This window comes from Acanthochromis polyacanthus, chromosome 11 (assembly GCF_021347895.1).
Source record: "Acanthochromis polyacanthus isolate Apoly-LR-REF ecotype Palm Island chromosome 11, KAUST_Apoly_ChrSc, whole genome shotgun sequence".
Lineage (NCBI taxonomy): Eukaryota > Metazoa > Chordata > Actinopteri > Pomacentridae > Acanthochromis > Acanthochromis polyacanthus.
Window position 1 is genome coordinate 14,219,772 of NC_067123.1, and position 144,179 is coordinate 14,363,950.

General features: G+C 40.3%; 1 protein-coding gene and 1 long non-coding RNA gene across 3 annotated transcripts; one reads left to right on the forward strand and one right to left on the reverse strand.

The window, feature by feature from the left end:
• The first annotated feature begins 200 nt into the window (after positions 1-200).
• Positions 201-118,807, forward strand: nxph1 (neurexophilin 1). 2 transcript variants are annotated; one of them, XM_051955134.1, is made up of 3 exons: positions 201-521; positions 39,727-39,795; positions 116,793-118,807. In XM_051955134.1, exons 1-3 carry the CDS (start codon positions 468-470, stop codon positions 117,546-117,548), a joined length of 879 nt encoding a protein of 292 aa, XP_051811094.1. In that variant the 5' UTR covers positions 201-467; the 3' UTR covers positions 117,549-118,807. The 2 variants fall into 2 exon arrangements, with proteins under 2 accessions (XP_051811094.1, XP_022063106.1); XM_022207414.2 differs by lacking the exon at positions 39,727-39,795.
• Positions 28,394-31,661, reverse strand: LOC127536010 (uncharacterized). Its single transcript, XR_007944991.1, has 3 exons — positions 31,309-31,661; positions 28,809-29,080; positions 28,394-28,681 (listed from the first exon to the last, which is right to left on the reverse strand). It is a non-coding gene; the product is annotated as an uncharacterized LOC127536010 (long non-coding RNA).
• Positions 118,808-144,179: the final 25,372 nt, after the last annotated feature.

Consider the following 144,179-nt stretch of genomic DNA (forward strand, 5'->3'; position numbering starts at 1 on the left):
TTTTTTTCTCCCCTTCATCTCGTCCCTCCCCCCTAGAGCGAGAGTCTCCCTGGCTGTGTTGTAGGCGCGCGTTATAAAGCGGGAAGCCTCTCCATTCCCTTCACATTGGAGCGCTCCGACCGATGCGCGCCAACTGTCAGACAATCAGGAACTGAACCTGATCACCGCTATGATCCTGCTGCTCCATCCACCTGGATTAACTCTCAGCTAACCTCTGCTTGTCGTCCCCACCGCCTCTAACGCCGTCCCAACCCGCAGCAGCAGCACCAGCCTCCCCGGCTCCTCCATCCTGTCCCCGGTCTCCAACTCTCAGCCTTGTTCTGCGGTCATGGGGTGCGCTGTTTTCTTGTTGCCTGGGCAGCTCAGGGGCTTGTCCGTGCTGTGAGACGGATACCAGGTGGATTTATGGTCGTCAAAGCCGCAAATACCAGCTAAGGGAAATTAGTGGAAGTTTGAGCTCCGGAAGGATGCAGATGACGTCTTGGTGCGCCGTGTTCCTCTTGACGCCTGCACTTTGCCTGGTGAGTTAATTTTCCTGCCCAGTCTGTTCTGTTGCTCAACTTTTCTGTACTTCGCACAGTTGTGGCAAAACAAACAAACAAACAAACAAACAAAAATAAAAACAAACAAACAAAAATAAAACAGAAAAAAACAACAACCATACTTCTTTTTTTCTCAAGGGGAGAAGACTTTTCCCGGTTCAATCTGGCATATTCCAAATGCATTTACACCACAGCTGGAGAGACGCAGCTGTTCAGGGATCCCACCTTATGTTTCAAGGAGCTAAGGGGCAAAGCGCTAAACTTTATCTGCACACTTCAGCGTGAATTTGATAGAAACACTTAAACCAGGTGGGCCTTTTCTGTGCTCAATACCGGTGTTCCTAAAAGGCGATTACTTACCAAGTATAACTGAGGGAATAATGCCTTCACGCAGGAAGAATGGCCACAATTAGGCTACCCGATGAATTTGAATAGGCTTTAATTTGTATTTTAGTTAATTGTTTTATTGCTAAAACCTGGTGTCTAAAACTGTGCTCACTAACACACGCACACAAGTGAATTCGTCTCACGGGGGCGCCCTAACAAACCAAAAATCCATGTTACAGTCAGGTTGCCGGGCGCACGTTAAATTGCCGGTTAGATTGGAAAGCAGTGGCACAGTCCAGCTGGAGCTTGGTCTGCCTTGGTGTTTTGCTGGCGACTATACAAGAAATTCGAAATCGGTTTCAGTCGTGGTTGTCTGTGTGCTTTAGCTTTGGTCTGGGCGTAAAATATTTTACCTGAAAATAATAAAATTAAACAAATCTTGCGACCAGATTAAATATGCATTCCCACATTGAACTGATTTTCTTCTGAGTTTTGAACATGTGAACAAAAAGTTTGCTTTCCCTTTTCAAGTGTAAGTCTACTTTAAAGATTGACCCACGAATTATGCTTTACTGTGCCTCATTTTATTTCATTATTCTGTTATTATTCACCACGCTCTCTTTTCTGATTAATGGTTACAAGGAACAAACTAATAAATGAAATTGATTAAACGAAGCCGAATTCTATTTCTACTTCTTATGTAGTCAAAATAAATGAAATATCAGATCTGAAAATGAAGTTTAAATTCTGCTCTTTCCAATTAGACATGTATTCCAAAGATTAATTGTTGTCGGGCTTTATTTTATTTTAATCTTATTACACAGATTACACATTTGTACTTCGGCTCACTCCCAGCAGGTGCAATCTCTTAAAAAAAAATCGGAATTAAGTGAGATTATAAAACCAATGTGAGTTCCACTAAAATTTGTATCAAATGTTATCACACACGCTGGCCTTTAGATAACTTTCTTTACCGTTATCCCACATATTATGTATAAAGCTGAATGAATCTTTCTGTGGTAGTGTTGTTGCAGCTTGGTTTGTTAACGTGTACAGCTTCTTCTTTTATCTAAATTACACAAAATGAAACACGTAACTCGCCATGTGGAGCTCTCCGAGGTGCTGAAACTATTTAAACACATTTTCTTTTATAAATAGAACACAAAGAACAATATTAATTACGGAGCCATAACTGGAATAACAGCAGGCCGAACCACAATGCTGGTTTTTTTAAATACAAAATTTGCATGTTAGATTGACTTTTGGAATTGTCAGTTAACGTTTAGAGCATCTTTGTTTGACCCCTTTAAACACCATCCTGTCCTATTCACCGTTTAAATCCAGCGCAGTTAAAATTCTAGCAACACTTAATCTTTAATTTTTCTGAAACGTCTCCCTGATGTTTTATTTCAGAATTAAATTATGAAATAGAAATAGAATAAGTGCTATTCATAGACATTGAACTACAATGTGAATTTATTGCAGAATTCCCACTCTGTCGAGGGAAAGCTCTCTCTCTCTCTCTCTCTCTCTCTCTCTCTCTCTCTCTCTCTCTCTCTCTCTCTCTCTCTCTCTCTCTCTCTCTCTCTCTGTATGTGTGTGTGTGTGTGTGTGTCTAGTATTGCAATGATTGTTTTTATAAATACTGTACTGGTGATGATTATTCACAATCCGATAACTCCTGTTCGCCGTGTTGTCCGAATTAAAACGTGTAGCGCGCGCGCGCGCGCGCGCACACACACACACACACACACACACACACACACACACACACACACACACACACACACACACACACACACACACACACACACAAAGCCATCCCGTCTAGAGTAAACGGAGCTATTGTGCAGCCCGTTAACAGTCAGCCTTATCCACAGCTGTGGGGATTAGAGTTGAACTTTGATGGTTTTATTTCGTGTTAAAGGCTCTTGTCTCTGCTTAAGCCTCTTGTCAGAGAGGCGCGCCTTGACCCCCGATAACAGCCTGTAGCCCAGGTACACCGTTAGACAGCACAAGAGACAGAGCTGGACGATCACTATTTAATTAACAAGCCTGCTACTATTCCTGGACACCACCATTCCATCGAGGATTATTATGATTTTTCCTCAGCATTTATATCAATGCAACTTTTCTAATTTAATTCAGAGCGTTTTATATGGATAATGTTGAAGATGTTGTGTTCTTTTTCTTTTACACCTTACACATCTGTATAGGTCTATAATCTGTAGTGAGTTAATTTGCTTCAAATCACATTAATTGTGTAACCTACCATCATGCTGTTATGTGGGATTTTCTTAATTCTCATATGCAAGCAAATCGTAATTTAATTTGTTATGGGGTTTTGATAATTTAGTAGCCAGCACATATATGTCTGTTTAGAACAGGGGACAGGAATGCCCCAGAGACACAATTTTAAAACAGATAAAGATATTCACAAAATGCTTTGAAAATCTAACTGTTTTATTGGCACAAATAGCACTTGTATTTAAAACGATTTTCTGATATTTTTTTCTTACCTATCTTTTTCATGCATATTTGTGAGTGCTATACAACAACTGGTGATTTTGCACTTGTTTTTACATTAGTGACCTTCATTTTCTTCTAATTCTCCCTCACATTATTATGTGCTTTTGTAGTGACTCTTTTTCTACGGTGGGGTCATTAATCTGGCTTTTCACTTTCTTATCATAGCTATAAACTCCAACCACAATAGGAATGTAAGGATTCAAACCACTGATGATAGTGTTAAAAAATGCAGACAGGGTCTCGGCACAGCATTTTGTCAGGCAGTGAGGTCTCTCTGGTTGCTGGCTCTACGGCTGCCACCCCCAACCCACGCCTGTCTTCTGTCTCCCCTGGGATGAACAGATGCAGTGGTCCCACTGGTAGCAGTCGTAGCACTCACATTAAAGTGTTATTATCAAACAGTGCAAATGGGGCCTGCAGTTTGAAGCAGTGTGCAAGGTGGGGAGGAAGGAAAGTCCCACTGAGATCCCTACAACACAGTTCACACAGCATGAACAATCTTCCCCTCCCCACCCCCACCACCTCCACCACCAACACCACCCTTCCTTAACTCCCTTAACCCCATCTCACCCTAACCTTCTCTGCCATGGACCTCTAAATTATCTCATAATAACGAAAAAGCAATATGTTTTCATTGAACCGTTTGAAGCTAAAATCAAGAGCAGGAAAGTATTGATTAATTCAGCTATATGAAACATGCATACACACAAGTGCCCGCATGCTGTGTGACTGAACACATATGCACAAACACACGCTTACATGTACTTACTTGCACTGTGTGGCTATCAAGTGGGAGCTGTTGAGTGTGTGGAGTGTTATGTTTTTTCAGCCCAGGTGTCGACTAAGTGAACATTACACTCAGTTCCTTCTTCAACCTTTGTGCTACTTAGCTTTTAAAGCAGCATGGAGGTGTCACTTCAGAGTTATCAAAGCCCAGCTGCTGGAGAGAGCAGAGTACAAAAGGGCTGAAAGTTCAGCCTCAGAGAACAACACTGCAATACCTCCGCCGCTGCCGCTGTTTCCGTTGCTGTCTCAGTGGTCTCAGCTCGGCCTAGCTACTGGCTCTGTTACATTCAGCATCCTCCTCTCAGAGGCTGCGCTGTCCCTCAAGGCACAAATGGGCACCAGCTGTGTCACATGCTTTCAAATACATTTGGGGTTTGTAAAGTGGAGATCCATGGGGAGGTTTGATTTGATTTGATTGGTGCTGTTCATAGCAATAATTCCACTTACAGAAGTCTCAGTAACTATTTTTAATTCAAGGTTTCACTGCTATTACTAATATTTACCCTCCAACAATCTGTTGTGAATCAATAAAAATAGAAACACCTCAGTTTAGTTTTTAATTAAATACTGTAGATTATTTTGAGATCTTTGATATGAAGTGATCCTTGTGTTTATGTGTTTTGACTACCTGAAAGAGTATGAAGGGCATGATCCCTCACAAAAATGCAATAGCTGTGAATAGCTTTAGAATATTTAAAGTTGAAAGTGCTGGTTCATGGAAGTGAACCCCAGTTCTCAAACAAGTCTATTTTATTGTCATTAATAAGGTTGAGGTGATTTCTGCTAGCCCTATGCAATACAATTAATGTATCAGAATTGTATATATTGTTGAAGACTGAGCAAAACAACTAAGCTAGACAGTTCCACACATGAAATATTCAATGATTTGTGTGTGCGAAATCTAGAAATAAACAACTTTCAGATTTAAATATATATTTGCTAATTGTTTCAACCCTACTTTCAGTAATCTCTTACTTGCTTACATGCCTTGTTGTGCTCCCTAATTTAGAATATTTTTCAGAGGACATGTCAAATGTTACTTAGATTCGCATTAACTGTTATAAATATTTTGTTTTATATTTATAGTTGTCATGATACACTTTAATGCATCATACCATTGTAAAAAAAAAGGTTAGAAGTAGGAAATTCCTAGTTGCTAGACTTTCTTTGAACACCAGTGTTTGGTTGAAACTGGGGCTGCATGTGTGGAGCAGAAAATTGACCTCAAATCAGAGTGCTGCTGTGTGTCTAGGCAGGCAGATTGATGGTGTATAACTTTAAATTGACACATGAAGGTGACTTGGTGTTGCAGTGCTTCATACTGCATGAACTGTAACCTCTGTGATCCTGCCTGTGAGTCCTGGGCTGTCTGATTTGAACTCTCCCTCCCAAGGCGGCTACATGGTCCCACAAACAGCCAAAACAACACTTGACCTTGGTGTTTGACAACAAAGTCAATGATAATAACACCAACTATGGTGTCTGGAATCGGCACTTTATACTCCTGGTTGTTTTTCTTCTCTGCATGGATCATTGCAGAGATGACTACTGAAAACAGAGGGAGGTGAATGAGGAGATCTGTGCCGGACTAGGATCTTTGAAGGTGTTAAATTAGAAAAGAACCAACATTTAATATTTTACCGACCCCATCTGGCTTTAATGGGAAACCACAATGTCATGAGGTTGTCTGTGTGTGCGTGTGTGTGTGTGTGTGTGTGTGTGTGTGTGTGTGTGTGTGTGTGTGTGTGTGGTATGTTTGAGATAGTAGGGGGCTGTGATTAATGACTGCAGCCTCTATTTTTCCCAGCATGCTCCACATTTTCAATCGTGGTCGCAGTTCAAGGGTCAAAGCTGAAACTGATAGTTGAAGGCCGCCATTCTCAGAAAATCCAACCCTGCTTGCGACCTGGGTTTGATCCTGAGGGAAGCTTCACTACCCCCCCCCCCTTCGCTTCCCTCTCCATATCGAGCAAACCTTTTATGCCGAAGTGTGTGACACCTTGATAGCAGTACTTTGAAGAAGGCCATGGAGGGACGTGTCTCTGAAGGAAATAAATGACTAGATAACCCGGTCTCGCCTGCTTTACATCTCCAGGTATACCCGAGCCTCCAGAGTCTGCTGCTCAGCTCGTCACAGCTGAAGCGATAGAGGACTTTTGCAGCACTCACACTAAAATCTGCATTAGCAAGAGATTATTCAGTCTTTTTGATGGTTTCCTGGTTTTTATGTTTTATGAAGATTTAACATTTAAAATCAATTCAGATAGTGGAGGACAACTGAAAAATGCTGCTGTACTATTTTCTCAAGATTGTTTAAAGATGCACTTACCAAGAATTTTCTTAATTAATTTTTTATTGGCAATAATGAAATAACTATGTGTTGTATTTAACCCACATGTTAATGAATATATAGAATTTTAACCAACTCCAAGCTTTATTGGGTGACTTAGCATCTTTCAGCTAATTATTTCAGTTTTACACTCACAGTTTTAGTGTTTGGGTCCAACTTTATTTTGTGTGCGCTGTGGCTATAATCAATTCATGCTACTTGAAATGTTTTTCTTTTTTTGGCAAGCATATCATTTTTAGAATCCCACAGTGCCCTCAAATTCAAAAATTTCCTTTACTGCAGTTTTAGAGCAGTTGAACTGTTCTAAACCATTAAGTATCAAAAGCATGAACGAAAGTGTACAACAAATCTCCAGGCTCCTTTCACTGCAAATCCAGTTTTAACATCAGAAATAGTGTAGATAAAGCAGTTACTTTAATATTTTCCAGTTGTGTTGATGATAAGGTGAACGGTTTAAATGATAAGTATTAATAGCTAACATGTGCATGTGTGTGTGTAATGGCTTCATTGGTGAATCGGTCCATTTGACATATTTCTTCTGATCAGAGTCCGGTTTTCCGTCACTGACTCCCATCCTGTAATGCTTCATAAAATCTTATCTACAGCTTTCTCACTCACTATTGGTGACATTTTGCCAGCTTTGCTTTTTTCAGTATTTCACTCCTGTTTTATCCTTTCTTTCCCAAGTTGAAATATCCAATTCAAAAAATGTGCTTTCTCTGATATACATAGTACATATATTTGGTGGTTGTTGTCTTTATTAACTGGGAATAATAGAACTGACAGGAACTGACATTATAGAAGAGATGAAAAGTAGAGGCTACAAGCAATTGTGCATGCAAGAAAAGTTGTATATACACACACTTAAGTACCTCATACTAGCTTGTGAGATGTGCCTCTGCTGTCACTATATTGCGACAAGGCTCTGGCCAGGTGAAATAGTACAAACTGTCATGTTGTGCTGCTTTTAATGAAAGAAATGCCAAAACCAAACAACAGAGAATAACCTTTTAGAACATAATAGATTTTCGTTATGTCTTATTTTACAGTTCCGACAGTGTTAATCTGATACATCACAGAAAATTAATCATTCTATTTGGCAACATGAGTATAATAAGCTTTAGCTAATGCTACAAAAAAACATTTTAATTTAAATTTTTATGATGTTGAATTGTTATACTGAAACTCGAAATAACTTTTTTTCAATATTGTGCATTAAATTAGGTACAATTAGGTATTGCATGTAACATTTCAAGTTAATTATGTGATAAGATATGTCTTAGATAATATTGTAGTGAAATACTGTTACAGAAGATTAACATTTTTTAAATTGTATTGTGTAGTATCATGGATTCATGGCTTGCATTTTTAACAAATAAAACAGATGGAAAAGTCATTTAAGAATCTACTAAACTGAGATCATTGTATTTGTGTAGACCTCTTATCCTGATAGATGTTTCATACATTAGGTGGCACTGCTTACTTGTAACAATGTAGCAGCTGCACTGCTGCATTGCAACAATGACCAGTGAGGTATCAAGGTGTATATCTGTGATCATCGGACAAAAAGGGAATTTTTTCAAAATAATATTTAAAAATACTGAGATGTTTGGTGGGTGACTATATAACGGTGTCATGAAGTTTTAGGCCACCGGCAGATTTATTTTATTTTATTTTATTTTATTCTTTTAAACTTCACTAATACAGTGGAAAACAGACAATGAACAAAAACATAATTCCTCACTGGCTTCTCACCCAGGCTGAGTTGCAGAAAAGACCAACCAGACATACAGTACTAAGCACTTTCATGTGTTCTTCATTTCATATATATAAAAGCTAATATATTTTTTTACTGAAAGGGCTATAAAATCCCAATGTGCACAACACACGTCATCAAAAAAATAGAATTGTAACTATGACAGATAATAATTACACGCACGCATGCATACACGCACGCACACACACACACACACACACACACACACACACACACACACACACACACACACACACACACACACACACACACACACACACACATGTCTGGTTCTTATATCCCCGTGGGGACTTACCATTGACTCCCATTCATACCTAAACCCTAACCCTTACTAACCCTAACCTTAACCAACACCAAACAATGCCTAACCCTAAAGAAACTTTTTTGCACTTTTACTTTTTTCACTAACAACATGGCCAAGAAAACACTGTTTCCCCCCGTGGGGACCTCATTTTCGGTCCCCACCGTGACGCGAGTCCCCACCGAGATAGCGTGGACTCAGGTCAAAGTCCCCACCAAGTCCCCACCGGTATAGATACACACACACACACACACACACACACACACACACACACACACACACACACACACACACACACACACACACACACACATACTGTGTTTTTCTATCATTGTGGGGACATACCATTGACTTCCATTCATATTTAACCCCTAACCCTTACCCTAACCATAACCCAGACCAAAACAATGCCTAACCCTAAAGAAACGTTTTTGCACTTTTACTTTTTCAGTAACAACAACATGGCCAAGAAAACACTGTTTAAACTTGTGGGGACCGCAATGAGGGCCCCATAAGTGACATTGTTGTCGGTTTTCCTAGCCAGCACCTGAACACACACACACACACACACACACACACACACACACACACACACACACACACAATATTTTTTTAATATGAATTGAATGTGACAATTAAAATTAATTTGAATTTTAATATTATTTTTCATTTTCAGCTATTTTAGGGTTCACCAGAAAGAGCTTTCCATAAATCAAAGAATTTAACACTAATTCTGATAGAAGGGTGTCAAAATACACAGTGCATTGCAGTTTGTTGCGTACGGACCCCTGTGTACTGTGAAAAGCACAAACAATGGACATGTGAGCATCACAACTAGACCATGGAGCAATGGAAGAAGTTGGCCTTGTCTGATGAATCATGTTTTCTTTTACATCACATGGATGGCCAAGTGAGTATGTGTCGCTTACCTGGGGAACACATGGCATCAGGATGCACTATGGGAAAAAGGCAAGCTGGCAAATGCAGTGTGATACTCTGTGGAATATTCTACCGGGAAACCTTGGGTCCTGCCATCCATGGATGTTACTTTGACTTGTACCACCTACCTAAGCATTGTTGCATACCATGTACACTCTGTCATGGAAATGTTATTCCCTGATGGGAATATTCCTCTTTCAGCAGGATAATGCGCTGTGCCACAAACCAAAATACGATGCAATACAGTACAATAACTTCATTAATCCCTGAAGGAAAATTCAATAAATTAAAAGAATGGTTTAGGAATGGTTCTAAGAGCACAACAATGAGTTTGAGATGTTCTAATCGAGCATCTGTGGGATGTGCTGGACAAATAAGTCCGATTCATGGAGGCCCCACTTCACAACTTACAGGACTTAAAGGATCTACTGCTAACATCTTGGTGCCAGATACCACAGCACACCTTCAGAGATCTAGTGCAGTCCTTGGCTCAATGGGTCATTGCTGTTTTGGCAGCAAAAAGGGGATCAACACAATATTAGGCAGGTGGTCACAATGTTATGCCTGATCGGTGTATATACTGTTAAAATGTTAAAAAAGGCTTATGTGAAAAGTAGCATTATTTGTTTTACTTTACTTTTAAAAAAATCTCACTTTTGATGCTTGCACAGTAAAAATTCTTCACTTTCTGTGATATTTTTAAAGGTAAAAATGAAGACAAATGACTTCGTGGCAATAATTATAGTGCAACCACATTGAGGAAGAGATCAGTGCTTCAGTTTCAGTTTTTCAGGCTGGATTCAGCCATTAGCTGTGGCAGAAATACAATACTGTACCAGTGTGGTACTGACTGGATGAAATGGTGATGCAGACAGTAGATTTGGAGCTGTATAGTGATGGATTGCCTTGCTTTCTAACCTGATGATGAGCTTGACTGACCAGTGAAACACAGCAGGCAGAGATGCTGTTCTCCTCAGGGAGTTAGGAGGGCGATGAGAAGGTGGCGGAAATAGTGGAAATGGCGGAGTGTGTGTGTGTGTGTGTGTGTGTGTGTGTGTGTGTGTGTGTGGGGGGGGGTGTAACACTTCCCTCTGCTGCTTCGGCAGTGATGGATCTGCCATCAGAGCTCACGTCTGCTGCACAGTCCGACAATCACGGTGCCTGCTGATGGGAATTACCAGCCATGTCCGTTATCTTCTACTTTAGATCTTTCCATCCTGTTAGGTTACATTGACTGGCCATGCGGGTGCTGTCGCCCCGATCCAGAGACATGTATGGATGACTTATGAAAAAAATCAATGAATGATGAACACTCGTGAGCTCTCCAAACCAGGGCTTGAGACCCCTATATTTGTTCACAATACTAGACTATTTCTGTAGTGGGAAAATCATGACAGTGAAATGTGGGAGGATTTCAGTCAACAGTGTAAAACTTACAATGAATCCAGTTTTGTCCTGTCTAAAGAGCTGTAAAAGAATTCGATCAGTTTAAGATACACTGAAAAGTTTTAAAATCAAATTCTCTGGGAGCTGCTTTAGTTGGTTTTCTCTGCTACAATTAAGCAAACAACAGAACAATGGATATTTGAAACATTTTGAAGAGGAAAAAGAAAAATACAACAAAAGAAAAACAAAACGAAAAAATTAAAAACAATGTTGATGATCCTTTTCAAACCATTCAGAAAATTCCAATGCTGTGATTCAATGATGTTACAATTTTCCTACTAATCTTAGCACTGTAGCATAGCCTCTGTAATATAATATTCCATAATATAATAGTCAATGTGAATCCACCGTAAGTCTTCAACTTTAACCAATCATTTCCCACCTCCCAGAAAATTGTCTTATTCATGATCAGCAGCCCTGGATTATCATATTCCTGAAACTTTGGGTTTAATTGAGCTCACGAGGACAACTTTGGTTTAAACTGAACTTTATTGCCATGGTAGCTAATAATGCGGAAAAATCAGTGTGCATGTACTATCTCATGGCTACTTTAGAAAATGAGGCAAATTAACTGAGCCTAGCCATCTTTATAAACTGTCTTCCATCTGCACCCAAAGAACAGGTCATTAAACCAGAATGATAACAACTTGAAAATGATAAGCCAAACTACATTGTTTATTTTCCTGCCAAATTAGTGATTTGAGAGCCCAAACATATTCTTTGTTAGTATCATTCACTATCTCTATGGCTACAGTACTCCTAGGCTCATGCATAACTTGACTGAGATTTAAAAAATTGTTCATTTTTGACTACACATTCACCCTGACCTTCTCTTGAAGAGGTTTAAGATCCTGTAGCATCCTTTTACTTCTACCTTTGCTCCTGACAGAGAGGAGTGTCACTTTTCATTGCCACTACAGGTCCTTTTGTAAACAAAGATAGATTTTAGGCATTTCAAGAAATAATTCTTGTCACTAAGTTAAGGACAATCCTAAGTCACTGTCTGCAAGTATGCTAATTAATTAAGCACTTTCTTTCCACAAAAAGTTGTTTTCTTGAATAGCTGCTACTCTTATGTCCGGTTGCAGTTTTTTTTTCTTTTTTTTCTGCAAACTGTTTCAAGCCTTCTACAATAACTAGACTGCTCAACCTGAAATATTTTCTGAACACCCATATCTTGCAATTTATTTCAAACATCATCATCATCATCATCATCATCATCATCATCTTTTTCAGTGAAATTGCTAGACATTCAGAACAACACTGCAAGCTATCCAGACTGGTGGCAGTAAAGTGGGCTGTTTGTTAAATACTGCAGTTTCCCATCTGCTATATTTGTTCTTGTTCTACAGTCTTCAATCAGATTCCAGCAAAATCGGAAATATTCAGTCAAAGTAGCAACTCTCTCTGACACCTGTGGTCAAGTTTCTGACTGTGTAGTGCAAAGCCAGAGCGAGAGAAAAGTACAATGTGGAACAGAAGAGAAGAAAAGAAAGAGGAAAGAGGTGGGAGGTGAGTCTGAGTGACTTATGCTTAGGCTGCTTTATGAGTGCAGTACTCCAATTAGTCTGTAACACTTACATGTCAGTCAGGCCTGGCTGTTTGTGGTGTCACTGTCACTCCAGGCAAACCAGCTGACATATAACGCATATGAGGAGAAGCAGCTTAAAAATTGTTAACAAAGATGGTTTTCTTTCTTTGACAAGGAACAAATGATTACTGTCAGATTGAACAGCACACTGACAACCTCTGTTCAATTCTTTGCTCGTAGATTGTAGAACAGGGAGGGAACAGCAATTGTTGTCACGAAGGAAACTTATAAGATTAATTATTAAACCATTATGTATTAAGCCACACATCGAGCAGGAGAAGTGAAAATTTGTACAAACACTTCCAAAGTATTATCACTGTAATTAGTGCCAGTCACTGCTTCCTGACTCTCCAGGAGAGGTGAACCTGAACTGACTGTATCATTCCACTGTCCTGCTTTGCTGTGTCTTTCTTTATGTCTTTCATTTTTTAGTATCACAATGAGTACTTTTCAGTGAATATATTTCAATGAATTGAATCACCACAACAACACAAAGGTGCACATTTACATCTACAACTATTTGTGTGCTGATGGCAAAGAATCTCATATAATAAAATGTAAAAAAATTTAGTTACTTGGACATTCACAACTTTGGACCTAGATACAGAAACACGAGCAGAGTGTAAACCTACCATCTGAAATCTGGCAAATTTACTGCCTGTCTTCACAAGACAATGACAGTGTCATTATTTAACTGCCTACTAGTTACTGACAAGTATCATACAAATTCTGACTTAATATGTCAGAAACAAAAGCAGAAGCCTCTATGTTATACATAGGTCTGGACAATAAAATGATGGTAATATGTACCCGTGACAGACACTTCATAGCATAGCAATAAAAATAGAATTTTATAGAGTTGTTCTTTATTTGTGTGTTTTCCTCTGTTGTGTTATTATCTGCATACTTTGTTAAATAGATAAATGAAATGGTTAAATTTGAAGTAAGCTGTGTAAATTTAAATTTAAAAAAAAATCTGGTCGTCTGGAAAACAGATAAAATTATTAAAAATTATTGACTAAAATGACTAAACTTCTTATAAATGAGGAAAATGTGATACGCATTTCTGCTTTATCTCCCAGCCCTAGTTGTAAAGCACAACATATCTGATGTAGGAGCTTGCTTTCGATGGCTGATTAAACAGAGCATGTGTTTTTCTAAGCCTGTGACTGGGAAGACTGTGATTCATATTCACTCTATCTATAACCATGCTCAAATCAAGTCCATTCTTACCTTAATGTAGTAGTTTTTAGTGCTTGAGCTTAAGTAAATTGTAACCAATGGTGCCATGTTAAGGTAGCAATATTCTATTTGAATTTCTCGCATAAATATATATTTTCAAATGTTTCAACATCAGCAAATTAAGTACACTGGTAAATCTGTGCTTAGAATTTATTTAAAAAAATTATGAAAACTCTTGTTTTCTTTAAGAGCAGAAAAGCACTGCAGAGTGGAGTGGCTGGTTATTCATAAAAAGTGAGTAGTTGTTATTATTGATAAGATAAAGTTGAAATATATCAGTCAACTGAATTAAATGGGCTGCTGTTTAAAATTTCTCTTGTGTATTTATTTTTTCAGGAGCATGCCCTGGGGGGCGCTGTTGGGCATTAACAAAACCATGGCATGCAACCTTAATTTCACTGCAAAACACACCTAAATGCAGCATATTCTGGTTTGCTAATCAATACATTACAGCACAGACATTTGTGTCCTTTTTTTCTGTCTGGAGTGAGAGCTGTGGTGATGGAATAGACCAATCAGAGTCCTTATCACCCCATTGCGGCAAATGACAGCACTTCATTACTTACAGCAGCCCTGGAGATTGTGGTTGTATTGATTTTCAGAATTACAATTCTATTTTTTGCTTGTGGATGGTTTCCAGTCACAGTGGAGGGCAGAGAAAACAGCCATGAGGAGTATTTGTCTGTGACTGGCACCTGTCAATCAAATGCCAGCAGAATGAGAATGATACTTTGGAGGGGGTAGAAGAGGAGGAGACTTTCCATTCTACCCTTGTTTCTCCTTTTCATTTAACACCTCTCTATCTCCTTGTCTGGTTATCTCTCTCTCAGACTTTCTATTCTCCACTTTCCTCAGACTCACATGAATAACTCCTCTTATCGAGCTAACCCTCGACTTCAAACATCCCCTTCCTTCCTGGGAATCAGATGTACGCCCCCCTTATTGTTTGCCATATTCCACATTTCCCCCCTCTTATCATTGCAGTGCCATCAATTCATGTTTTTCTACCTAAGGCAGAGAAAATTAATTCCATTCAGGACGTTGTTCAAATATACAGTGTAAACATACTCACATGCATTTCCCTATTTACCATCAGCCCTCTCTGTTAGAACAGCTGAGATGCAGATCCTGTGTTAGAGAGGAGTGATTAAAGCTATGGGGATATTGCAAGTGATGAAGAGCAGCAGATGAGGAGATGCTACTTTTTATATATGACCTGATGTGCAGTTTGAAGTCCCTTTAAAGCAGCACAGACTGCTGCAAGTCTGACTGGGGCACAAAGGCACCCTGGAGTATGACTCCTAGCCCTCGACACATTCTGCACACAAATACCACACAGTGCCTGGTAAAGTTGTCCTCATACCTCCGTTTTGTGGTCACTGCAATGTGTTTAGCACAAACAACTGTGCAAAATAATTTAATCATAGATTCAAAGTCACGGAAATGCTGCACTGGTAAGCAAACTGGCGCCCATGGTCCAAATCCAGTCCCCTACAAAAATACACCACAGCAAAAAGTTAACTTTTATAAACGCCCATTTGATATGTGATTTTACTATGTATCATCAGGAGTTCTACTGGGGACAGTAATACTGGGCCCAAACCAGAAGGAAAATCTAAAGCATTTAATCAAAGGACAGCCTCATGTCACTTGCTTGTCAAAAGGTGAAAGACGAGCAGACACACTCATTTGGCTGGAAGCATACAGTTGTATATTGATGAACCAAATATCATTTGAAAAGTACTCTTAATAGACAGTGACAGGCCGATCTGGTGGACAGCATAATATTTTTAATTTTTGAATGTTTTTTGTCAAAATTCTTCTGCAATATTTAATTAAATCATGTTTAACATGTTAAAGATTTATTTCTGCTCCCGACAGTTGTGTGGCCTGGTACCTCACAATATTCACTTATTATTTCATTACAATTTAATTGATTACATCCGCATTCAGACAGAATCTTAAAACAAACCTGAAAGAGAAAACAAAATCACAAATACTATTTATACTAATAATACAATATAGGAGACTCCTGTGTTTTTAAGTCTATGTTGGTCCTCCATTGAACAGTGCTGGAAATATGACCCACTGCATGCAGTAGGAGTACATAGTAAGTAAAGTAAGTAAAGTTTATTTCTTAAGCGCTTTTCACAGATAAAAATCACAAAGTGCTTCACAATAAAATACTAGAGAACAATTTCAAATACATATATAAAACAATAAAATACATATATAAAACAAAATAAGAAAAATGTCAACCAAAAGCTCTTCTAAACAACAGTGTCTTCAGTCCACTTTTAAAAGAGTCCACAGATTCTGCAAAACGCAGAGACAAAGGCAAAGCATTCCACAACGTGGGGGCCACAAACTGAAAAGATCTCTGTCCTCGAGTTCTGAAGTTTACACGAGGGATTACAAGCAGGTTCTGACCTGAGGAACGAAGAGCACGACCAGGAGAGTAAGGAGTCAACATCTCCAGGATATAATATGGAGCTTGACCATGCAAAGCCCTGAAGGTGACAACTAAAATCTTAAAATCAATCCTGAATTTGACAGGGAGCCAGTGTAAGGCTGATAACACAGCCTTACATAGCCAAAAGGAAGATGCAACAGAGGAGGACAAGAGTGCCAGGAGAATTATTTGATGGTAGTGAATCGCCCAGCATTGCCACTTACAAGACAAAACATGAACATGCATGTCTTCTGGCTATTGTACCATAAATAAAATTGTTCCCATGTTTACATCAAAATAAACAAAAATAAATGTATCAATGTATATACACTACTGTTCAAAAGTTTGGGGTCACACAGGCAATTTTATATTTTCCATGAAAACTCACACTACTGTTCATGCTAACATAATTGCACAAGAATTTTCTAATCATCAATTAGCCTGTCAACACAATTAACACAATATACCATTAGAACACAGGAGTGATGATTTCTGGAAATGGGCCTCTGTACCCCTATGCAGATATTCAATTAATAGTCAGTCCTTTTCAGCTAGAATGTTCATTTACCACATTAACAATGTCAAGACTGTATTTCTGATTAATTTAATTTAATTGTCATTGAATTTTGTTTCTTTCAAAAATAAGAATATTTCTAAGTGACCCCAAACTTTTGAACAGTGTACAGTGGGTACGGAAAGTATTCAGAACCCTTGAAATTTTTCATTCTCTGTGTCATTATAGCCATTTGCCAAAGTCCAAAAAGTTCATTTTATTTCTCATTAATGTACACTCAGCACCCCATCTTGACAGAAAAAAATAGAAATGTAGAAATTTTTGCAAATTTATTAAAGAAAAACTGAAATATCACATGGTCATAAGTATTCAGACCCTGTGCTCAGTATTGAGTAGAAGCACCCTTTTCAGCTAGTACAGCCATGAGTCTTCTTGGGAATGACGCAACAAGTTTTTCACACCTGGATTTGGGGCTCCTCTGCCATTCTTCCTTGCAGATCCTCTCCAGTTCTGTCAGGTTGGATGGTGAACGTTGGTGGACAGCCATTTTGAGGTCTCTCCAGAGATGCTCAATTGGGTTTAGGTCAGGGCTCTGGGTGGGCCAGTCAAGAACGGCCAGAGTTTTTCTGAAGCCACTCCTTTGTTATTTTAGCTGTGTGCTTAGGGTCATTGTCCTGTTGACAGGTGAACCTTCGGCCCAGTCTGAGGTCCTGAGCACTCTGGAAGAGGTTTTCCTCCAGGATATCTCTGTACTTGGCCGCATTCATCCTTCCTTCAATTGCAACCAGTCATCCTGTCCCTGCAGCTGAAAAACACCCCCACAGCATGATGCTCCCACCACCATGTTTCACTGTAGGAATTGTATTGGGCAGGTGATGAGCAGTGCCTGGTTTTCTCTACACATACCGCTTAGAATTAACACCAAATAGTTCAATCTTGGTCTCATTAGACCAGAGAATCTTATTTCTTTTTTTCCAACACTCTTTTTTTAAGTTAACTTTTTAGCACTTACCATAGTTTTTTTCATTTGTTACAATGAAAACGTGCATCCTAACATAAACCAATTGTGTCATCGACATAGGGTAAGAAGATGGACACAGAAGACAAGCTAAAGGCAATAAGTGCAATCATAGTGAATATATGTATCTGTACCAACCAACATACGTACATATGTATATATAAGACACCTCAGAGAGAAAAACAAAACAAGATACAATGATAAGTAAAAAAAAAAAAGTTAAGTAAACACAATTATAATAAAGAGTTATAAAGGTAGAGTTATAAAGGTCATTTTTATCCTTGCAGTCATAGTAATGTATAGTGACAATATAATACTAATACATACTAATACTTCAAATAGCCACAAGGATAAATTAAAAAAAAAGGGAAGGACAATGACAATGATCACACTAACAATAAAAAAAAATATATTAAACAAAAGACACAAGCCAAACGAGGAAATACGTATATTATTATCTACCAAATCTAAAATTAGTATTTTGAGATGTACTAATGTATGCCAGAGTGCTAAACCTGAGAAATTATACACTTATCGACGACCACAAACAGAGCAAAAAAAAAAAAAAAAAAAAGAGACATAGCATGGTCTTTCCAAAAAGGTATCATTATAAATAATACCAGCAATCAGTTCCAGGCACTCAGAAGGCTTAAACACTAAAAGTACAATCCACCCTGCCTTCAGCGTAATGACGGTAACCTCCACCATGATTCATCTCAGAACTACATAGTGTTAACGAGATAAAAAAAAGGCTGCCAAGTTCTGAAGAATTTAGTGGTGGAACCTCTCAGAGTATGTTTAATTCTCTCCAGTTTACTAAAGTGGCAGCCCGATCTCACGAGGATTCGTGAAACTGTCACGTAAATTTTTGTTTTGGCTTCGTGCGCACCAACACGATTTCGTCATGTTTTTCGTGCCACTCACCACGAAATGCGCACCAATGTATTTTAAACGGCGGACTTTTCGTGCCACTCAGAACGTATTTCAAAAGAATGTGTATATTATATTTTTAATGTAAAACCGTGGCGAATCCAACGCTATATTTTGCATGACATCGTCCCTAAACATAACCCTAACCATAACCCTAACCATAACCTAACCATAAGCCGGTGGTACACTTACCAATTTGCATAGGAATTTCAAGAATGTCCGGCGGCCGGCGGCCGGCGGCCGCAAACGCGATCACACAAGCAGTATACGCCGATGGACAGCTTAGATCGTCATGAATCCGCCGGTATAAACCACTTTCAGATGTGATTACCACAGCGAAAAACATTTCGTGGTGAGCGGCACGAAAAACATGACGAAATCGTGTTGGTGCGCACGAAACCGAAACTAATACTTACATGACAGTTTCACGAATCCCCGTGAGACCGGGTTGAAAGTGGAGAGCATCCCTGATCCAAACTTCATGTAATGGGGGAAATGATAACTTCCAACGGAGTAGTATCTGCCGCCTAGCTAACAAAGTGAGAAAGGCTACAAAATCAGTTTAAAGCTTTGAAAGGCCTACTGAGAATGGTAGTGTCCCATACAGAGCTGTTAATGGAGTTGGATCCCAACGAACTTTAAGTGGCCTTGATAGGGTATTGAAAACAGTAATTCTGAACAGATAGGCATGACCAGAACATATGAATTAATGAAGTGGGTGTCTGTTGACATCAGGATATATTTGGGAAAGTTTAAGTTTAGTCCAATAGACCCGATGAATAATTTTACATTGGATTAGACCGTGTTTTGCACACAGTGAGGATGAATGAGCACGGTAAAGGATCTGATCCCACTGATCTTCACTGATTTCCTCACCAATATCCTGCTCCCAAGAATGTTTTAAAGCTGATAGTGAGGAGTCTTTAAATAAAAGTATTTTCTCATACAAACTTGAAAAAACACCTTTTGACGGAAGAGGAGGGAGCAGCAGCTTGTCGATCCTGTGTAGTGGGGGTTGAGAGGGGAATTGGGGAAATGTGTCTGGTATAAAGCTACGTATCTGCAGATACCTAAAAAAAGATTTTTGGAATACTAAATTTTAAAGAAAGCTGTTGGAAGGAAGCAAAGGTATTATTAATATAAAGGTCAAATGATTTTAAGCCATGTCTACACCAAACAGAAAAGGCTCCATCTACCATAGAAGGCCGAAAGACAGGATTTCTAAATATAGGGGCTTGTAATGAGAAAGTAATTAACCCGACATGGCATCTGCACTGATTCCAAATTTTTAAACTTGATTTCACTAAAATATTTTTGCAATATTCCGAGGGAGAAAGTCCCCCAGGGGTGTAAATCAGCGCAGCTAATGAGGATGGGAAGCTGGAGGCCGCCTCCATTGCCACCCAGGCCAGCGCATCCCCTAAAGTATCAGCCCGTAGCCAGAATTGAAAAATACATATACTAGCTGCCCAGTAAAGAAAAGAATGTTGGGTAGGACCATACCTCCCAACCTTTCAGATCTCTGTAGGTAAGTTTTGCGAATTCTCGGAACTTTTCCATCCCAGATGAAATTTGCAATGATTCCGTCAAGTTTATGAAAGAAAGATTTAGGGATGAAAATTGGGATACATTGAAAAAGAAAGGAAAATTTGGGTAGGACATTCATTTTTATAGTATTGATATGATCAGCAGTAGATAAACGGAGTAGAGACCACCTCTCCAAGTCCTGTCGTACTTTAGTGAGAAGAGGAGCAAAGTTGCAGTTAAATAGGGACTCAAATTTATCAGTGACCCGGACTCCCAAGTACGTAAAACTATTTAAAACTACCCTAAACGGTAGTGTATGGAGTGGGAATTTGCGGGCAGCAGCATTTAAAGGGAAGAGTTCACTTTTATCAAAATTCAGTTTGTAGCCAGAAATGCGGCCGAACAATTCTAAAGTTAAGATCAGAGAGGGTACAGAGACGTTTGGCTTGGAAATATAGAGGAGCAAATCATTAGCGTACAACGATGTCTTCTGCTCAACACCATGCCTTACAACTCCAAAGATACCAGGGTTAGAACGGAAAGCGATGGCCCGGGGCTCTATTGCCAGAGCAAAGAGCAAGGGGGACATAGGGCATCCTTGTCTTGTTCCTCTGGAGAGGGAAAAAATAATTAGAATAGTTTGGGTTTGTTCTAACAGAGGCAAATGGGGCAGTATATAACAAAGTGACCCAGGAGATAAATTTTGGTCCAAATCCAAACTTCTTCAAAACATTAAGATGGTATCCCCACTCGACCCTGTCGAAAGCCTTCTCCACATCTAAACTGATAACAAGTTCAGGGTCATTAGAATTTGAAGGATTATACAATAAATTAAATAAATGTCTGAGGTTAGAGAAGACATGTCTATTCTTTATAAAAACCTGTCTGATCTGGGGAGATAATAGATGGCAGTATAGTTTCAAGTCTCAAGGCTAGTATCTTATAGTCCACATTAAGAGATTGGCCGATAAGAGCCACAGGAGAGGGGATCTTTGTTCTTTTTCAATATTAATGATATAGATGATTGTAATAAAGATTGAGGAAGGGAGCTGGTATCAGAAGAGTGTATAAACATTTTCAGGAGAAGAGGGGCTAATTTATTCATGAATTTCTGATAAAACTCAATTGGAAACCCATCCGGACCAGGGCATTTAGAACTTTGCATGGAGCCAGCTGCTAGTATAATCTCTTCGGTGAAAGGTTTATCAAGATGTAGTTTAGATGACGCATCAACAGTAGGGATAAAAAGGTTAACGAAGAATGAACTGAAGGGAGGAGAGTCACTCACTTGTTCTGACCTGTAAAGAGAAGAACAGAAATCCCTGAATTGATTATTGATTTCCTGCAGGTCTGTCGTTACACCACTGGGAGTCAAAATTTGAGGGATTTGGTGAGCAGACAATAATTGACGTAACTGATGGGACAATAATTTACTTGCCTTGTCTCCGTGCTCATAAAAGGAGTACTGTGACTATAACAACATTTTTTCAAGTTGAATAGCTGAGAGATTATCAAACTCAGCTTGTAAAGACAAGTGATCTTTATATATAGCAGGAGAGGGAGAGGCTGCATACATATTATCAAGCTGTAATATCTGGGTAGTGAGCTCAATTAATCTCTTCTTTCTCTGTTTTCTGTCAAAGCAGGTATAGGACATGATCTCTCCTCTTATGAAGGCCTTAAAGGTCTCCCAGAGTAGGGAGGGAGAGGTGTCTGGGGTGTCATTTTTGGCTATGAAAAGGTCTATTCTAGCTGAGAGATAGGAAACAAATTTGTCATCAGACAATAGACGAGAGTTGAAACGCGAGGTTGCAGAAAAACGATGACCTCCACCCAACGCCAAATCTAAGGTTATAGGGGTGTGGTCTGATATAACAATAGCATTATGAGAACATGCATGAACATTAGGTATGAGTCTATTGTCTAGGAGAAAATAATCAATGCGGGTAAAAGTGGAGTGAACTGGGGAGAAATAGGTGTATTCCCTGCCAGTAGGATTAAAGAAACGCCAGGAGTCAGTAACAGAGAATTCTTGGAGAAATGCTTGAATGGTTCTAGAGGATTTTGATTGGTTACAGAGTTTTTTTGATGAGTGATCCAGAGGGCCCAACCAGCAATTAAAATCTCCGTCGAGTATGAGGAAATCTGATGACATATCTGGAAGTTTAGAAAGGAAGATACTAAAAAAATTACTATCATCCCAGTTGGGTGCATATACATTGGCAAGGATCAATTTAGTGTTATAAATATTCTCAGTAACAATAATGTATCTGCCAGTGGGGTCAGAGATAGTGTTGGAAGGAACAAAGGGCACAGATTTGTGGATTAGGATGGCGGTACCCCAAGCTTTATTTTGAAAAGAAGAATGAAATGATTGGCCAACCCAACCTCTCCATAATCTGTAATGGTCAGAAACCCTTAAATGCGTCTCCTGTAGAAAGATTATTTAAGCACCTAGGTGATGAAGGTGGTGTAGCACTTTACTCCGCTTCACAGGCTGGTTTAATCCCTTACAGTTCCAGGTACAAAATTTAATAATATTACCTGCCAGATTACCTTTAAAGTCTGGTTGCTGAGCCATACTTCATTTGGGTAAACGGAAGGCTAAGATACCAAATCTGCATTTTTTGAATGAGTACGGGTTTAGCCCTCTGAGTGGCACTGGAAGACCGAATAAGACAAATAAAGTTACAAGAACAAAGAACAAGATCAAAAACAAACAAAAGCAAAAGCTTAACTGCTGAAGCATCTTCCCAAACAAGATGTGCGCACCCTATTACAAATAACCCACCAAGCACCCCCTGAAGGAACATAAGAATCTCAATGGTTCAGAGAAGCCCTGTAAAGCCAGAGCAGTAACACAACAAGTAAAATGAATGAAAGTAGTTTCAGAAACAAGCACAGTCTATCACTCCAAGGTTAGTCAGGCAGGATTACTTAAGGCAAGAACACAGAAGTAAGGAGCCCAGGAGGAGCTACAGGCTATGAGGTAAATAGAATATAAAGTTATAGGCTGCAAAAACTGAAAAAAAGCCATCTTTAAAGGTATTCTTCTTAGTTCTTTGTCATTTATATACATGACAAAGAACTCACTGTTAATAATGTAATTGGTAATCACAAACTAATATAAAATGGAAAATGGATAAACCAATAACTTAACCAAATAAATAATAAGGCCTGTGAGTGGTTCATGCCTGTACTTTAAATCACAATCTTTGCCCAACACATACCAACATTAATTGAAAAAGGGTATTACCAGGTATCAAACCTTCAGCCTAGTCCATCTGGGCTTGATGAGACAGTCTTCTTCAGGTTTCTGTTAATAAAGTCTGTTGCAGCCGCAGGATCATTAAACTTGTCGAGAGCCCCACCAGGGAGGGTGATCCTCAACTCAGCAGGGTAGAGCAGGCCAAACTTGACGCCGGGGCATGAGTGAAGAAGTAGCTTGGGGTTTCCAAATTCAGCACGCTTCTTGGCAATGGATGGGGCAAAGTCAGGAAAGATAGAAAGATTTTTGCCTTGATACAGGAGTGGAGCTGCTTCCCCTGCCCGGTACAGGATCTGTTCTTTGATGTGAAAGTAGTGAAGTCTCATGATAAGAGGTCGCAGTGGCCCCCCGTCTCTTGGTTTTTCTTTTAAGGATCGATGAGCACGGTCCAGAAGAGGCTGTTCATCAAGGTTGAGAATTTCCTGCAAGAGTTGGGAGACAAATTCTCTTGGACGATTACCGTCCAGGCCTTCAGGAAGACCAATTAGGCGGATATTGTTGCGTCTTGATCTTCCTTCAAGGTCCTCACACTTTGTTTTTAAAGTTTTAATTTCTGTTGCAAGAGCAGAAACTGTGTCACGGAGAGAAACTAACTCATCACTACAGAAAGTGACTGAAGTCTCTAGGTCTTTAATCGTGGCACTGTGGGAGTTAACTGTGGTCTGCAAGATGGTTAGAGACGATTTCAGCTCATTTTTCACAGCGGACATTTCAGAAGGGAGTGTTTGAGAGAAAGAGTCAATTTACGAGTCTAGTTTGTCATATATGTCCTGTCTCAAACCTTGCAGTGCTCTGGTGAATGTCCCTGCATCGAGCGGGGCCCTGCAGTCCTCGATGTGCTCCGCCCCCGCCAAGGGTCCGCTTGAGAGGGCCGAGTGTTTAGGCAAAGTCGAGACTTCACCGGGGCCTACCTCCGTTTGGCACTTTCTAGGCCGACGAACGTCTTTCTTGTCACCCATTTTCTGAAGAGCAAATCGTCGTCTCACCGGGTGGTAGCTAAAACTGTCTGTCACATAAGTCTGGTCCAAATCCTGGCCGGAGAGGTTCCAGAATGGTGGTGATAGCTGCGTCGGCGACGGAGCTAGGTTGTTAGCCGGCGCTTGGTTATCAGGATGGCCAAGAGGTTAGCACCGTCAGCTGAATAACATTGTAAAGTCTTTGTGAAAGTCACTGGTCACTGATCTCCACATTCCCTCTGGGGGTGGTAATGGAACATAGGAGAGATCTCCATTAAGAGATTCCTCTGAGTGGCAAGATGCTAAAAGTTGTTTCAGTCGCAGCTAACAACATAGCCGGGCAGCTGGGCAGAATTGTGCTCTAAAAATAAATTATTTTTTACTGCTCGGCAGAGCCCCAGGAAATGCATCTTCACGCCATGGTGTCCAACAGCACCCCCCTGAGACGGGGCCATTATTAAATGCCGAGAATCTTATTTCTCATAGCCTGGGAGTCCTTCATGTGTTTTTTGGCAAACTCTATGTGGGCTTTCATGTATCTTGCACTGAGGAGAGGCTTCCGTCGGGCCACTCTGCCATAAAGCCCCGACTGGTGGAGGGCTGCAGTGATAGTTGACTTTGTGGAACTTTCTCCTATCTCCCGACTGCATCTCTGGAGCTCAGCCACAGTGATCTTTGGTTCTTCTTTACCTCTCTCACCAAGGCTCTTCTTCTCCCACGATTGCTCAGTTTGGCTGGACGGCCAGTTCTAGGAAGAGTTGTGGTCGTTCCAAATGTCTTCCATTTGAGGATTATGGAAGCCACTGTGCTTTTAGGAACTTTGAGTGCTGCAGAAATTCTTTTTTAACCTTGGCCAGATCTGTGCCTTGCCACAATTCTGTCTCTGAGCTCCTTGGGCAGTTCCTTCCACCTCATGATTCTCATTTGCTCTGACATCCACTGTGAGCTGTAAGGTCTTATATAGACAGGTGTGTGTCTTTCCTAATCAAGTCCAATCAGTTTAATTAAACACAGCTGGACTCCAATAAAGAAGCAGAACCATCTGGAGGAGGATCAGAAGAAATGGACAGCATGTGAGTTAAATATGAATGTCGCTGTAAAGGGTCTGAATACTTATGACCATGTGATATTTCAGTTTTTCTTTTTTAATAAATTATAATAAATGTCTACATTTCTGTTTTTTCTGTCAAGATGAGGTGCTGAGTGTACATTAATGAGAAATGAAATAAACTTTTTTTGATTTTGGCAAATAATGACACAGAGAGTGAAAAATTTCAAGGGGTCTGAATACTTTCCGTACCCACTGTATGTATGCATATTTATGGTCACACTAATCTATGGCATACAAACATAGCCTTCATATGGTATTCCTGATCAAGCTTTAAGGCAAAAAATGTTATATGCAACACAATTCGAAACTCTAAAGTTGCAATGTGGATGAGTGTCTGCACAGCACACAATGACAAATGTCAGTAGCAACTACATTGAAGTAAGTTTTGCACATTATATTTAATCAGTATGCATCTGACTCACCCACTGCAGAGCCTGTCTGAAGTCCAGTGGCCTTGACACAAAGTTTTCAGTACCAATTTCCCACAGAGAACTGTTTTTTCCTGAAGTGTCCAGTTCTCTTCTTTCTCAAGTGTTGTATCTCTGTAACATTTGTCTACCTGGGCTCAGGTCCAGTTGCTCTGCCTTCCATAAAACTCCATTCTCAATTGTTGTTCACCAGAATAAAAGAAATCCACCCCCTAAAACTGGCAACTACAATGCCAGAAAACTTCCTTGTTATCCCAGTTTTGATTCCCATTATTGACTTTGTATGTTTTTAGTAATGTGGAGTAACAGCATTTTGACAAATACTCATCAAAGTATATCAAGGATTTCAACTTTACTTGACGCCCCTAGCAAAATAATAGCAGATTGTGCTTATCCAATCCATCTCTCATTACACAAGCTTACTGAGATTTACTGCATCTTTGGAGCCCAGATGGGTGCCATTTCACAAGGCTAATTTGAAGAAATTCATCAAAAGCTGCAGGCTGATTAATACTTGGTCCGTTGGCTCAATATGAGTCTTTAACAGCCATGGAATGTTAGAATTCCACTAACTGTTCTGGAAAGAATATCCAGATTACCAGGGCAGCCCTCACTACTGTCATGTGTGTTTGCCTCCTAACATAAAACCTGTTTGGTTTATTTATCAGTGTTTTGTCAGTGCAGCAGATTATGCTGCTGCACAGCACAGACATGCAGCTGGTGTGCAGGTAAAATTCCATCAGGTCTGCTGTTTGTGTATCACGCAGATATGGAATAACTTTGCTTTCTTTATTCAACAGCATATTTCAGTTTGAGAACATTATTTCTTGATTTGATATCTGTGCTTAAAGGGTTTTATCTGCCATTGTTCATTGAGACTATCAGTGAAAATTACTATATCTCTTTTAGCTATGTAAAAGTAAAGAAAAATACTAAATCATCGAACAAAAAATAAAGAACACATCACCGATGTATATTTTTCTAAACATTCAATATGCAGCAGGTTAACATGAACTAACTAAACTAAAATAACTATCTTTTAAAGATATATTTTAAAGAAGATTCGATAATTATTTAGTCATCCTGGAAACTGTCTACATTTGCTGTTGAATTAAAAACAGCCAAATCCTATTTGGCCTGTGTAACTCATCCTGTTTTAACGAACCCTACAGAGTTAAGAACTTTCTCCCTGTCATTCTCTGTAGCTTTCTGCTTTTGTCCTACTCCTTCATTCTGTGTATGCTCAATCATTTATCAAATCAATTACTGCTGATGGGAGTTCCTCCTAACAGGTAGTGAGGTGTCTTGGCACTAATTCATCCTGTCGCGTTGATGGATTCGCTCGGCTCTCTTAGCTCTTAGCTCGTGGAGAATGCGGCTGGTCTATCAGGCCTCACATGCCATTACTTAAAAGATTAACTGCTCAGGATGCAAGAGAGCAGCTTCAGCAGGATGATCTGCAAGAGATTTCTGTGTGTTGAAGGTAGACAGAAAGCAGACAGTCCGAGATACAAATCAAGACAATAAGACCTGCTGATCTCACAAGAATATTTTACCTATTCCCAAGTGCAGAGGGGAAACTTGTGATGATTTTATGTTGTCTTTCTTGGTAGCACTTTATAATAACGATACACTATTACGCATTAGTTAAGCATTAGTTAATCCTTAATTCCTCATGAACTCATAATGAATTCACCATTAGTAATGCATTACAAAGCATTAGTAAAGACAGTTATAAATGCTCAACCAATACATTACTAAGCATTAGTCAAGCATTAGTAAATCCTTAATTTTTCATGAATTAACCATTAATTCAACATTAGTAATGCATTACAAAGCATTAGTAAAGACAGTTTTAAATGTTCAACTAACACATTATTAAGCATTAGTTAAACATTAGTAAAGTGTTACATTTGTTAACTCATCATTTGTAAATAATTAGTTACACATTACTAAGCATTAGTAAACACAGTTATAAACGTTTTAAACTCAACCCATTTATAAGTACTTAAGCAGCAGTTAAGCATTAGTAAATGCTTAATTAATCATGAATTCATGATCTGTATGGCATTTATTATGCATTACTAAGCACTTAATAAACCCAGTTAAAATGTTTTGTTGCTCATTGATAACCTCAGTTGTTAATACTTTATAAAAGGTTAGCAACTGTGTTAGTATATGTTTTACAAACACGTATTCATACTCAATGAATAACTTATTAATGCCTATTAATGCGGTTACTACTCATTAGTTAAGTATATTCTGTGAGCCCATCTAAAGTGAGGACTATCTATGCTTTATAAAGCATTTATTAAGCATTTATAAATGACACAGAAGGAAAGATATACAAAGTGTCAGTTTTATTAGTCCCAAACAATACAAGCTCTTTTAAATACACACTTTAAACAAATACAGTCTATAAATTTCAAGTAAACTTGACAAACATCTTTAAATAACAACAGTCTGTGATCGTATAAAATAGAAAAATAAAATACAAGCTCTTTTGAATACACACTTTGCAATCCTTAACATTTCAAGTAAACTGGTGAACTATCCCTTTAGGGCAGACACACACCAGAAGTAGGTGGCTGCCTGATTCTGGGATTCCGCCAGTGCATTTCAATGGGAAACGAGTGCATTCCTCCTCCTGCGAACGGTAAAAGATACAGGAGGAAGAATCCGCTTGTTATAAAGCATTTATAAAGCATTTATAAATGACACAGAAGCAAAGATATACAAAGTGTCAGTGTTTTTACTATTTTTTTTTTTTTTACCTCTCTGACGTGCCTTTGGGCCCATCTCCTTTTCCTTTGACTTTTTCACCTTCTTTTTCCCTTTCCCTGTCTTCTTCTTGTCTTTCTTGTTCTTCTTTTTGTCTGGAGACAAGTCAGGCGAGACAGAGTCAAACTCTGACTCAGACTCATTCTCACTGTCGGAGGACGATTCCATTGAGTCGTCAGAAGAGGAACGTGAAGTCTTGCGTTTCTGGGTGCGTTGGGTGCCGTGTTCAGGGTGGAGGTGGATGCTGCATTATCCTTTTTAAGAGCTATTTAAAACAGAAAGAAATCAAACATGCGGCATCATCTCACATGAAAGAGTTTAAAGCTTGTTTTGTATGCATTCATATAGTTTGACAGTTATTGAGTTTATCTGAGTTGTTGTGGGCCAGTGATGCACAACTCAAATCAACCACCTCAATGATTCCCAAACGAATAATGATACAAAACTGGTTGGCTGTGCTCCTTTAACCAGAAAAGCACGCCCCCGGACCCTTCTCCTTACTAGTTAAATGAACACTTTTTATGGCTTCAGAACTATGTACAAACAAGACGGGTCTGTATGCAGTGCACAGAACGGTTGTGGAGACCAAGAACAGTGGCCTGGCAGGGAGCGGACAAATAAAGGATGGATTGAGGGCCCATACTATCCAGTAGTGTGCTGGTTTGTTGTGTCTGTCAGCAGCATTAAGAATTCTGAAATTTGTTTCCAGTTGCCTTCCAAATAAACATACTGCCTCTGAAAACATTATGGGTATGATATGACAGTGTGGACAGTGCTTTAAGAGTTCAGCCACCGGAAATCTTATTGTTGTTAAGGGAACACATTTTGCTGCCATACTAGCAGAGCTGGCTTCTCCCCTCCTCGTAGTAGCCTACCTCCATGGCTGGGAGATGTCCTTGTCGGCGCAATGCTATCTACAGCGCTACATCGCAGGGGTGAAAATTATGAAGGGTTTCCTGACCGCTAAGGCTCCACACTCCACACACACACACACACACACACACACACACACACACACACACACACACACACACACACACACACACACAATGACTATGTGGACTGAATGGCTTGCCAAAAACAACATACTACCTGTATTTTCTTGAAACGTCATGAATTAACCTACCAAATTCACCATGACGGTGCTTTTTGGCAAGCCATTCAGTCCACTCAATGACTGCAAGGTGGTACTGAAGCAAGGATTCTGTTCGGTTTCCCCTGAGCCTCCAAATCTTCTCTTTGTAAGTTCCAACACGGTCTCACGGGGATTCGTGAAACTGTCACGTCAGTTTTTGTTTCGGTTTCGTGCGCACCAACACGATGTCGTCATGTTTTTCGTGCCGCTCACCACGAGCGAAACCCGCTGTGGTAATCACATCTGAAAGTGGTTTATACCGGCGGATTCATGACGATCTAAGCTGTCCATCGGCGTTTGCGGCAGCCGCCGCGGCCGCCATTGCGGCTGCCAGACATCTGGCCGCAGCGGCGGCCGCGGCGGCTGCCGCAAACGCCGATGGACAGCTTAGATCGTCATGAATCCGCCGGTATAAACCACTTTCAGATGTGATTACCACAGCGGGTTTCGCTCGTGGTGAGCGGCACGAAAAACATGACGACATCGTGTTGGTGCGCACGAAACCGAAACAAAAACTGACGTGACAGTTTCACGAATCCCCGTGAGACCGGGCTGTAAGTTCTCCAGGCCCTTTCGATATGTTGGGTATGGGCTCCACCCTCTCTCTCTCTCTCTGCCCGTTCTAACTCCATCTGGTGAATTTCGACTTCACTATATTCGGGTTCATAAAGATATCCCCTTGGCTGAATGCTGAAGTCAATACATTCATCGTCGCTGTCGTAGTCAGACATGTTGTTGTTAACTTTACGAGCAGTAAACAAAGTGAAACCTGCGCGGCTGCCAGCTGGAGGCAGTGCGGAGTGATATGAAGGGAGAGAAAATAGTGCCAAGCTTTTACGAGGTCTGACTTTTTCGTGGACAACGGTTTTGTAATGCAAATATATCACTCTTTCGAACACATATTGGTTTGAGAAGAAAACGCGTTATTTTCGTGACCCCAGCAAACTTGCCGGACTACCTTCATCTGGACCAAAACCGGACAGGATCTCTGCTCACTGGACGCTGTCGGCAGTAAGTCTGTGTGAATGAACAACACTGCTGACGGGGATGCCATACAGATTCATGTCAAAAATCCCGAACTATCCCTTTAGGCTACGGACCCCATTTAATGGCATTTGTGTTCCTGGGACCCCACTGTACATAAAGTCAATGTTTGATTGGCCCCGGAAATGTACAAATGGTTTGTACACTCTTACAGTTCCATAAGGGTCCATTATTTGGTTCCTAACTATTAACCCAGGGACTCCATGCTCCCTCTAGCATTTAGAGTCTAGATCACACAAACACAAGCACAAGCAAACACGTTCTGGGGTTGTAGTCCATGTGGGAAGGGAAACATGAAAATGAAATGTACTCACCACTATCGACAGTATCTCTGTCTTCCACCGTTAACATGTCATTCTCCTCCGTAGTGTTTTTTTTGTTCCGTCTCCGCGCATTTCTGCAACCTGTTTGCCTCTACGATCAGCTGCCATCTCTCCTGTGTGATATGGCTCTCTCTCCGACTTCCGCATTTTGGAGCATGCGCACTCGCGTTTTTGACGGTAAGAGCATGCGCAGTAGCGTCCTACACGTCCCAGCATCCTACAAGTCCCAGCCTCCTCCGCGGTTCTGGAGAGCAAGACCGCGGGTTTTTTATTTTCTCATATTGATAACGCAGCTGCCTGCATTAGGGTATGTGCACCACACGGTAAACCACAGCAGGTCCTACGTTGAGCCCCTTACTGGAGCCCATACCCAACATATCAAAAGGGCCTGGAGAACTTACAAAGAGAAGATTTGGAGGCTCAGGGGAAACCGAACAGAATCCTTGCTTCAATACCACCTTGCAGTCATTGAGTGGACTGAATGGCTTGCCAAAAAGCACCGTCATGGTGAATTTGGTAGGTTAATTCATGACGTTTCAAGAAAATACAGGTAGTATGTTGTTTTTTGGCAAGCCATTCAGTCCACATAGTCATTGTGTGTGTGTGTGTGTGTGTGTGTGTGTGTGTGTGTGTGTGTGTGTGTGTGTGGGCGCGCGTGTGTGCGTGCGTGTGTGTGTGAGAGAGGGAGGAAGAAGGAGGAAGAAGAGTGGTGTGTGTGAATGATGAAGTACTCCTTGGGGGAGTTTACTTGAAATGTTAAGGATGGCAAAGTGTGTATTTAAAAGAGCTTGTATTTTATTTTTCTATTTTATACGATCACAGACTGTTGTTATTTGAAGATGTTTGTCAAGTTTACTTGAAAGTTTATAGATTGTATTTCTTTTAAGTGTGTATTTAAAAGAGCTTGTATTGTTTGGGACCAATAAAACTGACACTTTGTATATCTTTGCTTCTGTTGCATTTATAAATGCTTTATAAATGCTTTATAAAGCATAGATAGTCCTCACTTTAGATGGGCTCACAGAATATACTTAACTAATGAGTAGTAACCGCATTAATAGGCATTAATAAGTTATTCATTGAGTATGAATACGTGTTTGTAAAACATATACTAACACAGTTGCTAACCCTCTATAAAGTATTAACAACTGAGGTTATCAATGAGCAACAAAACATTTTTAACCGGGTTTATTAAGTGCTTAGTAATGCATAATAAATGCCATACAGATCATGAATTCATGATTAATTAAGCATTTACTAATGCTCAATTGCTGCTTAAGTACTTTTAAATGGGTTGAGTTTAAAATGTTTATAACTGTGTTTACTAATGCTTAGTAATGTATAACTAATTATTTACAAATGATGAGTTAGCGAATTAAGCACTTTACTAATGTTTAACTAATGCTTAATAATGTGTTAGTTGAACATTTAAAACTGTCTTTACTAATGCTTTGTAATGCATTACTAATGTTGAATTAATGGTTAATTCATGAAAAATTAAGGATTTACTAATGCTTGACTAATGCTTGGTAATGTATTGGTTGAGAATTTATAACTGTCTTTACTAATGCTTTGTAATGCATTACTAATGGTGAATTCTTTATGAGTTCATGAGGAATTAAGGATTAACTAATGCTTAACCAATGCTTAACTAATGCTTAATAGTGTATAGTTATTATAAAGTGCTACCTGTTTCTTATCTCCCAGATCTTGTAACTGATTCCTGAGGTTCTGAGAGAAGCTGAAAAACAAGCAATACTCTTCATTTAAAAATCAGGTTCTAACTAAATCTTTTGCCTTTCATGCTTCACTTAATGATATTTGGTTAAGTTGTTTAATTTGAGACAGTAACTTAATCCTAAACTGTTCCAACTTCTCTGGTGTAAGGAGAAGATCTTTGATCCACCCTTTCGCTGAGTTTAGGAAAGCACAAGTACTCTTCCCTCCCAGCTGTATGGATCCTCCAAATCAAAATCTTGTCTGCTTCTCTCTGGATGCAGATTCTCTATGTCACATAAAACAGTCCAACTTCCTCAACTCTGATAGATTTTATTATTTATTATATCATGTGACTGTCGGAAGTGTGTGCAACAACTGCACCTTCAACTCAGGCCTAACAAGAAAAGCAGTTCAGAGACAAAACATCTGAAAAACTGAAAAAAGGGATGTTGGACAACTTTGCATCATTTAGCTAAAGGTGGCTGAATGTGTTGCATCGGATACTGCACTGACATCATGTTATCAACATGAGCATTTGACACATACAAAAGACAAAGACAGCAAATAACGGAATTAATTCAGGAGACATTTTTACTGATTTTACTTATTCCAAATGATGATATGAAGAAGAGCACTAACCAGTTTTTGTGTATAACAGTAAAGCAGCAGTGTAATGGTGCAATGAATTACTTCTCCCAGACCTAGACTGTAATTTGTAATATTACTTTTAGAGTAATGCACATTGAATACAGCTGAATGCAGTATTGCTGCTAAATGTCTCCTGTAGTTGCACATTCCCCAATAAAACCCCAGTTTATATCTTTGAGTCAGCTAAAATTTAAAATACTATTTGGCTCTAAGTCTCAAGTTAATGGCTCAGGCAGTAAAGCCACTGCCCCCACCCCCTCCACCAAGACACACACACACACACACACACACACACACACACACACACACACACACACACACACACACACACACACACAAATGCACACACACAAGCGCACGCACACACACACAAAATGCTGTGGAGGTAATTGAATGTGTTTGCCTTTCCAGATTTCTTACAGTCAGCAAAAATGCAGAGTTTAACAGAGCCAGAGGAGAGGAGAGGATGGGAAATACTTTACTAATAGTGTGTGTCCTCTTCTGACATACCAAGCTCACCATGTCGTCAAGCCACGACCACCAAAAAGTGACTCGCCAATATGTCAGAGGAAAGCAGCACCACGTCTGACTCCTTGAGCATCCTTTACTGCATTCCCTTACACCTCTGCTTGCTGTCACTCTCTGACATGAAAGGTACCTGTTAATCATGAATAATGTTTGTACATTACAAACACACACGCACACACACACACACACACACACACACACACACACACACATACATGTTTGTTTTTCTATACCGGTGGGGACTTACCATTGACTCCCATTCATATCTAACTCCTAACCCATACCCTAACCCTAACCTTAACCATCACCAAATCAATGCCTAACCCTAAACAAACGTTTTTGCACTTTTACATTTTTTATTAACAACAATATGGCCAAGAAAACGGTGTTGCCACCCGTGGGGACCTCATTTTAGGTCCCCACCGTAAGACAAGTCCCCACCTTTATAGCAAATAGTCAGGTCAAAGTCCCCACCTGTATAGCAGAAACAAGTACACACACACACACACACACACACACACACACAAGCTGAGCTCCAGCACCGGCGCGTAGTAGGGAATGTAGGAATGGAAACGGCCCGCTAATCCCTCCCACCCTTTTTTGAAAAAAGTCAGAATAAATCCTCAATGAGTATGAGCAGCCCTCAGTCACGAGAATAAATACCCTGTAAAGTACCGCAGCTGTTCAAATGACTGTGAAATACTGTGGAAAATCTCGCAGTTTAAGTCTGCAGCATCAAATCAGACATTTTTGTGCCAAATTCAAAATGAGGAAAGTCTTTCTGACTGCATGCCACATGTTTATGTCTCTGTTGCCAGGATGAGTTGTGAATCAGGCGTGTGAGATGTGAAGCAAGTTAGCTCCGCCCGGGGAAATCACAGATGTTGCCAAGTAAAGACAGCTGTTTCTGTATGGATTAGTAATGTGTCTCACTTGGAATCAGTGACTCATGGATGGAGCATTCAATTTCATTTTGAAGATACAAGCAGGCATTATGCATTACAGATGAAATTTATTTCCCTAGTAGACTGGCTCATTTCATAGAAGATTCTGTGGCTAAAACATGAAGCGTGCTTATAGTAGGTTCAGAGAGAAGTCTGTTTATTCCAGCTGCAAAGACAGCCCTCTATCTTTTCTTTTATTCTCTTTTAAATGTTAATTCTCAACACCACAGAATACTTCCACAATGCATACCCTAGAATCTGTTTTTACCAATAACAAACAGCAGTGCAGGTACAGTAGAAAGTAGAGGTCAATCATCATGCTCAATTTGCAAAATGATCTCGGGTTAATACAGACCAACTATTTGTGCAACTTTTCCAGATCAGGAGCCTGAAATAGCAAAACTGGAAGATTCACCAAAATTAATCTTAGATCCCGAATAATCACTCAAATGTTCAACGTAGTGCTAACATTTATGTTTTCGAGAGATATTATCAAGGACAAACATTTCTCAGACAAGAAATCGTAAACATAAATAGTGCTACAGGGCAGGTGAAGTGGTCACAGACACTGAGATCTATCAGCTGGAGACCGTTAAAATCCACTGTGATATACACAGCAATCCTTCCATATGCTTATCAACATTTCTCAATCTCATATGTATTATGAGGATCAGAATTAAATCCACTTGCAACACAGTCCATGTTTCTGAACTCTCCATTTAAAAAAAAAATCCACATTCCAAAAAAAACAAGCACTGATGTTTGAACAAACCTTGCCTTTTGTAATGCAACATGATGAGACCTTTGGTGGAACAAAGTCCATCTAAAATACTCATTGTTCTCCCAGCAAAACATATGTAGCTAGGCAGCGGACAGCAGGGCAAAGATGCAGTGACTGCACCAAATTTTTTTAAACCTCTAACATGCACACAAATCACAGTGGAAAATGTATTACTAATTAACTATTGTTGTTTTGAATTTTTGTTTGATGTTTTCTGTTTTTGTAGTCCCAATCAGTACAAGTAGAATCCATGTATGGTTTGCTCATTCGTTTTTCCATTTCAAAATAAAATTTTGTTCTTCAGTTTTTAAAACCTCAATGTAGAAATGTATTATTTAACTAATGGAAAAACCACAGTGTTGGATTTTTGCTCTTGCTTTTTAACCCAAAATAAAAAATATGGCTGTTATTTTAATTTGTTGCAACACCGGAAGTCGCTGATTAAGAACAGTTCAGAGCTGGCCTGGATCATGTACACATCTGGAATGGCTGTACTGGAGCACTTTTCCAATTTCATTCTCTTTGAGAGTGACAAAACTCACGCAGAAATCATGGAGCTCCACATTGCTCTATACTATAGAGTTTCTATTCTATTCTATTCTATTCTATTCTATTCTATTCTATTCTATTCTATTCTATAATATTATAGTCCATAATGAGAGTCAGGAGGTTCTGCATTGAGAACAATTTAAGAAGACGCAATCATGTGTCTAATGCTGATTTGGACAGAGCTGTTTGTTCTATTAACCACATGTTATTTTCAGTGCCATACTTTATTAACTGTAGAATGTTATGTTTCACTTTTGTGTGTTTTACAGACAGGTCCGACGTATGGACGAAAATTTATGACGGGATATTTGTCATCTATTGGTGCTGGTGTTCCAGTTTAACTGGTGATGAGGTTAACTGGTAGTTTTTGTCTCCAGATGTTTCGTAGCAGATTTGACCAGACCAGACCTATCCATCCATCCATTCTCTATATACCGCTTTATCCTCACTAGGGTCGCGGGGGGTGCTGGAGCCTGTCCCAGCCGACTCAGGCGAAGGCAGGGGACACCCTGGACAGGTCGCCAGTCTGTCGCAGGGCTACATATACAGACAAACAATCACACTCACATTCACACCTACAGGCAATTTACAGTAACCAATTAACCTCAGCATATTTTTGGAATGTGGGAGGAAGCCGGAGTGCCCAGAGAAAACCCACACATGCACAGGAAGAACATGCCAACTCCATGCAGAAAGTTTCCAGGCCCACCCTGGGATTTGAACCGGGGATCTTCTTGCTGCAAGGCGAAAGTGCTAAACACTACGCCACTGTGTAGCCCAGACCAGACCTAACTGTGTGAAATTAAGATACTAGATAAAGAAGAGCTCGCTGACAAAAGTAGGCATCACTGCTGAATAAAGTCAATATCCATGGCAAAATAAAAAACATGTATTTTTATGAACGGTGAAATTCCTTTCACCGTTCATGAAAATACATGTTTTCCAGAAATAAAATTAGAGACCGTCTGTAGGTGATATTTACATGGATATAGACTTTATTAAGTCATGATGCCGTCGTTTTTCGGGTAAGTTTTCTTTGTCTAGTGTCTTTATTTGACACATAACCAGGTCTGGTCGGGACAAACCTACAATGAAACATCTGGAGACGGAAACTATCACCAGTTAACCAGATCCTCAGTTAAACTGGACCAGGTTGGAATCACCGGAGTTCTTTACATTTTAATACTTAAAAATGCTTACTTGGACCATTAAAGCGATTTTGTTCATACTGAGATCATGAGTTCTCAGAGTGATGCGTCTACTCCCTCTAAATAAGACAAACATGTCTTGTTTTCACAGTATGTGGTGCGGAGTTTGAGACAGAGAAGTGAAGCCAAGTCGTGACTTCTCACTTTGACTTCCGGTTCTGCCAGTAGCTTCCAAATGGGAAAAGGCTTTTTTTTTGTTTGTTTAAACCTTAAAATTGGTAAAAATGCAGCGTTTTTTTTCTTTCTCTACTTTTCGTTTTTCGAATTTCATTTTTAAACGAATAAACAAAATAACAAACCGATTATTTGTTTTTTCTCATTTTATTTTGAAACGCAAAAACAAATGAGCGAACCATGAATTAAAGGCATTAGAGGAGATTTTATTTCCTACGACTTTAAACGTAGCATGCGCATGCGCACATACAACCTCTCCCTCACCCACCTCTAACCTCCCCCCTCATAACATTTACGAAGAAACACCCCCCTCCATAAACTTGCGTAGGACTCGTGAAGTTGCCTACAGCCGCAGTATAATACAATAATACATTTTACCTGTCCAGAAGGAATTTAGCAACAAGGCATCTGTCTTTAGGTCCATTTGTTGCTTGAGCTGACGCCATCGCCCAAATGACTCGCCAATAATCACTTTTGTTTTTGCATTCTCGCGATCCAGTTGTCTTTTATTTTCTCTGACCTCAAAAAATGCCTTTCTTTTACGGCTGGGTCCCCCTGGATCTTCATCTGCCATCACGTAAAAAAAGATGAGCAAAACAAGTCGCCAGCTAACTATGAAGCTATACCAAAGCAACACATACACAAAACACGTAAGTCCAAGGGGTACGTAATCTACGTAACTAGGCCTGAGCTGGAAGATTTTTGATTGACAGGAAAGGGAGCAAACCAAACGCCTCGGTCCGAGCGCAATGATTGGCTGATGTTTTTCAGGTCCTGCCATGTCCACAGTTATTTTTTTATTATTATTATTTTTAGAAACCATACATACAAGTCCACTAAAGGTCAGTATATTCATTTTATGTGAATCAGACAAATTAAACAAAAAAAAAACATCCTCCATAATGCCTTTAAGAAGGATGCAAGTCACTCAGGTTGTCAGTATGCTGCATGGACGTAACGGACGCGGGGTACGCGTGGGACATGTCCTCCGCACTTTCCACATCTGTCCCCTCTGTCCCCCGCACTTTTTTCAGCCGTTACAACAGCTAAATCCGTTATTAGCATTCAGTAACGTGTTTTCCCGAGCCGTCTTTGAATGCACCATGAGCGCATGCTAACGCAGGTGTTCCACAGGAGACGTGCTGCTGTGCTGAGCAGTGCTGAACGTGCATCTGGAGTAATGTTTAGCAAACCAGCCAGAGCCAGCAAGAAGCAAAAAACTTTACACAGTTTTTTCCAAACAAACTGTGTAAGTTGTGAGACCTTGTTGGATGCAAACAATGTTAGACTTGTTAGCTAAATGATGATAAGGTAAAACATGGCAATATATCAATATGTTAAGCTAGTTAATAATTTAAATGTTGTTGCCTCTGTTACATTACTTGCTAATTAGTTTATTCTTGGAATAAACTCAGTCGTCTTTCATTTCTGGGCAGAAGATGTGCTCACAATTGCTCTCCATGTATTTAAGTCTTTTGGTCCCAAAAGAGGAGAGTCAGGGAGGAGAAAAAAGAATAGGCTATCTATGGTATAAAAGTGGTTAAATTTACAACTATTTTTTACTGCTTCTCTTTCTAATTCTATCTCAGAATTTTGATTTTCAGATTTTTTAATGATTATTTCCATAACAGAAAGAGCAGAGTCAGGCAGGAGATGGAACAGAGGCGGCGGCCAGCAGTAATGTTGACCATGCAGGGTCTGCAGAGGTGAAAAAATATATATGTGGCTGAGAAAAAAACATATATCTATGGGTTAAAGTAATTTTGAGGTTAAATTCTACTGCAATTTTTACTCTTCCTAATGCTATTTCAGAATTTTTCTTACCACATTTTTTTTTATATGTTTATTGCCATAACAGAAAGAGCAGAGTCAGGGAGGAGATGGATCAGAGGCCAGCAGCAGGGACAATGATGTAGGGTCTTTACAGGTAAGGAGAGATTATAACTTCCTGAGAATAAGATATCTATTGCAGGGAGAAACCAGGCAGTACTGATCATTTCATGTTCAGTGTTTGGCACCTTTGGCTACTCGTCCAGTAGATGTTCAAGGGACATTGTTGTCAACTCAACTAGAGTTTGGCCACTAAAACTTTAGATTTTATAGTTTAAACTTTTATACTTTATAGTTTAAAGAACTAGCCTATAACTATAGTTGGTCCCCTGGTATTGTACTGTGGCTGTTAGGGATTATGTGGTTCTTTAGCCTCTAAGGATGGTGCAATTAAATGTAAGAGAATGATAAATCGCTCTGAAAAATTTGTCCCCCTCACTTCTGAGATGGTGGTTACGCCCATGATATGCTACATGAATAATTATCAAATCTACAATCAAATAAAACTTCTTGATTGTCACAGTGGTTTTTAGTATACATTTTTCAAACAGCAGGCAAAGTGGATTTGTTGAGGACTAGTTGCAGCTGCAGATTAAACCATATTAAGGGCTCTAGTGAGAATTTGGAGCAGCAGAACAGTGTGTGTGACACTATGTCAAATGAAAGTAGTATGTGTGTTTATACCAATGAGGGAAGATGTCATCCAGTGCAGCGGATGACATCTTGCATATCTTGAATAGTTTTTAGAGAAAATGGAGCTCTGTAGCCCAGAAGAATACCATACACCAGGCCTTAACATTTATGTTTGCCATACACATGTCCCATACATTCCCACACTCATATAGGATACATGTACCTGTATATACACTACCAGTCAAAAATTTGGACACCTTCGCATTTAATGTTTTTTTTCTTTAATTTGATAACTATTTACATTGTAGATTCTCACTGAAGGCATCAAAGCTATGAATGAACAAAAAAATGTGACATATGTCAAAACATGTCTTATACAGGGTTTAAAGTTTTCCGGCACCGCGCCGGATTTCTGGCGCATGGAAGTGTACCGTTTATAAAATTTCATCCATCTCCGTCCCGAAGGCTCCAAGCATGTGCGTCATTGTGCATTCAGTTGCTCCGCTTTAATCAATCAAACTCCAAATCCTACATTAAAAATATACACCTTCTGTCCAGGCATGCGACTTTCTGACAGAACTTTTATCCAATTACAGTTTTCTAACTGCGAGTGCGCATCGAGTGTTGGGCGCACGATATGCTGCGCCCTCTTGCTTCGGCATCGTCAGTGCTGCTGAGCCACTGATAAGAAATAACAGTATCCCACAAACAAAATCCAAATTTGCAATATTTGTTGGTGTTTTTGTAATTATGTTTAAAGGGAATTACTGGAAACACATTGATATATATTGCATATTATTTATTTTATTTCTGCTTGGACTGTATGGGAGACGCCAGTGTTTACAAACAGTGACGTCACGAAGTCACGTGATTACCGCGCTGGTTGGCAAGAGGAAGCAGAGGAACAATGGCTGATGCGAACTATCCTTCCGTGAAATTGTCCGATTATGCTCAATCCTTATCACCTGAGGCCCGACAAATATACGTGAGTAAGCTGAGATATCAGGGAAACAGTGAAACCTTGCCAGATCCCTACAATTTGAAGACTGGGCGGGTTGACGATCCTTCATTGTGGCCGGACATTTCCTTCACCGACATTTATTTTTACTTGATTGACACCGCTGGGCAGTTCACCCACCCAAAAATATATAATTATGAATTAAAAATAATATATCTTCTGTTAATCTTCAACAAGATGTCAAAGAAACGTCAAGAAGTTGCTGTATTTTTTGTCTGCAGTATGGCTTCTATGTAACAGTAACAGACCCACAGCATTGGTGATCGAAAATATGACAATTCTAAAAAACGATCGCTAGACGCATACAGAAACAAATGTGGTTACAAATAGGAGGCTGCTGGCTTAAGGAGATGTTATTGAATATACTTCATTCGACTTTAGTATATTTTCATTGCCTAAAAAGCGATCGGTAATACATGACAACACTGAGCCAAACCGAAAGTGTAGAGATCGCTTCACACGAAGGATGCGACACTAAATCAATATCTTTTCGTAAATAAGCTCAAAGTTGGACATACTAAACATGCTAAACTGTTGAATAGTTTACCTGAAGAAAAGTGGGAGCCACAAACACGATCTCTGCTGCTTACTGGGGTACAATTTTTCCTGTTGATGGCTGAAGCCACCGCCGTCTTCTCTCTCCTGAAATCAGTATTCGGTGAAATTTCAAGCCTGATCCCTTCTCAAAACGCTTCGTACAACCAACAACTACACACGCTATTACCATTGTGGTAAATACATGTGCAATTTCATTCATGAAAAGCGATAACTTTACGTATTTGTTTCAAACCCGATACCGTTCTCGTAGCAAGCCGTTATGTTACTGCCGGTTCTTGCCAACCAGTAGCAGTCTTGTACCACGTGACCATAGCAAATGACGACACGCTGGCGTCTCCCATACCCATTCCACATGTGTCCCAGCCCTGTGGCTGCCTGGTCTCTCCAGAGCGCACGGAGCTCCAATCTGTGAGTGGGGCGGTGAAGAACCGAGCAGCTGATCACTGGTCAATAGCGTTAGAGCTTGTGTTTAGCCCAAAGATGCAGATACTAAAGTTTGCTCAGACTTTGTGTGACAGAGGAGAGAGGATGTGTCTCTGCTGATTAACAAAGAGAGCAGCCGCTGCCGCGATCCCTGAGCCGCGGTGTGTTGACTCGCCCCATTGGCGTAAGTGCGTGCCATGGAGAACTGCAGGAATACACGCCTCAGTGGCGATGCGCGTGCACGCCCCACAGTCCCCATGGTTTCGCCACAAAATAAAAACAAACGGGCTTAAGGCATTGAATTTAAAAAAAGTAACAAAAACAGAAGTTGTTGATTTTGTTTGATTTCTTAATCTTTAAACATTTTCTATGTGTTTTACAACGGCAAAAGGAAAAAAGGAAACAACTATTTAGTTAGCTGGATTTTATTTTGAAAGGAAAAAAATCAAAGATCAAGCCATAGGGATTTGTACCATTATTCTACTCAGAACATCTGTTTAGTTAAATATGCACAAACTGAATGTAGCTTAGGTGATATGAACCTTTTTTATTTGAGGACATATAGGATGTCTGTAATAATGAGTTAAATAGCTCTCAGCAGATTTTGTGACCTTATGCATCCGAATGATGTCTAGCCACAAACAAAAAATCTCCAATCATAAGCAAATATTATTAGTAAGAACAGAACGAACGTATGGGTTGTGTGAAATGAATAATGGATAGATAGTTAAATAAGAATGTTCTTAGCCTGCTTTTCACAGTTTTTTCTTCCCAAAATATAGATAAAAAATAGAAACATTTAAATTGAAAGCCAACTGAACAAATTATACAGTGAATACATTTTTTTCCCGTACCAAAAACAAACAAAATGTGTGTCAGTTCAAATTGAAAATCAAATGATTTAAACTAATCACACAGATTATTGAGGTGTATCAAATGAGCAGTTACTAACATGCGTATGTGTGGTTATGTGCTACAGAGGGCTTCCTAATCAGATCTTCGTGAGAAATGGGCTGACTCCAGAGGAAAAGGCCAGAGTAGAAGTTCTTCAGCATGAGCAGTCCATTGCCGCCAGGACCCAGATAAACCAGATCAGGAAGGCCCGAATTTCTTTGCTAGTTACAGAGTTTGAGAGAGTCAGCATCATGATCAACTTATTCAGAGGTATCTTATATTGTGAGGCAATAACTAAAATTGCATTTAAGAGTTAATACTAGTACTTTTATTACCTGCTTAAATACAAAGTTGGTATAGCAAGTGACATATGACAGTTTATTCTCTTGTAGTGTTCCAGAGAATATTAAACAAGCTAATTCTGTTGTCTGTGTTTTGCAGTTTATTTCAACAAACAACATTTTGAACATGTTAAAAAGAAAATGTTCAGAAAATTCACAAACAAAGCAAAAAAGAAAAAAGAAATGAATTTTTCAAACAGTATTCTCCAAGCACTTAATATTCTCTTGAGACTGACACTTGAGATAATGTAAGTAAAAATTGTGCCTTATGAAGGAAAGCAGCATAGTAAAGTAGCAGTTTTGTTGTGGTTGGTGTTGTTTTGAGTTCTTGTTAAATCTACTGAAGAGATAAAAATTATTAAGTTATTAATAATACATGTACTTGATTTTCATGATTTTATAGTGATGTGGTATTGAAACATCAACACAAAAAAATCTGACTTGGGGCACTTTCTAAAATGCCTTAAGTTTTGGCCAAGTAAGGTTTTACATTTGAGCAACAATAAAATAGTGGGATCATAATGGGCATTATTTCCACCAGATGACCTCATATTTGCTCTGAATTATTAGAATCTCATATATAATGTGTTTTAGTGAGTTTTAAAACACATTTAAATACGTTTATTGACACTATAAATTGGATCTTAGAAGTTCAGGCTCAGGATTTTTTCTCACTTTAAGCCCTGCTTATATATTAGATTCTTTCAAAAGAGCCACCCTTTGCTTTGATTACTGCTTTGCACACTCTTTCAGTCACCTGAAATGGCTTTCCAACAGTTTTGAAGGAGTTCCCAGACATGCTGAGCACTTGTTGGTCGTTTAGCCTTCACTCTGCATTCCATCTCATCCCAGACCACATCGATTTTGTTTCGAGCAGGTGACTGTTGAGGCCAGGTCATCTGACGTAGCACTCCTCACTCTCATTCTTGGTCAAATAGTCCTTACACAGCCTAGAGGTGTGTTTGGCATCATAGTCCTGTTGAAAAATAAATGGTAAGACAACTAAACGCAACCAGATAGGATGGCATGTCACTGCAGGATGCTGTGGTAGCCATGCTGGTTCAGTGTGTCTTCCATTTTGAATAAATCCCAAATAGTGTCCCCAGCAAAACATCCCCACACAATCACCCCTCCTCCATGTGTCACGGTGAGAACTATGCATGTAGAGACCATCCATTAACCCTTTCTGCATCTTACAATGACACGGCACGTGGAACCAAAGATCTCAAATTTGAACTCACCAGTCACAAGGACCGATTTCCACTGGTGTAATGTTCATTCCTTGTGTTTCTTGTTTCTTCTGCTTGTTGCTTCTTATTAGTGGATTCTTAACAGTTATTTGACCATAAGTGCTTGATTGGTCAGTCTCCTCAGAACAGTTGATGTAGAGATGCGTCTGATACCAGAATTCTGTGTGATATTTATCTGAGCTCCAAACTGAGCTGCTGTTAACTTGTAATTTCTGAGGCTAGTGACATAGACAAATTTCTCCTCAGCAGCAGTGACTCTTGGTCTTCTTTGCCTGTGGTGGCTCTCATGTGAGCCAGTTTCGTCGTAACGCTTTATGGGTTTTTGCAACTGCACTTGGGGAAGCATTCAAAGTTTTTGCAATTTTCTGGACTGACCTTCAGTTAAAATAATGATGGACTGTAGTTTCTCTTTACTTAGCTGATTGGTTCTTGCCATAATATGAATTTGAACAGTTTTCAAATAGGACTGTCAACTGTGTACCAACCTGACTTCTGCACAACACAGTTAATGGTCCCAACCCCATTGAGGAGGCAAGAAATTCTACAAATTAACCTTGATGAGGCACACCTGTGAAGTGAAAACAATTTGAGGAGACTACCTCATGAAGTTCACTGACAATGCCAAAAGTGTGTAAAGCAGTAATCACAGCAAAGAGTGGCATTTTTGAAGCATATAAAATATAAAATATGTTTTGATTCATTTCACTTTTTTGTTTACTACATACCGTAATTCCATGTATGTCAATTCATAGTTTTGATGGTTTCAGTATAAATCTAGAATGTAAATAGTCATGAAAATAAAGAAAAAACATTAAATGTGAAGGTGTGTCCAAACTTTTGAGTGGTAGTGTATAATGTCCAACCCTCTTCCTCTCCATTCTGTATATTCAAACTCTGCTTTCCCCATCACTGTGATGATGTCAGCTGCTGCTGTCCTATGTGATTAATGGTACACAGTGTCAGTTTGAAAGGCACACTGAAGAACAATGAGCACTTTAGATGGACATTATTCCCACAAAAGCCCCAATCATGCTGCTGGACAATAGGCAGCGTCTTGACTCAGTCAAAGTCAACCAGCGAACCTTTTGTTCAAATGTCAGTGCTTGCTTCCTTTGGAATGTGGGTTTTTCAAATGGAGAGTTCAGAGTCATTGACTATTGCTGTTTATATCACAATGGATTTTAATGGTCTCCAGTTGATAGATCTCAGTGTCTGTGACCACCTATCACGAAGCACTACTTCTGTTCACAATTTCCACTTTGAAAAACATTTTTCAAAGACAATATCTCTAGAAAACATAAATGTTAGCATTAGATTACAAAATTGAGTGAATATCCAGGATCTACAAAGTATGAATCTCAATTTATATGTGAACTCTTGAGCCTTTATTAAGTCAGAACACAACACCTGGCAGCTTGGCATGCAATTTGCTGAGCACATTCGTATTCCCCAGGCAATTAACTGTTTAGATATTCAATAGTAGTCTTTACTTACTATGCACCTTTGGGGAAAATTGTCCACTTTGCACACAAATTATCTTGTAATCCAACAGGCAGATTGAAATTAAATTCATTCAGCTTTTTGATTTTAAACCTTTGAGTGTAACCCTAACTACAAAGTTCAAATTGTTGAACTCACTACTGGAAGCACTGTAGCCTTTTGGAAATGGTAAAAAAATCTTCAGACTATTATTCTGCTTTTATCAAACGTGCAAATTTAACATTGTGCAGGACAAAGACACGATTTTTAAGAGGAAGATTGGAGTTGTAATGTTTTTGTTTTACATTTTGATACTGAAGGAGGCAAACATCACAAGAAGGGGTGCAAAGCTTGCTATCAAAGCCATATACAACTGACTCCTCAAACTGCTTCTTAAGCTGTGTTTCCACTACATGCTATTTTCCCACACGACAACGCACTGCATCTGAAAATAGCGGCGCTCGGTCACTAGCGGACCACAGCATTGTCACATAACAGTGCTCAAGCAACAGCGGGCCACTATGTGGTCAGGTGACAGCACTTTTAGCTCGATAGTCCAGCAGGTATATTGGATAAACACAGCGGCTCAAACCTTCCCTTTTATTTCAAAAACACTTCAGCAAAAAGTATTTCTGAAAGCATTTGAGGTGAGAAATAAGCTGTGCAGTAGCTGAATCTATCTGAATCTATCCTCATTTTAGGTCACTGATGGCTAGTTTGAGGACAGTTTCACGACGCTTTCGCACGCCACATCAAATTTGCATAAATGAAGTCCAGTCTACTTTATGCAAATGAGCTGCTGCCCGCTCCAGGTAAACACACCGGATCGCGAGTGGAAACGCACCGCAAACGGACCAGCATGCCACATTCAGTGTGTTTCCAGACGCATCTGCCAGACTGTCAAGCTGACCAAGTTGTGGGCCACTGTTGCTTGATCACTGTCATGTGACTATGTTGTCGTCTGTGTGATTTTCAGATGCGGTGCGTTGCCGTGCAGGAAAATCACATCTAGTGGACACGTGGCTTTAGAGTTCTGTTTTGAACTTTGTTTCTCTAATGTATTTATTATGTGTGTTCCCTTCTCTCTGTGTCATCATCTCCACTTTTTGCTTCATCTTTGTCCTATGTGCCATTATCCTGAAGCTCTTTATCTGTAGGTACATTTTTTTTTTAAACATTTTTTCCTCTTTTAATTTTGAATTATCTTTATTACTGTCCATTTGTTGTAATTGTTTCAATTTTCCTTGGAGATCTGCTAATCTTTGCCCCCTTAATGTTTTTAAATGTAAAGTCATAGATATAATATTCCCTCTCATCATAGCTTTCAATGCGTCCCATAGTATTATCTGGGTTACTTCACCTGTGTCATTCAAGAAAGTTTTTGATGTCCTCCTTCAACTTTTGTTGTAATTTTGAGTCATTCAGTATATTGGAGTTTAACTTCCACAACACTTTCCTAACCTTCTTTTCTAGATTGATTGACAGTGAAATGGGGCTATGATCAGAAAGGTCAATTGTTTTAATTTTACAGTCTTTTACTCTGAAACGATCACTGTTGAAGACAAAGAAATAATCTATTCTTGAATAGACACTGTGCGAATGTGAGTAGTGTGTGTAGTCTCTGTTTTTAGGGTGTAATTCTCTCCAAACATCAATAATACCTAGTTCTTTCATTAGTGAATTTACTCTTTTAATTTGTATATTTTCTTGATTGGAAGAACCAGATACATCCAATTTGGGATTTAGTCTGATATTAAAATCTCCTCCACAAATTACCACTCCCTGTGAGTTTACCATTAGGTCAAAGATGTATCTGTAAAAGGTCCAATCACTTCCAGGTGGGATATAAGCATTTATAAGCGTTATTTCAAACCCCTCTATTTTTCCAGTAATTTTGACAAACCTTCCTTCTTCATCTTGCAATTCTGATATATGTTCATAGTTAAGAGAGTTTGAAATCAGCATTGCTACTCCTCTCCGAGACCCTGTTTTGTAAGAGGAGGAAAATACAAACTTAAAGCCCTGCCTTTTTAGTTTAGTGTGCTCAGATTGGCTCAAGTGAGTTTCTTGGAGGAAGGCTATCTGTGCCTTTTCTCTTTTCAATTTTGTCATAATTTTACTCCTCTTAATAGGGTTTAAAACTCCATTTACATTGAATGAAACTATTTCAACCGGTTCTCCTTGCATGTATACCTTTAGTGTGAGTTTCTTGTAGGCGCTCCCTTATTAACAACCTAGAACTAAAACAGAAAATGAGGGCAAGCCTCTTGAACATTGAACAGGTCTCAACCATGACTTCCAGCCCTAAGGTCCATTTACTGACCAGTTGCTGATTTGAGGGATAACCTCTGAGCCTCCGATGTGCTTGAGGGCCCTCCACTATGACGTCAGCCATATAGTCAGCTCAGTGTCCTCTTATTGTCCTTTATCTCCGACCAAAATTTTAATTGTTCTTTGTCTATAAGATGGTCTCTTTTATTTTTTATTTTTGTTCATAGTTATACTGAGTCAAAAGTTACCCCGCTCCTCCGCTGTTGTGCACCTGAAAGCTTGCAGTTTTTGCTTGAAGTTCTGTGTCCTCCCCGCCACGTTGGTCCACTTGGTCCGCACAGGTTGCCAGGCTCCTCGCGGAATCCTCTCCAGCAACATCGCTGGCTGCTCGATTACTTTCACCGCCAGACCCCGACTTGCCGTGTCCGCTGTTGCCTCCTCCACGGTACCGTAAGTTACCTGCCCGTCATCATAATGAACTCTCAGGCGAGCAGGATAAAGAGTCTGAAAACGTATTTTATTTTCTTTGAGAACACTTCGCGCCTCGGCATATGCTTTACGTTTGTGCAGAATGGCAGGAGCATAATCATGATCCAAGCTTATCTTGTGGCCATCCAGAGAAAAGCCTTTCTTGAGCCATGCTAAACGGATAACTTCTTCTTTCACTGTAGAGCTGTGGAATTTAACAACTATAGATCTCGGTGTGGCTCCAGGTGGGGGCTGTGGGGCGAATGAACGGTGAGCCCTCTGTATCTGCAGATCCATAGCAGCAGGGATGGCGAGGTTTTCTCTGAGCAGTTTCTCTATGAACGAAATCATTGTCTTTGGGCTCTGTTCTTTTTGCTCAGGAATTCCGTAAATCCTGATGTTCTCTCTCCTCGATCTACATTCTTGATCCGTTAATTTCTCCTGAAGTTGTTCTTGCACTCTTAGCATTTCCACCACAACTTCTTCAATATCTTGTAACTTTTCCTCGTTTCCCTCAATTCTTTTTTCTGCTTCATTCAGTCTGGAATTTGTCTTTGCAAACTCTGTCTTTATTTCTTGCCTGTATTCACGGAGTTCTTTGAGTATCGTACTGTTCATCACCTCCATTTCAAGCTCACCTGCCTCGTCTCCTCCCAGGTTAGCGGCGGTGGAGCTAGCATTAGCATTAACTTCTTCGTCTGACCGCACATCTGTTTCTTTGGTTGCCGAGTTCGCTGGTTTACTTTTTCTCATAGGAGCCATCCTCTCCCCTTTCTCAGAAATATGTAACTCTAGTATTTCTCGGTATTACTTGGCTTTTTGGGGGCAATTTCTTGTTTTTGGTCGGGAAGCCACGCGCTAAGCTGCCATCCCTTCGTGACCCGGAAATCCTCCTCTGGACAACATGATTCTGCCCCCAAAAATGTCAACCAACTTTGCCGAGCACCTCTGAAAGAGTAGGACCACATTCCGCAAGACGTCAATAATGTTATTAACTCTGTGAATCACAGATGTGTGACTCATTACTGATTTATAATTTCTAGTGAGTGATTCATCTTCTCATTATATCATTTCCAATATAGTCGTAATTATAATCGTCATAAAATAATTGATTGAATTGCTGTGTATTCAGTAAAGTGATCTTCATCAGGGGCCTGTACTACGAAGCATGTTCAACATACCCAGGACATCTTTTTGTTTTCTAGCATTTTTTTTTTTTTACTGCAGTCATGCTAAGCTGTAACATATACTGTCATGAACAAAAGTTTACATAAGTGTAAATCCACTGGCAAAGACCATGTATATCATGAAAGTCTACACTGTAAACCCAAATTAGTAATCATTACCAAAGCTGCGCGTGGTAAGTGATTACACTGGGATGTTGAGTTTTTACAAAATCAAAAACTAAACAAACCAAGCTCTGTTTACACAAGCCTTGCGTCCAAGATGATCCATTACTAAAGAACTCAAGGTCTTAAAACCAATGTTTAAGAGTAATTAACTTAACCATTACTCGTGTATATTAGTAATCATTACTTATGTTCATCAGTATTTATGAGTATTTATTTCTCATGCTTATGAGTATTTATTACCCATGTTTATTAGTTAGAATTACTAAATTTAAATTATAATCACTTTTTCAACATTAGACAATAATTGTCTGTATATTACCTGTTGTTCCTTACATAAAAAGACAATTAGATTATTTTTTCAGCAAATTTTTTGCAAAAAAAATATTATTATTGCATTTTAAACATTTAAGTGCAGTCTTCAATCTGTAACCAATAACACTTCACATTTTATACATGAGTATAAAAATAAATGTGAGTAAAGTGCTATGTCAAAACAATTCTGCATTTTACCCTTTACAATATTGGGTTTTCAAACATTTTCCAAAATTAATTAACATTTGGAAGGTGAAATTTAAAATCTTAGAACCTTGTGCAAAGGGGAACATGTTTGCATAACATGAAATGGCTGAGGTAGCATTTACAGACAAATTTGTAAAAGCAATCAGTTACATCACTTTTCTGGTCGAAAGACTAACATGGAACCCTGGAATGGCTTTAACAGGTAAACAGGTAAAATGCCTATTTAGAAGGAGGATCCCTACCTTGTACATTTTTTGTAATTTGGAAGCCTTAATGATTACAGACAAAAAAATATCATTGTGACAAATAACAATTGTTTAAAACAAGTAATGAATAGGAAAGTTTTTCAGTCTGTAAACTTCACCGGCCTCGACATTACAATGCTTGTTCACGTTTTAAGTTTGTATTTTAAAGGTAATGTGTTCATCAAAGTGGCTACAAACTGAACTTGAGCAGCATAAACAATAAACTTCTAGCTGCTAAATGAGAATCAAAACATCAAACTTTTTCCATCTAACCAAAAAATAGCGCACCAGCCCCATTTTATACAAGTAGTTGATTTTTCAGTGTTTGAAGTCTCGGCTTCAACTCAGTGCTTCCCAAAGGAAAAAAAAAACCTGTTGAATGAACTGGAAGGTATTTCTGATTTTTTTGGGGTAGTTTAGGTGGAGTCCATATGTCGGCCCAAAAAAGAGACACACAGCTTCTGGCAGGGTTGACAGCTTTTCCACAACAACTTCACCCTCAATGACGATTTTCAGGCTTGCAGGGTGAAGATCTGAAGCTCGAGGAGAGAGACCTTCAGGATTCACAAGATCCCAATGTCCATTTGCCCAAAGGACTCATCACCATCCTAAAGATAAACAAAACAGGATTGCCAGAAATATAACCATTAGCGAATAAAATTACTGAACTACAACAGACCACCATTAAGAATAAGAAAACAGGAATTTTACGAAATGCAATTTATGCTGACATGATAATAACTACTATTTGGTCAAACATTTTAAAAATTTCTAACATTAAACATTTTAAAATAAATATTGGGCTAAGGATTATTTGCGGGAGCTTAAACAAATTAAATTGAGTGATAAATTAAGTGATAAATGAGTTATACAGATATTGCATAGGATCATGTCATAAAAATAAAACTCTAAAAATGCTCCTGTCCTATACAAACACTTACAGAGCCTTTCCTTCATCCCTACCTGTCTCATGCACTATCAGGGGTCCAAAATATGAAAACACATGTTGGTTTGTCACAATGAAAAAAAGGTTGTTACAGAAAAAGGTTTATGACATTGACAATGTCATAAAGCAGAAAAAAACAAAATCTTTATTTTACAAAATCTAGCTGTCTTACAGCTGTCTGCAGAAAGTAACTTCTTTCTTTGATCTGCAGATTCTTCACTTTGGTAAAAATCTGAGATATATTTACTATTCTAATAATGTAATATTAGGATTAGATCTTGTTTCGGGTTAGATCAGAACTTAAATTGTTTGCTATTATAATTCATTTAGATTATGTCAAAATGTAATCTAGCATTATTTTACTCCAATTAGGATTATTTATGGATTGACTGGAGCTCCTAACACAGGCTACTTGTCAATTTTGGTTTGTTCAAATTATACAATACATGTCAAATTATTAAGGTTGCACATTACCAACAAAATGTATACTTACAAAGCTACATTTGAAGAACTCAGTGGGATTGTCTCCAAGTAAGTGAGGAAGCCCTCTTAGTGTGACTGTTCTTTTTTCAGTGGGATCCAGTGACTGTAAGACAGAAAATGGATACAGTAGATGATACATTAAAAGAAAAAGAAAATACACGCAGACAAAGACACACAGACAGACAATTTCTGCTTTCTTGTTTTGCCCCAATTATAAAGTATTACCTGCATTTGCTGCAAAAGCTGTGCCAAATGTTCACCCATGTTGCCCCTCTTAGCTTTAAAAATTTCCATAAGACGGGTAGTGTGATCATCAAGGGCAGAATAAAATTCCTGCTGCAGGTCTTTTCCCACAATCCTTTTGAATTCCAGACAAATCTAAAAAAAAAAAAAAAAAAAAAAAGGTAAAGAAATTAGTGTGTTGTACAACTGGAGAGCAAATGACCATACAGAATAGTTATGCATACCTGCTCATTGGTAAAGAGTGCAGGCCAGCGCTTCATCTGAAGGCTTATTGGTGGTGCCGTCTCCACAACTTCATTCCTCCTTAAGGCAAATGGCAAATGTTAGGTCCATATTTTGTTTTATTAGTCTTCCATTTGGCGTTTTTTTTTTCATCTTGTCCTCCATTTCGGTACGTGCCTGTTCAAGCCTCCTCTCATCAAACCCCTCCGGAAAATTGGGCAGAAAGTTGAGTTCTCCCTTTCTTGGTTTATTTGCTTACTGACAGAGTCACCTTGGGTGTGGCGCCCCCGTTTGCCATCATTTACAGTAACATCTTGACATCCAGATCTGCTTCTCATTCTTCTATAATTGGCCATTTTGCAAGTTATGCTGTTCTTCCATCCAGAGCAACCACTTACTGAACCAGTCTCCCTAAGACAAGGGTGTTTGCTAATTAGGGATTTGGCTACGCTTTCATATTGTTGGCTTGTTGGGTAAGCTGTGTAGCCATACATGTGTTCAGTTATCTTTTCCAGGATTTCATGCTTCATGTCTTTAGGGACTTTTTTTTTAAGACAGAACCATCCAGAAGATGTTCCAGATCAGCTTGTCTAAGGCAATACTCCACATCTACTGAAAAATTTGGGATGCCAAATATAAAAGGCCATGGTTCTTGCCGTTCCATTGAAGATACCAAAAGACTCTCCGTATCTGCAGAACTGTGATGGTCCTCACTCGGAGCACTACTCTCTATTGGGGAAAGTTCTAACAGGGGAATTATTTTTAAAGTGGGTTTGTCTGGAAGGTCACTGATATCAGTTAGATTGCAAAGTTCATAATTGAACTCGGGGTCTTGAAACTGAAGATCAAATGAGTACTGCAATCCAAGGGAGACTTGTAACATGCTCTTCAAATCTTCAGTAGTTGTGGGTCTGGTTTCCAGTGTCAGTTTTCGTATATCTGCTTCACTAAAGATAACGCTCATGGTCATTTTCTCAGATGCTGCCATCTAGAAGAAAGAGGTCACATCAGGTTTTGTATAATCTGTGCAAGAAGAACTCTTAAGTTGTCTGTTTCAAGACAATGTAACGCCTGAGTGTTACAATTTGACTGTCTAAATATCTGTATGACGAAAGGGGAAAAGCGTCATTCAAATGTTTTAGTTCCACTACACTAAAACTGTTTTCTTCACAAAGCTCAAAACATCGTAGGTGCTCATGATACCATGAGGTCATGTTGCTGCAAAGAAAGCTTAGCTCTGAGTTTATGACAATAATCTCTTTTATCTGTTTAAAATCAGGCAACGCTGAACATGAACGTGCAGATGCAATCATGCCGGTACTATACTGAATTCCATCTGCAAAGGCAGTGGATACAGTAAGGACAGTGGTTAGTCCTGGGACCTTTTGACCAAGGATGGTCTGAACATTTTCTGGGTAAGATGTTATCACTGATGTGGTAACCTTGCTTATCTCAAGTGCCGGTCTGAAAAATGAACTTCCATTTAAATAGTATGCCATTAACTTTTGATGCTTGAGTGACATAGTCAGCGCTACGTTTTTGTAGTTTTGGGCAGTACGGATAACTTTCTTGAAGAATTTGTGTTTGCCTTCAAAGCGCATTGCCCAGACTTGGGAAAGAGGACCAAAAGCCATAATGAGGTCAGGGTAATGTTCAATGAAGTGATGCTTTGGGCGCAACCTGTATTGTGGGAAAGTACTATGTAAAAGTTGCCGGTGTTCTGACAATTTGTATCGTAGAATATCGACTGATTCTACTGTGTGGTTTGTGGCTAAAGCAAGTTCAACTTTGTCTTTGAGGAGTAGGAGTATTTCCCAGGTATCCTCACCCACTGGCACCTTGTGACCAATGAGTAAGGGAAGCAACCTTATGAGGGCCCAGTTTTCGTGGGCATTTCCTCCTATGGTCCCTTTTGCCTGAAAGCCTGGTGTAATGGGTTGAGGCTGGTCAGTCTTATCATAAGAACTGTATGGAAAGGTCTTGATTGCATTATTAAGGGCCTCCAATGTGAAACATTTCCTGGAAATCAGGTGTGACAAGCAAAGAGACAATTCTACAGGCACAACACCTTCAAGAAGATCGTGCAATACATCAGAGGGGTAGCCATTAACAGCATGAAAATGAGACAGGGACTCAGTCAGCACACACATTTTTTTTACGCTATAATGTTTTGCTAAAGTGGGGTCTTGCAGGACTGTGGTACTTCCAAAGCCTTGTTAATAATATCAGTCTTGTTTAACATTACCTGTAGCATTGCATTTAGAGGCACATATAAATGGTTGTATTTATATAGCGCTTTTATCCAAAGCGCTTTACATGATGATTTGTCACATTTACCCATTCACACACACATTCACACACTGATGGTGGGAGCTGCCATGCAAGGTGCTAACCACAACCCATCAGGAGCAATTAGGGGTTAGGTGTCTTGCTCAGGGACACCTTGACATGAACTCGACGGGCCGAGGATCGAACCGGCAGCCTTCCAGTTACAAGACGGCCACTCTACCCACTGAGCCATGCCGCCCCATATACAGCACTGTCTTTTTTAAATCTGTCAATAATGAACTCCACTGGCTGCACAACAGGAAAGGTTCTATTCTGATATGTTTCTCTCCTCTTATTTGTTGATAGAGAACCACCTTTCCCACAAAATCTTCCTATGGCATTAGTGTTTGTGATGGCAGTCACCAACTGGCCAACCATGGCATTGTTATCTACCATGTGTCGTTTTAAAATGTCATTTACGGACTTGTGTAACAATGGTTCGGACAATGCATTTATCTGTCAGAGTTGTTCAATGACTTCTTGTATTGATCACTGGAGAATATGTAGGATAGTTTCCATTTTTAAAAAAAGCAAGGCCAAATTCTCTTCAAGCTGTTTCTCTAGATCATTGTAGTCATCACTGGGATCCCCATCATCATCCTCACAATCCTCAATGGTTGCATCATTTAACATGTCTCCCATGTTTACATTATCGTGAATACTAGAGACAATTTCAGGCTTGAACATCCTCCAGTTATGCTCTTTGTGTTCTCTGCTCATGTGGACATTGAAAGTGGAATACACACTGCTTTCAAAATTGCATCCATTAAATGGACAAATAACTTTGTGATGAACTTTGAAATGTGTACTTCGAAGGTGTTTGAAAAACACATCATCTGTGCTGGTTGCCACAAAATCACACAGCTGACATGAAAATTGTACAGGCTCTTGAGGTTGGGATGCACAATCCTTATGGATTCTCGACAGGTGAGTGTTTAGTGAATTGATCGAATTAAATGTGCAGGGACAGTCTTGGTACAAACATGGAAAGGGAACTGTTCTACTGTAGCCTCCATGTTTTAGTCTGTAGTGTCTCAGCAAGTAACCCCTCTTATCACAACTGAACTCACAATATTTACAGCTCTACAGCATGTTGTATAGCCACCTGAAAAACAGAAAATATGTTTTAGACTTTAATTCCAACCTAAGTAAAAAGTGAAAAGTACAGACACCTTCTTCAAAATGAAGAAGGAAAAGTAAAAGGTTTTAGAAAACCAGCGCCAAAACCCATGCACTTTATAATGTTACGTGATTTTAACCACAACCTTATTGTACAAAAGAAATTAAACGCCTGAAGTAGCGACCAAAACCAATGTGACGGTTAGGGGAAAAAAACGATCGAACACAACTAAACTATGGTACTAAGCAAAATTCACGGCAACAGCGCCAGTTATTATTGTAATGCTACAGAACCAACATCCCGCGGTTTGCATGTCCACTATCGGAGTAACGAAAAAAATCAAGCATGTGGTAAATTATTTATTCTGTACGCAACAGAAAGCTAACTTACCAATTGCTACCTCTTAGTATTAGCCGTTATCTGTTTGTGGCAGTTAGCCAGCCTCACGTTCGCTGCAAGCATTAATAACTACTGATCAATTCAGTCCCAAAACAGTAACAATAAGGGACTCCCACATAAGATGGACTAGCTTTAACGTAGGGTTAAATGACGCAGTTGATATCGCGGCGAAATATTATAGCTAACATTAACATTATGTTGCAGGCCAAGCCTGCCCCTTTAGGCACGTAGAGATGGGCGTGTGTGTGTGAGAGTGTGTGTATGTGTGCGAGTAAAGAGTACGTAATGGGGCCCGCGGCGGGTGTGTGTCGGTAGCAGAGACGGAGATATGTCGAGCTGCACATGATGAGACAGAAGTTATTGAAAAGAAGTGTGAGAAGTTGATGTATGCTCCAAGCAGTAAGTGTGGACAGTCGCTGCTGTTAAATAAAGTGCCCTGTTCTTCCCAACTGCAAAGTTTTGTTGGACTATATATTGGCTGTTACCACCAATGAGCCGTGCTAAGCTAGGCGGGCTAGCACTACACGAGGCTGCCCAACCACGGTTCGGCGGCTGACAGAGAATGGGTCGGTAACAATTAGTATGACGAACATATGATTTTACCTAGCAAGTAGAAACATTGTGCTGCTAACGGAACCAAATTTGTGCACTTACCAAACGTTGACAAACTGTTATTCCCCCATTCCATCAGCAAATGCTCCATGCAATCAGCATCCGAGAGTCTAAAGAAAGATGTGGTTTGGGCTAACTGTTTTTCACTGGTCGTCAAGCCCCTCCCTAAACCGGTAAAAACATGTACTTGTGAAGTGTCTCCGCTCAGAGGCATTAGTACAGCAAATACTTGTTTTAAGAAGTTTACAATTTACATGTTGTTTTGTAATGGTCCCGCCTTTTGGAAAGTAATGAAAAGATTAGTAATAATAGCTTGACTTAATGTGTAACAGAAAGTTTGGGTTTATGGTGTACAGTGGTTTATGGTGACTCCTACAAATCCGAAATTTCTATAATGGAATGATTTAAATTCAAATGTCTAGATAGATTAACTCCAGCTTTTCTAATAATATGACGGTAGGTATGCAGCATAAGTTACAATGTCAGTGCACCTTCGTAAGAAGTGAATAAAGTATGTAAACCACATAGGTTTAACCCTGACCTTACCTGTCTTCAAATTGTGCTTTCAAATGCAGAGCTCAGGTATTTCTCATAACAAATGACAACAAGTCAGTCATGAATCATATTAAATTTCACAGATATTATTAAAGGGATACAAGTACCAATTTTATTTAAAGGGATAAAAAGTGTTAAGTAAAAATGTAATCATGTGCACATTCTGTGTTAGTGACATATTTTGTGAGATCAGTATGCTGTTGCTTTTTTATGGCTTTTTCCTGTGATTTTGAAGCCCTATTCATTAAACATATTAGACAACAGAGTATGTTTATTTTATTTTATTTTTTACAGTTTGTCTATGCTGAGGTGAGCAGTACTATCTACCCATCTGCAAGGAATGAGTGACTTTTTAACAGGTGTGTATATTGCATGCCTGGACAGAGTGTTTTGATACTCTAATATTGTGTGCCCACTCTGTTGGTTCAAAACCCACTCTAGTGAGCACAAATCTGATATGGAATTAAAGGGCCAATTAGTCCTCAGGTAATGGATAACAACTCACAATCCTATGCTGCTCTGCTTTGATGCAGCAGAGAGAGAAAGGCAGACTAGGCATGAAATCCAGAGCACAGCGTTCACTTTGCGGCCTCCACCCTCTGGCTTCAGATGCAACATGGGCCTTTGATTTTCCCATTAGAAACCAGAATAGATGGAGTCGCTGCCTAAACCTACCTGGCTTATGATGTTCAAAAATGAGCTGTAGAGATAGCACTAGTCTAACTCCTCTCGTCCCCTCACACAGGGGCGTAAGTTAGTACAATAAAAGCTAATTTCAGGCTAACTGCTGTTCATTTACAGCTGAGCTTAACCAAAATCAGTCTTATATCCACTCATTGTGCCCCTCTCAGAGGCTGCAGCATTGGGATACAGGTGAACACGTTCTGCCACCGGAATGAAAGTGAACTGCCTCTACAGTAGTGGTTTTTAAGAAGTGCAGCTAAGTGACATGCTCTGAATAGGAAATGAATCAAAGGAAATTAACTAGAATAGACTAATGAGATTATAAGCAAACCTTTTGGCTATCGCTTTGACAACAAAAATCCAAAGCAAAAAAAAAAAACACCCCACTTTGAACATGTTTTATTTAAGACTTCTAAGAATTGATTTGAGATTTTTTCCCTATAAATTAATAAAAAAAATGGCTTTTTTTCAAATCTTTTTGACAATTTTTTATTTTTTTTTAAAAACTAATTTCTGCTTTGCATATGTCTAATAAGGACTGCACAGTGCTCCAGTGTTTAGTGCCAACTAGAAGATCCGAGGTTTGTGTTCTGTCCTGGGCCTGGAATCTTTCTCCATGAAGTTTGCAGTTTCTCCCTGTGCAGCGTGAGTTTTCTCCAGGTTCTCCGGCTCTCTCCCACAGTCCAAAAATATGCAGAGGTTAATTGTAGGTTAAATTGTCCATAGGTGTAAATGTGAGTGTGATTGTTTGTCTCTATGTGTGGATTGTGATAGACTGGTGACCTGTCCAGGGTGCCCCGTGCCTTCATCCTAAATCAGCTGGAATAAACTCCAGTCCCCCTGCCGACCCTAATGAGGATTAAGTGGTGTATAGATAATGGATGGTTGGAGGAATTTTTCTAAATAATAAAGATAATTATTGGCTAACAAATATGAACAGCATGCTGGAACTCAGTCCATGTATTTGGATTTTTATTAGGAGCCGAGCACCAAGGGTGCGAAGACCCTATTGTAACCCATTTGTGAATTATTTTACCATTTTTTGAAAATTTCATATGCTGGACACCAGGCCCAGTCTGAAGCCATCCACTCAAAAATTTTGAAATACTCATAGCACCACCTATTGGTAAGTGGAAGTTTAGGCATTACATTTGCATGTCCCATTGCCCCAAATTTTGTCATATAATTCTGGAAATTGGTCTGCTCATTCACAGTGTGAAGACTTTTGTTACAATGTGGTTGCCATGGCAATACATCATGGCTGTGATAACGTACTTTTTGACAGCGTAAAAATCCTCAATAATACACCAAAATTACCACACACATCACAGTCGCCTAAAGCAAGGACAGTGTGTGCATCTTGGCACTGCATGTGACATCGCGCTCCCTGCAGCATTTTTAACAAATAGTTCCTGCAGCACATTTCACCTACATCCATCAAATCTGATAGGCATATAAAGCACATCAGGATTCACAAAAAAGCCTGTTAAAGCCATCCCCTAAACCCAACAGGACAAGAAGTGTGAGATTTTTGGTATTTTTTTGTCGTTTTCAAGAGCTATACACTCATACAGGGTAACTACGAGACCTCAAATTTGGCCAGTATATAAAACAGGATGTAGTGATGAAAAGTTGTCAAAATGTTCTGCAAAAGTCTGAGGGCATGGCCATGGCAGCCCCTGGAAACTTGATCCTTAGCCATAAAACAGTAAATACTTTTTCACATGTTAGGAATGGTTGGAAATTCACCCAAGCTGCCACACACATCACAATTGGCTAAAAGAAGGACACTGTATGCATCTCAGCACTGCATCTGTCATAGTGCCCCTTGCAGCATTTTTTAACAAATCCACAATATTTGGTAGGCATTTGCAGCACATTACGGCAAACAAAAAAGTCTGTGGGGCCCAAACCCAACAGGAAGTCCGCCATCCTGGATTACTTGTGGGATTTTTGGTAATGTTGGTCATTGGGGATGACTCCAATAGACCTTAAATTAAATTTGGACTATATATAAAACAGGCCTTAATGATGACAACTTCTCAAAATCATCTGCATCAGTCAAAGGTCACAGCCATGGTGCCATCCAGAATTTTGATGCTTCACCATCAACTGCTGTGTAACTACCCTCTGCATGCTTTATTCTGGCTCAAACTTTACATATTTAATGACAGTCCTGCTGTGATCGCATCCAGATGCCAAATGCATATTCACAGCATGTGCCATAGTGCCCCCTGCAGCATTTTTATTAATTTAATCTACATCTACAAAATTTGGTATGCATATGTAGCACTGGCTAACTCCTCAAAGGGGGTAGCTCCAAAAGACCTCAAATTTGGAGAGTATATACCAGACACGTTAAGGATGAAAACTTGTCAAAATTTTCGGCATAAGTAAAAGGGCGTGGCCATGGCGCCACCTGAAAATTGATGTTTTGACATGAAAGAGGATATGCTGTGTAAATCCCCTGTACAAGCTACAATTTGCCTCAAACTTTACATGATTTATCAAAGTCTGACCCTGATCACATCCATATGCCAATATCCACTTAAAGTAATAGCACCATCTGCTCGAGAGGAAATACCATGTTTTACATTTTCATATTCATGTCCATTATCTTTTCATCCTCTTCACACTGGCTTCTAGTTATTTCTGCCTCTTTATATTGGCTCCTAGTGTGTTTCAACCTTGAAAAACTGAATCCTGGTATGTGTTATCCCAGGGGTGGGCAAACTTTTTGGCTCAGGGGCCACATTGACTTTTGAAATTTGACAGATGGGCCAGACCAGCATCAGATGGTTGGAGATTGTGCAAATTAATATGAATTATATGTTAAAGACAATACTGACAAAGTAAAGAATACTTACATTCAGTTTCAGTGGGAACAGTGTTGTTGGTCACCCTTTATTGCCAGTGCATCAAAGTCTGGTGTCAGTTTGGTTGTGGCAATTCTCAGGATCGATCTGAGGTGTTCATCAGTTAACTGGGATCTGTGATGTACTCTGTTGATGTTCATCACGCTAAACGTCTGCTCACACACTTAAGTAGATCCGAACACCACCACCATCATCTGTGCCATCTTCCAAATGTTTGGAAACTTGGCCTCACTTAGCGAAGCGTAAAAGTCATTCAGTTTAAGGGAGCTGAACTTGTCCTTTAAGACTGAGTCACTTTGAAGATCGATCAGTTCCAACTGCAACTCCTGAGGTGCTGTTTCTGGGTCTTGGGACAAGGGACATGATACCAGCTAAAGTGTCTTGTCAATTTTTTTCAAAATCAGAGAATTCTCTGTGTAGGTCGTCTAGTGATTCCTTATATTTCATCACAAGTCGACTGGCCTCTGTCAGCGTCGCTAGTATAGGGAAATGAGCGAAGGATTTTTTTGACATTTGTCTTGAGAATAAAGTCGATTTGGCTTTGAAGGCTATCACATTTGTGTATATTTCGTGCACAAAGTGATTTTTCCCTTGCAGCTTCACGTTCAGCTCATTCATGTGCGTCAGTATGTTCACGGCAAAAGCAAAATCACAGCCAATCTCTGTCGCGTGGCTCAGGAAGATCATCGGTTTTCCCGATTAACTCCAAAAATGAGCTAATCTCGCCTTTGAGCTCCCACACTCGCTGACATACTTTCCCCAAACTTAACCAGCGGACATGAGAGTGGTAAAGCAAGTCCTGGTGATCAGCATCAGTTTCTTCAAGAAACTTAATGAATTGATGATGCTGAAGCCCTCTCGCTTGTATAAAGTTAACGAGTTTTACGACTGGCTTCACGACATGATCAAGATGCAAAGCAGACTTACAGAGAGCTTCCTGATGGATTATGCAGTCTAGGAAAATCACATCCAGCTCAGGGTTTTCCTCCTTCACCTTATCCTGGATTCTTTTCAGCAGCCCAACGTTTTTCCTGTCAAGTTTGGCGATCCATCTGTGGTGACATCGGCGAGTTTACACCACGGCAGCTTCATCCTCTGGATGACCCCAGACACCCTGTCCTACAAGTACTTTCCACGTGTTTTCCCCTTCATGGATTCCATAGTCAAAAACTTCTCCGTTGTCTCAAAATGTTCATAATCCCTCTAATAAAAATTAAAAGCCGAGCAGTGTCTTTTATATCATTACTTTCATCCAGTGCTAATGAATATAGCTTGAAGGACTCCGCTTTCTCATTCAGTGAGCTGGTTAAGTCTTCGTCGATTAATTCAACATGGCAAGTAACTGTCCTGCGTGATAAACTAATTTTTTCAAATTTGTTTTTGCTCTCTGGACACAGGAGACCTGCTGTCTCTACCATGCATTCTTTCAAAAACTCCCCTTCAAAGAAAGACTTGCTAGCCTTTGCTATTTGGAATGCTAGAAAATAGCTTGCCTTCGTGCTTGACTCTTGAATCGTAGTTTGCTGAAAAAACATATTTTGCTGAGTCTGTAAACTGCCAAAATCTGAGCCGTAGCTGTCCGTACTTGCGCTGACTCGTTGCTAGCTTAGTCAGCATGCTTCGTGGAAAAGTGCTGGCTGATATTGTGTTTTTTAAAAACCGCAACGGTTTAATTGCAAATAAGACATACAGCCTTTGAATGGACTTCAGCGAAAAAGAAATTTACCATTCCACTCCTTCTGAAACACTCAACACTCACTGCCGACTTTTCTTTTCTTTGATCCTCTCATTGTTACGGCAGGGCTCAATGCAGTTGCAAAGTAGAAGAAGAGAAAATAAACCAATAAAGGTCACTTGTGTCTGGAGCACGCCATCTAATGGGGTCAACAGAAACGTCGAGTACTGCAGGGGAAGGCCAAATGATCAGTTCTAATATTGACAAAATTATTTCACAGGCCAGATTGAAAAGCCCAGTGGGCCGTATGTGGCCCTGGGGCCATAGTTTGCCCATGCCTGTGTTATCCTCTTTCTGCTGGCTATCAGTATGTTTCACTCTATTTAAACTTACTCCCGGTATGTTTTAGTCTTCTTATTTTTGGCTCCCAGTATGTTTCAGCCTCTTCCCAATGGCTTGAATATATTTTGTCCTCTTTTTAAAACATCAGCTGAGCTTTAGTATTTTTCTGACTTGTATGTGTCATTTTCCCTCCTTATGAAGCACACTGTAACTTTGAAAAATAGTGTTTTCGCACGTATCGTTTATAGGAACTTTGTGATATAATCCTTGAAAATGGCCAGCTACGTCTCTACACCTTCACTTATGTGTCACATCTCAACATACACCACACCTTGATGTGTCCCGACATGCGTTAATGTGCGAGAACCTGCTCAATGCTATTATTACAATTATTGCAGTGCTTTCTTCAGAAAAATTAGTGTCCTAAATGATTCATACATTATACATTATTTTTACTTACTACCAGACTGATTGTTTCTGAGATACTTAAATTTAAATAGCATCTGTGAAATCCTTGCTAAAATCGAATATTGATCTTGTTAAAAGTCATCAAAGATAACTGAGAAGCAGATGGTGGAAGATAGGAGGCCAACAATTGGACTGCATGACTGGTCATAATTTCAGAAGCTGGTTACTGGCATGTTCAGGCTAGCTAGATAAAAGCCAAATTAGCTTCCCGGTAATTCCGGATAGTTTCTCTCTTAATCAGAAAGCTGAAATAATGGTCCCTTAAGAGGCTTTGTAGAATGTTCTCTCATCAATTTTGACCAGTACAGTCTGTACAGTTTAGAATTAGATTTTCCTAACAAAACAAACTCATAAAAAGCTCTAAATGTTGGTGTCTGATTTGGAATTGAATCACAAAACATGTGAGACTAAAGTAAAGCAATGCTTATTTACTACTATCAAGATAAAGTTATCAGTTGTATTTGTTTTGCAGTTTGGAGTTTTCATATCTTGAATATCCATTTGTTCATATCGGCCTTTTGCAAAAATGTTAATTGTATGAGGATTTTTCAGACACAGCTGTAGCTAATCCATACATGTCTGTAGTTACGGTGGATGCTGATAGCAGTAATGTATTACATTTTAATCATGAATTACTTCAGTTTTCTCCTCAGGGCTTTCTTTATTAATTGTCCCAGCATTTGTGCTCACACCTGCTCTGGGGCCTCATTTATAAAGCTTGTGTACGCACAAAACAGGGCTAGAAATTGGCGTAAGCCACTTTCTACGCAAAGGTTGTGATTTATAAAAACAAACTTGGCGTGAGAATGTGCGCACTGGTGCGCCAACCTTGATTCTTGATGCTTGCTTACGCACAAAACAGGGCGTAGAAAGTGGCGTACACTGTGTACGTTGTGATTTCTAAAAACAAACTTGGCGTGAGAATGTGCGCACCGGTGTACCAACTGTGATGCTTGCTTAAGCACTTTTTGGAGACAGAGGGAACGGCAGTGCCGGAGGGTGAAGTGGCGAATTGAAACCAGATTGATCTCAAACCTTTATTATTATCACATATTAGACTTGTAGAGCCAGGTAATCATAAACCCTCATTGTTGTAGACGTTCATATAGTGCGTCATTCGGCCGACGACTGTATTTGCAGAACTATGTTCATATATCAACAGGAGCGGATTGAACGTTATTTCATTCAGTCTTTTGGCCGAAGGGCCGGTCCACATCTGGGGCCGGTGCGGTGATCTTTATTAAATAATTTTGTTAACTGATCACCCGGCGCCCGTATGGCTCATCAGGGAAAGCAGAAGACCCATTTGCAGGGATGGTCTCCGACGCAGTGGCCCGGGCTCGATTCCTGCCCGCAACACTTTTATGCATGTCTTCTCCCCATTTCCTGTCACTCTTCACTGTCACTATCACAGTAAAAAGGCAAAAAAAAGTAAAGAATTTTGTTTATTTATCCATATGCGGCCGAATGGGATGAGCTTCCAACCAATAATCAGCCCTGTACAGGCACGCAGGCACACATGCTTCACACCACAACCCCCGAGTGAAAATGAATTTGTCTATGTGAACCGAAAAAAATGTACATTCAATCAGTGTACAAATTATTTGTACATTGGACATGATCATAACAAATTTAGTGGCAGGGTGGCCTGGGTCAACACATGATTCATTCATCCTGACGCACAGCAGTGAAAAGACTGCCAGCCGGCGCTGCGTGGAATGCCGTGGATCCCGCAGCTTATTTATATACAGATACATTTATGAGTTACTTTGCATTGACCATTCATGGTAAAATGTGGGTGTGTTGTGGTGTGTTGAGGTGGATCCACCTGTGCAATCTTCCAGCTGGTGTGTGATTGATAAAGAAATTGCATGCAGCTGTGCTTATGCAAAGTTTTATAAATCAGGGGCGAAGGGCATACGCCCATTTCGGATTTTCGGCGTACGCAAACTTTAGTATGAATCCTACGCAATGTTTTATAAATGAGGCCCCAGGTCTCTGACACTCTTGGCCTTTAACTCTACTTGTTCCTGCATAATATAGTTGAAATAAATATGTTTTGTTTGTGTGTGCTTTACTAATTTTAGTCTGCTGACATATTTGTCTTAAATGTAACCGTTTCCCACTGCTGAATTTTGCTCTATGAAGTAACCCTTCAAATAGAGTATGCATGATTTTCACTCTGTTGCTTGCCTCCGTTATTATGTTCAGACATACCACCCACCCTCTTTCATCTAAATGGCACCTTGTTGCTTTCTTTTGTGTGGTTACTCTAGAAACAGAAGTGACTGATGGAAGACCAAAGAACTGGTATGAAGACATATCAGTGTGTCTGCTTTCTATTGAAGTGGCCACATAGCATTTACAAAAGAACAAGCAGGACTAATAGCATTAATGGTTCCTTTCACTATAGTCTAAGAAAATTTATACCAGTGAGCAAACAATACACAACAGAGAGCAGTTATATCAATTAAGTGTCAAACACTTCTATTATCTGAAAGTTCTTCTTTTCAGTAAAAAACTGTCACTGTAAAATTCATTTCCAGAGTAGATGCAGGGATGAATAAACAACAATATCAAATGCATGTAAACATGGATTTAAAATTTAGATTGAAAAATAATTACCAACCATGGAAAGTTTCTGCAAAGTAACTATTTAATAATCTGATTGCACTTGGAATGAATGAGAATTTGTAATGCTTACTGCTAATCTTTGGTTTTCTATAGCAAAGCTTAAAGGCAAAACCTTAGACTGTGGGTACAGAGTGTGACTGCAGTCAGTATGAGCTTGATTTAAATGCTTCTGTTTCAGTGCTTGCAGTTTTCCTACTGTTTCTGACAATACTGTTCAGGGAATCCTTACTTGTCACACAGAGGAACCAACAAATTATGCAAGAACGACATACACACTATGTACCATTTATAAAACAATGTACAATAATATTCATTTTCTAATAGAGTGTATGCGGTGCTGATGCTTCTGTGTTTTAGTTCATGAAAACACAGAGCAACATCATCTTTATTTGGACTCAGTCCAAATAAAGATGTGCAATACAAAAAAGTGTGTGCTTCTTTCATGACCAAATGCTTCATTATGTATTTACTTTCTAAAGCTTCTTTTGCTAACTCTAAAATATCTCACTCATATGCAGTGCTTAACAGATTTATTAGATCAACGACCCAATGTATGACGTTTGCCACCGCTGCCCTAAATTAGCAATATTGATGATTGAAAAAATATTTCTTAATGTTTCTGTAATGGTTAAGCCACCAGTATGTGCAAATTCTTTAATCAAAATCCAAATATACGGTTTATCAAAAGGCAGAAAATATTAATCATGCACATTATTATTTTTTGATTGAGACAATTACAAATTACAGTTATTTGCTTGCATTCCTGAACAGAAAATTTTGTTTTAATCTTTGTGTTACGGTTTCACAAGGAGGCTCAGATGCAGGGAATGAGAGACAATACATTTCAAGATAATTTACAGTGTTTATTTACAGTATGTCAATAAAAAAAAACATTCAACTAGTGGACTACAGTTGCCAAAACAGGAACTACAGAAGGAAGTGACGATTGTCAAAATAAAATTGGCTATTGGACGAAACCCTCCATCAGGATGGTGGGGAACTACAAGGTATTATGAAAATGGTGTACAGACAACAGAGCACAAATAAATATAAATCATGAACAGAACCCACTACTGGGTAGCAAAAGATTACACAGTTAAACAGGGACAAAAGGCTAACCCACGGAAGTTAGAAAGTTAGGAAGTTGTGTGAGTAGGAGCAGGAGACGGCTTGAAGTGCACGTGGCCCAGGCCCAGGTGTAGCATGGATGGTCTGGAACAGGGAAGGATTCGGAGTGGCAACAGACAGCTGAGGCTTGAGGTGGGTTGACATATGGCTTTGAGCAGGTGGAAATCCAGGCTGCAAAAAAGAGCACAAAATGAGAGTTAACTGAAGGACTAGGCACAGGGAGCTGAACAGAACAGCAAGCAGACTAATGATTGCGTGTTCACAGTCCAGCGTAGAGTGATGTCTGAGGTCTGCTTTTATGACCGGGAGTGGATGGTTGAACCACTCCCACCTGCTCGCTCCAATCCGATGCCAGATTACAGATGTCATGCACCTGCTGCTTCCTGCTCCAGCTGCACCTGCCAATTAAACACACTGAGAGAGGGGAGAGCACTGCCATTATCTGGGAGCCGCGGCTGCGGCTGTGACACTTTGTATGTTATTCTTGCTTAATTTCTGACTTCTCAGGGAATTCCAATGGGTTGGCTCAAATTTGGTTATAAAAACGTGAATTCAGTTTGAAATTCCTCACTCCTGTTTAAAATGGTGAAGCATGGGGAACTCACTAAAAAAGACGGAGCATTTCATGATGCTGGATGATCTTCGAGACAAATAGGGCAAGACATAAAATGTTCTCACAGTGTGGTCAAGTATGCCTTGGACTCGATTGCAGAGACTGGTGCTTGCAAAACGCTGCAACTAACGATTATTTTAATAATCGATTAATCAGTCAACACTTTTTTGATTAATCGATTAATCCGATTAAATAACAACACATTTTAAATTTCCACTGCTTTATTCAGAAATAGAAGATTTGGACTGACAGAGCAAATAAGATCAATGTACTGAAGCCTTCGTCTTCAACCATCGACAGAGGCCTCATGTCAATGACGATCATACTGAGGATGCTCTCTGCCAAGGCAGCTGCTTGCTGTGGTGTATATGATGTCTTTCTCATCATGAAGCCTGTCATTGTTTGCTGCTGATAAAATGAGAAAGATAGTATGGTATGAGTATGTATCATTGCACAATTTACAACAACTCAATAATTATCTTGTTTTATATGCAGGATTAGGTAAAGGCATGTAAGTAGTCCAAAGAGCAAAACACAAAGCACACACACACACCCACACACACACACACACACACACACACACACACACACACACACACACACACACATGTGCACACATATGTATAGTAGTGCTGTCAAACGATTAAATTTTTTTTATCAGATTAACCACGGGGTTTCTGTGGATTAATTTCGATTATCACGATTAAATAGCATTCATTTTTAATCTATATTAATAGTGTTTGATTTTACGTGAGCAAACAGATTCAAGAAAGAAGGGAAGATATATATGCACTTCACATGTTTATGAAACACTTGTGCGTCGGTGAAAAACTCCTTCCTGTAGAGTGGTCATATTACTGTAACTTGGTGGACTGTTCCATCTTTGCGCGACACAACGAATCGACAATGAAATTCGTTGCCAATGCTTTTAATAATCGATTTTAATTGATTTAATCAATTCATTGTTGCAGCCCTAGCACCAAGGAAGAGGTGGAAAACAAAAGCTAACTGGAGTAGTTGCCAGGCACCTCAAGATTTGAAGTACTAGAGCAAACTCAAACTTTATTTATTTGTATAGCACTTTTCATGTAAGAACAACACAAAGTGCTTCACAAGCAATTAAAAACAGAGAAGACAATAAATAAATACAATTAGAAATAGGAATAAAAATAAAAAATAATTAAAAAAAAACTTTCCCACCCTCCCTACATATAGACAGCCATTCACATGCACACACACACATACACAGACTCACACACCCACACACGTCCACACCCAAAAGGTATCAACATGACATCATCATGACATGGCAAGGCCCGGAGGCTAGAAGCAAGGAAGGAAGAGGGGGGCAGCCACACTGAGAGGGTCGCAGACCGCTGAAGGTGCAACCCGGTCTCACAGGGATTCGTGAAACTGTCACGTAAGTTTTAGTTTCGGTTTCGTGCGCACCAACACGATTTCGTCATGTTTTTCGTGCCGCTCACCACGAAATGTTTTTCGCTGTGGTAATCACATCTGAAAGTGGTTTATACCGGCGGATTCATGACGATCTAAGCTGTCCATCGGCGTATACTGCTTGTGTGATCGCGTTTGCGGCCGCCGGACATTCTTGAAATTCCTATGCAAATTGGTAAGTGTACCACCGGCTTATGGTTAGGTTATGGTTAGGTTATGGTTAGGGTTATGTTTAGGGACGATGTCATGCAAAATATAGCGTTGGATTCGCCACGGTTTTACATTAAAAATATAATATACACATTCTTTTGAAATACGTTCTGAGTGGCACGAAAAGTCCGCCGTTTAAAATACATTGGTGCGCATTTCGTGGTGAGCGGCACGAAAAACATGACGAAATCGTGTTGGTGCGCACGAAACCGAAACTAAAACTTATGTGACAGTTTCACGAATCCTCGTGAGATCGGGCTGGAAGGTGGGGGTTTTGGGGCAGGGGAGTGAGGTAGGGATGGGGGTGGGGTGGGGTGGTAAATAAATAAATAAAATAAAAATATAAATATAAATATAAAATAAGTTAAAATAAAGTTTAAAATATGTAAAACCATAAAACCCTAAAAGTTCAAAAATTGAATACTAAATAATAATAACAAAAAGCATAAGAAGAAGGGTTAAGAATTATCAAAACAAGTTGAAAGCCTGGTTAAAAAGATTAGTCTTGAGCCTCTTTTTAAAAATATCAACAGTCTCTGCAGCCCTGAGATTCTCCGGCAGGCTGTTCCACAAATGGGGACCATAGTAACCAAATGCCACTTCCCCGTGTGTTTTAGATCTAACTCGTGGTATAGATAAAAGGCCCGCGCCAGAGGACCTCAGGGCTCGCGAGGGTTGATATGGTAAAAGTAAGTCTGATAAATAAGAAGGCCCAAGACCATTAAAACATTTATAAACTAATAAAAGAACCTTAAAATAAATCCTGAAGTGTACGGGGAGCCAATGCAGTGATTTTAAAACTGGTGTAATATGCTCCCGCCCTCTGGCCCTTGTCAGCACTCATGCGGCTGAATTTTGTAATAATTGAAGATTCGATATACTTTTTTTTTCGGAAGACCAGACACCAGGGCATTACAGTAGTCCAAACGACAAGATATAAAAACATGCATCAGCACCTCCGTGCTCGCCTGAGAGAGAAATGGGCGGACTCTGGGTATATTCTTAAGATGATAAAAAACAATCTTTATGTTTTTAATATGTGGAATAACAGAAAGCTCAGAGTCAAAAATTATGCCCAATTTTTTAACAGATTTGATGGTTTAAAATCCTTTAGTTTTGGTAAAAGTTTCTCTCCCTGGCGTTCACTAAAACCTCTGTTTTGCTCTTGTTGAGCTGTAGGAAATTCACTGCCATCTACGACTGAATATCTGAAATACAGTTAAAAAGGGCATCAATTGGCCCTGTGTCATCAGGAGACACGGCGATGTACAGTTGCGTATCATCAGCATAACTATGGAAGCTGATGCAGATTAATGATTCTGAATCAGAATCCAAAATCGTTGGGTCAGCATCGTTGTGTTTATGTCTGCAGAAAAACTGGAGAACATTTTTATGCTAGATATATTGCACCCACAGTGAAACATGATGGAGAATCCATTATAGTATGGGGTTCCATTTGTGGAAATGGCAAGGGCAAATTAGTTAAAATTGATAGCTTTGTGAACAAGAAGCTCTACTACAACATCTTGGTGCATCATGGACTCCCATCTAGACTGAACCTGATTGGTTGTGGGTTCATATACCAAGAAGACAATGACCCCAAGCATACTTCAAAGCTGTGCAGAGACGATTTGACAACGGAAAAGGAATCTGGAGTACTGGAACTGATGGACTGGCCAAGTCAATGTCCAGTTTTAAATCCTGTTGAACAGGTCTGTGATTTATTGAATTCAAAAAATTGATCGCACAGAAGTTTAATCTAAAGCAAGTCTTTGAACAGCTACAAACTATTCATAACTCAATAACAAAGGACACTGTCAAAAAGTACATATACACAATGACAGCAAGAATGCAAGCTGTTATCAGGGCCAAAGGAGGTCATTCCAAATATTAAAATTATTGGTTAATATATGTGAATAAGGACTATTTAGTTGTTCCAGTGTTATTTTTGTTATTTTGGTAAATAAATATCAATACAATTTTTAGTTTGAAACAAGTTTTCTAAAATATTTGTGTTTTCTTGTTTTCATGAGAGGTAGTCTCATAAATTTGTTAAGCAAAATATATATACTAGGGCTGGGCACATTAACATGTTATTAGTACATTAATGCATTAATTAATTCACAACTGACAATTAGCTTGCGATGAAATATATGTGTGTGTGTGTGTTTATATGTATATAAAAAGAGTCAATCTATAAATGAGTTATGAAATACATCTTGTCTTGTACTTCCTGTTGCTGCAAATTAGAGGTAGGAATCTTTGTGCTGTACCACATAACAGGTCTCAGACAAAGAGATGTTTTAATTTTTTTGGTTTTAAAATAAGCACTTCACTGAACAGTAAAACTTTCATGCTTTGAAAATAAAGACCTGAATTCATCTCTCTTAATATTTTGTCCCCAGTATTATCAACTTATGTTACAGGGAGACACAGCCCTAGTCGCAGACAGAGAATTCAGCACACCGAAAAATGCAGAATAAAGTTTATTACAGGAACCAAAATACAATGCTGAAGAGAGAGGGAGGAAATGAAAATAACTAGGGACCAGTTGAACTAAAACTGATGCTACAATAAACTAAAAAACCCCCACTAAAGGCAGGATTCTACGTACTATACTAGAGACAACTCAAATTAACCTATATAAAAAACAAAACTCAGGAAACTAACCATTGCCAAGTACCACTAGGCTACGAAAGCTGGAGGGAGGGGCTATTACGGAGAGCTATCACTTGGCTAAGAGCCTACTGAACATGATGAGCGACAAAGTATTTTAGAATGCCCACACAGCGAAGAACAACAGAGAATGAAACAGCAATCAAGTCCGGAATCAAAAAGGCCTACAGGCGAATTACAACAGAAATGGTCAGTAAGTACACCAGTACACAGAATGCCAATACGGCGAAGAATAATCAGAAATAACAAAACTGCTGTGGACATGAAGCTACAACTAATCCCTACTCTCATAAAAAAAAAAAACTCAACTGGGGGAGGCAGCCTGCCTGAGAGAGGGCCAAGGGTATGCGGGAGAGGAGGCGTGTGGCGTGGAGGACAGGTGAGCAGAGCGGAGGACAGAGAGCTGAATTCCAGCCAGCTTTAGGTCTGTGTTGTCAGCAGGGTTGGCAGAGAGCGGATCATCGTCATGAACAGAAGAGAACAGAGTTACTTCACAGAAAGGATGAAACTAACAACAGAATACTGGCCTGTGTTTACTGACGCATGTTAAGCTACGGTCTGGTGGGGAGTGATGATCCAAGCCCAGTGTTATGGAGGAGGATGATGGTAAACAGGTGGAGATGCTCCCCCGCTGCAGGTGTATCGAGTCAGGTAATTAGGTAATCACACGCCACACAGACCAGCTGAAGGGAATAGGGAAGGAAGAAGGAGGAGAGATTGCCACAAAGCAGAGAAGGCAGGGACCGTGACAACTTAGGATGCACTGGGTATTTTCTGCATTCCCTGTACGTCCATCTTGCACTTATACAGACGAGCCACATTCAGATAGATGCTAATTAAGATTTGCTTATTGAGTTAATATGTTTTAATGCATGGGTACTGATCCCTGCCCCTCCTCTTCTACTTTAGTGTCAAATCATGACCTGAAAATCAATGATAGACAGTAGCAAACTAAAAGGCATTTCTAAAATGCAATTACAGGCAGCCAATACAGAGTGGGAGTGACCCTCTAACATGTTTGTGTCACAGCTGAGTTACTCATGCCTTTCCTTCAGCTCGTATATCAGATTGATTATAGCTTGTCATAGATTTGAGAAGAGGTTCTCCAGAGTTAGTGGAAGTTAAAATGGCAATTTATTGGATTATGGGTATAATTTTATGTCAAGCAACCACTCTGTATCATAATGAGATAGCTGTGCTTTTGTGACTCTCTTTCTGCACCTGCCTGCTACCCCTCCTCATCCTCAGACCCGAGGTCAGCTCCAGCATACTCTCTATTCAGCTCTCTACGTCTTTGTTCTTGAGCAAAGAACAAATTTCATTATGAATGTAATAGCAAATCAAATAAAGCTCCAGACGAGATCATATTTCTGAATATGTATTTTCCATGTCCCGGGATCTGAGAAGAATCTGGGTTATAACTCAGGGTATGTGGAGGAGGGTGATTATACCCTTTAGTGCTGATGCAATAAAACCTTCTTTTACTTTATGATACTGCTGCAGGCAAAACTGCTGAAACATTTTTTAATCCAACTTCATGCATGTCATGATACTTGTTTTATTTAGTTTCTTATCTTTGCCTTGACTGTTTAACACACTGCAGTACTGAAAATACTGTAGGATCAACCAACCAAAATAAACTTTTAGACAGAGAAAGACCTACTTTCATTCATCTATAATCCAGTTCCTCCAAGATTTCCTCACGGGTGTTTTTCGTGATTGTTGTGGCTGAAAATGCCTGAATTCGCGGCAGCTTTTCTAAAAAATTGTGATAAAAGTTTTAAACTTATTTGTTGTGATAAAATTGCGGGAGACAGTGACAATTGCTAAAAAGCTGCATTTTTTTTCCAACTTGTAGAACATGTTTCAACACTGTAATTGGCAATATTTATTCCTAAATTAATTATTTAACGTTCCAACCCATTTCCACAAAAGATGGCATACCACGGTTGGAGATTAGCAGCAGCCAGATACTGGTTTAATATTACGTGGATGGTAGATTTGCGGCACAAATTGATAATTTACTATTGAATGAATCATATTTGGAGATATCTGTCAGTGGCTTTAAAAGTTCATTTCACTTCCTGGCACACACGTGTTCACACACACGCTCACGGCTTGTCACGTCAATTAACAAAAAGAGAGCACAGTCCTCCACCAAGACTGTTCATTACCTGACCTTGTGCTGAACACAGGTGTGTGTTCTGCATGTGTACATACCAAATCGCGTGACCTAAACATGTAGCGGGCGACAGGAATTGATGGGACTCAGAAACACCCCCACAATTTAATCAGTTGTTCCTTGTATTGTTTCCGATACGTCCACAGAGGTAGATTTGTTGTAGGATCACAATCATGTGATCGTCAGCAGGCTGCTGAGGTAGCGTTCACTTGTTGCCATGGTTACCGTGCTGCTATCAGACGCAGTGCCGCTACCTCAATGGGAAATCTTTAACAAATTCATGGATCCAAATTTTAACCCGTATCACTGCCGAAGTCTAATCGTGTCATTTCTGACCGACCCTGAAAATTTCATTCAAATCTCTGAGTCAGTTTTTGAGTGATGTTGGTAACAGAGGAATGATTCACACACGCTGATCGTCACATAACTCTGCCATGTTCTTTGGTGGAATAATTAATCTAATTTACCTCATTCAGTGCTCTAACGGATCTGGATGCAACAGTTTCCATCATGGTGATTTGTCTGGTCTGTTGTCCGCTCATTTCAGCCATTCTAATATGTTTCATGTTATTTTTTTTTTAAAGTGTGTATCAATCAATGATTTTTTTTCTTTTTTTGTATTCCACCACAATGTTGCACGGTTGTAAAACAGTTTAGCTCCACTTGGCTGAAGAACATTAGTGAATTAATTGTATATCACAGTCTTCAGGAGTATTTTTTGTTGGTAAATGAGATACATTAGTATCGCACGTCTGCATCTTCAAACCAGAAACAAGGAAGTGAATTTGGTGACGTACGTGCATTATGTTTGCGCTGGGAGCTGCTATGATTGGTGGAACTCACGGGAGGCGGGCCAAAATTGCGGGAAAGTTGTAGTGATTGGACAAAATTGCAAGGCCGTGCAAAATTTGCGGAGATTGGTTGATTTCATGTGAATTCGCGCTATCGCAGCATCGCGAATTCCTGGAGGGACTGATAATCACAGACTGGAAGGTCTGTGTGTTCACTGTGATCACTGAAGCAAAGACATTAAGGCACGCCCCCCAGATGTTCAACATTTAAGCAAGACATGTTTCAGATCTGGCAGGATGGTGTGAAGTTTATGTTATCAGGAGGAAACTACAAGAAAGCTGACCTCCAGAGCATTCCAGAACACACATCTCCAGACATCCAGGGTGCTTATTGTGCCAAGTTTAACCCACAGTCACTGTCAAGGACCAAATGGCTGCCAGAAACACTGACTGATTTGTGACCCAGCAGGAAGAGGGGTCAAAATCTGATAACAGCATTTAAAGGATTTCATTTCACCAGCAATACCGCAAGGAACAAGAGCTTCACTTTAGGGCAAAGAAAGACCATCATTCCATCATCCTAGATTTAATCATTCTTTACGTATACTCATTTAAAAGAACTGTTGAACATTTTGATAACTTCATTCTGATCAGTTTATACCATGCTCTCCACTTACATATTTTATTTTACTTATGAATATGACAACCTAGAAGTTCAACAATTTCTAATGGCGTAGAAGTGTTTAGTCTTGTTTTGATCCTCTGTTTAACTGGAGAACAATTACATCAGTGGTGAGTCACACTACTGGATTGCTGAGAAAACAGAAAACTACCAAAAATGTTATCTGAAAGTGTAACTCTGTGAGGGACATCAGCCCTCTCAAAGGAGGTTGTACCAGACCTGCTACTGAATTAATAACATGCAAAAGTCCCTTTTAAAAGACCTTACCTGAAAGCACCACATTGAGTCCTCCTTCCCCAAAGTCAACCTTCCAATTCTACAATTCTACAATTTCATTTAGCAGACGCTTTTGTCCAAAGCGACGTACAACACAAGCAAGAATTCAGACATAAGGAAAAACCTGTAGTAAGTGCAAAAGCGCTTCAAGTGCGACTGGTCAGAGGTGTTGCCATCAAGTTGCAGAAGAATTGCTGAACCCCCCCCCCCAACCCCCACCCCAACCCCCACCTTTTTTTGTTTTTGTTTTTTTTATTTTTTTGGGAGGTTTTTTTGTTTTTTTCAACTTTGTCAGTGCGAAATAAGTGCTGGGTTTTGGACCGCCTGACTTATTCTACCCCTAAGGTGGAGTCGGCTTTAGTGCCTAGGTGTTCTCTGAACAACTGAGTCTTCAATTGTCTCTTAAAAGTAGAAAGGGACTCAGCAGAACGCACAGAGTTTGGTAGTTTGTGCCACCATTTGGGAACAACAGAGGAGAAGAGTCTGGCTAGAGATTTCAAGCCGTGCTGGGCTGGAAGCACTAGGCGTCTCTCACATGCAGAGGGAAGTGGGCGTGAAGGGGAGTAGACCTAGATCAGGGAATCCAGGTAGGCTGGGGCCGTTCTTGTGAATGTTTTGTAAGCCAAGAGGAGAGTTTTGAATTTGATTCTGGCTGCAACTGGAAGCCAGTGAAGGGAGATGAACAGGGGAGTGACATGAGCTCTTTTGGGCTGGTTGAAGACCAGACGTGCTGCTGCATTCTGGATCATCTGTAGCGGTTTGACTGTACATGCAGGGAGACCTGCCAGAAGAGAGTTGCAGTAGTCAATGCGTGACATCACAAGAGACTGAACCAGAAGTTGTGTGGCCTGTTGGGTCAGGAAGGGTCTGATCTTCCTGATGTTGTAGAGGGCATAACGACAAGATCGAGAAACTGAGGCCACGTGAACCTTAAAGCTGCTGTCCGGAGTTTCCGTTTGTTTTCAATTTATGTATCATTTTTTAACAAAGCTTAAATGTGTTAGTCTAGTTCGATACTATAATATAAAGTTAGTATAACGCGATATGAAAATTTATTCCTGAGCTCCGCCTTCCTCTCATAGACCCCCATGTTATTCCAAAAAGCGCCGGTCGCTGCCGACCAATCAAGTTCGAGCTTCAGCTTTGCCATGCTGTCAATCAACGGTTACGCGCACAGCAAGCAAGCCCATGCAGAGGTGGGCGAGCTATGCACTACGCAACCGCGCGCACATTTGTTTTGCTTGTGGAGGAGAGAGCATCAGGGCTCAGCAACTTCCAGAAAAGTTACCAATCCCACGGCTTGTCAGGCCAAGAGACTGCAGGACGTTTTTTGGCTCGGGGTGCTCGCGTCGCTCCCCGACCACGGCCTCCATAGCCCGCCTGACGGCTTCGTTTAGATGCCCGGCGTCTGGGACATACTCTTCGTCAGAGGAGTCATGCAATTCTGAACTCTAGATAGAAATAAACAAACAATGTAACACATATACACGCGTAAATGCACTAAGTTTGATAAACAACGTCATCGAGAGGGATACACGAGTGTAATCACATATTGAAACTTTACTCGTTCGTCCTAGCAGATTCATGTTATTTTGGTATTAGGACAAGTTAGACTCAATACAGCATTCTAACGTAATTCCTTTATTATTTACTAAATGTTCTAAATGTACAAGAGTGGAAAACAGCAAAACAGGCAGGATGCTGCAGCACTCCGGGCACTGCTCTCATGTACTGCGCGCGTACATAAATAAAGGGGCGAAATCAGAGAGAGGGAGGGAGGGTGGGACCAACAGTGTTTTGGGAGACGCTGTGATTCAAACTCCGGACAGCAGCTTTAAAGGTCAGCTGGTCATCAATCATGACACCCAGGTTTCTGGCTGAGTTTGTGGGCACAAGTAGGCTCGAGTGAAGTTGGACACTGATCTGAGGCTGAACAGATGGACAAGCTGGAAAGATCATGAGTTCAGTCTTAGACAGATTTAGCTGAAGGTGCCGTTCCTTCATTCATGTGGAGATATCAGCCAGACATGCTGATATCCGAGCTGAAACTGTTGTGTCTTCAGGTGGAAAAGAGAGGAAAAACTGAGTGTCATCTGCATAACAGTGGTAGGAGAAGCCATGGGAGCGGATCACTGCACCAAGTGAGGTGGTGTACAGACAGAAGAGTAAGGGACCAAGCACTAAGCTCTGAGGGACTCCTGTTGATAGGTCATGTGTCCTTGACACCTCCCATCGCCATGACACTCTGAAGGATCTGCCTGTGAGGTTGGACTTGAACCACATCAGGACAGAGCCTGAGATGCCGAGCTCAGTGTCCTTGTTCCTGAGCTATGTGTCCTTGTTCCTGAGAACCCTTCCTGAATTCCACTCAAGGTTTTCAAGACCATCTCGGAGGCTCCACTCTGTCCACTGCTGTCCTAACCTGCATCATCAGGCTGACCTGACCATCTATCAGCAGAAGCTCCACCGCAGCATCAGGAAGTGCACACAAGTAGCTTTCAGCCACTGAAACTTGGTGCACCTTTCTCAATTCTCTTATTACCAAACATAAATTCCTAGAAGGTTCCAAATTGTCATACCACTGAATTAACAACTACTTTCAGGTGTGATCTATTAATCCCATTTTCTGAGAATTCCAAATTATATTGCAATATTTCCCCCAATGAAACATTGTAATATCATGTTTCCTTCCTTCCTTTCTCCCTCACTCACATTCACCACATTGTTGATGTTAATGTATATTATTGATGTGTCATAGATAGTAGTTGTTACTGTGTTGTTAGTTTAATAAAGATCAGAATAGAATAGAATAGAATAGAATAGAATAGATCTTTATGGTCAGTGTTATAGAAAACAATGAAAATCGGTTTAGTAATCTCCAAATAGCAGCATTAAAATAAACTATATAGCACACCCTAAAAAATACATACAACATAAGAGCAAATATCCAGTATGGAAATGGTTTGAAGTATGGAAGTGGTTAGAAGCCTGCTATACACATGATTATTGCACATGATATGAATTGCACTGACATAAACATTGCACTTGTCAGTATGTGATATTGTCATTCGAGGGGACGGAGCAGACAGATTTAATAGAAAAAAGCTGTTTTTGAGTCTGTTGGTTTTGACTCTAAGTGTCCTGTAGCATCCACCTGAGGGGAGCCGGGAGAAAAGAGAGTGTCCTGGGTGTGAGGGGTCTCTGGTGATTCCCTTGGCTGTCCTCTAAAGTCTGCTAGTGTAAACATCTGTGAGGGGAGGTAGTGTGGTCCCAATAACCCGCTCTGCTGCTCTCACCACCCGTTGGAGGTCCTTCCTGTCCTCTGCAGTGCAGCAGGTGAACCACACTGTACCACAGTAGGTCAATAGGCTCTCAGTGATGGAGTGATAGAAGTTTATGAGCAGCTTTTGGGGGAGATGAGCCTGACGCAGCTTCCTGAGGAAGCATAGTCTCTGTTGGGCTCTTCCCACCTGGTGTGTAATGTGGGCGGACCATGTGAAGTCCGCAGAGATGTGGACCCCAAGGAACCTGAAGCTCTCCACTCTCTCTACCGCCTCTCCATCAATGTAGAGGGTGGAGTGCTCAGTTTTCTTTGATCTCCTAAAGTCCAAGACCATCTCCTTGGTCTTTCCAGTGTTGAGGTTCAGGTTGTTGTGATGACACCATCGTCGCAGATGCTGGACCTCCTCCCTGTAGGCTGATGCATCGCTGTCTCTAATCAGTCCTATGATGGTGGTGTCATCAGCAAACTTGACGATGGTGTTGCTGGAGTGAACAGGAGAGCAGTTGTGCATGTGTAGAGAGTAGAGGAGGAGGATGAGGACACACCCCTGAGGAGTACTGGCATTCAGGATGAGAATGGAGGGGATGTGGCCTCCGAACCTGACGTTCTGGGGTCTGTTGCTTAGGAAGTCCAATATCCAAGAGCACAGTGAGCTGTCAAGCCCAAGGTTGCTTAATGTCATAACCAGTTTGTGAGGGAGAACTGTATTGAAGGTGGAGCGGAAATCCACAAACAGAATCCTCACATAGGTGTTACTCCCTTCCAGGTGTGTGGGGGCTATGTGGAGAGATGTGATGATGGCGTCTTCCGTTGACCTGTTTGCCCTATATGCAAACTGATGTGGATCGAGGTCAACAGGGATAGCAGCCTTAATATGGAGTGATATGAGTCTTTCAAAGCACTTGGTTATGATGGGGGTTCGAGCAACAGAGTGATCATCGTTCAGGCAGGTCACTGTGTTCTTCTTGGGCACAGGGACGATGGTGGCGGTCTTAAAGCAGGTGGGGACTGTAGACTCTAGTAGCGAAAGGCTAAAGATGGTGGTGAAAACCTCTGCCAGCTGTTTTGCACATGACTTGAGCAGTCTTCCTGTGACACCATCTGGACCAGGTGTTTTTCTCGTATTGACTCTGCTCATCAGGTCAGAGACACTGGATGGGGGTGTCATCCCTCTCTGGAAGAGCAGTGAAGGTGGGGGCCTGTCCATTGCAGTGGTCGAAACAAGCGAAGAACTGGTTCAGAGTGTCAAGTCGGGTGCTGTCTGTGGAATCTGACATTGTCTGACCATCCTTATAGCCAGTGACTTTTTGATCCCCTGCCATGTTCCAGGTGTTGTTGTTGTCAAATGTTCCTCAATGCGCTGTTTGTATTTGCGCTTGGCCATTTTGATGCCTTTCAGCAGGGACCGCTGTGCCTCTTTGTAAGCCTGCTGAGCTCCTGACTTGAAGGCAACCTCCCGCGCTTTTAACAGGGCATGCACCTCACTGTTAAACCACGGTTTTCAGTTTGGGAACACTTACCCCCAATTTCAACATAACGCGAAAGTGCCGCACTGCGCTCTTGAATCGTACTGCGCAGCACTTAGAACCCATTGTCTTCTATCAGACAATTTCCACTGCACGCGCTGCGGAGCCCAGAAGGTTGGGGTTCGATTCCAGGTGTGAGTGAGTGAGTGAGTGAATGAGTGAGTGATATATGCATAGGGTGGCATAGCTCAGTGGGTAGATATAGAGTTCCCAGCAGCACTGAGTGATGGTGGAAGGCTGTATGCATGTCAGAAGTCTCAGCTGGCCTCCATCCTAGAGAGTCATGTTGCACCAGCAGACAATGCACCAGAGACAGATGTGCTGATAGTGGATGGGTCTGCTTTGGTCCATGCCTTGCCACCAAAGAAAGGAAAGACCTTTGAGGGCTATGCACTCCTGGATTTCCTGCCAGTGATTCATTCATGTAGTAGCAGACATATGTCTACGCATCTAGTGTTTGATGTGTACAACAAATCAAGTCTCAAAGCTGAGACCAGAGCACAGGGAGGCAGACGCAAGGTGACAGACAAGAACACTATCCCATCCAACTGGCGCAACTTCCTCAGACACGAGGACAACAAGACTGAGTTGTTTGAGTTCTTGGCAGACAGGGTTGCCCAAATGTCTGCAGAAAACATGGTCATTGTTACCAAGGGGTCTGCTGCCCTCAGCACTCATGAAGCTGATTTGGAAGGACTGGACAAGTGCACTCATGAGGAGGCTGACAGTCGCATCTTTGTGCATGCAAGTTAAATCCTGTTGCTTTCTTTTCAATGCAGTTCAATGCAATTAAATTTTTTTTTTGTTGGATATCTTCACTGATTGCGCATAATAGAACAACATTTTCTTCTCTTCTTTATTTTCTCTGGGGCTGGAGCCAGGTTCGCCTGGTTTGGTGGCCCATGATATCTGGGCTGTGCCCAGTGCCACTGCTGGTCTGTGGCTGGATACGGAGCAGGCAGAGCTGGGCTCTCCTAGCTCCGATAGTTTAGGTTGGACTTGGAGGTCTTCTTTGTTTAAATCTTGAATGACATGGTAGATTGTGGGAAACAGTTCATGATCACAATCCACGGCCATCTTGAAAAAAAGTCGCCATCTTGAATTTTCACGTGGCCAGGACCCTTATCTGAAAGAGTATATCCAGGAGGGTATCTGTGCAAAATTGTGTCACCATTTGAAGGATTTTTTTAGTTATCTGCTCCACTATTTGTGAAACAGGCTAGAGTTACCCCGCATTCCCTGGTTAGAGTTACCTCACTTCGTGAAACGGAAAACTCTGAGTTTTCCTCAATTCAGGGTTAACAAACTCAGAGTTTTCACTAAACCTGCTTTGTGAAATAGGCCCCAGATAAAGCTATCCTCCACTGTTGAAAATGTTTTTGTTTGTTTTCGGATTCGGCAACATAACATATAAACAGAAGGTTAAGCAAGCAAGACCATCAAAATCCTGTCACATTTTTTGATGACTGAAACAGTTAATACAGAAATGGGTACACCTTTGTCCAATATCACATATAAAATGATTCAAAATGAAACCACCCTTAAAAAACTTTATTATTTCGAAGCTCAAGAATGGAGTATTGCATCTAATGTGCAATTAATAACAAATACTTTAAAAAACATATATTTAAATACAGGCACAAAGAGAAACTCAGAGTAACAAAAATGACAATCTGATTGCAGGTCTCTTCAAAGACAGACAAGGATACAGGTAGATTGGTGACAGAAAATCAGTGGAAACAGTGGAACAGTCAGGTTGTATAGAATGAGCCACAGTACCACTAATCAGTATAACAGTGGCTATCCTCTTAAAAGCGGTCTGTTTCAAAGTTTAAAACCAAAGAATTTAGAAGCATTAAAAGCAGTAATTCAAGAAGAATGGGACAGGATTTCCCCTCAACAGTGTAAAAGGCTCGTGGGGAACATGCCAGCCAGGATTCGAGCTCTGCTGCATGCTAATGGCAGGACTGCTAAATATTAAGTTGATGATGTGATGGTTTATTTATTTTTTGTTCAGTTTTGAACACATTCTCTGTTATTTGTTGACTTTGATACCGTCAATGTTGAGAACTGACATACTGAAACTGTCAAGAATTTAGTCCTGTTAGTTTTTCTGGTACACAATAAACAAAAAGAAATATCATTTGTATTTTTTTGTGTCTGTCTAATGCAGCCACGCCTTTTGAAACCCAAAAAGATTTTTCCGCAAATATTTCCTTGATAACATTTGAGATTGTGTAAAATTTTAAGGGTGTCTGAAAACTTCTTTCCACCACTGTATGTGAGTGTGCTGTACGAGTTGCTATTGGGCTGTGTGTTATTTATAGGGCTTTATAAGTGTCTAAGATAAACAGTTATGCTACTACTTGAATTCAAACTCAAATTTTATTGTCTGTGATGTTATTTTTACTGACTGTTTTTCCCCCTGGATACACATAAGGAAATCTTACTGTTTGTTAATGGATACATACTGAAATATCTGGGGTAAATATGTCACTTTTAATTATCTTTATGTACAAATTACAAGTGTCGATTTATGGAATCATGTTATGTATACTGATTCTTGAATCAACTCACATTTTCTGGTTCACTTAGTGTGTATTATCAAGACTAAGACAAGCATTATCAGACTACTTTATCACTTCAAATCATGATGTACTAATATCCTTACAAAATGAAAGTTTACATAAATAAACTCAACTTATTCAATTAAGATCTTAAGGAACAAAACTTAATAGTAAAAGAATCCCCAGCACTGTAAAAAAAAAAAAAAACCTTGACAAAATTCAAAATTTTGAGGCAACATGATGCAATGGATTTTTGAATTTTCTCAACTTAGTTTAGGACAAGAATTCTGCCAACTTAGATCTTTTTGCTCACCGAATGACAATATTTGAGTCCTGCCAACTTGAAACTTTGTGTACATATTGATGGTATCTGAGTTCTTCCAACTTGGATATTCTTGTTCCCCTAATGATAATATTCTTGTTCATCTAATGGTGACATTCCTGTGTGGCTAACAATGAAATTCTTGCTTCCATGTCATGTATTTCTATCCTCTACAAAGGCAGATTTCCTTGTTGAATTAACAAACAATTCTAAGCTAAAATAACATAAATACTGCGTTTAAAAAGGCAAAGTTAATTGTACTCAAGAAATGCTCAATAAATAAATGAGAATAAATGAGAAAATAAAAGAAAAACCACACAGCTGGAAGTTTGCTGAAACTAGCTGTTTATTCTTTGTGAAACATGGTTGTAAACATGAGGGCGTCAACTGCATGAGCACATCAGGTCAAAGAAATTAAAACAGATCATAAAATAAACACCAAGTGCCTCATCTCTCAATTGCACACATTTCCATTTTGCTGGCAAAGGGAACATGAATGTTTAAAATGACTGTGAGCACCAGCATGTCTACTACAATTTGAATATGAACAATGGATTTCAACAATTAAAACCCTAGATATGCAACTTGTTAAATAGCAACTGAGACTTTGACTTTTGCTAGCCACTACTCCACACTGTTGTCCAAATCGTATACATTATAAGTAAAACAAACACTAAAAAGATAAGGCCAACCAGCTGTCCAAAAAGGAAGTGGCAGAAGTGGATGAACAACAATAAGAACAATGAGCAAACAGGGTGGATTTAAAAACAGTTTCTCCAGTGCCACAAAACTGTGGTACTTCTTTGGCCTTTTGACATTGTTAGTGTTTACTTTACTTATTTTAGATCAACATTTCTTGAATTTTCTTGGGATTAATAAAGAACCTGTCTATTTGGGGGTCACGGTTGCAGATAGTTAGCATCTCTGACTTTTCTATTAACATTCACATCATGAGTTTTGTTTTCAGGGACCTTGTACGGTATGAACACTGAGAGCCAAGCTCGAAAAAAATGGTCTGTACTGCTTCAAAGGTGTACCTCATTTGCTTTGGATATTCAATGTTCATTGCATAGAGAAGGCCAAAGAGATAAGTAAAACCAGTGCAGAGGTCCGGTAGGTCATGCAGGATGACGGCCCCTTCCAACACCACAACCACATCTTGCACAGCTTGTGTTGTAGTGGCATCATCATCTTCTACGACAGCAAGGAGGCCAACAGACACACCTCTGAGCACTCTCTGTTCATGGTCAGTGTCCTGAGGAAAAGTAACAGATGCATGGCTAAGCGCAAGGGTAAAGTAAAAGATGGCAGACACGTCAGCTGATTTTAACCTTATTCTTCGTTTCATGTTTCTGACTCTTGCCATAAACTGATGGAAGTTTTGAAATTGTGATGCAACAGCAGCATCCCTTTCATCTAGAGTTGACAGTAAAATACATTTATGATGCTTATTAAGAATTAGCAATATTACTACTAATATGCAAGCTCATTGCCACCGGACAGCCTTTACAATTGGAATATGAGACAATGTTGTTTTCCCCAATGCAACCACTCCTTTGGCAGAAAAGGTAATTTTACCTCACAGAACACCGGAGTTGCTGGTCTACCATCTCCTTGATTGGTTAGTTCATTTGTCTTGTTACTTTACTGTACTTTAGCCATCCATTAAAAAAAAAAAAAACTAAGCACTGGTACCCGGTAACTCTGTTCTGTAAGGTAAAATTACTGGTTCTGCAAAAGGAATCTCCTAAGTGTGGACAAACCTATATTTGGCTTATGTAACAATAGTTTCCTGTCAGAAAAGGCTGCCTCAACACCAAGCAGAGAAAACATGCTTAGCTTCCTACATCAGTGCACCTGCTGCTGCTTCTCAAAAATGTTGACCACCATCTACTGTAGGCAATACAAGGAGAGACGTGGACAAGCACTATGGATTCAGTGGCTCACACAATCCCATCTCAAACTATCTACTCCCTCACTTCAAGATGTATTTTTCTCCAAGAGAAAATAAATTTATTCCTGCACAGACTTATCACATCTGTAGTGATTTATCAAAATGTCCTACTTATCCTTCTCTATATTTTTTGTGTGAACTAAGTTCTTGAGATACCAGTCATAGAGGTGCTGACATCTCTCCAATGTCATAGAACTAGATGGCACCACAAGCGGAGTGCTATCTAGTTTATTTAAATCAGAGAGAAGGCACACATCTCTATTGGTGTTATCTCCCTGAAACCCTGGAACTTATATCAAATTCATCTAGAGGGATAAATAGTACGACAAGTAAAATATGTACATAATATGTGTTTCTACTTCCATTTTAAAGTATTTTCTTCACTTACTAATACTTACCAAACACTTCAGGAAAAGCGTAGCTGGGTCATCTCAAACAAAAATGGGCAGACCTCTCAATGCTACTTGCTTCCTCTGAGACACGATGTCCAATGTCTAAAGAGTATTAAGAGGAAAACACACAAGCATGTCAATTAATACAGTAGCACTATAGTCCTTAATGCCAAGTCAGAAATCATTTAGAGTAATGACGATAAAGTAAAAAATAGTAATGTACACCAAGTAATAACTCAGGGTACCACCAGAGTTCTACAAGTAAAATTTAAGGGTTTTTAAGACTGTTGTACCAGTTGGAATGAAATTTAATGCCAACTTCATGACCATACTGACAAAAGTATGAAAGATACAATGGAAAATCGTATGGATTTTAAATGCTAGAGAACAACTATTTACCGAGCAAATAAATAATTACATTATTGCAACATGTAAATTCACATTCGTTACCTGGAATAGGCTTACAGTATTCACAGTTTGGGTTCTGCTGCCACTTGAAAAAAAAAAAGACTCATTACTTTTAGGCTGTTTTTTCATCAATAACTAATTGTAGAATTGAATATATTAAATATAAATAAATGTTTCTAAAGCAGCAACAGTAATGTTTACACCAGTCAAGTCTATGTAAACTTAATTTCACTGAAAGAAACTCTAAATTGTTCAGTCAGTCTCTCCATCCAGTCTTCTGTCCTGCTCAGATGTAATTCACAGGTAGCTGGCAGAAGGAGGAGCACCTGCTTTGTCTCAGCCAGCAGCAACTTTACAATAATTTGCAAAGTTGTAAGAGTCGAGGCAAACAGTCAGATGACATTCAAACATCTCTTTTAGCTTTTTAGTAACAACTGGCCATTAGCTGAGCTCCAGATTTTGTATGCTTTCATCTTACATCGCTATACTCGCACGTTCATCAAGCGTTTCCAGGAGGTCTTCAATCCTCGGACCAAAAGCTCCCTTTCTAGTTCGGTACAGCTTTAGCAGGGGATGAACATATTTTTCAAGGGATACATTGAAAGTCCCTAAGAGGTCTTTGCTGGTGATCTAATGAAATTCTTCTGATATCTGAACAAAACAAACAAGACAATCAAACTTTATTGTAATTAATTGAAGCATCACCTTCTCACAAGGCAGTCAGGAGCGGCAGGCTCTGCCACAATTAACATGCACAATGCTGTGTGCATCTTCACCTATGCACAATTGTAGATAAGTATTTATGTTCAAATTTTCTCACAGGAACAGTCAAGACCCTCCACAAAAATGTAACTGGTATTTGCATATAAGTTCAGTATGCTTACAGTATACAGTTGCAAGAAAAAGTATGTGAACCCTTTGGGATTACATGGATTTCTGCATACATTGGTCATAAAATATGTTCTGATCTTCATCTAAGTCATATAACTAGACAAACACAGTCTGCTTAAATAGTACAGCACAAAAAATGTATAGGTTTTCATGTTTTTATTGAATACAGTGATGTGGCCTCTAATCAGACACTGGGACTGCTGCGGGGCTACTGGACTGACAGCCTGTGCTTTGAGACGGGGAGGAGCTCACAGCAGCACGTGCTGCTCATTGAAAACAGTAACCGCAGAATGATCCGAGTTTTCCTGTCAGAGTCTCCAAAACGGTAGAAAAAGTCGCTAGATTTGTCGCTAGTCGCTTTTGACAAAAAAAAAGGCAGTAGGAGCTTTGTAAAGTTGCTAGATTTAGCAAGAAAGTCGCTAAGTTGGCAACACTGTGTGGACAACGTGTTTACGATTGAAAAGTTCCTCTATGGGGTTTCAAAGCCCATAGTGGAGGGGCACAGAGCACCTATGGGGTTTACTTACAGGGAAATGAGTCTGGTGGAGACTCAACATCACTGTCCTTGTTATCCATCCATTCTCTATACACCGCTTTATCCTCACTAGGGTTGCGGGGGCTGCTGAATCTCTTACCAGCTGACTCGGGCGAAGGCAGGGACTCCCTGGACAGGTCGCCAGTCTGTCTCAGGGCTACATATACAGACAATCACACTCACATTCACACCTACGGACAATTTAGAGTAACCTATTAACCTCAGTATATTTTTGGACTGTGAGAGGAAGCCGGAGTACCCGGAGAAAACCCACGCATGTACAGGGAGAACATGCAAACTCCATGCAGAAACATCCCAGGCCCACCCCGGGATTTGAACCAGAGATCTACGCCACTGTGCAGCCCGGTCCTTGTTATGATAACTTGAAAATTCTTGTTAGGCAACACAGAGAAATTTGTTGGACAAACTAGAAATCTTTGTTATGATGACTTGAAATATTTTGTTAGGGCAACATTGAGAGAAATTTGTTGGACAAACTAGAAATCTTTGTTATGATGACTTGAAAATTTTTGTTTGGGCAACACTGAGAGAAATTTGTTGGACAAACTACTTATTGTTAGTTACAAGTACCAAAGCTTTATTTCTGAGTCTGATTAATTTAAAAAGTTTAGTGAGATGAACAATCGCAAGTTTTCGTTTTTACAGTGAAGATACTTTGCTAGAGAGGTAAAACTCCCTCAAAACCCTTGTTTTTTAGTTTAAAGAACACAAGTATGATGAAAACATTGTGTCTGTCATTAATACTTGTTAAATGTGTCAGGATTGTTTGTTTTATCATAAATATATGCATCTCTAAGCCTGGAAAATGTTTGTACTAATTTCATCCTCAACATGTGTAGACTATATTTCACTTAGTGCAGGCTCATAGGTGGATTTGGAAAAGACTGAGTTCTTAGTGTTAGAAGAAATCTTTCATGCTTTAAGCTGATTCCTGATTACATAAGTCTGCACATGTAAAGATTGTACATGTAATTTAAAAATGTAATATCTCACAGTCTTTGACTCATAAGATGACTTATTAATAAACTAAATTAAACTTAATTAAAACTTAAATTGTAACTAAATTAAAATTATTAACTAAATGTAGCCAAGTCACTTTTTTTTAGCCAGCGAGTGAACATTTATAAGCTGAATGAATTTAGCAAGACTTACAGTGTACTTTGCTTTTTTCGTTGTTTTGAACAGTTCTCCTCATTTCACTTACCAAATATCCAAATATCTGATAAATCCTTTTAATGAGTTAAATGCTAATGAATGAGATTATAGGAGCAATAAATTAAATGTAATCACACAATTATAATTACAAATGAGAACATTAGGCTGTATTTTCCTGAAACAACTTTATGTATAGTTCATTATAATTTCTGGTTAGTCAGCTAGGAAATAGTCCCTAGGAACATCCTTTTCTTCTTATAATATAACCGAATTGAAGAACTGAAAATTAGACACATAGCATCTGAGTTAAAGTGAATGCAGAGCATTTGTATTTCTGGCAGTGTTGAAAACCATGTCTGGGATTTCCAAGTGGTCTGCTACCATTGTACCATTGACTGTACCTTCACTTCCAGTTCCTGAATGGTATGTATTTAGATTATATTAAAGCAAGCAAGATCCCAATATAGGACTCGTTATTCCTTTTAAAGCAAAGGATCAGGATTTTTTTTCAGGGAAACTGAAAACTATTAAAAGTCCTTGTATCTATATGTCACCACAGCTTTAGTAAAAAAAAAAAAACTGTGGTGGACCCACTTTGTGAGAAATGAGACATTCACCAAGGTGTGCCTTTAAGAGAGGAGTGAATTTTAGGGTTTTTTTTCCTGTTACGGGGTTTCTGGGAAGTTGGTTGTTTTCCCGGTAAAAACTACACACAAGTATTCTGGTTTCTGATGTGCTGTAAAGTGGAGAGAAACAGTAAATTATCTCGACTCTTGAAAGTCTGCTGTCTCGTCGTTTCGACTCCACATTGGTGACCCCGACGTGTGCGAACGATGTCGGACAACGAAGTCGCCCCTGTAGCTACTGTACAGGTCACTGCTGCTGATGCGGCTTGTGGTCCTGCTAACAACGTCTATGCTGCGGCAGTCAAGCTGCCCGACTTTTGGCAACATAACCCACGGCCGTGGTTTCAGCACATCAAAGCCCAGTTCCAGCTACGGGGAACTACGCAGGACGAAACCAAATACTTCCACGTAGTGGCGGCGTTGGATGCTTCCACCACGGCGCGCGATGATGCTGTTGGAAGCTCCACCAGCAGCCGGCAAGTACGACGCATTAAAGACATTCCTTCTGGGACTGTACGAACTGTCGGAGTTGGAGAAGGCTGACCGTCTGCTTTCTCTCAATGGCCTCGGTGACGGCAAGCCGTCGGATTTAATGGACAAGATGTTGGCTGTGCTGGGATCGGCTGATCCTTCGTTCCTTTTCACTCATGTTTTCCTGCGTCAACTCCCGGCGCCTGTTCGCACGGCATTGGCCAGTTCACCGATATCCTCTGGCAAGAACTACCGTGCTCTAGCTGCAGAAGCAGACAGGGTTTTCCTAGTCAACCGCCAGCAGTTCGTCCATGCCCTGCTGCCCCGCCAGGACGCCCCCGCGGCGCCGCCGGAGGACTATGCAGACATCGTGGCTGCGGTGACAGCTCGACGCCACCGACGCTTCTGTTATTACCATGCCAGGTTTGGAGCCAAGGCCAAACAGTGCCGCCAGCCCTGCAGTTTCAAGGTACGGGGAAATGCCGGAGCCGGCGCTCGTTAGCACCTCTGGGCGCCGGCGGTGGCTTCAACCTGCTGTTCATCACAGACTCATTCTCCGGCCGGTGGCCGCTGGTCGACTCCGGTGCACAGCGCAGCATCCTGCCAGCTCAGGCCGTGGACACCTTGGCCGGCGAACACGGACCCCAGATGGACGCCGCCAACAGGATGGCCATACGTACATGCAGCACCAGGTCAGTGGATGTGTGCTTTGGTGGGCGTCGTTTCAGCTGGGTCTTTGTGGGATGCTGCTGCTGACCTTCCTCCAGCCCTCCGCTTCCAGCTCCCCTTTTCCACCAGTCAACTCTGTATCGCCCTCACTATACTTGTTATGCTAATCTACATACTGTTTGAATTTTACTGCTAGCTATATACAGTGCCTTGTGAAAGTATTCGGCCCCCTTGAACTTTTCAACCTTTCGCCACATTTCAGGCTTCAAACATAAAGATATAAAATTTTAATTTTTTGTCAAGAATCAACAACAAGTGGGACACAATCGTGAAGTGGCCAAGTCAAAGTCCAGACCTGAATCCAATCGAGAATCTGTGGGCAGAGCTGAAGACTGCTGTTCAAAAAACGCTCTCCATCCAACCTCACTGAGCTCCAGCTCTGCTCACAGATTCTCGATTGGATTCAGGTCTGGACTTTGACTTGGCCACTTCACGATTGTGTCCCAATTGTTGTTGATTCTTGACAAAAAATTAAAATTTTATATGTTTATGTTTGAAGCCTGAAATGTGGCGAAAAGTTGAAAAGTTCAAGGGGGCCGGATACTTTCGCAAGGCACTGTATGTAGTATATTAAATGTCAGAGCCGTACATCATAAGAGTAAACTATGAGTCAGTTTTCAATGTTAGCTTATACTTTGTTTGTGTCACATATCTTGTCATACATGTATCCAAATGTGTGTTGTACTTTCCTTGCTTTCCCACCCCTCCCTCTCCTCCCATCCCTCCCCCTTGCCCTTGGTTTTGGTGAATTCTGGGGGGGCTGTGTGGTGGACCCACTTTGTGAGAGATGAGAGACATTCACCAAGGTGTGCCTTTAAGAGAGGAGAGAATTTGAGGTTTTTTTTCCTGTTACGGGGTTTCTGGGTAGTTGGTTGTTTTCCCGGTAAAAACTACACACAAGTGTTCTGGTTTCTGATGTGCTGTAAAGTGGAGAGAAACGGTAAATTACCTCGACTCTTGCAAGTCTGCTGTCTCGTCGTTTCGACTCCACAAAACTGCATTTCCATTAAATTATACTGTGTTTATGAGTGGCTCTTTAAACCAACTCAGCATTATTTAATAAACCAAAAATGTCATTTCTTGATCTTTGTGCAGGGAAGATGTATGCCCATGTTCTACTTCCGTCACATTACATTTCCGTAGAACAGGTAGTTTCTAAAAAAACAAAACAAACAACAAAAAAGAAACACCTGAATGAAAGACATTTGAACAACAGTGGTCATTTTATGTTAATGTAAGCTTTGTGTCTTCTCTGGTGGTCTTTCTTTTTTTTCCACTCCTGGTGGTCCTAATTGGACCCAGTCAAGTCATTTAACTAAGATGCATCAGACCAGTAGCAAAGACAGAGAATATTACTTAATATAATACTGTAAAAGACCAAAACAAATGTCAGAGAAGTAATTATATTTCAGCAAAGACAGGGTTTGATTAGTAACTTTTTTTGGTGCCTGAGGTAACAATAACACAGGAAATTTCCATTTTTCATGTTGAGAGAGTATGTTCAACATCACACTAATCAAAACGTTAATTACATGAAATAAAACACCCTTTGCAGATGGCAACAAAATTAGTGCTGGATGTTTGACTTTGTTCAGTTAATGTTGATACGCATTTTGATCTAATTTTCACGATGTTCAATGACTCGCTGTATTCTCCAGGACTGGAAAAGCTTCAGAGACTGCTTACTATGAATAATGAAGTGAATAACACCATGCATTACACGGATACTGTACTTTCAGCTGCATATTTGCACAGTGAATAATTCAATGTGATTTTTTATAAGCAATAATCCTTCCTAAATCAGCCTTTACTGAGAGGAGGAATAGACAGAAGGTGCAGAAGCGGTTGCTTAAAAGCATTCAAGGAGATAGTGGGAATGGTGATGGCAGCCTGTGCTGGGGGAGTTATTGCTCCACTTACTTTACAAACTGAAAATCTCATTAAGTGTGACACTGAAGATTAGTTGAGAGGGACCAAAGTGGAAAGAGAATGAACTCACAAAGGGGCTGTGAGGAGGCTTTGGCTTTGTTTGCCATCATTAATTCAGCATTGAAACAGCTCAGGGGGAAGCTTCGAGCCGCTGATCAGAAGAGCTGTGGATATGACAGTCGAACAGGTGCCCTTTTTCCTCTCCAAACACTTTTCCCTTTAGCTCCCATCCTCAGGTCTTAATTGAGGTGAGTTGTGTATTTGGGCCATCTGTGTGCTGACAAAATAAAGTCGGCTTTGATTTATGGTACCTCGGGACATATTAGCTTCTGAATTTCTCAAGTAAAACTCCCAACTCTGCTTGTAAAATCTAAGACAATAAGAGTAGTTACAGCATTATCTAATTTTATACATTGGACGTGACACCCCATGGTGTTTGTTTTATAAATGTCAGTTTTACCCATGGTTGCTTCAAGACATGAACTGATAGAGTATAAAATGTATAACTGACCTTGGCAATAGTATGTACACAAAATAATTTGACTCAATGTCTATTTTGTTTGCTTATTTTGTTTTCAAAAAGCGAAATAAAAAAAAAACTCATCCAATGAAGACCAAAGATATAGCTGCAACTGCCACTCTGGGATGTCATATAAATACTGTTCTGTCTATTTAACAAAAATGTGCAACTCACATTAGCTTAACAAATAGCTTACCACCCTACAAATCACCATGCGAAGTCCAATTCACTAAGTTATTAATCCTAATAATTACTAATAGTGATTTTTAGTTAAAATGTCATCTCCAGTCTTTAGTAAAGAATAAACCTGTGGTGACCCCATCTTCCTAACCATTTTCCCTTTACTGTATAGTATTATTAACATTACAATGCACCACAGTCCCCATTTTATTTCCATCTTCTTTCTCATTAGATCATGCGAGGTGGTGCGCTGCTCACTGGAAACTCCTACTTGCACCATAATCTTGACAATATCAAGGAGTGTGTGATGCACCATTACCTTCCTGTTTTGCAGTGTGTTCATGTTTAAGATTAGAGAAAAGAATATCTGGGAAGTTTTCTTCTTGTGTGTGTGATGTAACATGATTTCACAATGTGTCAGATTTCAAAATTCCTGTAGTCTGATTCCAGACTAACTTACACAATGGATATAGGTCTTGACCACATGTATGGTCTTATGTATACTTCTGATTATTCTTTACAAATGACTCAGATACAGTTGTAAAAATAAGTCTATATTACAAACATCAGAATTTGGGCAAATGTGACATTCCAGCTGATAAATGCCCTCTTGAAATGAGATAAATATTACATGTGATTGATAAATTAGCCTCCAACAGCACATTTGCATGGGTTAACTGAAGACTGTGTTTTCCTTGAATTTACTGACATCGTCCCCAGATATGATAAAAATGCCACTTGTTGAAAGACAACAAAATATGCTTGAAGTCATGCTGCCATGCATGTCATCCATCATATCATCCTTTGAGATTTTACTTCTATGATGGATTTGAGAGGGTCTCCATTTTGTATAGCAATGTTTGTCCCCTAAATATGCACCTTAAATACCCCAAATTTTCCTTCCTGCCAATACAGTTACCATAATTCTCGCATAGGAAAGAGGCAGATGAAAGGTGCTAAAAAAAATAAATTAAAAAATGTGCAAAAACCTTTTTTAATGACCCCAAATCCCTGAGATACTAATTTACATGGTATAAATACTATAACAGGGCCTGTGTGTTTGACTACATATGATACACTGTTCATGATGGAACTTTTGCTTTACAAGTTAGACAAGGCAGGTTCGCATGGGATTAAGATCACAGACAACCTTTGCAATTATTATAAATTACTAGAGGCTCACAGGTAATACTAGCTGGATGTGAATACTGTTTTGTAGTAAGTTTGGGCATCACCTAGATCTACGTACAAAGCTTTTCTCATGCTCCACAATGGTTGTAATCAGATGATCACTGATGGGCAAAAGACTGGGAATCTACTCAACCTTTGCAAAAAAAAAAAAAAACATAAGTCCCATAAACATGCTATTTATTGAATGAATAAAGTACTCAATACATTCATGTCCTTTTTATTTCAAATTCCCCTTAACATTAGCTCTAACATCTCCTTTGCAGGCAGCATATCTTGTGATCTAATGAGAGCTTTAAAATTTGCAGTGCACATTCATCGTCCAGGGGATGAACTGATTTTATTTTAAATATCCTGTGGTCATCTTGTAGCAACCTATATCACCAGGAAAACTGAACCCCCCCACCCCGCTACTTGCAAGGCTTGAAGAAGAGTTAGTCAATGGTCAACTTCAGTGGCTCAGAGTATTATATAGGGATGCTGTAGAGCTTCAGATGTCAGATCTTATTAATGCAATTCTAAGTATACAAGCCTTACTTGTAGAAGTCAGCTTCATTTCTAAGTCAATATTCATATGAGCAGAAAAATTAGAACTGCCTTCATCTGTGAGTTTAATGCAATAAATATTCATTAATTAAGACAGGAAGATAATAGCAAAAGTTTACAAGGCTGAAAGGCACACACACAGTGTCTGCACATTTGCACGCAAAGAGAGCAAGAAAGGCTGCTCTGATGCTGTGTCTAACAGTCTGCTTACATGACCATTAGGCAGCTGTAGTACATGGGCAAACTGTGATATTCTAGCAGCACTTAGCAGCGATGTGGCACCAAGCACCAATAGTTTAACTCATATTGTGTGGTGTGTGTGTGCTGATAGATGTTAGAGACTGTGTTTCATGGCTTATTCTCTCTGTGAAGCACTTTATGAGATGTGTATACAGGGGCTGAGAGCAGCCTCTGAATGCTTTGGTCATGTCTAAATGTGCTGCTCAATGTAGCACAGCAGAAAACACATTTAGAGGATAGTTTGTAATCTGTGTTAACCACAAAAGTGTTTCCCATGTGTAGAATGCATATGAGAGACAGAACCTAAATAATTATGGCAATGTATTATATGATCATTTTTTTTCCAGGCAGCTTCTTCCAATGGTCAGGGCCGTAGTCATGGAATCAATGTTGGGGGAGCAAACTCTGAAGCAGGGCCTGAGGTGTACTACCCCACTTCATCGAAAAAAATGATTTGAAAACTATTTTTCTACTGTTCTAAAATAATGAAAAAAAACACTAATACATGGGATGTATTATTTTTAAATCATATGCAAGTGTGTAGTGTTCAGATTTTTTTCTTTTCTATCCTTTTTTTTTTTTTTCAGAGATAACCAGAAACCTTGGGATGGTTAAATGATAAGACATGACATTGATAGGAAAGATTTAGCAGATTCATTTTTTATATTGACATAGTTACAAATAGTAGGGCTGCACAGCGAGGTAGTGATTAGCACTTTCGCCTTGCAGCAAGAAGATCCCCAGTTCAAATCCCAACCTGAGCCTGGGATTTCTCTGCATGGAGTTTGCATGTTCTCCCTGTGCATGCGTGGGTTTTCTCCGGGTACTCCGGCTCCCTCCCACAGTCCAAAAATATGCTGAGGTTAATTGATGACTCTAATTTGCCCGTAGCTGTGAATGTGAGTGTGGCTGTTTGTCTGTATATGTAGCTCTGCGACGGACTGGCGACCTGTCCAGGGTGTCCCCTGCCTTCGCCCAAGTCAGCTGAGATAGGCTCCAGCACCCCCCGCGACCCTAGTGAGGATAAAGCGGTGTATAGAGAATGGATCGATGGATGGATAATTACAAATAACTTTGGGTAGGCAGCAGAGGCATTTTTCTCACTGTCCTCCTATTTTGTTCCCATATTTTAACTTATCCTCTTCAGTTCTCTTCTTCTTCTCTCTTCTCTTCCTTATATTATCTTCCACGATAAAGTTTCAGTATTAAAATAATCATTGACAGTGATAAAGCCTATGTAATGGTCATATTGCATTCTAGCTTTTCACATTTTATACATTTAAAAGTAATAAAATAGACAGACAGTACAGTGTTTGACACTGGTTATACCAAGGAAGAAAATCATTAATGTGAAGGGGCTCAGTTGCTTCAGAGTTGCCTTGTGCATCAACAGTGACAAGGTGAAATAATTCTACAAGCAAAGGCCTACATTTGAATGACAACAATTTATAGATGATTTAAACTATACCTATGGCTGATGATGATACATAACCTATTGCTAGTTTGATCTGCACTGGCAACCCTCTGCTCTGAATGTGGCAGCTGATGACAAAATAGTCTTCCTCTAAGGTCACTTTTAAGCTTAATATAAGATCTAGCCAGCTGAACTCAATTAGACATATGTTGTTTTAAATGGCAGTTACTAAAAATTGATGTTTAAGCAAAACATCAGACCAATTTCTAATCCGTTTTGACCAATTTCTCTGACTACCTTGACATCAAATTATCCACGCCATCTACATCATCTGGAAAGGAAGTAGGTTATGTGTTTCCTCGAAATACTGACAGGGAAATTGTTTGGGTGGCACATTTACATGCAAGGAAGCAACTACTATTAAAACCCTTACATAGTGTTGATAATCTATACCTTAGCAGAATGGCTTGGGTCAGTTTTGACCTGGACCAACAATTCCATTGTAACAAGTATCTATATCAAATCTTGAACTGCATATACATTTAGAATGTATAAATAGCCTATCTGTTATGAGTAATTACATGATTATTTCTTATTTATTGTTTCAGACAGTCGGGAGAGTATTTTTTTTTAGAATTTGCATCACCTGTTGTTGGGGGGAAATATGTACTATCACTCAATATCATCTCCTGTTTTATCTAAGACCTAAAAACATAACAGCAATAATGGTAAAAATAATTTTTATTGAAGCAGGAAATGGCATGGAAAGTTGTATGTTTTGAATGACATTTTCTCTGGCCATCCTCTGGCCAGCGACTTATAAAAGTGATGACCAGCTGATTGTCTTGCTCCCTGCTCCTTTTCTTCAGAATCATCTTTATTAGAGAGGCTGTAATGACAGTTTTCCTCCATACAGTCTTCGTCAGACACAACCTCCTCTAAATCACTTTCTGCCTCCATCTTGAAAGATCAGATCAATGCCTCCTGCACAAAAACTTTTGCTGCCATAATCTCAGTCACTAGAATGGTAGCTCAGGTACTTTTGTAATCATATGATCTCTTGAACCCCTCTTTTAATCTGTTTTGACCTCAGTAAGAATCAAATTCAAGTTCAAATTTACTTTATTGTATCTCATATGAGAAATTTGTCTCAGACAAGGGCAAATGTCAAGCTGCACTGCAACATATATAACAGAACAAATGCTACTAAAAACACATAAAAACATATGACACATAATAAATCAATTAAAATAACAAAGAACAAGACTAAACTGAGAAAATGGAGGTGCTGATGTACTCTGGCTCTAACACTTGCCACCAGTGTGTGTCAGCTGAAGTCGCTATCAATGTGCCCACCTAAGTATTTAAAAGATCAAAATAAATGGATTATAATTTGTTTGTCTTCAGAATATGTAGTTATATTCCAGATGCTTGCAGATGAAAATCTTGTGACTCTGTCCTTGTGCTCTCTGACTTGTATGATGTCTGTTCCTTTTGTGCAACACGCATGATCATTCCGAAGTAGTTTTTCTGTTTCAGTCTTTCAAAATTATTATTATTATTATCAGTTTATTTAAAAAGGGACCATGTACAATATTTAACATAAATGCTTTCATTTGATGCATTGTACCAGAGTTAGCTTTAAGCTAATTTTCATCTGCAGTCCCTCAGCAGGTCACAGTAAAAACATCACAACATTACAATGTTATAAAAAAGTACATGACACAGTGAAACAAAATATTCCACACACACACACGCACGCACACACAAACACACACTCTTAAATGCACAGACACTCACACAAAAATGCCAATTAAAAGAACATTGCTAGACTAAAATACATGACAGTGAATCAAAACATTATACACCAACACACTCTTAAAAGCCCACATGTACACACAGTCACACATAAGTGACAATTAAAAAGACATTAATGGTTGCAGTTCTGAGTGCTCTTAAGCAGGGTTTTCAGTTTGTTTTTAAAACTGCTGATAGAACTACAGGTCTTAATGTCATCAGGCAGGGCATTCCACTGAGCCGTAGCTTTTACAGAAAAAGCTGACTGTCCAAAGGTGGTGCGTCGAAAAGGTATTGCAGTCAGTGGTGGAAGATATCCTTGTGGATTTAATAGATTGTGCCGAGCGATACTGAACGAACTGTTGCAGCGGAGGAGGGGCCAAACCATTTCAAATTTTAAAGACAAGACACATATTTGAAAATAACTTAAAATTTTCAAAACTCAGAAGATGATGCCTATCTAAAATCCTGCAATGGTGGTATTGCATTGATTTTTTGTCCAGGATTTTCAAAGTCTATTTGTAAAGAGACTCCAGCGGTTTGATGACCGCCTGCCCAGCTTGTCCCCAACATGTGATACAATACGACATGTGGGACAGAATCATAGCGTGCATGAAGGTCTTTGCAGCATCCACAGATAGACAGTCTCTAATGTGCCGAAAGTTTAACAGATTATATTTTATAGTTTTTGCAAGGTTTTTGATATGTGACTTAAAATTTAGATTTGAATCCAGCATTATGCCTAGATATTTAAACTCACTCACAATTTCTATTTTTTCAGTCCTAATTAAAATGTCAACGCTGATAGACTGCTTTGTTTTGGAGAAAAACATCCCTTTTGTTTTGGTAACGTTGAGGCTGAGACATGACTGATCAAGCCACTCTGTAATCTTTCTCAAAGCATTCGTTAGTGTCTCAGCTACTAACTCTGCAGTTTTTGCACAAGTATAAATGACCGTGTCGTCAGCATATATTTGTATGGCACACCTGCGGAAGGTCATTGACATAAAGACTGAAAAACAGAGGCCCAAACAGAGAACCTTGGGGAACACCCATGGAGCACATAACATTGTCTGACAGAGTACTGTTAACTTTGACACACTGTAATCTGTCAGAAAGATATGAAGAAATCCATTGTAGTGCTCCAGGAGAAAAATTAAATTGTTAGAGTTTTGATATAAGAACTTTGTGATTAACTGCATCAAAGGCTTTTCTGAGATTCAAAAATACAGCACCAACCACCCCTCCTTTATCCAACTGAGATTTTATCTGCTCTATTAGATAAAGCGTAGCTGTTTCAGTGGAGTGATTGGACCGAAAACCAAACTGCATTGCATGTAAGCCAAAGTTACGAGTGTCAAGGTAGGTTGTCAGTTGTTGGGCTATAACCTTCTCAGCAATCTTGGACAATACAGGCAGAATACTTATGGGCCAATAAATTACCCCCATGACTCCTCAAAAATAAGCATGTGCCTATGGCTGCGCCCCTATTGAACTCTGTCACTATTTCCCCATAAAAATACACAGAAACATAGCATTTTGACAGTCCTAAGGTTCTGTAAAAACACTATATTCCTTGATATGACACTGGAGGATCTAAAACCCATGTCAACAGAGAAGGGTAAAATATATCCTAGAGCAAACCAGAAAGTATTTTAAATTTTTGTGTATTTTTGGTCACTTTAAAGTCATCAAATTTTGGGCTGAAACAATGGCATTTTGGGTGTTTTTGCTGATGTCAGATTTAACTCAAACTGTATGTAAGGGCTAAAGAAAAATAACAGGGCTAGTGTAGTCAGTTACTTTCGTGGATACCCAATTTCACTGCAAAAATACATGTTGGATTAATACTGACTATACTGGACAGATGCCTTGTACATAAGGAAATCCTTCTATCATCAGAAACATTCCTGTGTAGACCTGCTTTGCTTTGCAGAGTCTGACCGGAAGTCAGCCAAGACCTTGATTGGTACACAAGCGTTTTATTCACAGATATCGCCGAATGACTTAACATAATAAAATGCTTATTTTGGGTGATATTTACAATTGTTGCTAATCTTAAATGACCTATTTTTAATAAAGATCATGAAGAGTTGATGACACATATCACAATCATGTTGTTATTTTGAGCCTAATAGCAACGGATATGAAGGCATCCTTAAGATGTGACCTAGTCAGTAGTACACGTACATGGCTCAGTCTGTAAAATCAATAGCCTTACACGACAGATCACTATACTATGTTTATTTGTCAGCATCTAGCCAGTGAGGGCTCTGTTCTCTTTCACTGAACTGAAGGTTAATTGTCTGTAAGTTGAGGATCAAATCCTCTTCTTGTATTGTAACACTACCACCGTCAAACATTCCTCTTCATTTCTTTCTCTCATTTTGCCTCTGTACTCGGGAGCTTTTATAAGGCTTCTTTGATATATCACATTGTGTTTAAGCCTTCATTCCCAGCATTTTATTCCAGCCCTGCTTTTTAGTTTTGTCATCATGAGTTTGATTGGAAATTTTCAAGACAGAAGATTGGAACTGATCTCACCTTGCCATATTTGATAGCGACAGAAATCAATGAGATGGTGTAGTTCCACTCATTCTGTGAAAACAAAGACTGGGATATAATTCTATTTAGTGCTACTAGAAAAAAATAGACTTAATGCAGGGGGTAATTTGTGTATATTACTTGGGAATCTGCTGTCGCAAGCTATTACAGTGTGTACAGTAAGAATGAATACAATCTGTTCTCTGAGGCCATTTCCCTCTCTAGTCACTGAGAAACAAATTACCGTCGAGCTCAAAGCACAACATGAATCCCAAGACAAGTGTTTTGATTTGATTTATTGTCCCACTTCTCTGCTGTTGGCTATAAGTTGGCCACATGAATAATGCTAGTTTGTTAAGCAAAATGCAACAAGTTAATTACAGGAACATTTGAAAGAACTTTCAAGATTTCTTGTTCAAAGAACACAGTTCAGGGTATTACAGAGTAAGGCACAAGCTGATCATTATTTCAGTGACTTTTATCATCTGTTTTATTTGCATTAAAATGGAATTCTTGTAGAAGGGTTCTGGAACTAGATTTCAGGGTGTGCCCAAGTTGTTACTGGTTTCTACAGGATGCTGTTCTGTTCGCTGAAATCGGGGTTTCATCCCTTAGCTTTATTTTGGCTGGCAAGAAGTCAATGAGAGATCCCATGTTTGCTGCTTCAGGAGTAAGTCTTTCCTACCGGTTGGTCAGCTGTGTGGAGGGTGTTTGAGGAAAGCCTGTTTGTTTCATGCAGGATGTAGTCTGACTGAAGTTTAACCAGTGAAATCAATCAGTCAGGTTTTAGAGAGTTTCTACTGCATATGAGAAAACATTTTATAAAGCCTTTTTTGGTCATGGAGGGGGCTTTGTGAGGTCTGATAAATGTTCTAAAGTGACTGTGGAAGTTAAGAAGTTTGAAAAGCAGAAAAATGTGCAAGTGTAGAATAAGTGCATCAAACTACTGTAGTCAACTGCTTACCTATAAAGGCTACGTGACTACCTGCTTTACAAATCTCTGGCCAAATTGTCTGTGGTCAAATTTCATTGTTGTTGATTCTGCATGGAGTTTGCATGTTGTCCCTGTGCAATTTGGGTTATCTCCAGGTTCTCCAGCTTCCTCCCACAGTCCAAAAACAATGCTGAGGTTAATTAGTGAATTGGCAAATTACAGATTTCTCATCATTGGAAAAATGTGGGATTGTGTGTGCACTGAAACATATATATTATGGTTCTAGCTGACATTTTAATGTAGAAATGTGACATAATATACCACTAATTCCATACCTAGGGCTCAGTCACTCCAGCACCTATTTATTAACCATACAACCAATACCAAGCTCCCAGAGCTTTTTTGTGACATAATGCCCTAATGTTGTTGTCACGCAGTCATCCTGATGGATTCTTCTGCAGTAAAATTTTTCCATAGGGACTCTGAAAAATGTTGATTTTAAAATCCCACTAACTGAAATAAATTAGGACATTATTTACACACGTGGACAAAATTGTTGGTACCCCTCAGTTAAAAAAGGAAAAACCCACAATTCTCACTGAAATCACTTGAAACTCACAAAAGTAACAATAAATAAAAATTTATTGAAAATTAAATAATCAAAAACAGCCATTACTTTTGAATTGTTGATTAACATAATTATTTAAAAAAACAAACTAATGAAACAGGCCTGGACAAAAATGATGGTACCTCTATAAAAGATTGAAAACTATTTGACCAGAGTGACATGATTAACTCAGGTGTGTCATTTAATTGACATCACAGGTGTTTCCAAATTCATAATCAGTCAGTCTGCCTATTTAAAGGGAGACAAGTAGTCACCCTGCTGTTTGGTGAAAAGGTGTGTACCACACTGAACATGGACAACAGAAAGCGAAGGAGAGAATTGTCCCAGGACATCCGAAAAAAAATTATAGACAAACATCTTAAAGGTAAAGGCTATAAGACCATCTCTAAACAGCTTGAAGTTCCTGTGACAACAGTGGCTCATATTATTCAGAAGTTCAAGACCCACGGGACAGTAGCCAACCTCCCTGGACGTGGCCGCAAGAGGAAAATTGATGACAAATTGAAGAGACGGATCGTTGGAATTGTATCCAAAGAGCCCAGAGCAACCTCCAAAGAAATTAAAGGTGAACTCCAAGGCCAAGGTACATCAGTGTCAGATCGCACCATTCGTCATTGTTTGAGCCAAAGTGGACTTCATGGGAGACGACCAAGGAGGACACCACTGCTGAAAAAAACTCATAAAAAAGCGAGACTGGAATTTGCAAAAATGCATGTTGACAAGCCACAAAGCTTCTGGGAGAATGTCCTTTGGACAGATGAGACCAAACTGGAGCTTTTTGGTAAGGCACATCAACTCTATGTTCATAGACTCAAAAACTAAGCATACGAAGAAAAGAACACTGTCCCTACGGTGAAACATGGAGGAGGCTCAGTAATGTTTTGGGGCTGCTTTGCTGCATCTGGCACAGGGTGTCTTGAAAGTGTGCAAGGTACGATGAAATCTGAAGACTATCAAGGCATTCTGGAGAGAAATGTGCTGCCTAGTGTCAGAAAGCTTGGTCTCAGTCGCAGGTCATGGGTCTTCCAACAGGACAACGATCCAAAACACACAGCCAAAAACACCCAAGAATGGCTGAGAGAAAAGCGTTGGACTATTCTAAAGTGGCCTTCTATGAGCCCAGATCTGAATCCCATTGAACATATGTGGAAGGAGCTGAAACATGCCATTTGGAGAAGACACCCATCAAACCTGAGACAACTGGAGCTGTTTGCTCATGAGGAGTGGGCCAAAATACCTGTTGACAGCTGCAGAACGCTCATTGACAAATACAGAAATCGTTTAATTGCAGTGATTGCCTCAAAAGGTTGTGCAACAAAATATTAAGTTATGGGTACCATCATTTTTGTCCAGCCCTATTTCATTAGTTTGTTTTTTAAAATAATTATGTTAATCAACAATTCAAAAGTGATGGCTGATTTTGATTATTTAATTTTCAATAAATTTTTATTTATTGTTACTTTTGTGAGTTTCAAGTGATTTCAGTGAGAATTGTGGGTTTTTCCTTCTTTAACTGAGGGGTACCAACAATTTTGTCCACGTGTGTAAATATGGGTAGTCTCAAATCAGACTGGAGTCAGTTTGGTATGTAATTTCAATATAAACTGATATAATAAAGGCTCCTCTTACAAGCCCTCATTACTGTGTGATATGTGTGTCTCATGTTAAGGTATATGACATTGAAGTCTATACTGTGCTTTAGTGGTACAGTATTGCAAACATACCAGCGGTGACATTTTCGAAATGCTGAGGCTAGTTGTCCCCCAGTTCTAGTTGATATTGCATTACAATCTTTGGACTGTACAAATGTCTTCACAAGATGAATATCCTTACGTTCTGTGTTATTTTCCACATAAGAAGTAGACTAAAGTGTGCACAGTGGGGTTTTTTTTCCAAATTGTCTATCAAGTTGCAAATTGGTGCTTAATCAATTATTTTTTGGTTTCCATCTTTGCAGGTGATAAATAATGTGCATTGCACTGCAAATAAAATTAAAGCTGCAAATAGCGTTGGTCAGGTCCTCGCATCCGAGCGGCCCGGCTGACCCACGCATGTCCACCAGGTGGTGCTAAAACGGAGAGTGAAAAATTTCAGCCAGATTGGGCTACATACAGGCTAGGTACACAGCACTTCCTGTTTCATGGCGAGAATTCCAAAATGGCCACCAGTTGTCACATGGATGTGATTAGGAACAGACTCTGGTGACACTTGTAAAATTTGAGACAGATTGGAGCATGTACAGGCTAGTTAGACAGCACTTCCTGTTTCGTGGTGAGACATTCAAAATGGCCGGCAGGTGGCGCTATGACTCGGAGTGTATATCGACCTATGGATGTGATTGGGGCCAGACTCTGATCACACATGTAAAGTTTCAAGCAGTTTGGAGCATGTACAGGCTAGTTAGACAGCATTTCCTGTTTCGTGGCGAAGCATTCAAAATGACCACATTCCGTGGGTCGCCATGGCCACACTCTAAGACTTTTGTGGAGCGTTTTCATAACTTTTGATCACCCATGACTGGAGTACATCCTGGCCAAATTTTCGCTCTCTCGGTGTTAGTGTGTTTGAGTTTATAGCTTTTGAAAAAAAATGACAACTTTGTCCAAAATATGAATCATATTGAAAATGGCCACACCATCAGACTGTTGCGGACCATTTTGATAACTTTTGATCACTCCTGACTGGTGTACATCTGGACCAAATTTGAAGTCTGTCAGGGTTACACTGTTTGAGTTAATAATTTTTGAAAATGTCCAAAAGTGACAAAATATGAATCATATTTCAAAATGGCCGCATTCCGTGGGTCGCCAAGGCCACGCCCTCAGACTTTTGCGGAGCATTTTGATAACTTTTGATCACCCATGACTAGAGTACATCCTGGCCAAATTCGAGCTCTCTCGGTGTTGGTGGGTTGGAGTTTATAGCTTTTGAAAATGTCCAAAAATGACAAAATCGTCCAAAATATGCATCACATGTCAAAATGGCCACATTCCATGGGTCGCCATTTCCACGCCCTCAGGCTTTTGCGGAGCGTTTTCATAACTTTTGATCACCCATGACTGGAGTACATCCTGGCCAAATTTCAGCTCTCTCGGTGTTAGTGTGTTTGAGTTTATAGCTTTTGAAAATGTCAAAAAATGACAACTTTGTCCAAAATATGAATCATATTCAAAATGGCCGCTTTCCGTTGGTCGCCAGGGCCACACCGTCAGACTGTTGCGGACTATTTTGATAACTTTTGATCACCCATGACTGGTGTATATCCGGACCAAATTTCAGCTCTGTAGGGATTACACTGTTTGAGTTAATAATTTTTGAAAATGTCCAAAAATGACAAAATATTAATCATATTTCAAAATGGCCGCATTCCGTGCATCGCCATTTCCACGCCCTTAGACTTTTGCGGAGCGTTTTGATAACTTTTGATAACCCATGAAATGAGTACATCCAGGCCAACTTTCAGCTCTCACGGGGTTACGCTGTTTGAGTTTATAGCTTTTGAAAAGTGTCCAAAAATGACACAAAAATGTCCAAAATATGATTCATAATTCAAAATGGCCGACTGCCTGTTGGATTATGGGTAATGGTCCAAGAGGCTTTTTTGTGTGTCTTGACGAGTTAGATATGCATACCGAAATTCGTGGCTCTAAGTGAAAGGCTGTCCTTGGACTGAATTTTCAGCTGCTTTCAAAGAGAACATAAATAAAATAGGCATTGACTCAAATGTTACAAGCCTTTGCTCAGAAAAAAAGGCACAAGAAACCCTAATTGCAAGGAAGACCTCAGAAAACCAAAATGCGTCCATACCACCGACGTTTTTGTGCCTTTCTTGTCAACAATGTCGCTGTCCTCCGTTGAGCCTTGGGCTGTTTCTTCTGCAGTTACATCGGGGGGAACACTCATTTTCCTTTTTTCGGCATTTTCTCACGGCCAGTGCTGTCGGCTGTATGTGTTGCGACTGGTTGCTACTAGCTGCTAGCCTGCTATTCTGTGTTGTGTGCTACTTGGCTCTATTCCAGCACGTGATTGGTTCAGCGCCGCGCGGACTCGGAGCAGCTCCCATTGTCATTGGCTATTCGTTTATTGTCTATCAAAACACAGACAAATGAGGTCTATCGAAAAGTCTATCGCCCATGTTTTATATCTATATCAAGGGAAAGTTATTTTTCGATATATATCATTATCGTTTTATCGCCCAGTCCTATAAGGACGTCAAAAAGGCCGATTTCCCGGACGATGAAAAAAAACAAACTCTAGGGTTTCAATAGGGTCTCCGCACCGTTCGGTGCTCGGACCCTAAAAATGTATTGATTTAGCATGCTGTAAAATGCTGTAAAAATGATTGCATGAGACAAGAAGCTCTAAATTGTCAGAACACAGTGGAAAAATTTTGATAGCTGTGTTCTCCTGAGCATGTTAGAGACTTTAGTAAAGAAGTCATGTTTGGGATGAATAGTATAAACAGAGACTATGCTACTTGCCATGTCCAGCACTCTTTCATGCCTAAGGGCAACCAATTGGCTGTCTGGCTGGTCACCAGGTATCTGCAAGGCCTGTGCTGGCTGCAGTGCTGGCCATGTTTACCAGATGCACCATTCCCTCAGGTGGCAGCTGGCAGCTCTTGGCTGCAGCAAACCCACTGGCCCTCAGCCAGTAACATGCTGGATGATGCCTCAGAGTGAGAACTTCACAGGTGAACATGTCTGCATTTACTACATAGAGCCCAGCTGTTGACAATAAGTTGAAATAAATGCCTTCAGACTGCACATGTTATTCTCAGTGCAGTTGTGTGGCAATACTGCAATTCCCTGAGTTGAATACAATCTAGTTGTTCCAGTGGTGCAATCTTTTTAAACATTGACATGAGTATCTTCAGAGACAGAGTGATGTGTTATTCCCAGGGGATCATATCTGACCCACCTCAACTGCACTATTTTGCAACGAGCAAGTGTAGACAGTCTGAAAATAGAAAGTAATTGAGACAGTGCTTTATCTGCTGGACAGAGTGAGGAGGGTTTAAACTGCCTCCTAAATCTGAATTAAACCTGAGCCAGTTTTTTGTGATTCAACTTTATGTTGTATATGAAATAACAACATGATAGACAGACTGGTTTTAAAGCCTTAGCAGATGTGTAGTAATATTCAATTTTCCCAATTGGATCATGAAAAAGTTCAAAATGAGAATGAAATTACTCTGTGCACAAGTAATAGAAAACCTGATACATCTTGTACTTCCCCTGCCATCAAACTATATTGTGGTCCAAAAATTGTTTAAAATCTTACAACACTAATGAATCAGAGCTTTGTGAACTGGATAAAGAATAGAAGCAACAACTTCGGACTAAATGGAAATTCAGTCAGCTTTGCCGACATACATTGCACTATTTAATATAATCTACAATAAAATATCATTTACTTCTGTTTGTGTATACAACATTGTCTATATGGATGTCAACCACCCAAACACATTAAAAGGTAAAGGGTCTAGCCCAGATCTTAAATTTTGACCTATTCTAATGAAGAACCCATGAGACCTGGTGTGATATTGTTATCCAGTTGTTAACTAATTACTTTCACTGTCAAGTTTCTAGTTGATTGCAAGTAAAGCTTACAACCTAAGATTTAGATATGCATAGAACGTATTGAAACTTAGTTTTACTTGAATCAGGTACAGCACAAAAATACAAAGAATAAAATTAACCTAGTGATGCTCTAACTGACAGAGGGCATTTGTATGTCTCATTTTAGCTATTAAGATTATCCCTACATTTTTATTCAAGTAGGCTTTTGAACAAAGACATTTACTTGCAATAACACCTTTTAACTATGAACTTAAGCTACTTTTACTTGGGTCTGAAACTGTCTTCCACTGCTGGTTAAGATGTGGTAAAATAAGGTCTCCTATTACTGTTCTGCTACCACAGTAGTTTTTATGTCATTTTCTACAGCTGACATGTGCAAAGACTGTATTTCTGTGAGGATTAAAAGGAAAGAAAAGGCAAGTCTTCTCAAAGCAACTGCATCTCAAGAGTGCTATCATCTGTTTTTATGTTCCTTTTTAATAAATTGTATTGAATGTACTGCCAGAAAAGTGACATCTCCAGATTTTATTCATAAGCAGTCACATTATCATAAATCCATTCCAGTGTAATCCTCGCTCTCCACCATAGTCTTCAGTATGAGAGGGCCACCTCACCTATTTGAATAGATGATTGCTGAGTGTGTCTGCCTTAGACAGTCAGGCCCTTTTTGAGTTTAACCCTTCAGGCTAAAGATAGATCCCCGAGGCTCTCTTTAGCCCTACTGAGTGAGGTTTTAAATTTCAATCATGTCTAATGTAGAACCTATTCTCCAAGGGGGAAACTGGCTGTGATTTCTGTACTTAGTGTACAGTTGTGTCTGGATGAAATTTAAGCCTTTGAATGCTACAATTTGCAGTGAGACTCTTTATTTAGAATGTTACTTCACTGGTTTTAGTCTCATTTAAAATTGTGTGTACTTGTTTCTGCTATTCCGGTGGGGACTTTGACCTGACTATTTGCTATAAAGGTGGGGACTTGTCTTACGGTGGGGACCTAAAATGAGGTCCCCACGGGTGGCAACACCGTTTTCTTGGCCATATTGTTGTTAATAAAAAATGTAAAAGTGCAAAAACGTTTGTTTAGGGTTAGGCATTGATTTGGTGATGGTTAAGGTTAGGGTTAGGGTAAGGGTTAGGAGTTAGATATGAATGGGAGTCAATGGTAAGTCCCCACCGGTATAGAAAAACAAACATGTGTGTGTGTGTGTGTGTGTGTGTGTGTGTGTGTGTGTGTGTGTGTGTGTGTGTGTGTGTGTGTGTGTGAGTGCACGCGCGCACACACATGCATGTGAGCGTGTGTGTGTACTTGTTTCTGCTATACCGGTGGGGACTTTGACCTGACTATTTGCTATAAAGGTGGGGACTTGTCTTACGGTGGGGACCTAAAATGAGGTCCCCACGGGTGGCAACACCGTTTTCTTGGCCATATTGTTGTTAATAAAAAATGTAAAAGTGCAAAAACATTTGTTTAGGGTTAGGCATTGATTTGGTGATGGTTAAGGTTAGGGTTAGGGTAAGGGTTAGGAGTTAGATATGAATGGGAGTCAATGGTAAGTCCCCACCGGTATAGAAAAACAAACATGCACGTGTGTGGTGTGTGTAAACTTTCTGTACAATATATTTTAATTGTACTTGAAATTTACAATAAATTACTTTTGTGACTCTACAAATACTGTTAATTGTTCTTTAAATATAAAATAACTTTAAGTATGCGCCTATTTACCTGAAATATAAAATACTTTGATTTTTAACACCACTGAGTTCTGTATTTTTACATGCATTTCTTTCTTGTCTTACAAATAAAACAACTTATATTTCTTGTCATGAATAAGAAAAATCTGTAAAACATTTTGTTACATTTTATTTAAAGTTACATTTTGAATTACTAAATACACTACAAATTGCCATTCAGAGTCCAATAGTGATATAATCTTAAATTATGACTATTTATTTATAATTTTAAGGGTAAAACTTTCAGTTATGCTAAATATCCTTATATCCTTATACAAACCTGCAAATTTCCTTTTTTTTTCTTTTTACAGAACATATCTTACTGTTGCCTATTGTTTAACAGTATTTCAAATATAACTTTACTGGTGTATTTTAATTTTTAACAATATGTGTAAAGTTTTGTGAATGTTCCAGTGGAATTAAGAGATGTGAGGAAATTCAATCCGAAGGGCAACTGATTGGTATAGCGAATCCTTCTTTCTAGGTATTGATCTTGGGGGCAAGCCACAAAATGCAAAAAAAACTCAGCAAGATGGATCTGCTGTCATGTCTTACAGTAGAAATCAGGCAATCAATGTCACGTACCTCCACCAGGGCCTGTATAAACCTAATTCCACTCATCGGCACTAAATAGTAAAAACCCTTGGGTTCATCAATCATCATTTCAAGGAGCATTTTTAACTTAATAGTCTGGCCTTTACCCACTGAACGGCCATTGCCTTTATTGGTGAGAGCCAGCAGATACTCCCTCTTTTTGACACAGGGAGGAGATGTGAGCAATGTTTTACTTTGATTTCTGTATTCCCTTTCTTGCTCAGACTGCTGCACTGTAATTCCCAATTTGGAACTGTCTGTTATCATGATTTGAAATTGAAGCTTGCAGCAAAAATATATTTTTTCTACCCTCAAGGAATACAGTTTATGTCAGGGGAGGGGTGGGGGTGAGTGGTGGGTTGTGGAGGATGGTGGTGGGGACTTAAAATACATTCCCTTCTCAAATAACAGTTTCACATCTTTCAAATACATTGGTTTTTCTATTCAAACCAGGGGACTTTCTTTGATTTTCATTATTTAGTGTAGGTCTCTCATGTCTAACAGTGTTTTTATTCAGGAATTTTCAGATTTTTTTTTCCTTTTTTTGTCCAAATATGACAAGATTCTTATTCTTGGTGATTTTAACATTCATGTCTGCTGCCCTTTTCAATCTTTGGCTGCTGATATTCTGGAAACAACTGATTCTTTTAACCTCAATCAAGCTGTACATGTGCGCTCTCACTCTAAATGCCATACCTTTGAGTTGGTTTTACACAGTATTTTCAGCCCCTACAATGTTGATACAAAGGATACCTGTGTGTATGATCTTAATCTTGTTTTATTTAGTATGGTTTTATAACTTTTACCAGCCTGTCACAGCACACCAGTACACCGCCATTTTTTTTAACTCGATGCCTACTGAGCTTTTCATTCCTACCTCTTTAACTGCTTTAAATCCCAACCTTGCACACACACTCCACAGAGGAGCTGGTCTCCCTTTTTAATCATAACTGTCCTGCACTTTGTGGCCCTATTCAGATGTAGAGTCTCCGATAGTACCATCATTAATTCCAGTGTTGGGCAGTAACGTCACTACAAATAGCGTCGTTAGTAGTTTAACTACATTTTTCTCTAACGACGTGATAGCGTCGTTGTTTACAAAATCAAAAAACGTTTCAACAGCTTAGCTGATCTTTTGGTCATGTAGTGCAGTAGCGAACGAAAAAAGCTACATTAAACATTTTAAAATGATTAATGTTGAACTGCTTGAAGCGGAGCTTTCTGCTCTGCTGCAGTGTCATCTCCAAACGCCGACATGTCTGTGTCGACCAATAGAAGCGGAGGAATTGTTGATGTCGTCATTCAACAATCCCTTCCTGCGACTTCACTGGATCCTTCACACAGACGCTTGCTTCAGTTCGCTGAGAGATGGCAGAGAAGGAGGGAGAAGACGAGGAGCAACCGAAGGAGTCAGAGTCACCGTGGCCCTACCTAAATAGTTATGAGTTTTTGTGAAAGAACGGTGAAACGTTATGTTTTCAGATGCCTACTGTGCCAGCCCAAGGCGAAGTTTCTGTCACCTTCAAAGACGTCAAATACAAATATGAGAACTCATATACAGGTGACTACCGAATATGCACAACCAGCAGCAATTAGCTAACCACCACATGTCAACCGCAGTATAAGATGCACACACAAACGAGCTACTTTTCAACATCTAAAATTCACGTGGCAGTAAATTAATTAAATTAAGCGTAAGGTTGTGGTGGCAGTGTGTGAATGTCTATAAATTGGGGGATAATAATTAAACTGATACATATAGGAGGGAAGAGGTATGGGAGAAAACTTCATTATTAATCCCTGAATTTTTTTGGTAATTAAGTCTGTTCAGTGTGGAGAAAAAAGTAACTTGAATGTATTAAGCTACTTTGGTCATATTGCCGTAGCTTAGCTTGCTACATTTCTGTGGGTCATAGCTTCAGTGTAGTAAAGCTTGATTTAACACAGAGTAGCTCGTAGCTTAGCTCATTATAGTTTCCAAGTAGCTTGCCCAACACTGATTAATTCTCTTATTGCTCTTTCCCCCTGTGTTTTTACTGAAATTAGAAAAAAAAATCACAAATAAAATTAATAATAGTAGGCAATCAATTACATGAATTACCTTGTGTATGAATTGCGCCATATAAATAAACATGCCTTGCATTGCCTTACACTCCCCGATATTGTTTTACACTCCACCCAGCTTGTTCGGAGTCATTGTAGTAATTTTAATGCTATCTCACTGCCTCATCTCTTCAAAATAATAATTCAAATGAAATCAACCATGTGCAGTCTAGATGCTATTCCCACAAAATTTCTCAAAGAGGTTGTTGACTCGGTTGGGCCCATTACTGCACTAAATATTAATAGCTCATTTCTCACTGGTCACTTTCCTTTTCCTTTTAAACATGCTGTTGTCCAACCCCTTTTAAAGAAACCCAATCTTGACTCTTCTAATCGTAACAATTTTAGACCAATTTCCAAACTTCCGTATTTATTTAGAGTTTTAGAAATTCAGGTTTCAGCTTTTATGTGCCAACATAACATCTTTGAGAAGTTCCAGTCTGGTTTTAGTGCTCATAGTACAGAAACTGCCCTCCTCAAGGTAACAAATGACCTTCTGGCTGCTGACAGAGGAGAGAGTGCAATTTTATTTCTTTTAGAGTTACGTGCAGCTTTTAACACCGTAAAGCATACAATTTTAATTGAATGTCTTAGAACTTGGGTTTGCATCAGGGCACTGCCCTGAACTGGTTTTAAACAGAACTTACTTGGTCACCATAGGTCATCATTCAGCTCCCATTACCTGTGGTGTACCGTAAGGTTAAATTTTAGGTCCAGTTTCATTTTCTATTTATTTACTCCCTCTTGGTCTTTTGACCCTACGTCACAATGTATCCTTTCATTTTTGTGCCGAGGACATATAGATTTACCTTCTGCTGAGACCTGCTGATCGAGGATTCATAGCTGCTGTTTTTGACTGTCTCAATGATATTAACCGTTGGCTCAAAGCCTTCTTCAGCTAAACAAATCTGAAGTATTACTTTTTAACCAACCAAACTTACACAGCAATCTCACGGTGAACAACCTTGATCCATTATCCACCAATGTAAAGCTCATTGCCAAAACCCTACGTGATCTAGACCTTGACCCAGACCACAGTTTTGCTCACATCAAAAAAGTTATCCAGGCTTGCTTCCTCCAAATCAGAACAATCTCAAAGATTATGTAAGTCGATGCTCTCACACCTAGACCTGGAAAAAATTGTACATACATCTTCTCCCATCTCGATTATTGTAACTCCTTCCTTTCTGGCATCCCTGTAAAGCTCCTCTGTTGTCTCCAACTTGTCCAAAATGCAGCAGCTCGGCTTCTTACTCGTTTTAACAGACAACATCACACCTGTCTTGGCTTCCCTTCACTGGCTCCCTGTCTGTTTTAGAATTGATTTAAAGATTTTACTGATCACTTTTAAAACTCACCAGGGTCTTGCCCCAAGCTACATTTATGATCTGTTGACCTGTTTTGAGCCTATGCACAACCTCAGATCTTCAGGTTAATCCTTTCTGGTGGTTCTAAAGTTGAAGCTTAAATCTAAGGGTGACCAAACTATCTCCATCAGGGCCCCTGGATTTTGCAACGATCTGTCTTAGGATATCTCCTAAGACAGGTCATTGCTTGCGGAGTCAGTAACTTCTTTTAAATCCCTTCTTAAAACAAACTTTTATGGATTTGCTTTTATGGGAAGTTTACTGTTAGCTATAATTAATTTAAATAGTTTAGTTTAATTTGCTTTCCATTCTGTATTGTGTCCTGTTTATTTTATATGTTCTCTTGTTTTATTTTAATGTTAGATACCTTGTTCTTTGGTGTGATGTCATCACTAATTCTTTAATTCTGTAATTTTTTGATTTTTAATTTCTAACTTTTAATATTCAATGTAGTTCTTTAATTTTTAAACTGCCTTGTTCCTTTGTTTATGTGTGCTAATATAGCTAATTATTCATTTAAGTTATCATATTTACTATTCATTTTAATTGACTGCTCTGCCTTGACTTCTTATGTTTTGGCTTGATTGTCTGTGTTTGCATGTGTTGACTGTCAAAGCACTTTGTGAATGCTGATCTTAAGGATGCTATATAAATAAAGTAATTATTATTGTTATTCATTGGTCAATTTTGAATAAAATGGAATGCTTAAATATGAAAGTCAATATTTCCCAAATGACATAGATGACACGTAAGGAAAATGTCATGACACATAATTTCATTATTTATTCATTTTTATAAACATATATACACTATTTTAAATATATTTTTGCACATTAGATATTGATATGTAGTTGTTGTAAAAGGTTGCTGCCAGACAAAGTTTTATTGTATCTCTCTGTGCAATAACAATAAAGCTTCATTCATCCAATACAGAAGTATGTTTCCATATTGGCAGGGCTCGACCAAGCCTTTTAAGGTCTTAAACTCAATCACTCATGTTCTTTAAATTCCACAGGATTTTGTAGTATTGTATACAATGGGGTGTCTATGGCTCAAGTCCACCAAGGTTGGTGGTTTAACACCCAGTCTCTCCACCAGTGGTGTGTCTTTGTTTGTTTGTGAGTGTTTGTGCGGGTGTGTGAATTGATGAATTGTAACACATTGTCAAATGCATCATAGTGTGGCAAAGATAAAACATATAAAGTAAAAAATGCTTTATAAGTTAGGATCATTTAACATTTTTATGATACCGTGAAGGGAAGCTAATGGGACTGGGAATGTGACTTACTGACCAAGAACGCAAACATCTAGCATGTAAGCCTTTAGAGATAAACTCTTTTTGTTGCAATGCCTTCGCCTATGAAATTGGTGAGTTCCTTGATATCTATTTTTTTTTTAGTTTTTTTTTCGCAAAAAACCCTGCGTGATTTACTTATTAAAAAATAAATTAGAACACTACGCTTTGTTAACAAGTTGGCTTAATTTCATTTGTAAATGTCAAATTACACAAACTTTTCCCCTTTAAACTTATTGGCAAATACAATGACATTACCAATCAACAGGACAGTATTACCAAAGAAGACTTTTTGCTGGCAAATATGAATTTAAACAATGTCAGACAAATTTAGCAAAAGTTTTATGAAGAAGTAAACTATTTCCATACACCTGTAAAGCTTATAATTATTCACAGCATGACAATTTGGAACAAAAGGTATCTATTTGTTTTTGTTCTTTTTTGTTTGTTTCTTTGTTTCTTGGAGGGGGCCTCTAGTGATTGAAGTAAATTTAATAGTATTAAATTGCCTATGCATAATAACTTTTACACATTACATACCAGCTGACAGATGTGCTTTACTGTCTTCCACAGGTTACAAGGGTTTACGCTTCAAAGTCAGACATTGTGAAGTCAGGAAGCCCAAAATCCACATTAAAGCACATATGGACAGAAAGCAGTAAGGAGATGTCCATCAGTAGGCTGCTGTCACAGACTCTACATGGAAAAGAGAACAGCACAGCCTTGGACCTTCGTTATGACACTCCAGAACCCTACTCAGAGCAGGACCTGTGGGAGTGGCTGAGAAATTCCACAGACTTGCAGGACTCACGGCCGCGAGCTAAAAGACGGCCCATGGTCAAGACAGGGAAGTTCAAGAAGATGTTCGGTTGGGGGGACTTCCATTCCAACATCAAGACGGTCAAACTCAACCTGCTGATCACTGGTAAGATCGTGGATCATGGCAATGGCACCTTCAGTGTATACTTTCGTCACAACTCTACAGGGCAGGGCAACGTATCTGTCAGCTTGGTCCCTCCAACCAAGATAGTAGAGTTTGATGTGGCAGCGCAGCAGTCTGTCATTGATGCCAAGGACTCAAAGTCCTTCAACTGTCGCATAGAGTACGAGAAGGTGGAGAAAGGTGCCAAGAACACACTCTGCAACTTTGATCCATCCAAGACCTGCTACCAGGAGCAAACCCAGAGCCATGTCTCCTGGCTGTGCTCCAAACCTTTCAAAGTCATCTGCATCTTCATTTCCTTCTACAGCACTGACTACAAACTGGTGCAGAAAGTGTGCCCAGACTACAATTACCACAGTGACACTCCCTACTTCCCCTCTGGCTGATGTGCCCCTAGAACCTACTGACAGCATAGTGGATGAGTGGAGCACAGACTGGGTGTTCTACCCATCCCTTGAGAAATGTGTATATTAGCCGTACTGTTCTTTAACATGTCCATACCAGAGAATTAGCCATCCCAAATGATTTACCTATTCAATGTTCTAAGTTTTGCAGTGAGAGCAGATACTTTTAACTGTTACAAAATGTGGTCTATAGAACTGTAATATGCTTCAAAATACCTGAAAATCTCTGTGATTATTATGATTATTATGAGATAGAATTTTGTCATTAAATTATGTTCCCTATTGAATCGTGTTTAGAAAGATGGGGCTTATCAGTCCTTTGAGCTTGTACTTTTCACTATTAAAACCTTCTTTGTTTACTTTAAATTTACTTTACACTCCTAGTCCAACTAGATGGTAATAACTTTCTTTTAGAATGTATTTCATATACAATTTATTAACTTCCTGGACAACAACATATGGACCGTTCGCCCCTACTGTGCTATTTACGCTCTCTAGTTCATCTTGCATAACTGGAAAACTAAATGATGTCCTCATTCAAAAAGAAAAACAAAGTTTTTACAGAACCTGCAATGCAGCTGAAGAAGATGGTGAAGATAAAATTTGAGTTTGATGCTTTTAGAAATGTGGGGTGGTCTTCCTGACTTAGGGATGAACTGGGATGGAGTAGGCTTCTCAATAAGGTGAGAAAATGTGTTAACCTGCTCAGATACAGTAACACTGGCAGTCCTCAGCTGTCATCAGTGTTCTTTTTCATGCAGCCAGATGCTGAGTCAGCTGAGTGAACATCATTCTGAGCTCACTGAATTTTGGATTTCCTGACTGATTGATCAGTGGGTCGTTTGTGGGGGATGGGGCTTGCTCATTGTCACTTAATATAAGAAATGTAATGTATTGAATTCTATATCTTAGAGCTTAATTTGTATGAATGGTTTGTATCGTACATAGTTTATCCCAATTACACTGCTTCTGTACCTGCCGTCCCCCCCCCAAATTAGCTGTGTCTTTACCCACCCTTCTGCTAAGTCTTGTTCACTCCATTTATGCTCGTTCTTGGTTCCTCTAACAAAGAAAATGATGTTGCTGCCCTAGATGTGAATTTAATGAAAATAGCAATCCTGTACAGAAGCTGTAAAACTGACTAAATATATTAAAAGTATTAATGGAAGTTTTCTTTATGGGCTTGGGGGGTGGATGGAAGGGTACGAATTAAAAAAAATCAGAAAATTTTATCAATTGAATGTTGGTACATGTGAGTTCTTTCGTTGTGTCTTGCTGTAACAATAAGTCACTTGTAGAGCTCTTGTTACATACCACTATGGCTGTCTGCTACCAAATCCTGTTTTCAGACATGGGACATGGGACATTGCTGGCTTCATCAGTCTATTAAAGTGACAGCATTCTAGTCATTCAGACATAAGTCACTTTTCCATTAATATTCACCAAAACATCATTCAGACATACCCACCACAGTGCTGGAGTGAGCTGTGGTATGCACCTGATATTTGTCATTTACGCAAGACTAATCAATACACCCAGTGATGTGTAATACATAACAATACAATACTGCATAATTAAGTACTTCATAAAAAATTATATAGCCTCCATATTTGACATCAGTGTGTACTATTCAAACAGAGTGTGTTAAACAGTCTGTTGAAAGCGCCACATTGCGTCCATGGTTAAAGGGACCCAGAACACATAAGCTCTGTGTCTGACTATAATTACTTCTTGGAGTGCTGTCTGATATAGCACCATGTGTGATCGAGCAGATCCTAATAATCAAGCGTGCCAGAAAGTTGGACACATAGAGGCAAACTTGTGCTTCAGTTCCTAGGAGATGTGGAGATTGGGATGCGAGACTGATAGCGTCTGTTCTGGGATTTCACAGTGGCACCTGCCATCGAATCCTCTGATTCGACAGTTAGGATCATCAGTTGGCTTTAAACAGATTAGAGCCTCTGGGGAGGGAAATCCGCTGCCTCTAGCAGGCTCACAATTTATCAGTAATTAAAGTGGATGCCAGGTTTGTGTTTTCATTGGAGGTCTGTGGGGTGCTTTTATAGCTGTCCTCATTAACGGACTGCCTCCAAAAGTTTGCCCTCAACGCTCACTTTTAACAAGCCAGTAGGGATTTCTTGAGCATGTGATATTATATGTATATACAAAATACCAACAGTGTAGAAACAAGTACATAACACAACAGTTGTTAATTTTAAGCATAGGATTGTAAGGACTGTTACATTTCACATGAACACTGGTCATTCATGTTCAACTACATAACATGGTACAACTGCTTAAGGAAAGTGAACACTTGAGAAATGCAGTTAAAAAAAAACAGGATGAAATAGATGATCCAGATGGTGGAACTGTTCCTACAAATATAAATTAGTATGATAAAATAAACAAACAGATGTTTGTTTGTTTTTTCTAAATGTTATGTGACAGAGATACATTCAAGACAGGCTAACTCTCTTTAGTCTGTCTCATTTTTCCAGACTACTTATATTCCCCAGTCTGAACTTCAGTTTGGCAAAATCTTGATGCTTAGTTTATATGGAGCGATAGGAGTGCCAAATCAAAATATAAATAAATAAATAAATAAATAAATGTGGAAATATAAAGAGAAATAAATAAATAAATAAATAAATGTGGAAATATAAAGAGAAATAAATAAATAAATAAATAAATGTGGAAATATAAAGAGAAATAAATAAATAAATAAATAAAAAGGAAAATTTTGTCTTTGCTTTTACCTTTTCTGTTTTTTCCTTTTATTTATTTATTTATTTATTTATTTCTCTTTATATTTCCACATTTATTTATTTAATTATTTATTTCTCTTTATATTTCCACATTTATTTATTTAATTATTTATTTATTTATTTCTCTTTATATTTCCACATTTATTTATTTATTTAATTATTTATTTATTTCCCTTTATATTTCCTCAGTCCACCAAGAAAAGGAAAAATGCAAATCAGTTTGCTCTGGGCGGGGATTCTGAACACAGGAGTCCTGCCTGACACCAGCTCCCAGCACGGCTGAAGTGAAGCCATGTCACCGTTGAGCTTCGGCTGATTCTGCCACTGATAAGAAAATAAACATTAATTTACCGAATTAACAGCGTCCTTTCAGTGTCTGATGGCAGAATCAGTCGAAGTTCCACGGTGACACGGCTTCACTTCAGCCGTGATCGGAGCTGGCGTCAGGACAGAAACCTGTGTGCGGGTACGACTCCCCACCCTGAAAAGGAAGCCCCGCCCAGAGCAAACTGATTTGCATTTTTCTATTTCATGGTGTCAGGCATTATGAAATAACCACCAAGAAATAAAATGCAAATCAGTTTGCTTTCACTTGGTGGACTGAGCTGTCAATCAAATGGCTCTAGGCGGGGCTTCCTCGTCGTTCCTGATCACAGGCCGCTCAGAGGGGCGTGTCGTGTCTACTCTTCATATGCCTGTGATCAGGAACGACGAGGAAGCCCCGCCTCGAGCCATTTGATTGACAGCTCAGTCCACCAAGTGAAAGCAAACTGATTTGCATTTTATTTCTTGGTGGTTATTTCATAATGCCTGACACCATGAAATAGAAAAATGCAAATCAGTTTGCTCTGGGCGGGGCTTCCTTTTCAGGGTGGGGAGTCGTACCCGCACACAGGTTTCTGTCCTGACGCCAGCTCCGATCACGGCTGAAGTGAAGCCGTGTCACCGTGGATCTTCGGCTGATTCTGCCATCAGACACTGAAAGGACGCTGCTAATTCGGTAAATTAATGTTTATTTTCTTATCAGTGGCAGAATAAGCCAAAGCTCAACGGTGACATGGCTTCACTTCAGCCGTGCTGGGAGCTGGTGTCAGGCAGGACTCCTGTGTTCAGAATCCCCGCCCAGAGCAAACTGATTTGCATTTTTCCTTTTCTTGGTGGACTGAGGAAATATAAAGGGAAATAAATAAATAATTAAATAAATAAATAAATGTGGAAATATAAAGAGAAATAAATAAATAAATAATTAAATAAATAAATGTGGAAATATAAAGAGAAATAAATAAATAAATAAATGTGGAAATATAAAGAGAAATAAATAAATAAATAAATAAAAGGAAAAAACAGAAAAGGTAAAAGCAAAGACAAAATTTTCCTTTTTATTTATTTATTTATTTATTTCTCTTTATATTTCCACATTTATTTATTTATTTAATTATTTATTTCTCTTTATATTTCCACATTTATTTATTTAATTATTTATTTCTCTTTATATTTCCACATTTATTTATTTATTTATTTATTTATTTATTTATATTTTGATTTGGCACTCCTATTGCTCCATAAGTTTAGCTGTGTGGGAACAAGATTTTTGTAAGTCAGTCTAAGCTGCAATTTCCAGTTTCAGTGAATGCTACTACAGTGTAGAGTGCAAGAAAAAGCACCATTAGATGACATAGTGGTGGAAAAAGTTTTTTGTACACATACATTTGTGATTTGAGATTCACTCTTCGGTCTTCAAGTGCAGTTTCTTTTAGTACGGTCACAGTCAAAATGCCAAAAAAAAATCCTAAAAAGAAAAAAAACATTATTATTATTTTTTATTTATTGGTTCCATAAAAATACATAAGAATTTTTGAGTATTGGGTCATTTTGGTACCAGTGATCCACAAATGAAGGTCATGCTTTTTAATGAAAGACACAATTTTTGTTGCCATACTTTGTGTCTATAGAAAGCCAGCACATTTAAAAGTTCTTCAGAGACAAAAATGGCTTAAACAAGGAACCTAATGCAGGAAGCACGCCTGAAGATACAGATTCTCAGCCAGGAAGGATACAGCTGCTGTCAGACAGCCAGGAAGTGCAAATGGAGTCCTTCAGCAGTTGAATACACTCTGCAGAAATATAGCTTGCAAGACAAATCAAAATCTGGATGTCCAAGGGTTTCTTCAGCAAGAAATGATCACATCCTGATGCGATGTGCAGGGAAAACCACCAATTGATACGACAGAATCTTCAGCAGCAGCGGTTAAACCAAACTGGTGTCCAGTGTCCCAGCCCCACTGTATGTAACTGACTTTCATATCATGGCTTAAGGTCCAACAAGGTTGTCAAGAAGCCCCTAATCAATAAGTGACAGAGGTTCGCTCCGGGGTCGTTGGGGCCCAGCACACAAGAGCTGGACAGCCAGGAATTGGAAGAAGAGTCTGTGGTCAGATGATTAGACCTTCCAGCTTGATCTTCCTCCTGATAATGTGAGGGTATACAGAAGGTGAGGCAAAGCATTATCTCCAACATGTACAATAGGAACTGTCAAACATGGTAGAGCCAGTATTATGGTTTGGGGATGCATGAGTGCTGCTGATGATCATCTCACTGTCTGTGATGACACAGTGAACTCTGCCATGTACTGTGCCATTCTCAAAACCCACATGCTCCCTTCTGCATGTGTACTGTTTCCTCGAGGTCAAAACATGATGTTTCAACAAGATAATGCCCCTTACCACATATCCAGGGCCAGAAGAACTTGGTTGTAGCAGCAGTACAGTACCCTGGTCTTAGAGTGGCCAGTTCAATCCCCGGAGCTATTGGCAGGATTACAAAATACTAATTTGATGATGTGATGGTTCGTTCATCTTTTATTCCGTTTTGAACACATTCTCTGTTATTTGTTGACTTTGGCACCAGCAAAGTTGAAAACTGACATATTGAAATTGTCAAGAATTTAGTTTTGTTAGTTTTTCTTGTACACAATAAACAGCAACCAACAAAGATCATTTGTATTTGTTTGTATCTGTTGAATGCAGCCACAGCTCTTTTGAAACACAAAAGAGATTTTGCCACAAATGTTCCATGATATTTGAGACTGTGTAAAATTGTAAGGGTGTCCAAAAACTTTTTTTCCACCTCTGTAGACCTGAAAAATGTTAACAAGAGCTAACATTTGCTTTGTTGCTAGCAGCTGTTTGTAGGAGTCTTTCCTCTGAGTTTATTAAACACTATCAAACAGAAACATGATCCATTGTAGGATTTACAAAGAGTGAGAGAGTTATACACCCCCTGTCAAAGGTTTTAGGACACTGTCTCATTCAAATAAAGTAGAACCTGTCCTATAACTTTTGACAGGGGGTGTATTTCATCATATGGATGTGATCAGGGCAGGACTCTGATCACACATGTAAAGTTTCAGGCAGATTGGAGCATGTTCAGGGCATTTACACAGCATTTGAAATTTCATGGTGAAGGATCAAAATTGCAGAGGCCGCCACGGACATGCCCTTTGACTTTGGAAAAAGATTTTAATAACTTTGGATCATTAAGGCCTCCTGTATGTACTGGCCGAATTTGAAGTGAATTGGAGTTTCCCCCAAGTAGGAGTTTGCTCTAGAAAAAAATGAAAAATGGGCAAAATCTGACATTCAACGCAAAATAGCTCACTTCCTGTTGGGTTTGGAGTGTGGCTGTCACTGACCTTTTTGTTCAGCCTGATGTGCTGCATGTGTGTACCAAATTTGGTAGATACACCCCTTGTCAAAAGTTGTAGGACAGGTTCTACTTTATTTGAATGAGAAAGTGTCCTAAAACTTTTGACAGGGGGTGTACATACATTTCTGCACAACAACAGTAACTTTAACAATAATATATAGCTATATCTACATTATTCTTGACATGGAGACTAGGGAAACGTTCTCCTAGATTACTCTGCTGCAGCTCTTCTTCTGGACAATTTTAGGCAATGGTCCCCCAAACAACCAAAGTGCTTGCTGTACCTATATGAGTCTAAACATGTCAGATGATTAGGAACATTAACTGCAGAAATCAAATTATGTGATTCCAGAATCACATAATTTGTTTCACTCAATTTAAACCCGTTGCGCTTCAGTGTCCCGCCCGCGGGACACTTTGAGATCTGCATAAGCAATTTACTAAATGTCCGAAGCTGCAAACTCGATGATAGAAACACTATACACCCATGGAAAGCTTAGATTCTAATGAATCCGCCGGTATAAACCACTTTCAGATGTGATTACCACAGCGGGTAATATAAACACATTTGTCCAACAAACAACAAATCACATAAACGTGCACAACTCACCTTTGAAGCTCATAACTGGTCAAAGATGAAAATATTCCACAAGACACGGCCATAATCCAAGCTTGGGCATCCAGACAAAACAAGCCAGTATAATATTTTGTCCAAAACATGTCTTGAAATCAGTAAATAATCCACAAATAGCTCGGCTTCATGCGCGCGCACGTCGTGATGCGCGCTCCGTACTCTCTACATTTCTCTTCATATCTTTATATAAGCTTATGTGGCATATTATTTTTACCGAAATACTGCTCAAAATGGCAGCTGAAGTCTAACCTTCTCAGTTCAACCAATCAAGTGACTCTGGTGGGCCTTCCTGAGCTAAACAGCCAACCGTCGTCGCTGGTGACAAAGTTGGACGGGACTTGTTTTCCTAGTAACGGCGAGCAAATCACGTCGGAGGAAACTTTTGACTGACAGGCGTTGTAACCAAAAAACAGCCAAAAACAGCCTGGTTTAGCAAGGTTCTGTGAATTTTCACACCTCTCCCCCTCTCCCCTGGTGCTCTGTGTGTCTGCAGCTGGGAGCACAGAGTGTCCCACTGGAGTACTACTCACTACAGCTGATTATTGACTGTTTTTTGAGTTGTTTATTAATTTTTGGAGTAAAAACAACTTCAAAACGGACTGAAACTGTACTGTAGCTGTAACTGTGGCTGTGGGGAGCCGCTGGAGTCGCTGCGGTGAGTGACTGTGTTCCGGGCGTTAGAGCCGCTATGCATCATCAGAACTTGTGTGTTCTTTGGGGTTGCTTTGTGGGGTTATTTAGGTGATGTGAGACGATCCCTTATTACTGGTTGTGTTGCATTGTCCTAATCTTACATGCTGGGTTCATTTGGTGGGTTCACTGTTTTTCACTGTACCGTGACTCAGGGGGGTTGTTGGGGGACTGACCTCGGCCTGCGAGCCAGCACAGTGGGCGGGTATTTCCTGAGTGCTTATTGTGGTGGTGACAATAAAGCCTTGGTGTGTGAACTGCAAGACGGTCATGGCTACCGGTGCCATGAGCCTGGCCACGTCGCACGAGACTGCCCGGCGCCCGCACCGAGATACCGTATCCCGGGAAACAAGAGGAGAGTGTGAGGGGCCTCACACCAGAGAGACTCCGACAACACGTCTGCCTCGCCTCACCGTAAACACTCAGCGAGGCCTTGCGAGAAGCCGAGAGAGCGGAACACGCACTCACGTCCCGGCCGGCGGCTTCCCCCACGACTTCCGCGTTCAGGCCGCGCATCAGGATGGCGGAGCGCGGGCCCGAACAGGAGGAGGAGCGGAAGGCCGAGCCGCCTACACCGCCGCGCCGCGCCGCGCTGCAGCCGCCGCTCTCCAGACGGCTGCTACCGGTGCCATGAGCCTGGCCACGTCGCACGAGACTGCCCGGCGCCCGCACCGAGATACCGTATCCCGGGAAACAAGAGGAGAGTGGCGCTGTGAGGGAACCGCCACTTCAGAACCCCCTCCCTCCTCCAGGACAATGCACGCTTGGTGGGACAGTGCGGCCATGCCAAGGGTCTGTATCTGCCCTGCCACATCGACAACCAACACTGCCATACACTAGTGGACACCGGGTCTACCATCTCGCTAGTGTGCCCCCGGCCTCCTCCGACGGGCCGTCCCTCCGCCGACTGGACCGCCACCGATGTCAAGCTGACGACAGTCTCCGGCAAAAGGATCGGCCTGGGTGGGAGGAAGCAGCTGACCGTCTGCACTGGCGACCGTGAGGTGAGACACAAATTCTGGCTCGCTGATATCCAAGCCCCGTGCATCATTGGACTGGGTCTGCTGAGCCGCTGGAAAGCACAAATCGACGTCGAGAGGGAAAACATCATCCTGGGTCCCCGTATCTTCAAGCTGCTGCCGGGCCAGGGGGACTACTGCGAGAGAGAGCGAGAGGTTGACTCCGCCGCCACCAAGCAAGAGGTTAACTCCGCCGCTAAAGAGCAAATATCCCCAATCACGTCCGCTGAGCGAGAGCTGCCCTCAATCACGTCCGCTGAGCGAGAGCTGCCCTCAATCACGTCCGCTGAGCGAGAGCTGCCCTCAATCATGTCCGCTGAGCCAGAGCAGTCCTCAATCACGTCCACTGAACGAGAGCAGTCCTCTTTCACGTCTGCTGAGCAACAGCAGTCCTCAATCATGTCCGCTGACCAGAGGCAGCACCCCGCCGAGACCACGGCCCCCGAGTCGGGTTTCCCCATGCCGGCAGATTGCCCCAGCGAGACCGCTGAGGCGATCGAAGACCTGTGGCAGCGTAGCAGCACCAGGCTAACTCCACACCAGCAGTGGCAGCTGAAAACACTCCTGGAAGAGCACAAAGACATCTTCGCGGCCAACGTCAAAGACTGCCGGCGGACCTCCTTGGTCCAACACCGCATCGAGACGGGAGACGCCCAGCCCATCCGCCTGCACCCCCATCGGCTCGCATTCACCAAGCGGCAGGCAGCTGAAGAGATGATCCGCGAGATGATGGACGCCGGAGTGATCGAGCCCTCCAACAGCCCCTGGGCCACGCCGGTCGTGCTGGTGAGGAAAAAGGGCGGTGGTTGGCGGGTCTGTGTGGATTACCGACAGCTGAACGGTGTAATCAAGAAGGACTCATACCCGCTGCCCCACATAGATGACGCCCTCGACTACATCTCCGGCTCCAGCTGGTTCAGCTCCCTTGACCTACGCAGCGGTTATTGGCAGGTGGAGTTAGCCCTGGAAGCACGACCCAAGACCGCCTTCACCTTCGGCCAGGGACTGTGGCAGTTTCGGGTCATGCCATTCGGACTCTGCAACGCACCGGCGAAGTTCGAACGGCTGATGGAGAGGGTGCTGGCTGCCGTTCCCCGAGAGAAGTGTGTGGTGTACCTCGACGACCTGCTGGTACACGCCGACAGCTTCGATGGGGCCCTCGCCAACCTGAGAGAGGTCTTCGAACGCATCCGCCGAGCTGGACTGAGGCTGCATCCAGGAAAATGCCGCCTGCTGAGCCGAGAGACAGAGTTCCTGGGACACATTGTCAGTGCTCGGGGCGTGGCCACCAACCCTGACAAGGTGGTCGCGGTCCGGGACTGGCCGAGGCTGACTAACGTCAGCGAGCATCATGGAAACTTGTGTGTTCTTTAGGGTTGCTTTGTGGGGTTATTTAGGTGATGTGAGACGATCCCTTATTACCGGTTGTGTTGCATTGTCCTAATCTTACATGCTGGGTTCATTTGGTGGATTCACTGTTTTTCACTGTACCGTGACTCAGGGGGGTTGTTGGGGGAATGACGTCGGCCTGCGAGCCGGCACAGTGGGCGGGTATTTCCTGAGTGCTTATTGCGGTGGTGACAATAAAGCCTTGGTGTGTGAACTGCAAGATTCCTCGTCGTTCCTGCCTCATATCGCTGGTCAGCGCTACAATACCATTGTGCCCAGGGTGTGCAGAGGGTGTGCAGAGGTTGTACAAAAATGTACAACGCCTGTGCATATCTCTACAACTACGTGTGAAACACTCATTTCTTGTAGTATTGCTCTGAAATTTTGACCTGAACTAGGTAATACCCCAGGCTGTTGCCTTTTTGTGTTTTCAAGCTCTCACAGTGCTGCCACACTTATTTTCAGGTGTTTTATTAGGGAAGAAATTTAGGCGAAAAAAAATCCATCCTAATTCAGTGTGTTCCAATATAGAATACTCTGTGCCAGTAGCACCTAGAGTAATTCTGACTGCACTAGGTGAAAATTCAGGTTGTCAGCTTTCAAATGAGACCAGAACCATGCATGTACTCCAAATAGTCCAAACAGTTGAAGAACATTCAATTTACTTTGGGTTCATCTTCAGTAGAAATTTCAGGCAAAGATTGACTGCAGTTTTTCTCTGGTTGAGGATCGCCTTTATGTCGCTTGTGATCCATAGTTTCTTATTGGGGAAACAACGAATAGTCTTTGCAGGTTTGACTGTGTCTCGACAGAAGTTGATTTACTCAGTAAAACAATCAACCTGTCTGTCAATGTTCATACTGTCCTCATCTGTTTCCAGCAGCACATTTCAGTCTGTTGATTCAAAGCAGTCCCTTAGAGCTTCACTAGCTTGAGGAGTCCATCTTCTAATTTTGATTTTAGTTGCAAGCTGTCTCACCACACAAGGTTTGTAACAGGTGTGCAGATAAACCAAGTTATGATCTGACCCAATGTTGGTAAGGCTCTGTAAGCTTCTTTGACAGTGACATACAGCAGGTCTAGGGTTTTATTTTCTCTGGTAGGTCAGTTAACAAGCCGTGTAAATCTAGTCAGGTGTAGGATTTCTGATATATGTTTTGATATATGTTTGTAAGGGTTTTCTCCACCAATTATAACCGTAAGATAATAATAATGTTTCTCCACCAATATTAATGGAGGGATAATGTTTGCTCAAATGGGGTTAAGAGTTTCATACAGAATTATTATACAGTCCACCTGGTATTCGACCAGCGAAGTATTTAGATTAGACAAATATAATAATTAGCCTATGAAACACTTCTTGTTGCACTGTCAAGAAGAGCTTCAGGAATCATAAGGGGAATTATTTAGCTTGAAAGGTTATGTATAAAATTGAGGTAGCTGGAATCTATACAAGTTAGGGACCAAAATGTGAAAAACAAAACAATTGAGGCACTGAACTTATATTTATGTATATTTATTAAACTAAGCTAAACAATAACAACAACAATAACACACATTGAGACGAACAACAACAACACAAAACGAATAAGATGGTGAGATGTGAATGATGGGAAAAAGGAAGGAAGGGAACACAATATTTCAATGTAACACTGGGATTAATATTACACTTAAAATATGATGTTCTGAGGGAAAAGGGATAAATAGACGACACCTGAAAGCAGCCGTCAATTTGATAGTTGGCTAATTTGTTAGCCTGTAAATATTATCTTTGAAAAGATAATTTGAGAAAGTTGCACCAAGTTCCAGTGACTGAAAGGTACTTGCGTGCCGTGATGATGCTGCTGCTGCTGCTGCCTCGGTGGATGGTCCGGTCGGCCTTGGTTGATGTGGGTCAGAACAACGGTGGACGGAGTGGAGCCTCAGAGTGATGGATAGCAAGTCGACTTCAAAATTCAGGAGAACTCAAAAGAACTCTCAGAGTGATGGATGACAAGTGGACTTCAATTTTCAGGAGAACTCACAAAATTCAGGAGGACTCAGGAGAACTCGGAAGACTCAAAATGGTGCTTTCAGATGTGGTCTTTTAAAGGGCTGCCTTTGCATATCATTAACTCAGCAGGGGTCTGGTACATCCCCTGTCAGTGGGGGCTGATGTCCAGATGTTCCACAGAGTCACATTTTCAGGTAATTTCTGTAACTTTCAAAAATATTGAAATTTGGTGAACATGGTTTATCTAGGAGCATTACTGATAGATAGCTGATTAAAATGGTACCAAACATGCTCATATGTAATTGGCAGACATGTTAAAAATTATGACATTGATACTAATCAGGAGGAATAAAATATTAAAGGTAAGACAAGAGGTAGATTAATCACAAAGTCATTGAAAAGTTCACTTGTTTGTTGAAATGGATGTGCATAAAAGGAGTTTTGTCCAGAATTGGGAGATGATTGTCTTTGTTAGCTTTGAGATGAGTCCAGAGTTCCTTTGTTTGTGAATGGAATGTCTTTGAAGTGTTTCTCCAGGTTTCTGAGCTTCCCCTCTTCTGTGATTCAGGAATCAGTCAGAATTTTATTGCCCTCAATTTGGTTCCTTTGAAGGCTTGGTGGTACTTGGGTGTTTTGAGCCAGTCTCTTGCGAAGACAGGTCCCAATACACATCCTGGAGGTCTGTATTGGGGGGAATCCTTTCAAGTCAGCTCTCAACCTCGCTTCCTGCTGACTTGATGCTTCGCGCCCCCATGCCAGACATATCCCACATCTGGCGTGGTGTCCTGGTGTCCCTTTTGCGTCGCTGATCAAAAGGGGAGCCTCATCTCCACTGTGGCTGTGAAGGTGTTAAATCTGTTCTTGTCATGTTCCAATGTTGATAATGATGATTGGTCGATCCTACACAGGTGAGAGGAGAGGTTAACATGATTGAAATCTCCTGATATTATTACAAGTGTCTCAGGATGTTGAGTATCTCAGCAACAGTATCATGCAAATCATCACATGGAATTAAATCAGTTGCCTTGGGTGGGATATATACAAGTATTGTTATGATGTGACTGAACTCCCTTGGAACATAGTATGGCTGAAGGGCAACTGCCAACAATTCAATATCTGTCTCTTCGGTCTCCCGTCCGCTCCTCTGCCCCTGTCTCTCCCTCTGTCTCCTCGGTCTCCCATCCGCTCCTCTACCCCTGTCTGTCTCGCTGTCTCCATCCGCTCCTCTGCACTGTCTTTCCCTCTACAGCTCGGTGCCTGAGTGGAGTTCAGCTTCCCAGCTGACTCCACTCAGGCAATCAACCACCTCTACGGCTCCCTGACAGCTGAGGGACATCACTCTGATTACTCACCTCAGCAATAAGAACCGGCTCATCCTTCCACTCCCTGCCAGATTGTTGAACAAAGACCCCACAGTCAGTTCGCTCTCTAGCCTCCTGTAAGATCTGTTGAGTTTGCCAATTCTCTTACGTTGTTTTCTCCTGCCCCTCGCCTAGATCCAGCTGTCCGGGATCCCCGCCGTCCTCCTTCCCCTCCGGCTCTCCCCAACCCATTCGTCACCGGTTTCCTCCTCACTGGACCCCCCGTTCCTGCCTGGATTCCCCGTTCCTGCCTGGACCCCCCGACCTGCTTCCCTCCCAACCACCCGGAGACCCACAGCAGCAAGCCTGCTGCTCGTCACTTCCCGGAGCCTCCAGACCCACCTGGCCAAGCCCCCCACTACATCAGCCGCTCCCTGCTCCTGCACCCTGGTTTCCCCCCACCGAGCCACTATTCACTACTTCACAATAAAGCACGTTCTCATTCCAACCAGCCTTGGTAGTGTGGCTCTCTGCTCGGGTCCGACCCGCTAAGCCGTGACAGAACAATCTGGCCAACAACGGACCCGGAGAGCCCACTACCTGGGTTTGGACCAACCCTCTCCCCTCCACAGCCCTCGCCATCTCCGTAACTGGAATCCCTCTGCTCTGCTCCTCGTCTCGTCACCCGTCAGCCTCCAGTGAGTTATTCTCTTTTTTTGTTAAACCTAGCTTAGCCAAGTGCATCCCATTGTTAGTTTTTTATTGGAGCCATCTGGTTTAGTTCCCGAGTCCCCAGTCACCATGTTCTGTCATGACGCTTCCTCTCCCTTCTGGGGAACCCGTTTAGCTATAAAGCCGCCTCCCAAGAAGCGGCCCCCACCTTTTTCCATCACCTCCCGTGAATTATGCGACCTTCTGTTAAACCGAACCCTGGGTTTGGACCCCCCCGAGCTTCCAATCTGAACCAGTTCCCCCGCCAACTGTGGAGCCAGTCGTCGAGCGACCTGGCCGCCGAGGACGCCACGCCAGGAGGCGCCGTGGCTCCCAGGATCCTGCCCCATCTAAGCCCCACTTCAACCCTCCACCTTCTGTTCACTTGGGGTCCATTCTCCTGTCCCCTGTTCCCCAGATCCAGACCCAGCCCGCTGACCCGCTGAACCAGACACTAAATCAGACCCCTGTTTCCCAGAACCTGACGCAGACCCAGACCTCTGTTTCCCAGAACCTGACACAGACCCAGACCTCTGTGGAGGTATCTTTTGTAATAGTCTATCAGCTGACAGTGTCTCAACAAAAACAAGTTCACTGATGTTTCTCTTGGCAGGGCAGTGGAAAGTGAGCTGCGGGAAGTCACGCGTCAGCCGCCTCTTCAGTAGATCCTGCCTGAAACACAAAAAATATGGGGCAAGATGAGTATGTGTGTGTGCATGCACGTGTGTGTTTACATAAACATACGCACATACCCTTTTTTGTGAGAATAAGTCAATAACAATTAACCTTGTAGTATTTACTTTTTTGCTTACAAGAACTGTGAGAGAGACACATGATATTTTGGTTACCTGTATTCTGAAGCATCAAGACCCTCTTCATTCTTCACTATGTCCACGAATGTCTTTCATAGCTTGTCCATTTGCAGCACTTCCTGGTCAACTTTAATCCTTTGACGGATGACAGTCTCACAGAAGAAATTGCAGCTGTCAGTGAAGGGTGTTTCAGTTCAGATTCAAAAGCACGCTGGTGTCCTCCTTCAGCTCAGCAGCCTTCCGCAACTGGCCTTTAATAAACTATACAGACAAAATCAGTACACCCAAATACTAAGTGTGTGTGTGTGTGTGTGTGTGTGGGGGGGGGGGGGGTAAATAACAGTGACAAGAGGTTTGTTTTGCTATGATGAGCACAAAAGACCTCTCTCTCTTGCACAGCCATAAATCTGGGCTGGGTGGCAGCAGTGACCTGTTGACCTGAAAGCCCTGCATTCCACTTTTATCAGCACCCTCTCCCCCTCTCTCTTTCTTCTCTATAGGTTGTACCATCTCTAAACACAAAAGCCCCCCCTCCCCCCCCCAGTTCTTTAATGGCTATGTTATACAAGTCTCAAACTAAACTTTTTGCTCAGTGTAAAATAATTTAATATAATAATGTTAACTGACTTCATCAAATGACCCCAGACTCGGTCTCTATTTGTACATCTGTCTTAAACAAATGACCAATATATCACAGTTGCAGCCCAGAATTCACATTGTAAGTGTTAACTTCATCTGTGATCTGACCAGAAGCCCCCTCCCCCACCCCCCATTATTATTCACAACAAAAGGAGTGTGTGTGGCTTACCTGCAGTCAATGTCTCAGCTTGTGAAAGTTTGTCCCGCTGTCATTTGCCTTTCACAGTAATCGTTTTTTTGCAAATAATGCACAGCGTTGAAGAACATGGCCAGCTGAAGGTATTGGCAAATCTGTCCTGGAGCAAAGTTTCTTTCGTGGAGTTTCAGTTGCCGTTGATGTCGATGCTTCGGCGTCGGTGATGCTGTCCGAAGGGGCTGATTGATCCGTGGCTACAGTATCGCGTTTTTTCTTGGCCAAACCCAAACGACTTTTACAAATAAATCGCATGTAGCATGTCTTATGGAAACCAGCGTCCTCGGGAACATTGTCAAAATCAACATCGACGCAATGTTTATAATTTTCAGCAAGGTCCTTAGAGGTGCCCTGCAGAGAAAGCCACTGTCTAACGCAGGTTCTGTAAATTTCCCACCGTTTCCATGTAAACGTCTTCACCCTGGACATCTGTGAGATGCATATAGTATCGTTTCGATCCTTTTCTAGTAACTTTAGAAGGCGGTTTCCTTGTCTTTCTTTTCTTTTCGTCATCTTCGCTCATATCTGTGCTAGATACAGTCGACGCCATGTTGTGTGTTGATCTGAAACCACGGCAACAGGACTCGGCTCCTATTGGTCCACGTGACCAAAAACCGCTGCACGCACTGCAAATCCTAGTCCGCCCATGTAAATATCACTACGCCACAGTAAAAAAAAAGACTGACACAAAAACACTAATTATTAAAAAAAAATGACTGGAAACGATGAAAAGAAACTTTTTTTGGGTACTAATTAGCAATAGATATATCTTATAAAGCAGAGTTCATGTAGATCCACTTGAATGGAACGAACCAACACAATCTCGTTCAGCCAATACAGCCTAACATGAGGAATTTTGAACCCAAAGTGAGATTACTCAGACAAGTCCATAGGCAGATCAGAATTTATTGTACAATAATAATCAAACTATGGCCAACACTTACAAGGTGGGAAACGGGGGGAGAGTCAGGCTCCAGGAGAGCGGCAGTCCAAAGGAATGAGGAGAATGAGGGCCACGTCCTCGTCAGAGGGCAGCAAGGGTCCACTTCCTCACTATGGAGGAAGGCGGGGAATCCATGTCCTCACTCCAGAGGACAGCTGGGTGGGAAGCAGGCTGCTCTGTTGGTGGCAGGGTCTTCCTGATATTGGCACGTCCTGGTGTCTCACAGCGACTGAGGCAGTACGAACCCACATCCCCTGCGGTGTGAAGCCAGTCTTTATAGCAGATGATGGGATTAGTTGCAGGTGTGAGGCTCTTGCAGATGCACCTAATCTGCTGATCAGCAGCTGCGGAGAGCCTCACAGACCAGAGACACATGGCAGTGGAGCAGATGGCTGGAAAGGAGTGGAGCTAGACAAGGCCTGTGACAACAGAAATTTTTACTTTTCCAAAAATGTTGTATTGTAAAAGTGAGGGTTGATCACTTTACCAACTGCTGATCTTACCAAATGAACTGGTAATATGAAATGATAATATAAAACTGAACAGCCTTTATATAATGGGGCAAATATATGACAGAGAAAACTGCAAGAAACATCCAATACACTGTACAGACTTTGACCTGCGAGGACATATAGAGCACCTCCACTCATCCACTCATTAGATTTCCCTTCATTTCTTCTCTCAGTTTGGGGGTTAATCAGGACGTTTTTTTTTCTCAATTTCTCCTTGTCATTACTTACATTCAACTAAGTAATTGTGAGGTGCTGGGGGATTCTTGTTTCATTAAGACCTGGATTGTCAAAAGTCTTGATTTGGCACAATGTTAATTTCATTTGGCAAGTGGCTGCAGACAGGAACTAATGAAAAGCTAAAATGAATGTACAAGGCCTGTTGTAATGCTGTATTCTGGGGGCTTAATGGCATTAAGGTTTCGTTTTTCAGAGGCTAACGATGCATTGTGCTACTACCTGTTCATGCTCTGAGTCAATGTCTCTGCATTATGGGATGTTTTTAATCGGCTTTGGTTGCCTGTGTCTGCTGACTACAAAAACAGACTGCATGCAACATCATCCAGGCCCAGGTACCGCTGTTGCTATAGCAATTGTAATTACAAAAGGTTCATTAACTCACAACAGTTTTGTCAGTGAAAGGGGGTTCACATTAACAAAATTACAAAATTTACATATTGAAGAAATTAACACAACTGGCATGAAACCAGGGTCATTAAAATGAGAAGCAACCTAACAAAGAGGAAGGGAAGCTGTTGGAATATGTACATGGAGGACAGAATTAATGACTGTGAAAACGTAGATCCTTCTTATTTTTCTTTTTTTTTTTTTTTTTTGGGGGGGGGGGCTGCCTAAAAGAACAAACTATCCAAGCCTAAAAGCTCATTCATCTGGATTCCAGTCTAACTTAAAATGGTGATAATTTTTGGTTCAGTTGGTGCATTTCTTTATGTAGATCCCCAGGACTTGCCTTTTCCTCATATTACAAGCATTTAAATGTTTTGACCAATTTCATACACATATAACCTTTCCTCTTAACACATCTTGAATAAGAAATCTTGAGAATGAATTAGATTAAGTTAAAATAATGAATAGTAATTTGCACTTACTTTACCTTAAACATTACTGGGAATACAATATGTATCATAAAATTTGGGCAATTCAAATGTACTGAATCACACTCCTTGAGACTTCTTGAGTCAGTTATGTGTTTAAGTTTTTAAGCATAGATACATTAAAATATTTTTGCGTGTTGTACTGTGTGTAAATACCACAACTTGTATTCTTTGGCATCAAAGAATAATTGCAAAGTGTTAGTTAGACCTGGTTAGGAAATGTACCCTTAAGCCAATCCATGTTTACTGTTGCTCATTGTAAACTGAAACTGTTTAATTAGTACTTGTAGAACTTAAAGCCATTTAACAAATTGGCACGGAAAATATTGTTTGTTAGAAACATTGTTAATATATTGCCCTATGCATTAGGGATACAATTCCTTAGAAACCCATGTTTTTTTCTCGTTTATAAAAATAACTTCTTTACATGATGTTCCTCTGATGAGCCAGAAAGCTTTCTCTTTGAGAAAAACATGATGAAGATCTACTCAGGTAAGAAAACTAAAAAGTCCACATTGTAATAACCACTGCCATACCCTCTAATTATTATGTCTGCTGCCATACAAATGTTTAGTCTTATTTTGATCCTGTGTTTAATTGGAGAACAATTACATCAGTGATGAATCACAATACTTGATTGTTTAGAAACCATTAAACAACAAAATAGTTATCTGAAAGTGTACCTCTGTGAGGACATCTGGACATTGGCCTTCCCAAAGGAGGTTGTGCCAGACCACCCCCTCCTGAATTGATAACATGCGAAAGTTGATTTTTAAAGACCATACCTAAAAGCATCACATTGAGTTCTCTTTTCTAAGAGTCTTCCAAATTCCTTTTCCCAGATTTCCCTTTCCAAAGCTTGTCTTACATTCTTCGAGGCTGACTCGGAGGCTCCACTCTGTCCACTGATGTTCTAACCCACAGCATCAGGCTGACCTGACCATCCACCGCAGCGTCATGACGTGCATTGAAGTAACTTTCAGTCACTGAAACTTGGTACAACTTTTCAATTCTCTTATTCCAAACATAAATTCCTAGAAGGTTCCAAATTAGTGTACTATTGAATTTGCGGCTGCTTTCAGGTGTAGTGTACTAATCCCTTCTTCTGAGAATGTCATGTTACAGCGTATAATATTTTCTCTAATAATGCATTACAATATCGTGCTTAATTCCTTCCTTTCTCCCTCACCACATTGATTGTTTTGTATTGTTGTCTTGTTTTAATGTATGTTATTGTTGTGTCATAGATAGTAGTTGTTATTGTGTTGTTAGTTAATAAATGTGCAAACACATCAGTTCAGTTCCTCCACTGTTTTGTTGTTCACATTAATTTCTATAAATTCCAGCTACCAAGGTTTTATAAATCACTTCCAGCTTAAATAATTTCCCTGATCATTTCTGAAGCTCTTCTTGACAACACACCAAGAGGTGCATTTTTATATTAATCTGATGTTAATATTCCACTAGTCGAATATCAGTTAGATTGTGTAATGATTCTCCATAAGTATTCAAAACCCATTTGAGGTAACTTTTTCCCTACACTGGAGAACACTTGGTTAAAAGTTTGAATTCTCCCTCTGTAAATAAATAAAAGGAACAACTATTCCATACTACTACTATATCATCATAGTGAATATTAGTACCATTTCAAGTTGAGTTGGGGTCATCCCTAACAGTAAATTGCCTATATAGCACCTTCCTACCCTACATTAGGTTAAACTGGATAAAGGTGAGCTGCACAGTCCCTTGGTGGTTAGCACTTTTGCCTTGCTGCTGGAAGATCCATGATGCATGGAGTTCGTATGTCCTCCCTGTGCAGACTCCATGAAGCCCCCCTCCACCCCAACCCTAATGACGATTAAGTGGTGTATAGATGAGGGATGGATAGATGGATAAAGGTGAAGAAGAAACTTAGCTTTTTATTTTAAAATTTTCAACTTCGTCAACTTTTTTTTTTTTTAAATATTGTAACATAAAGCAAAATGGGTAGATGAATCAGTGTACAAAGATGAAGCACTGAGACGGTGATTGTACTCTAAGCAGCTGTTGATTTTCTAGCTGCAGCATGTTCAGATCAAGTCTTAATGATTAGTATGTAATACAAAAATACACATAAGTATTATTTTGTCATGCTAAACATCAGATTCCTAGTGCCATGCAATTATTATTGAGACATGCACTTAGTGTAAATGTTTGCACTTCATTTCCTGCACTTACACAGTGCCCTAATATAAATCTCATTATATAAGTTTATGCTAATTTGTAACATTCCAGACCAAAGTAGAAATTTGTAGTATAGTTTAATCTGTTTCATCCTTATTATGCTGTGTCTTCATTATCATTATGAAAAATTAACTTAAGTGGCATCATCAAAAACATGCAATTAAGACATTAAACAGTCATGCTAAAAGTGTTGATTTAGTTCTCCATATTAGTTTGAATTGGAGCTATTTAATGAATTCTTGTTGGGAAAATATGAGCTTTAGAGAAGTCATTCAGATTCAGGTCAGCAGCTGAACTCATCTGCTGATCAATCCATTTGTAATGAAAAGCACTGCGGGACCCAACACATTCTCATTCAACTGCAGAGTACATAAATAAAAATTAACCTTCAAAATAGTGAGATACTAAGATTGTTTAAAAAAAAAATTAGATGATGGAGAATACATTCTAGCTCCACATGTTGTCCTACGAAATTGAAAAATTTAAATAGGTCAAACATCAAAAAAATCTGTTTGGGAAAAATATGTAGAATTTATGGTTTATGTGCAATGTCAGTCAAGTACCAAAAAAGGCAATCCATGCAGTGACACAGTTGCCTTTCCATAAATAAGAAAAGGCTAGAGAACAATACAATATTAATATAATATTACATAATACAGTGGCACCTGACTTAAACCGGGGATAGAGCTATGAGGCGACAGTGCTTGTGTTAGCAATGCAATACTTAATTCAGTCTGATGTCCCTACATATCTGACAGCACAATTTTCAGTTTGAGATGTTGGCAAAACATACCATTGACTTGCCTTTAGGTTCTGCTCTGTTCCACTGTCCTTACTGACAAGGCTGTTTATAAAAATTACCTGTCTTGTATTTATAGATTTCATGATGCTGAGACCTGTTTGTCTGACAAATATGTTAAGCTTTTCTGTCCCCTCTTTTTCTGGTGTAAAGAGAGGACAGTTAGGCCATCAGTAATATACATTTTGTATTATCTACCAGTAATTTTTTGCAAATGTCTATAATTTGCTATAAGACTGTTAAAATGTTGAAGGCTGGTGCTGTGTGCAAGTGTCCTTTACTATGTGCTGAACATCCCAGACTAGTGTTTCAAAGGGTTGCCTGTGTAAGGATCTATACTGGAATTCTGTGTCAGATGTTAACTAGAGGAGGAGAACATCATTGATCTGGAAGCCCAATTACAGTGCTGTTTCATTGCTATTAATACTTAGCAGTAGAAGCAATACTAGATTAAACAACAGAAACAACAGAATGAATTATACCTGCATAATCAAAATTATTTTTTTTATTATTATATTTAGGGTCTCCAGGGGTCTCTCAAAGATTCTCAGATAGTTCATATAGCTTCCCACAAATTTGTCTGCATACACCATCAGTCATGAAGTGGCTGTTGGCACCATCTATCATGACTCTTTTACTGCTCTGTAAAAGTCATTTATCATAAATGCTGAAAAATACAATCAGAGTTAATATGTTTTATGATGTGCTAAATACCTTCAATTTAACAAAAAGAAAGTTTAAGTTAATTATTTAAGCCCAATTCAACTTTTTTTGATTTTCAAATGATTTGTGTTTGATATTAATTGTTTGTATTGCTCTCAGTTATGGTGTGAGTACAACAGCTTCTCCTTTCAGAGTGGTAAGAGAGTAAGTTTATGGTTGCAGCACAGTCGACAATAATTTTCTGACATATTTCTCACTGTCATGATCTGTATTTTAAAAGGTTTGGTATAAGTCTCATCTAATTCTCATTTTAATTACGTATGAATGTGTTGTGTTATGAATGTGGATATTGAAGATTAAATCACCAAATTCAAGCCAAAGTTTCACTCTTTGTTTCTAAACATAGGCCTTTTTCATAAATGTGCTGTTGGTAAAAATGTTAACCCCAATAAACAAGAATTCCTAACATTCAATACCAGAAGCCTATTATATAAGGACCATATATGAACATGGTACTGTAACTTTGGTTTAACTGACCATAGCCATCAGACACAGTCCTAGGACAGGCTGCTTTGCCTCCGGCAGCTTTTTCCTTTAGCTTCTCTGTTCTCAGCCTCTCTGATTAACATGTGTTTTTAATGCAAAAAGATAGTCAAGCTAAAAGATTGAACATTCATTTTTGGCTTGACTTGGTTTTAAACTGCACCCTCCATCTAACCAACCTGTGCCACCTCATCCTGGTTTTTGCTTTTGTTCTTTCTATTTGTACATCTCATTTGATCAATGAAAAAATGTAGCCGCAAGGGGACACAGGCCAGTATCTTATCGTGCCGGTCCCGAGCCCGGATAAATACAGAGGGTTGTGTCAGGAAGGGCATCCGACGTAAAACTTTGGTCAAATCAAACATGCGAATCAAATGTATGACTTCCATACCGGATCGGTCGAAGCCCAGGTTAACAACGACTGCCATCGGTGCTGTCGACCTACAGGGTGCCGGTGGAAAATGGACGACTGTTGGTCGAAGAAGGAGGGGAGGAAATTGTGTTCGTAGGAAGAGAGAGAAGAGGAACACCAAGAGTCTAGGACTGAGAGTAGGGACTTTGAATGTTGGAACTATGACAGGAAAAGGTAGAGAGCTGGTTGACATGATGCAGAGGAGGAAGGTGGACATACTGTGTGTCCAGGAGACCAGATGGAAAGGTAGTAAAGCTAGAAGTTTAGGAGCAGGGTTCAAGTTGTTCTACCATGGTGTAGATAGGAAGAGAAATGGAGTAGGAGTTATCTTGAAGGAGGAGTTTGTTAGGAATGTCCTGGAGGTAAAAAGAGTGTCAGATCGAGTGATGAGCCTGAAGCTAGAAATCGGAGGTGTGATGTTCAATGTTGTTAGTGGGTATGCTCCACAGGTAGGATGTGAGCGGGAGGAGAAGGAGAAATTCTGGTTGGACCTTGATGAAGTGATGCAGAGCATCCCTAGAAGTGAGAGAGTTGTCATTGGTGCAGACTTCAATGGACATGTTGGTGCAGGAAACAGAGATGATGAGGAGGTCATGGGCAGGTTTGGTATCCAGGAGAGGAACGCAGAAGGGCAGATGGTGGTTGACTTTGCAAAAAGGATGGAAATGGCTGTAGTACTTTCTTCCAGAAGAGGCAGGAACATAGGGTGACCTATAAGAGTGGAAGTAGGAGCACACAGGTAGACTACATCTTGTGTAGACGGTGTAATCTGAAGGAGATCAGTGACTGCAAAGTAGTGGTAGGTGAGAGTGTAGCCAGACAGCATCGGATGGTGGTGTGTAGGATGACCCTGGTGGTGAAGAAGATGAAGAGGGCAAAGGCAGAGCAGAGGACCAAATGGTGGAAGCTGAAAAAGGAAGAGTGTTGTATGACTTTCAGGAAAGAGTTGAGACAGGCTTTGGATGGTCAGGAGGTGCTTCCAGATGACTGGACAACTACAGCAAATGTGATCAGGGAGACAGGTCGGAGAGTACTTGGTGTGTCATCTGGAAGGAAAGGAGATAAGGAGACTTGGTGGTGGAATGAGGAGGTGCAGGAGTGGATCCAGAGAAAGAGGTTAGCTGAGAAGAAGTGGGACACTGAGAGGACTGAAGAGAGTAGACAGGAGTACAGGGAGATGCAGCGTAAAGTGAAAGTAGAGGTGGCAAAGGCCAAACAAGGGGCTTACGATGACTTGTATGCTAGGTTGGACAGTAAGGAGGGAGAGACTGACCTGTATAGGTTGGCAAGGCAGAGAGACAGAGATGGGAAGGACGTGCAGCAGGTTAGGGTGACAAAGGGATAAGGATGAGTGTGTTGACAAGTGCCAATAGTGTGATGGGAAGATGGAAAGAGTACTTTGAAGAGTTGATGAATGAGGAAAATGAGAGAGAACAAAGAGTAGAAGAGGTGACTGTTGTGGACCAGGAAGTAGCAAAGATTAGTAAGGATGAAGTGAGGAGGGCATTGAAGAGGATGAAGAGTGGAAAGGCACTTGGTCCTGATGATATACCTGTGGAGGTATGGAAGTGTCTCCGAGAAGTAGCAGTAGAGTTTCTGACTGGGTTTTTCAACAGGATCTTAGATAGTGAGAAGATGCCTGAGGATTGGAGGACAAGTGTGCTGGTGCCCATCTTTAAGAACAAGGGAGATGTGCAGAGTTGTGGCAACTACAGAGGAATAAAGCTGATGAGCCACACGATGAAGCTATGGGAAAGAGTAGTCGAAACTAGACTAAGGGCAGAGGTGAACATCTGTGAGCAGCAGTATGGTTTCATGCCAAGAAAGAGTACAACAGATGCAATATTTGCCTTGAGGATGTTGATAGAGAAGTGCAGAGAAGGTCAGAAGGAGCTGCATTGTGTCTTTGTAGATCTGGAGAAAGCTTATGACAGGGTGCGCAGAGAGGAACTGTGGTTTTGTATGAGGAAGTCTGGAGTGACAGAAAAGTATGTTAGAGTGGTGCAGGACATGTATGAGGACTGTAAGACAGTGGTGAAGTGTGCTGTAGGTGTGACAGAGGAGTTCAAGGTGGAGGTGGGACTACATCAGGGATCAGCTCTGAGCCCATTCTTGTTTGCTATGGTGATGGACAGGAGGACAGACGAGGTTAGGCAGGAGTCTCCATGGACTATGATGTTTGCAGATGACATTGGGATCTGTAGTGAGAGCAGGGAACAGGTGGAGGAGAAGCTAGAGGCGTGGAGGTTTCCCCTGGAAAGGAGAGGAATGAAGGTTAGTCGCAGCAAGACGGAGTATCTGTGTGTGAATGAGAGGGACCCAAGTGGAAGCGTGAGGTTACAGGGAGAAGAGATCAAGAAGGTGGAGGATTTTAAGTACTTAGGGTCAACAGTACAGAGCAATGGAGAGTGTGGAAAAGAGGTGAAGAAGCGTGTACAGGCAGGCTGGAACGGCTAGAAAAAAGTGTCAGGTGTGATGTGTGATAGAAGAGTTTCAGCTAAAATGAAAGGAAAGGTTTACAAAACTGTGGTGAGATCAGCCCTGTTGTTTGGTCTGGAGACAGTGTCCCTGAGGAAAAGACAGGAGGCAGAGCTGGAGGTAGCAGAACTGAAGATTCTGAGGTTCTCTTTGGGAGTGACCAGGATGGATAGGATCAGGAATGAGTACATCAGAGGGACAGCACATGTTAGAGGCTTTGGAGATAAAGTCAGAGAGGCCAGACTGAGATGGTTCGGACATGTCCAGAGGAGAGAGAGTGAATATATTGGTAGAAGGATGCTGAGTTACCCACTGCCAGGCAGGAGGCCTAGAGGAAGACCAAAGAGGAGGTTTATGGATGTGGTTAAAGAGGACATGAAGGTAGTTGGTGGGAGAGAAGAGGATGCAGAAGACAGGGTTAGATGGAGGCAACTGACTCGCTGTGGCAACCCCTGAAGGGAAAAACTGAAAGGAAAAGAAGATTTGATCAATGAAAAATTGTGCGATTGAGGGAAATCTCCTGTCATGGGTTAGAAATCTCTAAAGGCATAAGACAGAGCCAGGAGGAGGTGTAGTTTTCTGTTCGACCACTTAAATTGAATATGCTGAGTGATTAGCATGGAATTTTTGCCCAATGATGGCAAAAAAAAAAAAATACTGCCTACCTCAGCTTCAAGGTCTGCTTATTTATTTATTTTTTTGAGCAAAAAAATTAAACAAACACAAATCACTAGCCTAGTTGCTGCCACGATATTAAAACCACCAACCTAATATTGTGTACATCCCCTTCATGCCAACAAAACAGCTCTGATTCGTGGGTTAGCGTTAGGGTTAGGCATGAACTCCACAGACCTCGTGAGGTGTCCTGTGGTGTAAGGCACTGAGATGTTAGATGTTACACAGATATCTAAAAAAAACTTTGCAATGCAACACGACACAACATCCTGCTGAAGGAAGCCAGTGCCTTTAGGGAGTACGTTGTCTTAAAGGGGTGTACGTTGTCTTCAGCTATGTTTAGGTGGCCGAACATGTCCTAGAGAATGGTGGCTCACCTTTTTTCCAGAGTGCATCCTGCTA

Excerpts from the sequence above, each read along its gene's own strand:
- nxph1 (XM_051955134.1), top strand. The coding sequence starts at position 468 with ATGCAGATGACGTCTTGGTGCGCCGTGTTCCTCTTGACGCCTGCACTT. Across the intron at positions 522-39,726 it reads TGACGCCTGCACTTTGCCTG|AAAGAGCAGAGTCAGGGAGG; the intron begins GTGAGTTAATTT and ends TTGCCATAACAG. Across the intron at positions 39,796-116,792 it reads ATGATGTAGGGTCTTTACAG|GTTACAAGGGTTTACGCTTC; the intron begins GTAAGGAGAGAT and ends TGTCTTCCACAG.